General features: G+C 40.7%; 2 protein-coding genes and 1 non-coding gene across 6 annotated transcripts; 2 read left to right on the top strand and 1 right to left on the bottom strand.

Annotated features, from left to right (window-relative positions):
- The first annotated feature begins 796 nt into the window (after nucleotides 1–796).
- LOC131235744 (small nucleolar RNA R71) lies at nucleotides 797–903 on the top strand. The gene has a single exon (XR_009166266.1). It is a non-coding gene; the product is annotated as a small nucleolar RNA R71 (small nucleolar RNA).
- A 15847-nt stretch (nucleotides 904–16750) lies between these two features.
- On the top strand, nucleotides 16751–104877 carry LOC131235489 (uncharacterized). 4 transcript variants are annotated; one of them, XM_058232679.1, is made up of 8 exons: nucleotides 16752–19605; nucleotides 21552–21678; nucleotides 21783–21865; nucleotides 32842–33083; nucleotides 47635–47721; nucleotides 96036–96135; nucleotides 102498–102696; nucleotides 104210–104393. In XM_058232679.1, the coding sequence occupies exons 1-8, from the start codon at nucleotides 17194–17196 to the stop codon at nucleotides 104239–104241; spliced, it is 3282 nt and encodes a 1093-aa protein (XP_058088662.1). In that variant the 5' UTR covers nucleotides 16752–17193; the 3' UTR covers nucleotides 104242–104393. The 4 variants fall into 4 exon arrangements, 3 of the variants coding, with proteins under 3 accessions (XP_058088662.1, XP_058088660.1, XP_058088661.1); XM_058232677.1 differs by having other exon boundaries at nucleotides 16755–19605; nucleotides 104166–104877; XR_009166167.1 differs by lacking the exons at nucleotides 102498–102696; nucleotides 104210–104393 and adding an exon at nucleotides 95756–95834 and having other exon boundaries at nucleotides 16751–19605.
- A 2980-nt stretch (nucleotides 104878–107857) lies between these two features.
- On the bottom strand, nucleotides 107858–120884 carry LOC131235367 (cytokinin riboside 5'-monophosphate phosphoribohydrolase LOG7). Its single transcript, XM_058232530.1, has 7 exons — nucleotides 120638–120884; nucleotides 119050–119147; nucleotides 116233–116263; nucleotides 112525–112624; nucleotides 112116–112186; nucleotides 109726–109869; nucleotides 107858–108161 (listed from the first exon to the last, which is right to left on the bottom strand). Exons 1-7 carry the CDS (start codon nucleotides 120743–120745, stop codon nucleotides 108069–108071), a joined length of 645 nt encoding a protein of 214 aa, XP_058088513.1. The 5' UTR covers nucleotides 120746–120884; the 3' UTR covers nucleotides 107858–108068.
- Between the last annotated feature and the right edge of the window lie 23295 nt (nucleotides 120885–144179).

The raw sequence follows: 144179 nt of genomic DNA on the forward strand, positions 1-144179 counted from the left end.
CTAGGAACTTGCCCTTCTCTCTCTCACTCAATGTGGCAGCTAGTTGACCCATTTGTACTTCCAACTTGGCAATGGATTGTGCATTTGCATGTAAGCTTCGCTGGTGGCCAGTGAGGTTTGTTGGGTGTCTTTTGGAATTGGAGAGAACTCCGCATGAAAAGATGGAGTGTATCCTCAAGAGATGATTTCCTTGATTGTGTAGGCAATTGTTGATATTGTGGAAACTGTTGAGGTTGTTGATTGCCAACTTGGAGGTGTGGTTGCATGGGAGGATTTCCGATGGTCCTCCTTGTTGTGGTCCTTTTGCCCAAGAGAAATTTGGATGTCTAGCCCACCCGGGTTGTATGTGTTCGAGTAAGGATCATTCCCAGATTTTTGAAAAGTGTTCATAGCATGAACTTGTTCAGAGAGAAGTTCTGGGAATGCTGCACCAGATGGACAAGACCGCATAGGATGGGACGGACTAGAACATGTGGCATATGCCTCGACTTGAGCTGTTTGTGGTGGTCCATTATTTAATACCAGAGCATCAACTTTCTTTGTCAGGTTATCAAGCTTGGCGCTCAGCTCTGGCATGACTCCTATCTCATATATACCACCTCTCTTCTGTGGTTGGGGACTTCTGTCACCTCTATTTGAATAATCCCATTGCTGGGAATTTTCGCACAAGGTTTCAAAGAAGTTCCACGCTTCGACATCACTTTTGGTCATGAATGACCCTCCATTGGTGGCATCAACCATGCGACGGTTCTGTGTCAGACCGTCATAGAAGTATTGAACTTGTTGCCACTTCTCAAAACCATGGTGAGGACATTTAAGAAGCAAGTCCTTCCATCTTTCCCAACATTCATGAAAGTGCTCGCCCTCTTTTTGTGTGAAGTTAGTAATTTCTCTACGGAGGGCATTGGTGGGAAGAACTTGTTTAATAACTTCTTAGACATTTGATACAATGTAGTGATAGATACAACTTCTATAGAATTAAAAAATGCTTTATCCTTATCATTCAATGAAAAAGGAAAAAGGCGTAGGCGGATCAAATCGTCTGAGAAGTTTTGGAACTTAAAGGTGGAGCAAATGTTTAAGAATTCTTTCACATGATGATATGGGTCCTTGTCCAATCCATAAAAGGATGGCAACAATTGTATGACTCCAGGTTTAAGTTCAAAGTGTGCTGCTGTAGTGGTTGGCAACACTATGCATGAAGGCGCATTAAATTGGACAGGAGCTGAATAATCTTTGAGAGCTTTAACTTCAGTCTCATTCGCCATTTCAACAAGATTATTTCTCAATCTTTCACGAATTGTTCTTTCAATCTCAGGATCAAACGGTGCTAGTTCTATATTCAGAGATCTACGTCCTAGCATAAACTATGTTATTGCAATGTAAGAAAGAAAACTAAACTAAGAAGCAACCTAAGAGAAATAAAACTAGACCTAGAAACTATGAGATTCTAAAACAAGTTAAAACTATGTAAATAAGAATGGGAAGAAAGAACCCGGAAAAGGAGATGATTGATGTCTGAAGAATAGGGAGCTCCTCCTTCACTTCCAATTTGGAGATCTATGTTAGAATCTAACTTAGAAATTTATGTCAGGATCCTACAAAACAGGAAATAGGTTAGTTTCTAAAATCAAGAAAAGAACTCTAAGTTAGAAAAAATCCTAAGCTATGAATTATGATAAGAGAGAATCCCAAATTCAATTTGGAACGAAACAGTCCCCGGCAACGGCGCCAAAAACTTGATGTTTTATTTAAACCAACATGATTTAAATGATTTTTAAACTCGCAAGTATACGAATCAGATGTAGATACGGTACGTATTACGAGATCGTTCCCACGAGGACTGGTCGTCACAATTCAAATCTATGATTCTCCTTAACTAATCCAACAAATAATGGAATGAATTACTAAGCACAATTTTATGAAAAACAATTAATTAAGAACATGGAAGAAAATTCAATCAGAGAGAGAGCACTAGGACTTTCGAATCCACCCCTAATTATCCTAACCCTTGTTTTGTCTGTTGATTCACCTTGATCTAGATTGATACCACTTATACAGAGAAAGCACAATCTGTGTCCTTAATCGGGCATACAGACTGTCTAATTCCTTTAAGCAATGCCATGAATGACATATCCCATGTCCTTGGTCAGGCACATGGAATGTACATTCATTAAAGCACCCTGTTTCTTCCTCTATAGGAAACTTGTTCTTGATCAGACACAAGCACCTATAATAAGCATCCAAACAACATCCATATATATACTTTAATCAAGTTCATAGATGGAGAAGTATAGAATTTAAACCCATAAAGCCCACTTAAAGAAAGAAACAAATTAATTGAAATTCAAAGTAAATCAACCAATACAAGAGCTAATCAAATTAGGGGCTTCATCTCAGCCCTAGCTGAGAGATTAGTGACCCATAAAATCCATAAAAAATATTAAATAAAATTCATAAAAAAAAACGTCAAACCAAACAATCTCTCTCTCTTCTTTCTTCTCTTTCTTCTCTCCCTTGCTCCAGATCTGGAATCCCCTGGTTCTGAATGCCTTTCCCACGTCCAAAACTCCCCTTTTATAGCTGCTGGATGGCTGGGGTCGGTGGCAGAGTCGTAGAAGGACTCGGAGTACAAATTTTTGCAGCCGTGATCGGTGGGCCCCACAGAGGTATTTTCTGGAAAATACACCCCGTCCATTGGATTCAGAACGAAAATTCAGTCAAGAATGGGTGGATTCGAAGGTCCATTAGCGCGGCCCACAGAAGAAATTTCAAAAAAACTCAGTTTTGAACGTCCCGGGGCAGTCTACTTTTGGCCTCTGTACCGCACACGTGTGTACGCATGGGCGAGGAATATCAACATGGTTTTGAAGCTCTCGAAGCCCTCTACACGATGGACGGATCAGATCTTCCGGAAGGTTGACGAGTGGGGCCCACTAATTTTCGCAAAAACTGGCAGCGTCCGTGCGTTTCGCGGACGCCAAACCGACGCTGCGATGATGGTTGGGTCCATTATTGGACTTTTCACAGGAATCCACGCCGTCCATTGGTTTCAGCTCGAAAAATCAGTAGGAATTGACTGGTTTTGGGGTGGATTCGGTGCAACCCAATCATGCTGAGATCTTTTTGAACGTTATAGGGCAGCCCGCTTGTGACCTCTGTAGCTCACACGTGTGCACTTATGGGCATAAACGGAAAACATGATTTTGTAGATATTGAGCCCTTCTACACGATGAACGGTTTAGATTAACCGTACGTGCTACCGGTGGGGCCCACAGCTGTCCGTAAAAAATGGATTTCCGTCCGTTACGCGCGCTGAAACGGAAACTTCCGTTTTTGAAATAAGAAAGTCGGGTCAGCGCTGCTGACCGACTTTAGTCCGTTCGGTGCTCAGGCAGTGCACATGTGCACTGTGTACACACGCTATAGATATAGGTCCACTGTGATGATTTCGAGAAATCCAATCCGTCCATCCTATTGCTCATCTTCTTTAAACCGTTTAAGTCAAATTTGAAGTATATCCAGATTGTAGGTGGGCCTAAAATTGGAGATTAATGGGCTGATGTGTCCATTGACCCACTTCTCGAGATATCCAATGGTTGAAATTTAATATGTACGGTTTATTTATGGCATCCAGGCTATGCATGAAGTTTCGAGTCAATCGGATGGCGGGAACCATGTGATCTTGCATTCTGGACCATTTTCGGGCCTTTTTAATGTGAACGGCTTGATTTCCTCGGGTCCCTGGCATGTGAATTCTTCAGTCTTAGTTCTCTGGAGTGCGTCCCTTACTCTGGTGACTTTGGAACATCAAATCCACGCTTGTAGTACTCTTTTTCCATCAACGCTCCTGATTTCATCCTGTAACAAAAATATAATTAAAATATTTCATTAAGCATTATCATGTATGTAAAATCATGCACTAATTAGGGTCTGATATACAATATACTATCCAACAAGTTTGCCTAAAACATCTTGCAATTTTCGATACATATTGAAGTGTATTTGATATGTATCGAAGCTATCGCTATGGATTATAACCGTAGCCATTATTGTAGTCAATAAAAGTTTGTGTAAATTTTTTTATTTTTTTATTTTTTTAACATGGAGAACATTATTCTACCTACAATTTTCTCTAATACATATTTATATAAATATGAATATATAAGCATATAAAAAACAAATCACTCTTTTTTTTTCATTTCTTTCTTTATTCATTTAACAAGAATATCTTCTAAACCAAAACTAGTTACTTGACGTACCATATATGATTTTGGGGTAAGAGAAGCTACTTTAGCCAACTAGCCTTGTTATTTTCCAAGATTCCATCAGGTCGATGGTCGAAAATCCATTTCATTCACTTCGCGAACAATTTCAATCACTTTGCGGTCAATTTCATTTATTTCATTTACTTTGCGATCAATTCCATGCATTTCACGGTCAATCCCAGCGATTCCCCTTCACTTCACGGTCAATTCCATGCATTTCACGGTCATTTTCGGCGATTTCGTTTAGATTCACGGTCATTTCCATGCACTCACGGTCAATTTCCTTCACTTCACGGTCATTGCCACGCATTTCACGATCAATTCGCTTCACTTCAGTGTCATTTTTATGCATTTCACGGTCATTTCCGGTGATTCCATTTAGATTCACGGTCATTTCCATGCACTTCATGGTGAATTGCCTTCACTTCACGGTCATTTTCGGTGATTCCATTTAGATTCACGGTCATTTCCATGCACTTCATGGTGAATTGCCTTCACTTCACGGTCATTTCTACGCATTTCATGGCCAATTCGCTTCACTTCACGGTCATTTCCATGCATTTCATGGTCATTCCCAGCAATTCCGTTTAGATTCACGGTCATTTTTCCCAGCAATTCCGTTTAGATTCATGGTCATTTCCATGCACTTCACGGTCAATTCCCTTCACTTCGTCATTTCCGTGCATTTCACGGTCATTTTGCTTCACTTCACGGTCATTTCCATGCATTTCACGATCATTTCTGGCAATTCCGTTTAGATTCACAGTCATTTCCATGCACTTCACGGTCAATTCCCATCACTTCACGGTCATTTCCATGCATTTCATGGTCAATTCGATTCACTTTAGTGTCATTTCTATGCATTTCACGGTCATTTCCCGCGATTCCATTTAGATTCACGGTCATTTCCATGCACTTCACAGTCAATTGCCTTCACTTCACGGTCATTTCCACGCATTTCATGGTCAATTCGCTTCACTTCACGGTCATTTCTATGCATTTCACGATCATTTTTGGTGATTCCGTTTAGATTCACGGTCATTTCTATGCACTTCATGGTCAATTCCCTTCACTTCACGGTCATTTCCATGCATTTCACGGTCATTTCCATGCGATTCTGTTTAACTTCACGGTCATTTCCATGCACTTCACGGTCAATTCCCTTCACTTCAAGGTCATCTCCAAGCATTTCACGGTCAATTCGTTTCACTTCAGTGTCATTTTCATGCATTTCACGGTCATTTCCATGCACTTCACAGTCATTTCCCTTCACTTCACAGTCATTTCCATGCATTTCACGATTAATTCAATTCACTTCAGTGTCATTTGTATGCATTTCACGGTCATTTTCGGCGATTCCGTCTAGAATCACGGTCATTTCCATGCACTTCACAGTCAATTGCCTTCACTTCACGGCCATTTCCACACATTTCACGGTCAATTCGCTTCACTTCACGGACATTTCCATGCATTTCACGGTCATTTTCAGCGATTCCGTTTAGATTCACGGTCATTTCCATGCACTTCACGGTCCATTCCCTTCACTTCATGGTCATTTCCAACACTTCACAGTCATTTCGTTTCACTTCGCGGTTATTTCCATGCATTTCATGGTCATTTTCGGCGATTCCATTTAAATCACGGTCATTTCCATGCACTTCACTGCCTACACTTCACAGTTATTTCCACGCATTTCACGGTCAATTCGATTCCCTTCACGGTCATTTCCATGCGTTTCACGGTCATTTCCAGCGATTCCGTTTAGATTTACGGTCATTTCCATGCACTTCACGGTTAATTCCCTTCACTTCACGATCATTTCCATGCATTTCACGGTCATTTCGCTTCACTTCACGGTCATTTCCATGCATCTCATGATCATTTCCAGTGATTCTGTTTAACTTTATGGTCACTTCCATGTACTTCACGATCAATTCCCTTCACTTCACGGTCATTTCCATGCATTTCACGGTCAATTCACTTCAGTTCACAGTCATTTCCATGCATTTCACAGTCATTTTCAGCGATTCCATTTAGATTCACGGTCATTTCCATGCACTTCACGATCAACTCCCTTCACTTCACGGTCATTTCCATGCATTTCACGATCAATTCCCTTCACTTCACCGTCATTTTCATGCATTTCACGGTCATTTTCGGCGATTCCGTTTAGATTCACGGTCATTTCCATGTACTTCACGATCAATTCCCTTCACTTCACGGTCATTTCTATGCATTTCACGGTCATTTCGCTTCACTTCACGTTCATTGCCCTGCCTGTTACAGTCATTTGCGGCGATTTCGGTTAGATGCAGGGTCATTTCCATGCACTTCACGGTAAATTTCCTGCCCTTCACGCTCATTTCCATGCATTTCATGATCATTTCGTTTCAATTCACTGTCATTTCCATGCATTTCACGGTCATTTTGCTTCACTTCACAATCATTTCCATACATTTCATGGTCATTTCTAGTGATTTCGTTTAGATTTCACAGTCATTTCCATGCCGCAGTCAATTCACTTCACTTCACGGTCATTTCTATACATTTCAAGGTCACTTCCGGCGATTCTGTTTAGATTCACGGCCATTTCCATGCACTTCACGGTCAATTCCCTTTACTTCACAGTCATTTTCACGCATTTCATGGTCAATTTGCTTCACTTCACGATCATTTCCGGTGATTCCGTTTAGATTCACGGTCATTTCCATGCACTTCACGGTCAATTCCCTTCACTTCACGGTCATTTCAATTAACCGTGAAATGCGTGGAAATGACCGTGAAGTGAAGGCAATTGACCCTGAAGTGCATGGAAATGACCGTGAATCTAAACAGAATCGCTGAAAATGACCGTGAAATGCATGAAAATGACCGTGTAGTGAAGCGAATTGACCGTGAAATGCATGGAAATGACCGTGAAGTGCTTGGAAATGACAGTGAATGTAAACGCAATCACCGAAAATGACAATGAAATGCATGGAAATGACCGTGAAGTGAAGCGAATTTACCGTGAAATGCATGGAAATGACCATGAAGTGAAGGGAATTGACCGTGAAGTGCATGGAATTGACCGTGAATCTAAACGGAATCGCCAAAAATGACTGTGAAATGCATGGAAATGACCGTGAAGTGAAGCGAATTAACCGTGAAATGCGTGAACATGACCGTGAAGTGAAGGCAATTGATCGTGAAATGCATGGAAATGACCGTGAATCTAAACGGAATCGCCGAAAATGACCATGAAATGCATGGAAATGACCGTAAAGTGAAGCGAATTGACCGTGAAATGCGTGGAAATGACTGTGAAGTGAAGGCAATTGACCATGAAGTGCATGGAAATGACCGTGAATCTAAATTGAATTGCCGGAAATGACCGTGAAATGAATGGAAATGACCATGTAGTGAAGCGAATTGACTGTGAAATGCGTGGAAACGACCGTGAAGTGAAGGGAATTGATCGTGAAGTGCTTGGAAATGACCGTGAATCTAAACGGAACCGTCAGAAATGACCATGAAATGCGTGGAAATGACCGTGAAGTGAAGCGAATTGACCGTGAAATGCTTGGAAATGACCGTGAAGTGAAGAGAATTGACTGTGAAGTGCATGGAAATGGCCGTGAATCTAAACGAAATCACCGAAAACGACCATGAAATACATGGAAATGACCGTGAAGTGAACCGAATTGCCCGTGAAATGCGTGGAAATGACCATGAAGTGAAGGCAATTGACCGTAAAGTGCATGGAAATGACCGTGAATCTAAACAGAATCACCGAAAATGACCGTGAAATGCATGGAAATGGCCGTGTAGTGAAGCGAATTGACTGTGAAATGCATGGAAATGATCGTGAAGTGAAGGGAATTGACCGTGAAGTGCTTGGAAATGATCGTGAATCTAAACGAAATCGCTGGAAATGACTGTGAAATGCATGGAAATGACCATGAAGTGAAAGGAATTGACCGTGAAATGCACAGAAATGATCATGAAGTGAAGGGAATTGACTGTGAAGTGCATGGAAATGACCGTGAATCTAAATGGAATAGTCGGAAATGACCGTGAAATGCATGGAAATGACCCTGAAGTGAACTGAATTGACCGTGAAATGCATGGAAATGACCGTGAAGTGAAGGGAATTGACAGTAAAGTGCATGGAAATGACCGTGAAGTTAAATGGAATTGTTGGAAATGACCATAAAATGCAGGGAAATGACTTTGAAGTGAAGCGAAATGACCGTGAAATACATGGAAATGCCCTTGAAGTGAAGGGAATTGACCGTGAAGTGCATGGAAATGACCGTGAATCTAAATGGAATCCCCGGAAATGACCGTGAAATGCATGGAAATGAACGTGAAGTGAAGCAAAATGACCGTGAAATGCATAGAAATGACCGTGAAGTGAAGGGAATTGATCGTGAAGTACATGGAAATGACCGTGAATCTAATCGAAATCGCCGAAAATGACCGTGAAATGCATGAAAATGACTGTGAAGTGAAGGGAATTGACCATGAAATGCATGGAAATGACCGTGAAGTGAAGGGAATTGACCGTGAAATGCATGGAAATGACCGTGAAGTGAAGCGAAATGACCGTGAAATGCATGGAAATGACCGTGAAGTGAAGCGAATTGACCGTGAAATGCATGGAAATGACCGTGAAGTGAAGGGAATTGACCGTGAAGTGCATGGAAATGACCGTGAAGTGAAACGGAATTGCTGGAAATGACCGTGAAATGCATGAAAATGACCGTGAAGTGAAGCGAAATGACCGTGAAATGCATGGAAATGACCGTGAAGTGAAGGGAATTGACCGTGAAGTGCATGGAAATGACCGTGAATCTAAACGGAATCGCCGGAAATGACCGTGAAATGCATGGAAATGACCGTGAAGTGAAGCGAATTGACCGTGAAATGCATGGAAATGACCGTGAAGTGAAGGGAATTGACCGTGAAATGCATGGAAATGACCGTGAAATGAAACAGAATCGTCGGAAATGACCGTGAAATGCATGGAAATAATCGTGTAGTGAAGCAAATTGACCGTGAAATGCATGGAAATGACCGTGAAGTGAAGGGAATTGATCGTGAAGTGCATGGAAATGACCATGAATCTAAATGGAATCGCCAGAAATGACCATGAAATGCATGGAAATAACCGTGAAGTGAAGCGAATTGACCGTGAAATGTGTGGAAATGACCGAGAAGTGAAGGCAATTGACTGTGAATCTAAACGGAATCGTCGAAAATGACCGTGAAATGCATGGAAATGACCCTAAAGTGAAGTGAATTGACCGTGAAATGCATGGAAATGACCATGAAGTGAAGGGAATTGACCGTGAAGTGCATGGAAATGACCGTGAATCTAAACAGAATCGCCTAAAATGACCGTGAAATGCATGGAAATGACCGTGAAGTGAAGGGAATTGACCGTGAAGTGCATGGAAATGACCGTGAATCTAAACGGAATCGCCGGAATGACCGTGAAATGAATGGAAATGACCGTGAAGTGCATGGAAATGACCATGAATCTAAACGGAATCGCCGAAAATGATCGTGAAATGCATGGAAATGACCGTGAAATGAAGCGAATTGACCGTGAAATGCGTGGAAATGACCGTGAAGTGAAGGCAATTAACCGTGAAGTGCATGGAAATGACCGTGAATCTAAACAGAATCGCCAGAAATGACCGTGAAATGCATAGAAATGACACTGAAGTGAAGCGAATTGACCGTTAAATGCTTGGAAATGACCGTGAAGTGAAGGGAATTGACCGTGAATCTAAACAGAATTGCCGAAAATGACCGTGAAATGCATGGAATTGACCGTGAAGTGAAGGGGAATCGCTGGGATTGATCGTGAAATGCATGGAATTGATCGCGAAGTAAATGAAATTAACCGCAAACTGATTGAAATTGTCCGTGAAGTGAATGAAATTGTAACACCATCTACCTAATGGAATATTGGAAAATAACAAGGTTAGTTGGCTAAATTAGCTTCTCTTACCCCAAAATCATATATGGTACGTCAAGTAACTAATTTTGGTTTAGAAGATATTCTTGTTAAATGAATAGAGAAAGAAATGAAAAAAAGAGAGAAAATTTTTTATATGCTTATATATACATATTTATATAAATATGTATTAGAGAAAATTGTAGGTAGAATAAAGTTCTCCATGTAAAAATAAAAAATTAAAAATAAAATAAAAAATTACATAGACTTTTACGGACTACAGTTATGGCTACAGCTATAATCCATAGCGATAGCTTCGATACATATCAAATACACTCCGATATGTATCGAAAATTGTCGGATTTTTTAGGCAAACTTGCTAGACAGTTCTGGACCTTTTTTGATCAATCGAAAGACATTCGATACATATCGAAGTACATATCGAAAGACCTTCGATACATAGCAAAAGAGAAATCGAAAAAGCATGGGCTGTGGTTATGGCTACGGTTATAATCGGTAACAATAGGTTCCGGACTCTTTTTTTTCCTATTGTAATCCCCACCGCCTTTGTGGGTCCTTTTATAAGGTATGTGTTATATCCAAACCGTCCATCTATTTGGCGAACTTGTATTAAGTCTTGAGACGAAAAATAAGACAGATCTAGCTATCAAGTGGACCACACTGTAGAAGGCAGTGGAGGATTGAACGTCTACCATTGAAACCCTTTTAGGCGTCGCAGAAGTTTTGGATCATGTTGAAATTTGTTTTTCCTCTTCATCTATGTCTTTGTGACCTTATGAATAGATGGGATGAAAAATAAATATTATGGTGGGCCCTACAAAATTTTTAATGGTGAAAATCAATTTTTCCACTACTCTTTGTGGTGTGGTCCAGTTAATCATTGGGTATGATTTTCTTTTTTTTATAATGCTCCGAAATGATCTCGAAATATGGATGAACAGCGTGGATATAATAAATACATGACTGTGGGGCCATGTAACTTTGATATCTTTTGAACCGTTCGTACAACCTGCAGTTCGAGGAGCGTCAGAGGCTGATCCTCTTGCGGAAGGAAAAGGAGGGGCATTTTCGACTTTTGGGAAGCCATCCGTACATATGGAGCTTATTTTTGAAAGGTAAAAAGAAGTGGGCCTACACATGTAAATGGGCATAAATGGGTTGTACAGCTGTAAATTTCTCATTACACGTAACCGATTGGCTACTCCCCTCTGCCCCTAGCCAATGACCGGTGGTCGGTGCTACGTGGGACCCAAAATGATGCATGTACTTCATCCATGTTGCCCATCTATTTTTTTTTTCTAGATCATTTTATAGTATGAGACCAATGTTGAATGAACATTGACCATTAAAAACCTCTCGGGGGCATAAAAGTTTTAGATCATTCTAATCTTTATTTTTTTCCCTTCATCTGGGTCTATATAACCTAGCCAACAGATTAGTTGTCAAATAAACAGTACAGTGTTCCTTAGGAGGATTTTAATGATGGATAATCACTATTGTTTTCCTGTGGTGTGGTCCACCTGAGATTTATATTCCTCTCAATTTTTTGACCAAGTGCTGAAATTAACTGTAAAAATGGATGAATAGCACGGATGAAACACATACATCATGGTGGGCCCCACAGAGCACCGAACATCACCACCGGGCTCGTGGCAGGGGATTAGCCAATCTGTTTCCCTACGATTGGGACCCTAGGTAGGGTAGGCCCACCTTTGGTGGGCCACATTTCGTATGATGATGATTCTTAGGACAGTACATGATAGCCTTGCAGAAGATGGAGATAACCCTTTACATGTCTCGCATGTGTATCCAGACCGTCAAAATTGTAGGCCATAGTTTATAAGCCCAATGCCATAGGAAACGGACGATCCAAGCCATCCGATTGTTAGCTTTGAAATCTATGGTTAAAATCGGAAAACAATCAACCGTCCAAATCCAAGATTTCAATGTCCATAAACCAGAGGAGATGATCGTCTATCAATCTGAGACTAGGGATGTGGCCCATCCAATGTGGGGCCACGATTCAAATTAAACGATCCAGACTTGAACAAAATAGTAGGTTTATTTGGTTCTCTGACTGTTGGATTAGTGGACATTTATTGGATGGTTAAAAATAAAAATTCAATGGTCTTATTTCAACAAACAGTGTATAGAATCATAGGCTAGGATTGTTCAACCAAATCTAATTTTGGATCCGTGACTTATCGACCGTCAGCTCCAACTAGGTAAGTATATATTGTGCGTGCGATAATTAAAGTGCCAAGCGTCGGAGGCGGCTGGAGTATCAAATAGCTCCCCCACAGTGTGACGGGAGAGCGCTACTTCGGCATCTGGCTTAGGCGGAACCGGGGCCACCGAGGTAGTTGGGACCCCTGAACGTGGGGTTCACTTTAATACATTCACCTTATATCCACTCCGTCCATCCTTTTTTTAAAACTCATTTTAAGGCATGATTTAAAAAATGAAGTAGATATAAATTTTAAGTGGACCATAATATAAAAAATAGTGGTAATCAACTATTAGAATTTTTTCATGGTACAAGTTTTGGATCAAGCTGATATTTCTGTGGTATTTTCATCGAGGTCTTTATAACCATATCAACCGGTTGGATGGCAAATAAATATTTTGATAGCCCCTTGAGTTTTTAATGGCGGGGATTCAATCATGAATATTTCACGTAGCATGTTCCCTAAAATTTTGAATTTCTTTCATTTTTGGTATAATGCCGTCAAATAAGCTGTTAAAATGATGGATGGTGTGTTTGTAAGGCACATACATCACAATAGGTTCTAATTAGGCATCCACCTACCACGGTCGACCAAACTGCGCCTCAAGGATTGTGTGGGAATGTGGTGTCATGACGGTACAGATAAAATGGAAACCGATTGGCAGCCATGAGCCAATGACTAGTGGTGGGTGCTATGTGGGCCCCACCATGGTGTATGTGTTTCATTGATGCTATCTGCCCATTCCTTCGTATCATTTTAAGGCATGAGCTCAAAATAGAGGTTGATCCAAATCTCAAGTGAACCATACAATGTTAATTGAAGGTCTACCATTAAAATCTTCTTAAGAGCCGTAAAAGTTTTGGATCGAGCTGATATATATTTTTTCCCAACGCCAAAGTTTATATGACCTTTAGATATCAAATAACCATTACAGTGGGCCTTAAGAGGTTTTTAATGGTGGACATTTAATTACTATTATTTTCCCATGGTGTGGTCCACCTTAGATTTAGATCTACTTCATTTTTGGGACCAAGTTCTAAAATTATCTTTCAAAATGGATGAACAACATGGTTAAAACACATACATTATGATGGGGTTCGCATAGCACCAACCACTAGCCACCCAGCACTAGCCAAACCATCATAGTCAGGGGTAGAGTTGGGCAACGAACCGAGTCGGATTGGATTTGGTTCAACCCAATTCGGTCTGAAATTCACATGGTTCGACCCCGAACCCGATCTGATCCAAGGCTAAGTCCGAGACATCGGACCCGAACCGATCCGATGCGCAGTTGGCCTGACTCGAACCGAGTTCGACTCGGTCAAGGAAATCGAGTCGGATCGGGTTGGGTACAATTCGGATAGATTTTTTTAACAGTAAAAATCATTATCATTGCTACTATTTTCAGTGTAGTCCATTTGAGCTTTAGATATGATTCAATTTTTTTTTCATATGCTCTAAAATATTCATGAAAAATAGATAAACGGTATAGATATAATAAATACATCATTGTGAGCCACGTAATATTGATCTCATGTGAGCCGTTCATATAACTCGGAACTTAAGGCGCGTACAGCTATGTTTACGTGCTGTGTAAGGAAGTGCGGGCATGCAACTGTGGACTCACCTATCCTGTCTTGCATTGCAGTATTATCTTCTTACTTGTAAAATGACCAAACTACCCTCACAAAAGCAATATCACCAGAGTCATTTCAGTCATTTAGCCTGTGTGAATCTATATCCGTCTATTCATGATTTCTAATCAAGAAATCCATATTCCAATCCATGGGAACACGCACTCTTTCTCCATTTGCACAGGAACTTCGATCAGTCAAAGAAATCACAAGCAAAAACACTATAAATACTCAATGCAAACACTACCTTAACACAATCACTCAATACATTTCCACAAACGCTTACAAAGTCCACCACAACTTCTTGTAGTAAGAGCTTCTTGGCCTTCTTAATTCCGGTGACATCGACCCCATCTCTGAAAACGATGAGTCCCCAACGAACATGAGCAGTTTTTCTTGTTTTCATCACCTATGTTGTAATTTCATAGCATGTTGGTGTTGAGGCGGTGAGGCCGTTGTCGAAGGATTTCGCTGGCAACAATCACCTGGCGACTTACCCTTTTATGTTTGAGAAGGCGAAGTCCACCATCAAGTTTTGGATGGACCGATTGGTGTCTGGACCCAACCCCAGTGGGCCCGGCCACTAGTTGCCACAGCGAGTATGATAAGATTAGGCATAATATAGAACACCTTTTTTTTTTTTTTTTTTTTTTAAACGTTCAGAACGGGTCAGATCAGGTCTAATCGGGTCAGATCTACTGGATCGGGTCAGCTATGCCCACCTCTAGTATGGGGGAGCAGATTAGCTGGTGTGCAAAGCCGAGCACTAGGCTCCTCATAACTTTATGTTGTACGAACGGTTCAAAGGAGATCAAAGTACCACAATGATATATTCATTATATCCACGCCTTTCTTCCATTTGATTATATCATTTTAGAGCATGATTCCAAAAGTGAGTCATATTCAAAGCTCAAGTGGACCATACTACAAATAGCAATGGGACAATGATTATCACCAGTAAAACATTTGTAGAGTCTACCATAACATTTATTTTCCATCCAATCTGTGATAAGGTCATGCAGACCTGTATGAAGAGGAAAACTAAGTATCATATTGATCCAAAACTAATGTGACCCTATAAGGGTTTCAATGGTACACCTTCAGTCCTCATTGTTTTCTGCTGTGTGGTCCACTTGATCATTGGATCTATTTTATTTTTTGGCTCAACCCTTAAGACAAGCTCACCAAATGTACGAATGATTCGGATACAATACATACCTCCCACATAACTTGGTGACATCAACACATCAGCCGGGTCTTCCTACTTGGGCAGGCCCCACTGGATTCTGACCCAGGTAGCTGCCTTGCATTAGGGTCACCCTACAATCCAAAGTGGACCCAACACCACCTAACATTGTGGGGCCAGCCTGATGTATGCCAGTCATCCACGCTGTCTATCAATTTCGCAGTATCAATTTAGATCACTGTCCAAACTTTGAAGCAAATCCAAATGACAAGTAGACTGCACCATTAGAAATAGCGTCCACCACTAAAAACTCATCACAGCCACAGGTCAGTGATATGTGTGTTTTCCCTTCATCCGGGGCGCCTGGCCTTACCAATAGGTTGAATGGCAAATAAAAATTATGGTAGACTGTGGAAACCTTTCAATGGGAGTGGCATTATCCCGTTGTTCTCACCGTGTGATCTACTTAGCCTAATGCTTTAAAATGATATGCCACTTTAGAGCATTAAATAAAAAATTAATCATAAGCTCAAATGGACAACACCAAAAATAACAGCCCGATAATGATTTTCACCGTTAAAAAATTTGCAGGGCCCACCATAACGTCGTTACCCCTAAAAGGATTTCAACGGTAGACGTTCAATCCTTCATTGTTTTTTTCAGTTTGGTTCACTTTATCATTAGATCTGTCTTAATTTTTGGCTCAAGCCTTATGACGAGCTTGCAAAATGGATGGACGGTTTGGATATAACACATACCTTGTGATGGAACCCAAAGAGCTTGCTGAAGTCAATACTACATAGCTGGCGTGTGGTACACCGGCCAATCCGCTTCCTCCGCACACTTTCCAGAACCGCTTGAGCCCACGTGGGTACAAAACGCCGGATGCGGTTTGTCAAGTGACCCAGCACTAGCCACATAGCTGGTGTCAAAGCTTTGCTAGCTCCCCGCTTATATATGTGTTTTATCCATTCCGTCCATATGATTTTCTGAATCATTTCATGGCACGAGCCTTAAAGAGATGTAAATCTTACGTGGATCACAGTACATGAAACAACGGAGATTGAACGATTTAGTGTTGAATTTTTTTTAATGGTCATGAAAGTTTTGGATCAAGATGATATTCGTGCTTTCCCTTTGTGCGGGTTTATGCAAATTTATCAAGTAACGGGTTGGATGGAAAATAAACGGTGGGCCTTAGAAATTTTAATGGTGAATGATCAATCGACACTGTTTTCCATTGGTGTGGTCCAACTGAGATTTGGATGTGACTCATTTTCTCTATAATGGCCTAAAATGAGCTGGTAAAATGGAATAACAGCGTGGATGGGACAAATATATCATGGTGAGGCCCACGGAGCATTGACAGTAGCTGGCTGGCTGATGTTGGGGTCAGTAGCCAAACCGCGTCCAATGCCTCCCTCCTTAAAATCTCTGTAAATGGTTTTAAACGAACAAATCCTCCATTTTCGTACCCTTTTAAAAACAAAATCTCCATAGAGAGATAGAGAGAGAGATTTCAAACTCTATTTATACCCCCAAAAGCCTTCACATTTCTTCCTTCCTTTTCTTCTCTTTCTTTCCATGGCATTTTCTTTGTAAATCCCTCACTCTCTCTTCTCTACATCTACCTCTCCTACATTTTCGAGAGTTTTTTCAGATTCCATATCCATGGAATTCTCTGCATTCCAAGTAAGTAGATTCAAAATCCCATCCTTTGGTTTTGGTTGAATCCACCCTTTTTTTTTCCCAGCTCTTTTCAAACTAGCTCAGCGAATACGAATCGGGCTTTCTGCATGTGAATCGACCGTTTGATCCGTTTGTGATGGTTTCGGCATTTGGGTTTTGAGGAACGGCCGGTTAATAATATATTGGAGAAGTCCTCGGTTCTGGTTTTTTGGTTTTGGGTATGGTTTCGAATCAGAAGATGGGTTTTGTGGAATCGATTGGATATTCGTTCCGATTTGATGGGACGGTTGGGGGTGGTGAAGTCGCAGGGAATGAGGTGCTGGTTCGTCGCTGTTTGCCGAGTGAATCGGGAGCTCTGAAGAACAGATCAGAGAAGGAGAGCTTGCGTCATTCATTTTTCGAACTCAGCTTGGGGAATTCGCGGTTTGGGTCTTCTATGGGAATGGTTGGGAATGAGAATTTCGGTGAGGAAGACTGTGGTAGTGCATGGAGGAATCAGGGCCTCAATGGGGTTGGGATTGGTTTTGCTTTTGGAGAAGTACTCACGAGCCGTTCGAACGAGAAGGGGTCTGATATTGCACGGAATGATGAAAAGAAGAAAACCCAGAAAGAGTCAATGGGGCACTTAGGATGCCAGAAATTGGGACCAAAATACAGTTGGTGGGGCAAGAAGTCAATGGATAATGTGTCGGAGGTAGGCAATGGCATGGATGTTCAGAAATCACACATTCAAAGCACAGCCATGCCTGATGGCCTCAAGGAGCTGTTACTGAACTCCGGATGGATGGTTGTGTCACGAGAAGGCTTGGGAGAGGCTGTCTATGTTTCTCCATCAGGTTCTACGTATGGGTCTCTTCCAAAGGCTTTGGAGGCCTTTTCACGGGACATTTCCAAGCCTACAAATAAGCGGTGGGGTATGCCTCCATCAATCGATGATGGAGGGCTTAAAAGGAATCATGTATCTCCTGCTCCTGATTTGGCTAGTAAAATAGGCCCTGTCAGTCGAGATGTTGTGAAATCTGTTCAGAAGAAGAAGAGACGTTCAAGTAAAAGAAAGAAACCCCTTGCGAGAGTGGGGCCTGTTAGGCCCACCATGTTAATAAAGGATAAACTACAACGAAGGATGCAGGAGCTAAATGAAGACATTGCCACTGAATCCTTATCACACAAGGATGTCACTTTTTGCATGGTGAAAGAGAAGGCAAAAAGCTGTACTAAAGATGCATCCTTGAGTCGTGAAGTAAAAGATTCAGCTTGCTTGATGTCGGAAGCTGTAAATATTGACGAAAACAGTGCCGGTGATATGCACCAGAATGTAAAATTGTCCAGCATTCGGAGGTCGGCACGTATTAATGGGAAACATGTCCGTGTACATTATGAGTCGGATCTCGAAACGGAAGCTGATGAAGGCGCTTATTTGGATTCATCCAAACAGGTTTCCACGCAACTCTCATTACGGTTGGAAGAAGTGGGACCTAGGGAAGAAGCACCCAAGCTGGTAGCATCTTGCATGGGAGATCACAAAGTGGTAGCGTCTTGCGTGGGAGATCACAAAAGGGTAAGTTCTTGCATGAAAGAAGGAAGCTCGAGTGGTGTAACTGAGAGTTCAGGTTGCTCTAGAATGGAGGTGGAAACTGAAAATTCGGATTTCTGTAGGACAGACTCTATGAATGAAGGCAGCAGTAAAAGCAATTTGCATCAAGACGGCAAATTGCTAGGGGTGAGGAGGTCTGTTCGCATTAATGGGAAACGCGTTCCTGTAGATAGTGATTTTGATTTGATAATGGAGGCTGGTGATGATTATCTTGGTTCATCTGAATGTGTAATTTACAGAGCAGCAAGGAAGGGAATGGAAGCATTGATGACCCCAACTTTGAAAGTTGAGAATGTGGAAGCTAGAATTCCCACTCGGGGCAAGAAATCGATAAAGCAAACAAGTAGAAAGAAAATCAATCACCAAAAGACAGAAAACCGGAAAGATTTAAGGAAAGGTAATGGGGTGAGGACTCCTGTTTCTACTAAGTGCTCTCCATCAAAGAGAAATGGAGGAAAAGCTCTGATTCTAGAGAAACGCTCTCCTTCATCTACAAGTAAAAGGAAGTCTGTTGGTGGTGGGATTTCAAATGGGAAAAAGAAGAAAAAGAGGAGTGGTGGGTGCAGTCTCACGGTTAGGAGGTTGGGGAAAGGTGACCATGAAGAAAAGATATCGCCTGAAACAAAGGCTAGCATACTCTCTTGGCTGATTGATGCTGGTGTGTTGACTGAAAATGAAAAGGTCATGTACAAAAACAAGAATTGTGGCAGTATGTTGAAAGGATGGGTTACTAAAGGTGGAATTCGGTGCAACTGTTGCAAGAAGGTCATGTCCTTGTTAGAGTTTGAAGCCCATGCTGGTAGGGATCTTCGTCAACCCTGGGATAACACTCACCTTGGCTCTGGCAGGTCATTGCTGTCGTGCCTCCTTGAGGCATGGGAGAAGGAAAAGAAACTGAGGAAAGTTGGATTCCAGATAGTAGGAGTTAATGATCCCGATCCTAGTGACGATACATGTGGGGTATGTGCTGATGGCGGCAGCTTGATATGTTGTGATAATTGTCCTTCGACTTTTCATCAGGATTGTGTGATGCTAAAGGTGTTACTCTTTCACTCTTCTTGTCTTTCCATAAATTCTCTAGATGTTCTTTTGTCCTTTTGAAAGTAAAATGCAACTTTTGCAAATATTCTATCATCAGGATTGCGTGATGCTAAAGGTGTTACTCTTTCACTCTTCTTGTCTTTCCATAAATTCTCTAGATGTTCTCATGTCTTTTTGAAAGTAAAATGCAACTTTTGCAAATATTCTAACAAAACTAGAAGAGAAATGTTCCAAGGCTCTCAAAGCACCATAAGTTATAGTGCTTCTAGTTGCATCAGGTAACTTGGACAGTGCAATAGATCTATCTAAACTGTGCGTGAAGTCCAGAACACATCTCAAGGGCTACATGCAAAAATAAGAGTGGTCAGATGATCAAATCCATTATAGATTTGGCCTTGTTTTCTGTAGCCATCCCTTTTCCAACCCATGGACGGGGATGGTTAGGATTGCCTGACAGAAATGATTAGATAATCCATGATGGGAACTATGAAATAGATGGATCGTATTGCTGGTTACACCTATGTTTTGTACAAATGTTCTTGACCGTCCATATTAGATGCCATTGATCAGATGGTTAAAATCATTAGATCAGTGTGATATTTGCATGGTAGCCCATGAAATATGTGTTGGACCTAATGGACTGTCTAGATCAATCGATTGGACAGTTTAACTGCCCCGATGCAACTAGTAGCACTATAACTTATAGTGCTCTGAGAGCATAAGAGCATCTTTCAAACTAAAAACTCTAGAAAACGTTGTGATATGATGATATCTTCAGAATAATTATATATGAGTGTACTGTGATATTTTTCTAAAAAGGCTTCCCTCTCTACAGGAACTCTACCTCTTTCCCTACCCTTCTTTAACATTTCAATTTCTTTCTTTCTATCTTTTTATTTTTTATTTTTATTTTTTAATGCTATTTTCAATGCTACCTATATTATATACCTAAGTGGATATGACTTTATTGTTGTTCAAAACCCTTTAGCATTACCCAGTATACATATTTTTGAAACAAAGAAAGCAAGAATAAGCCTCCTGATGTGATGTGTTCTTTGTTTGTATTTTGAAATATTTTGAGTACTCTTTCGTGGGGTATACTAGGATCGAACCTGCAACCTCAAGGTTAAATACTCAGCACCATCAGATTGAGGTACAGGTTCAAGCCTCGACCCAAGTTTTTAGGTACTTAACTAGTCACGGATCTTTCCATCAATCCATGGTACATTGATGGCTACTTGGTGTATGAATTACATGATATATCGGCAGTGCATATGGTGATGATCAATATGCATTGCACACAACTATACATATATGTGGCACACATTACAGGAATCCGACTTTCCGAATTGTGGGCCTGACGGATGTGTATAAACCCAAACTTGCACTGAATGGATGATCGTAACTGTTTGATTAGTGGCCATAAATGGCTGGTTAAAAGTTAAAACAACATGGTCGGCTGTCCAAATTGCAGAAATAAATGTCTATTTACAGAGGTTCGAATCATTTTATCAATCTCATTGTGAGGCCATACACCACGTGGCTTCCATGATTTGGACGATTTGGATTAATGTAAATTTATGCATGCATGCCATGTTTACAGTGGTTATGCACATGTTTAGACATCTTTACAGTGGTTGTGCACATGTTTCAATCATTATATTCAGCAAGTGTACTGAATGACTCCTATTGCGTGGTCACTGTGGTGTGGTATCAATTTTCCAACTCAAGGTTTTAGAGCTTTTTTTTTTTGTTTTGTTTTGTTTTGTTTTGTTTTTTGTTTTTTGTTTTTTGTTTTTTTTTTTGTTTTTAATTTTAAGTCCACACTCAACACATTTTCTGTTAATAAAATAATTTCTTTAGGTCACTTTTTATTTATTTATTTATTTTTTGTTTTCAAATTCAAGGCACTCTTTGCTATCTGAATTCGTAACCTGTTGCAGGCCCTCCCAGAAGGCAGTTGGTATTGCCCATATTGCAGATGTGCACTCTGTATGATGGTTAAGCAGGTGCAAGATAGAACCCGAGAATCCTTTATGTTACTCAAATGTATTCAATGCGGGCGCAGATGTAAGTAAATCTGCTACCGTTGATGCCTCAATTGGTTGATTATCAGATCCTTTCAGCTTTAAACTTTCCCTTTGTTTAATTGATCACTTATAATATTACTGCAGATCACAGGGAGTGTGCTTGGGGACATGATCTGCCAATGATGGGCTCCGAATCTTTATCTTTTTGTGGGATATATTGCAAGAAGGTATTCCTTTGTTTGCTTAATGCATGCTTTTTGAGGTGTAGGTGATCGTGGAGGTACCTTTAATTCATCATCTTTAGGTGTTGAATATATTGTCCTTTTTCTTTGAAGAAATGCATGGTGGACTATTTTCTTATCTTATTGCATTTTTTATTAGCTCTGTCAAGGCATATTGTCTCCACAGAAATATTCTATGGACAATTGGCTAGCATTTTCTTTACCATATGGCGTGCACTCTTGTTGTACCAGTATCACTGTAAGCTATGGTGGTACTGGATAGAATTGGGGTCCACGTGGTGTATTTATGACATCCGACTGTCCATCAGCTGTGTGACCTCAGGTTACTGCTGGTACCCAAACCTCAGCCTGATTAAAAACTCAGGTGGGCCACATCACAGGGAACAAGTTGAGAGAGGTTGCCTAGCGTTGTTTTTGATAGAGGGCCCCATGTAGTTTATCTGCAATCCAGGCCATTCATAACCTTCATCTGGCCTGGATTAAGGATCAGGCCCAAATTCAGGTTGTTTTGCAACTCAGGTGGGCTTTGGTGCAAGTCAAGGGTGGCTGGGTGGGCAGTCCCTTCCATCTTGTTCTCTGTGCCGTGAACCACACGAGTGTTCGATAGGGCTGATTTTTTGACGCATGGGGCTAGCATGTGCTCACCCATCTGATGGATGGTTAGGTGTCCTGCATACATCACGTGGGCCTCACATCTCCATGGTACCATCATAAGCTGACAGTTGTACTGATACCATTGGAGTGCGCCTTTTACCTAATTTTACCTGCCTAGTTTTCAAAAAATCAGATGAAGTGTTGAGTGATTGAACAATTAAGCATTAGACAAAAAGTGCTCGCTGCTGCTAATTGTTATGTGTAATGTGTCGGTGTGTCATGTGTTAGCTAGTGCTCTATTCCACCTAGAAACTGCACTGTTTACCGTTAATTACTACTTTCGGATCATTATGAGTAACTTTTTTTTTTTTTTTTTTGTTAATTATATTATGGGTCTGATGTACCATTATATCTTATGAATAGAACACAACTCATTTTGTTGCCTTCGATTCTTAATTACATGAGCTGGAGAAGATATGAGAGTGGAAGCAGTTGGGGAAGCAGGAAAGTGACGGCTCTCAAATTTCAGGAAGTGGACTGCCTAGGAAGCATCTATATATGTCATTAAAGATTTTAAATTTCATATCAATAAAAATGGAGTTTTTACAGTAAGCTCCTTGTAAAACATTAAAAAGTGTCCGTGACTCCTTAAAACTAAGCTTCATTAAACACATGTTGTTCCTATTTTATTTTATCCTAAGGATGCAAAGCAAATGGTGATTGATTTGTGGCCCACAAGCCAATGAGACACATGTGCAAGATTTGAGCTATTCATCAGGTGGGGTTTATCATGAATATCCCCCAACCAAAAGTCTGTATGGTCCGCTGATCCAGTGGGTTACATGTGTATGAGAAAATGGACAGTTAGAAGAAAAAGAGCAGTGGCCTGTGTTCATTAGTGGGCCACTTGATGAATGTTCCAGCTTGATTTCTGGGCTAGGCATGTTCATAATGAGTTCCACTGATTGATGCATCGAGAGATTGAAATACATGTGTGAGATCCAGGTTAGAGCATGTTCACAATGGGTCCCACCAATTGAAGTACACTGAAAGATTGAATGCATGTTGATCTTGGCCATTCATCAAGGGGTACCCACCTGAGCATGCCTTGCCAAATCAAGCTGGCCCACTCGTCCAGTGGGCCACATTAATAAAAATGTGTTGTTGATCTTTTGCTTCTAATAACCATTTTCACATACACATAGCCCAACTAATGAATGTACCTACTTGGACTTTATAGCCTGAGGACTCAACTTATCGTTACTACCATCAAGAATATGAATAAAACAAGTACATGCAAAGACCTTAGGAGGTAAATGGAAAGGTTTCTCATGTGGATGCAAGATTTCAAAAGGCAACAATATTCAAGATGGTATACAATTGATTAGAAAACTTGCAGTAAGAATAGCATCATCCCAAAAATGTTTATACAAAAAAGGAGAGCACGCGTGACCTCAGGGGGGGGGGGGGTTTCCTCGTCTAAAGATAAGATACCACAATCCTGCAAAAATGACACTGTTGTCAGTATGCAGAATTTAATAGGACATTGAAATTTAGGGGTAATTATAAAAAGCATTGAACATATCAAACACCTCATCTTAAATTTCATAAGTTAAAACCATGTCATCCTAAAATAATCATCTATAAAAGAAATAAAGTATATATAGCTTGAATTAGAGTTCACATGAGCAAAACCCTAAACATTAGAATGAACTAACTCAAATGGTTTGGATTTCTTCTCAGATGAACTAGGAGGAAACACAGTCTGGTGATGTTTAGAGAACTCACGTGTATCACAAGATAACATTTAATACCTGGAATTAAAGGAAACATGTACTTTAATTTAAACAAAAATAGGTGTCGTAAACAACAATGCCATCTTGACAAGGATTTCCTATTTGACGAGAAAGCACTAGATGCCATCATAGGCGTATCATTCAAGAAATAAATCCCCCTATGCTCATAGCCCCCATTAATTGTTTGCGTCGTCTGGAGGTCCTGAAACACAAGAAAGAAGAGAAAAATGTTACAGAACAATTTAAATTTTTTTGTCAGAGAGCTAACAGATAAAAGATTAAGAGAAAAACTTACCATCAATAGCAGTGACAAAATGTGGCTAACTAGAAGATTAATAAGATTTGAACAAATGATACTAACTAGTCATATGAGAAGTCCGGAGTCAGTGACTCGGGAAGAAAAAGGGGAATACACATGGAGAGCAGTACATGAGTGAGCTATAGTGGCTCTGGAAGTAGCAACAATGTTTTGAACATGAAGCTACATTAAGGCAGGCATCACAGGCCTCTCGGGATTAGGTAACAAAATTACTTGAGGTAGACATTACTTGGGGCATAACAGAAGTTGCTTATGGAGTCTTCTCGGAGTCAAATGAGGCATTACTAGTCAGAGATGATCCTGCCCATGAAGGATGACCAATAATATCCAAACATCGGTTAACAGAATGATTCGTGCGACCACTGTGAGTGCATACACGAGTAGGTTCATCAAGGCCACGACCTCGAGCATGATTGCCACGCTCACCTCTCTCATTATTATGATCCCTACCTCAATTACCATATCTAGAATCACATCCATGACCATGCACGCCCCCTCCTTGGGCTCTAGGGCTAGGGCTATAAGAGGGCCGATCCCTAGTAGTGCAAGTAGATTTGTCAGCTATTATAGGAGCGGTGGAAGATGAGATAACAACCCTATGAACAAGAGCATAAATGGAAGTCATAGAAGGTAAGGGTTCCATCCGATCGTGAACACCCTGATATTCGGATTGAAGCCCATAAAGAAATTGCATAATTTGAGTTTCTTCTCGCTGCTGCCAGATGAGGTCATAATCTTGAGTGTAATGCGAGGGAAGAGGGTGATAAAGATCAAATTCATCCCACATACCCCGGAGGGCAGTGAAGTATTCTTTCTAGGTTTTAATATCTTGTTGAAACTTGCTAATATATGGGATTAACTTGTAAACCCTGGATATGTTCGAAGCCTTTGAATACATGTCATGAATGGTGTCCTATATCTTTTTGGTGGATGTTAAAAACATAATAGAGTTATAGAGGGTTCCATACTATCAAGTAACCAAGCCATAACTGATAGTTTTTCTCAGTCCAAGTTTTAAAATTCCCATCAATAGGGTCGGGATGTTCATCCAATACACATGTGAGTCCGTCTCTACTTCCTAAAACAACTTAACTGATTGAGCTCATTGTAGATAGTTATTACCATTTAACTTAATAGTTGTAATCGATAGAGTATGGGATTCAGAAGACCCCACAATAAATCTGAAAGGAAGTTTTTCTTCCATATTGGTACCTAACCTCAAGAAAACTTGTACACAATAACCTTCTTAAAGAAATAAAAGACCCAAACTAGGGTACACAACTTCAGTTCATACACCACATGTTTGTATCAAAATAGCCCAAAAGAAGCATCAAGAATGAAACCCTAACATGGCACATCATCAACTCTTTGGATCAATGCATTGGACACCTTCACAAGACTTTAGAATATATACCGAGTATCTAGTGTATGGCCAGAGATGAAAAGGGCCCAAAAGTGATGGAATTGGTCCACTATAATCACCAAAATACCACCAAAATCCATAAAGCAATCCAAGGCAAGGCTATGGATAGTTTATTAGGGTCAAACATATCAACCTCATGAAAAAAGTTTTGAGAAACAACATGCGATTTGGAGAGATCTCAAAAAATTATGCTTTTAGGACTTTTTCGATGGATGCAAAAAATGGCTCAAATGTACCTCAAATCAACCCAAAAAATTCGACAAAAATCATGACAAATCTTTTAAAATCAAGCTTCTTCAAACCATATTTTACCCGATCAATATTGTCCATTTTACAAAAGCTGACATCAACAATACCTTTGTTGACATTGATCTCGTAGTAGCGATCGACATGAAAATTCTTTACTTTGATACCAAGTAGAAAAGAAGAGATTGATAATAAGAAATAGAGAAGAAGGGAGAAAAGGAGAAAGAAAAGATAACGAAGAAGAGAGAAGAGTTTTGGGTTTGAAGGAGATGCCGTGTTAGGTCAAAATCGACTAACAAACATCTTTATATTAATTTGAGAGAAAAAATATAACATTCTCTGTAGGAGTACCAAGGATTATGCACATGCACGCACATAATTTCATTGTTCGAAGTATCCCCGATATTATCCGTATCTCTAGCTCGGTGATACCGATAACATTGGTAGTATCGGAAATTCTAGGTATCGGCGATGTACTGCCAAGTATCGCCAAAGTATCGCCAATGTATCACCAATATTTTTTATTGTGTAAATTCCAGGTGTTGCTTGCGTCGCTAGTGTATCGGTGGTATTTTGATAATATCGCCAACAAATTGTTTATTAAAAAGAAATTCATTTCAATTTTTTATGGGCGCATGGTTGTATGCGGTGTTTAATTTGTTGACGATAATATCAATAATATCACAATTTATCGTTATCGCAACATGGGCAATATCGAGACCACAATCTTTTGTTTCCTTTCTAGTTGTCGACAATTTCTTGGCAAAATGTCGTGTGTCGTCGATATTTTGAAATATCGATGGATGTTTGGATGGATGTGATGGTTGGACTGATTTCTTACAAAAATACATGCATTTTGGCCCCTATTAAATGGAAACTTATTATGTATGCATTTTTTTTTTACCTTTTTTTTTTTTAAAAATTTTAAATTTTAAATTTTTTTAAATTTTAATTCCTAAATATACAAATATGTGTATTTTAGCATCTCTTGAAGTTTCACAAAAAAATTCTACCATTTTCCCTATGTTTCCCTGCATTTCCGGTTATCGGTGATATTATCATCGTTATCGATATTATTTCTGTATCCCCAGCCACTGAAACTTGTAGTGATACTGATACTTCGAACACTGTATACATTCCATCTCCTACAACTCTTGTTCTTAGAAAAAGGTATAAGCATTATAACCCTTTGGCCTGTAAGAGATATGTATCGGCTGATGTCACCTTCTTCGAGGATATCCCTTATTTCTCTTCTAAAGGATATTCACTACACGATCCTCCTACTAGTCAGGGAGAGCATTTGCCATGTAATTCTATACCCCTTGCAGTCCATTTTCTTGATGATGCTCCCACTTCTTTTGAATCCACCAAGCCTCTTCTTGTTTATTAGCACCGGAAGAAATCCTCCACTAATTAGCCCTTCATCATTCTATTTGCTTCTACTGGTGGTTCATGCACTTTCTCTCCTTCTCCCGATAATCCTCTTAATGCCTTGGATAAACCTTCTCGTTTATGCACTAAACATCCCATTGGTAACTTTGTTTGCTTTCAAGTATCTTTCACCATCTTTTAGGTCTTTCGTAGCTTCCATATCCTCATTTGTTTATGATAATCTGAAGGAAGCTTTGAGTAGTGTTGACAAGAAACAAGCTATAATGGAAGAAATGTAGGCCCTTGAGAAAAACAAAACCTGAGAGTTAGTTTCATTACCTAAGGAAAAGATGATTGTTGGATGCTAGTGGATTTATGTTGTTAAATATCTTCTTGATGGTTTTTTTTTTTGAACAACGATAAGGCTCTTTTAGTCGCCAAGGTTTACACAAAGACATATAGGGTCGATTATTTTGAGACAATTTCTCCAGTGGCCAACCTTAGCTCCGTTTATGTGGTTATTTCTTTGGAATAATTTTTCTTGGCCTTTATTCCAACTGGATGTGAAGAAGTGTTTCTTATATAACAATCTTGCAAAGGAAGTGTATATGGACCAACCATCGGATTTATTTGTGCCAAATGACTTACATCTTGTGTGTCATCTAAAGAAGCCTATTTATGGTCTCAAGCAATCCCCTCAGGCCTAGTTTGACAAATTTAGTCGCACTCTTTTAGACTTTGGCATATCGATTTTTCTCTTTTTATCTGTCGTCAGTCTGCTGGAGTTATGGTTTTAATATGTGACATAAGGAAAATTTGTGGAGAGAAGTAGTGGGAAGAAAATATGGAGTCGAGGATGGGGGCAAATGGACAAAAGCTTCTTCGTTGTATAGGGCCTCCTCATTATGGAAGTTGATGAATTCATAGAAAAATTTAGTTTTGAAAAACTTGAGGTTCGTGCTTGGGAATGGCAAGAAGATTCATTTTTGGGAAGATGTGTGGGTTGGAAGTAAAAAATTGAGCATCTCATTTACCCATTTAACAGGTATTGCTATAGAGCTGAATATTCTGGTAGAGGGGTGTTTCTCTGTTCGAGGCGAGGAAGTTGGGCTCCTCCCTGCAGAAGAAACCTAAATGATGAAGAGATAGAGGAGTTGATTAGGCTTCTAGATCTTGTCATCTCAACATCCATTATTTTTGGAGGAAGATACTTTGGTGTGCCTCATTGATAAATCGGGATAGTTCTTGCTAAATTCTTTTTGCAAGAGATTAGTCGGGGTGCATGTTGATCAGGCCGTATGTCATGTAACCTCTATTTGGCGTTATGGAGCTCCATCCAAGGTGGCGGCATTTGCTTGGTTGGTGGGAAGAAGGTCATTTCCGTCAACAATCTTCGAAGGCGAGGCATGATAATCCCAAATGTGAGCTTATTATGCTATAAGAATGAGGAGTCGGTCAATCATTTATTTATCCACTGTCCGTTTGCCTCTAATATTTGGAGTGGATTCCTATCCCTCTTCAGAGTCTCATGGGTTTTTAAAAGTTTGGTAGAATAGTTTTTTTTTTTTTGGATTGACATGGAGGGGGTAGAAGTAAAGTCAGGAAACAAGTTTGATACTTATGTTTATTAGTAGGCCTATGGAGTATTTGGTTGGAGAGAAATAGTCAATGTTTTAAAAATTGTAGGAGCGGTCCATTGGAAGCATGGTGTGTTGTATTGGTCGTTATGTAAAAGGTAATGGTGGACTGTTACATGTTAGGGGGTCGTAGAGGCTGTAACGGCTGTCATGGAAAAAAATGACCTGTAAAGGTCGTTACAACCCCTGTAACTGTCAAACAACCATTTACTCCAAAAGCTTAAGCTGTCAGAGTGTGGTGTATCAATGTATATCAAGGGACTTTATCACTTCAACACCCCCCCGCACGTGCGGGGTGAGAACTCCGCACGGGAACATACTGACGAGGGTGGAGGGACACTCACGCCATAAATAGGTCGGGCTTAATTTCCCGGTCTTTGGGTCGGACATGATTTTCCTGATCCCCCGTGGGAGAATAATATATTAGCGAGGCATATTTGCTGCTCTCGAGATTCGAACATAGGATCTTCCTCTTTGATACCATGTCAAACAACCATTTACTCCAAAAGTTTAAGCTGTCAGAGTGTGGTGTATCAATGTATATCAAGGGACTTTATCACTTCAACACCCCCCCGCACGTGCGGGGTGAGAACTCCGCACGGGAACATACTGACGAGGGTGGAGGGACACTCACACCATAAATAGGCCGGGCTTAATTTCCCGGTCCCTAGGCCGGACATGATTTTCCTGACCCCTCGTGGGAGAATAATATATTAGCGAGGCATATTTGCTGCTCTCGAGATTCGAACATAGGATCTTCCTCTTTGATACCATGTCAAACACCATTTACTCCAAAAGCTTAAGCTGTCAGAGTGTGGTGTATCAAAGTAACGACCCGTTATGCCCCCCTTAAAGGCCATAGCGGCCCCATAACGGTCCATTATGGGGCTGATACAGGTTTTTTCGGTTTGGTTTTTTTTATTTTTTTATTTTTTTATTTTTAAATTTTAATTTAAAAAAAAAAAAGAGACTATAACAGTCGTTAAAGGTAGCGATGGCGGCTGTTACAACCATCGTTACCATTACGGAATACCTTGATTGATAGTCTTCATTAGGGCAAAGCAAGATGTATTAGAATGGGCGCAAGCAACTAATGTTCTAGCTGCTGATCTGTTTCCAGCCAGTTAGTTTGAGTTGTAAATCCTTTTGAGTTTGGTTTTTCTTTTGTACTTTTCTTTGTATTTTTTGGCCTTTGGCCTTTTTTCTTAATAAAAGTTCACTATTATCGCTTTAAAAAAAAAGTGGGTGACATTGTGTTGTCTGGAAACGATATTGTGGGTGTTGTTGCTGTTAAATCCTTTCTTAAGACAAGATTTGAGATCAGAGATCTTGAGATTCTTTGTTATTTTCTTGGAATTGAGGTTGCTTAGTCTAAGTCTAGAATTGTTATATCTCAAAGGAAATATGCTCTTAATCTCTTGTCACAGATTAGGATGCTTAGGTGCAAAGTTTTTGCTAAACCTATGGATGTTACTCAGAAAATTGGCCTCAATGGTCCTTTTTTATCTTAGTATGGCCGGTTGGTCGACCGACTCATCTACTTGACTGTTACACAACCTGATGTTTTATATATTGTGGGTGTTGTCAGTCAATTTGTGCATACTCTTCGCACAACTCATGTCACTGCCATGTATCAACTTCTTTGTTATCTAAAGCTGGCTCCCGGCATAGGTTACGTTTTCAACGGCATGGATATCTTCATATTTTTGGTTACTCTGATGTTGATTGTGCTGGAAGTTTTAATGGTCAACGGTCTATGTTAGGTTACTGTACTTCGCGGGTGGAAACCTTGTCACTTGAAGAAGTAAAAAGTAGTTTGTTGTTGCTTGATCCACTGCAGAAGCTGAGTATAAGGCGATGACTCATGCTACATGTGAGCTTATTTGGTTACAACCATATTACAGGAACTTGGCCATCCTTCCTCGAGTCCCATTCCATTATATTGTGATAATCAAGCTGTGATTCACATTGGTAGCAGTTTGGTGTTTCATAAGCGCACTGAGCAGGTTAAGGTTGATTTTCATTTTATACGGGCAAAATGTTGCTAATAAGGAGATTGAGATCCCTTTTGTTTGCTCAGGGGAGCAGTTGGCCGATATTCTCATTAAATCTCTTAGTCGAGATGCTTTTCATTGTATTATTGACAAGTTGGGCATGATTAATATCTATGCTCTAACTTAAGGGTATTATAGGAGATGGAATATATGTAAATTGTGTGCATATGTGCACATAGTCCTTGGTACTCTATAGAGAATGCTATGTGTTTCTCTTAAACTAATATAAAGATGCGTGTTAGTCAATTTTGACCTAACACAACATATCCTTTCAACCTAAAAACTCTTCTCTTTTCTTCTTCATCTTCTCTCTCCTTTTCTCCCTTCTCTATTTCTTTTCTCAATCTCTTCTTTTCTATTGAGCTGTTAGGGTCTTTCTATTGGAAACTCGTTTTCCCTTTTGAAATGTTTTTTTAAAATCAACTTCTTGTTACAGAGAATGCTATGTGTTTCTCTTAAACTAATATAAAGGTGTGTGTTAGTCAATTTTGACCTAACACAACATGTCCTTTCAACCTAAAAACTCTTCTCTCTTCTTCTTCATCTTCTATTTCTCCTCTTCTCCCTTCTCTATTTCTTTTCTCATTCTCTTCGTTTCTATCAAGCTGTTAGGGTTTTTCTATTGGAAACTCATTTTCCCTTTTGAAATGCTTCAAAAACAAAAAACAAAAAAAAACCGAATTCTTGTTAGTCTCCGAAAAAAGATCCAGGCTGCACATTAGGTGTGTAAGTGTTCGACAGTGTAGTTGACATGGCCTAAAAGTGAGCTGGGTGGCTTAGAAGAGTGACTGTAGCATATGCAATCTTACATGTGAAGCAAGTGTTTGCCAGGCGATTCTCTATATTCTGTGGTTGGTCCAATGTTAGGATTTTCTTTTCTGAGGCCATCCAAGGGAAAGCTTCTATTTCTGGAGGAAGAGAGTTTCCCCTGAAATTGGCACATGGAGACAACACACTTCTCTGGACATTAAAGAAATGAAGAGAGATTTCCATTTCCAAATTCTTTTTCCACTAGTATTTCACAGAACAAGCACTGCCCAAGATCCTCGATAGAACTATTCTTTTCTGACATTCATGCAACTCTTAGGACCTTTTTGGTTGCCACTTAAAAAATGAGTTCATATCATTTTATTTAATCATAATTATGTATTAGAGACCAATTCTTTTGGTAAGATTAAAAAATACAACCAGCAATTAATATAAACTATGATCTCTAATACGTAATTGATATTAATTAAAATGAGATGAATTCATTTTGAAGTGGCACCCAAACATGGCCTTAGTTTTATTTTTGGTGAACTTAACTTTTCAGTTTAAGTTCTCCTTGTTCGGACTGATTTCTGCTTTGATCAAGTAAGATATGCTTTATTTCCTTGTTATGATATTGTGTTGAAAGGGCAAATTATGAATAGTTGCGCTCCACTTCATGATAGGACACTTTATTAGGTACTTCGAATATCTGATTTGCCAGTGTCATAATGGTTTCATATTAATATAACCTTTCATATTCTTAAATTACAGGTAGCTGAAGGCCTTTCCAATATGCTTGGAGTTACTAAACCAACCGAAGAGGGTTTTTCATGGACTGTATTACGGCGTATTGATGAAGACAAGGGCATCAGCTCGAATAAAAAGCCATCATTTATCATGGAATGCAATGCAAAACTCTCCTTGTCCCTTTCTGTGTTGGAAGAATGCTTTGTTCCTTTAGTGGATCCAAGATCGAGTCTGGATATGCTTACTCAAGCAGTTTACAATTGCGGGTTTGTTTCATCCTGAACTATTCATTTATGTGCTGCATCGAACTGTCGATTTTATTTTATTGTTTCAACATTCCTGCCCTTGGGGTAGATACTTCATCCATTATGTTTTAGTGTGCTTATGATATTATCTTCACTAATTTTGAGATCTGTTTTAATATCTATATTTTTCTAGTTTGATGATTATTGATTCGAGCCACACATCTATGTGCTAATGTGCATTCACTTACACCTATGCAAACCCACAATTCTTCCTTGCTTACAGGTCTATAGTTTTTTTTTTTAGTGCCAATATTTCCTGGAGTAAAGAGGAACCTTAGGATTTTAGGGCACTTTGGGAGTTCCCTAATTGCAGTGGACTATGCGCTCTGCCTAAATCGTGAGGGGGACAAGAATAGCTCTGAGCAGTTCTTATCCAACTTGCAGTTTGTTGTGAAAAAGCTTGGAAAAGTGAGCCTGTTTGATGCAGCTATCATTTTCCACTCTGCCTTGGATTGCTTTTGCTGAAATTTTTTTGAACCAATCCTGATTAGGTAGGGCGGAGTTTGTCCTTATCTTTGGATGTTCCACATGTTAATATATTACCTAAATTGTTGCGTTTACTTCGTTTTGGTGTGTTGTCTTAATTTTGTATGTTGTAGCCTCTATTTTACTGTATATAAATTTTCTTTTTTTCTAAATTCTTTTGTTTTCAGTGCCTTGTCAACTTCCCTGGTGTAAGGGACATGGAAAAATACTTTCAATTGAATTGTTTATTTATTTATTATATATTTTGCAAGTCTTCCATTGAGTGAGTCTATGGTGCCCAAAATTCTCTAGCATCCTAGGGAAAATGCCTTTGTAAGGTTGCAACTTACAATGTCATGCAGGTTAAAGGCTTGTGAAAAAAGTTTTAGAGCTTCTAATATTGATTGAACAATTGGGTGCCTTCAACCCTTAATATACGTCTTCAAAAAGTGCAGGGACTTCTTTAAATTTTTTTTTTCTTTTTCTTTTTTGCATCAGTAATGCAAAAATGTAGGGACAAAATTGTTCCTATATAAAATTTACATGTGTTGTGCCCTTCCTTTTAGGGCCTATTTGGATACATAGAAAGCAAAGGAAACGAGATTCCCTATGAAACTAACTTCCATTGTTTGTGAGGCCTTTCATTGTGGGCATTTGTGGGAAACACTATTTCCCACTTTTCTCTTTTTATTGGAATAGTTAGCCAAGGAGGCGCAAATGCACGTCGAACATAGTGATTTTATAATTTAATTGTAAAAATAAATAATTTCAATAGTTTTAAAAGGTTTATTAGAAAAATCATTAAAGTTCCTAATTATTATTTAATTTTTTGACAAAAATATTTAATTAAAAAGCACAATTATATGAAATTAGGGCTGCCAATTGGCTTGGCTTGGGCTGGGAAAAATAAAATTTTTGAATAGGCCCATTTCGTCAAGCCCATCCCAAACAATGCAAAATCCTAGTCGAAGCCAACCCCAAGGCCCATCTTGTTGATAGTATTATATAAAATGGTAAAATGATTGTTTTATTAAAATAGAAATTATTATTAAATATTCAAAATATCGTCCCGTCTTGGAGAAGGTTATCTCTTTTAAAATATTTAAAGAATATTGAACAATATTTTAAAATTAAATAATTAAAATATTTAACAACAAATAAATTTACAAGTATTAAGATTTAAGAGGTATTGGTATTTTAATATATTTTAAATTTAAATAATTTTAAAATATTTTAAACTATTTAAGTCGAATAAATAAGCTTCATTAAAATTTCTATAATTATATATTTTGATTATTAAAATATTTAATAAAAATAATAGTACAAACTGGTACAGTGATTGTTTTTTGAAATGTTCACATAATCACAATATATGATGCATGTGAACATATAATAAAGAGAATTTTACTGATATAGGTTTCGTAGCTAAATTCTTATGTTAGTTTTGTACCATTTAGAAAAATGGTGGTGACTAGAGGTGTACACGAACTGAGCTAGCTCGGTTAGCTCGCTCGACTCGACTCGAAAAAGCTCGATTCAACTCGGTTCAAAGCTGAGTTCGAGCCGAGTCGAGCTAATTTTTTGAGCTCGAAAATGAGTTCGAGCTGGCCTCGGCTCGACTTGACTTGGATCGAACCCAGCTCGAATCGAACTCGGATCGAACTAGTTCGGTGACTCGGTTACTTTGATATTGATGTTGCTCACCAAGTGTTAGATGAAATGACCCAACGAAGTGTGGTTAGTGGCAAGGAAGGTATGTATATGAAACCAATACTCTTTTTTTCTTGATTTTTATTTTGCTCAGAAGGTGTTTGATAAAATACCTGTAAAACCATTGCTGCTGTCTTAAATACAGTGAAATTTTGAAGGTGCAGTCCAGGTGTTTGTGAAAATGCTGCACAGGGGAACTCGGCTCGAACTGGCCCGAGCTGCTGACCGAACTGAGCTGGCCAGTCAGGCTCGAGGACCGAGCCGAGCCGATTTCGAGCTGAGGTTAGCTAGTGGCCGAGCCGAGTTGAGCTGAGGCCAGCTCGACTCGATTCGACTCGATGTACACCCCTAGTGGTGACTTTGCAATTGTATGCATGGTGTAGTTGTATAGAAAGCTAGACCATCCAAGTAGCTAAGTGAATTGTAGAGAGTTGAAAAAAAAACTGAATGGATTAGCCAAGCCATTTGGTTTAACCCATTGATGCAGGACAGAATGATCTAACCTAATATGATGTCATGAAATTAAAAGACATTAACTAGAGCAATGGAAGGACAAAATAAAGCTAATTTGCCATAAATTTAGAAATTTCAGACTCATGACATGTCCAAATTCAATCTTATGACAAATCACGCATTGCGAATCTCATAAATTATTGATTAACTAGGACTTATGGGAGATAGAACCCCCATCCTAGCATAGGAATTGATCTAATTTAAAATGGAATCTCTTGGTTTGTTAAAGGGCTTAAGAACTAGGGATTTGAGATTTGGGGATTTTGGAAAATTAGGTTTTGCGAAATTAGGGAATTTTAGGAAAATTTGGATTAGGGTTTTAAAGACTTAGGGTTAGGGTTTTAGGGATTCAGGGTTAAGGTTTTAGGGATTTAGGGTTTTGAAAACTATGGTTTTAAGAATTAGGTTTGGGTGGATTTGGGGTTGTAGAAAGAAGAAGAATGAAGGTTGAAAAGAAGAAAGAAGGAAAAAAAAAAGGAAAAATGAATAAGGAAGAATAGAAGAAGATAAGATAAGATGATACCTTGTTGAGAAGAGAAAAAAGTAGAAAAGATAACTAGGGAATCGCTCCTTGTGGTTTTGCAGCAGTAATCTAATGATCAAATGTTTTTTTTTTTTTTTTTGCTTAATCTCAAAGCAAAAGGAGAAAAATCACTTTCATTCATAACATGCATCATGGCTAAGGTGGGGACGTCCACCCTTTATAGTCTCATAAAAAACTTTTACAAATAGGCACTCTCAGATAAGATTCTCAACATAAAAGACGTTTAAAGAATTAAAGGTTGTTCTTAACTCCCTAATCTCAACACAAATATAGGTCATACAAAAAATAATGAAACATGTAAACAAACTAAACAACTAAACTATTTCATGGCCATGGGGATCCACGATCAAAATGTCCAATGATGATGATCTAACCGTCAAAATGGTCCACGGTCGAAATCCAACCGTTAGAATGGTCCATGGTCGAAATCTAGCAGTCCAAATGTGTCCATCAAGCTCCTATATGCAACCCATGCGCATCTTCTTAGTGTGAGGTCCTTAAAGATGCACAAACATGCACTTGGGGTCTTCAACGTGGCTAGGAATGTGAATTGGGCCAAGTGGGCCTGTGTAATGGTCATCTAGCCATGAGGAGATTGGCTCAACCCTCCTCTGGTATGGTGCACTGATGTCCTTATCACCCATTGTACTTTGTTAACAATCATGTTAACTGTCCATTTGTTAACCACCAATAGGATGTTGGAATTGTTCTATCATGCTTATTTTCAAGCTATGCTTCCTTCAAAATTTGAATGGTTTGTATTGGCTTGCATGCCACATGCTTGGTGGGGGAGTCACCACTCTTTAGTCTTTAGAGTATCACTGTGGTGTTGTTCTTATTGTTCCGTTGAAACTTGGTAATTGGTGGAAAGCAGGACCATGGTGTCCCACTTGGTAATTGGTCCACATTCAATTTTGCCATGTCTTCATGATCCGATCTGTTAGTCTAATCGACCCCACCATCAATAGACCATCCCTAAATCTCCTTGGCAGGAAAATCCGGACCCTTTGATTGATGGCTACAAGTAGACAATTAAGAGATATATGACAATGGTTCACATTCAAATGAAAACAAGCTAAAGAAGGGATGACCAGGACCTTCCATTCTGAGAGATATTTGTCTTGTGGTCCATCCATGATAGGTAACATCAACTCAAGTGGACAATTAGTGGATCAACCAATGATCATAGCCATTTGATTAGTGGCTAGCAAATGGATAATTACTTCCAATGGTTTACATTCAATAATTAGCCAATTTCCTCGTAGGACACAAAGTGAATGAGCGCCTAATTTAACCAACCAAATTGTGAACTAGCCTTCATATCCATTCTCACCACCTCAATCCAAGTCCTTTTAATCCTTCCTTGTTTCCTGTTTTGAGGCTTGTGAATCTTGATCAATGGTCCCCTCCCCCCTCCAATTTTCTTTGCACTCGCTCCAGTCTTTGTATTGCGCAAACCTGTATGGTTTGGTGCTTTTGCTGGCTAAAATTTTCAGGAGGTCTTTGCCAAGGTGACCTGCTCTCCCCCTTCCCATTTGTTATTTTTTTAGAAGCTCTAAGTTATATGTTAAGTAGGGGTCAAGAGGTGGGTTTGTTTAAGGAATTTTAGGTGGAGAACTTCCCTAATCGGATTTGCCACCTTCAATTCACAGATGATAGTCTTTTGTGTTGTGAAGCTAGTGAGTCAATGGTCGATCTGTTGAGTATGACCATTTACTGGTTCGAAGTGGTTTTTGACTTAAACGTTAATTTGTGCATAAGTAGTTCTTTGGGCTCAACATTTCAAGGGAGGGAACAATTCATTTGGCCGAATCCTTCGGCTATTCAATGGGGTTTTTGCCTACTACCTATTTCGTGCCCCTTTGTGTGGGTAAACCTCATTTGCATTTGTGGGATGAAATGATCGAGAGAATGGAAAGGAAATTGACCCCATGGAAAAACCAACTTCTTTCCCTGCGAGGAAGGATAAATTTGATCAAGTCATGTATGTCAAACTTACTTGTTTACTTTATATCTTTGTTTCATTGTCCCTTAATGCAGGGCGGTCTAAAGTAGAATGCATGTGTGAGCACAAAAATGATCCAGCAAAATAAACTAAGCAAATCAATTGAAATATTCACATTCCACATCATAGTAAAGATAATAATAAAGGGAACATGCAATGGTTGCAGACCATCATCACAATCTTGTGGTACCGTATTCAAATCATGCATGGATTGGATCCGGCGAGGGATGGGACCTCCCGATCTTGCATTGTTTCAATCCAACAATCAATGCAGCTTCTCTAGTCCAGGAAATCAAAGGATTTCTGGAATGGGGACGATTGAAAAATCTGAGAGAGGGTTGGGATCAATTCTCAGATTTTCAGGGTTAATAGCAACAAAAAAAAGAAAAAAAGACTAGGCATAGAAAGAGAAGAAGAATGTTGGAGGGCTAGAAATAGAAGTTAGAAGAAGAGGAGATTAGGGGAAGAGAAGAACTTACCACAGAGAGAAAGGGGAAGGTGGCACCAAGCTTTCATTAAAAAAATATCATTAGGTTTAGGGTAGAAAGCACCCTATTTATAAAAATCGGATTTAAAAGAAAATGATTAAACTACCCCTATAACAAAAGGAAAAAAAAAAGTGTAAAACAAAGCTTTCTAAAAATAAAAAATAAAAAATCATGCGTAACAGATCAGTCTTCTAACTCATCCTACATGTGTGTCCTCCTAATGTGGGCCTTCAATTAATCCAAGGACACGTGTAAGGTCTTCAAAATCATCCTTAGTTGTGCAATTAACCAGATATTCAAAATCATCCTTAGTTGTGCAATTAACCGGATCTTCAAATTCATCCTTGGTTGTGCCATGAACCATCATCAACCATAAAGATGTATTCATCGGCCGCCTTCGTGTTTGATAAACATTGAAGGGTCTGATGTCCTCATTAACTCCCCTCGGGTGAGAAGAACTCGGGTCCGATGAGTTAAAACTTTTGTGCGTCTCGGGAAGGTCCGAATCAATCCGCTACAATTCCACTTCTGTAAGCCGCGTGGAATCGAATGGTGACTTGTTCTTCCATTTGACAAGGTACCTTTGGAAGCCCCCATTTCTTGTGGAAACAATCTCCTCATCCACTATCCCTTCAATCTCTTCCTTATGGTCAATTGATAGTGGAAGGGGTGGAGTGGGTTGAGAAGTCGGAAAGTGGCCAAGGGTGGGAAGAAGAAACAATGGAAGGGTTAGGACAGAGGCTTGTAATTTCTTAGCGGAACCTAGATGAAACCGCTCTGGTCTAATCCTAACCATTACATAATCCCCTTCATTAAATTCTGTCCACCTACGATATTGGTTAGTTGAACATTTATAATTATCATTACTCACATTTATTTGCTGGCTAACATGCGCATGCAAATCATGAATGTGTCGTGCAAATGCATCGGCTGATTCAGAAGATCTTTGGGTAACTGACATGGGTAACAAGTTTATGGGCATCCGAGGTTTGTACCCTCTAACAATTTCAAATGGACTCAACCCTGTAGATCTATTGACTGAACTGTTGTAGGCGAACTCGGCTATAGGTAGAATCAAATCCCAAGTTTTCATATGTTCACCCACTAAGCATCGTAAGAGGTTTCCAAGGCTGCAATTAACCACCTCAGTTTGGCCATCAGTTTGGGGGTGGTATGCAATAGAAAACTGCAAACGTGTTCTCATCATGTGCCATAGTGTCTTCCAAAAATAGCTGGTAAATCTGACATCACGGTCAGACACTATGGTCTTAGGTAAACTATGGAGACGGACCACACCATCAAAAAAGACCTTAGCAATATTAGACGCATCCGAAGTTTTAGAACATGGGATGAAATGCGCCATCTTAGAGAAGCAGTCCACAACAACAAAAATGGAATTGTGCTTTTTAATCGTCTTGGGAAGCCCAAGCACGAAATCCATGCTAATGTCTTGCCACAGAGCATGTGGCACAGGTAATGGCATATATAATTTAGAAATTTTCTTTTGTTGCTTCGCCATCTGGCACGTTCTACACCACCGTAAAATTTTGGCGACATCTTGCTTGAGACTTGGCCAATAGAAACGATCCTCCATTAGAGTAATAGTCTTATCGCAGCCAAAGTGGCTAGCTATCCCTCCCGAATGAAGCTCCCAAATGAGGAATTCACAGAGGGACATACGGGGAATACATAAAAGATTTCCTTTAAAAAGGAATCCATCTCTCAACATGAAATCCCCCGCACTTTGCTGATCACTCGAGAGTGACGTATAGGTACCCCCAAAATCTGGACATGTGGGGTACTCGTCTCTCAGTTGCTCAAAGCCGACAACTCCTACACTCAAAGAATTGAGCAACACCACTTTACGGTTAAGGGCATCGATTGGTTTATTCTTTACTCCGGGCTTGTGTAACGAATACTCTTGAAGGAACGCAACCCACTCAGCATGCCTTGGGTTAAGTTTCTTCTGGGAGTGAAGATAACGTAAGGCCTCATGATCAGAGAATAAGACAAATTCCCGCGGTAGGAGGTAGTGGCGCCAATGTCTCAAAGACTGCACTACCGCATAGAATTCCTTATCATAGGTAGAGTATTTTTGTTTTTTCTCATTCAGTTTTTCACTGAAATAGGCAACAAGATAATCCTCTTGACTCAGGACTCCACCTATACCAACACTAGATGCATCGCACGCAACTTCAAAGACTTTAGAAAAGTCGGGAAGGCGCATGACAGGAGCTTCGACCATCTTGCCCTTAATTTCTTTGAAAGCCTTAACTGCGGCTTTTGACCACACAAATTCTCCCTTCTTCATACACTCTGTAATGGGAGCCATAATCGTGCTAAAACTCCTAATGAACCGACGATAGAATGTGGCTAAGCCATGGAAGCTTCGCACTTCATGGATGTTCCTTGGTTCAGGCCAATCAACTATGACCTTGACTTTCTCTGGGTCTGCACGCATCCCTTCCGCTGACACTATAAACCCTAAGAACACAACCTGACTGAACATGAATGAACACTTCTTAAGGTTAGCATATAATTTCTCCGCCCTAAGGACGCTATAGACCAATTTCAAATGTTCAAGGTGTGATTCTCTAGTGGTGCTATAGATCAGGATATCGTCGAAGTACACCACTAAGAATTTTCCCATGAATGGTCTCAAGACCTGGGTGATCACTCACATGAAAGTGCTGGATGCGTTAGTCAAACCAAAAGGCATGATCAACCACTCATATAGCCCATCCTTCGTCTTGAAGGCTGTCTTCCATTCATCACCGGGGTGTATACGGATTTGGTGATACCCACTCTTGAGATCTATTTTAGAGAAAGTGATGGATTTAGCCATCATGTCTGACATGTCATCAAGCCCAGGTGTGGAAAACCTATACTTGACCGTGATTTTGTTGATGGCTCTATTGTCCACACACATGCGTCAAGTGCCATCTTTCTTAGGTGTCAGTAAAGCGGGTACGGCACACGGGCTCGTGCTCTCTTGGATGAAACCCTTTCGTAGGAGCTCATTTACCTGCTTCTTCAACTCTGGATGCTCTGCAGGGTTCATCCTATAGTGAGGAAGGTTTGGTAGAGTCGACCTAGGGACAAGATCAATGACATGCTGGATGTCCCTCATGAGTGGCAAGTCATCTTGCAAATCCTCAGAGAATACATCTCTGTACTCCTCTAAGACTGGGGCTACCTCGTGGGGTAACCCTACTGGTACTTCTAGTGTAGCCTCTCTAGCCACTAAGGTATACACCGTGGAATCCTCCTCAGTCTCTCTTTCAAACTCTTTAGCCGTGATGATGTGGAGAGACTTGAGTGTGGATTTCCTCACTTCTTTAGGCTCACTAGCCTTCTCACCTTTCTTCTATGCAGTGTTTTGTGGTGGGATAGGATTAATTTTGGTCTTCTTGCCGTTATGCATGAAGGTACACGCATTAGAATGACCGTAGATCGTGACGTCATTATCGAATAGCCACGGTTTGCCTAGGATGATGTGACCTACATCCATGGGCAACACATCACACCACAGGGACTCCTTATAAGACCTAAACTCGATTGGTATAAGACATTGATGGGTGACAGGAAGGGAAGTCTTGTCTACCCATGAGACTTTGTACGGGTCAGGATGAGGGGTTGCCTCTAACTTTAGACGACCTAAGGTGCTAGTGGGAATTACATTTTGACAACTCCCACTGTCCACTATCACCTTACAATTTTTCTTGCCACACTTGGCGATCGTGTAGAAGATAGTGTTGCGACGTGAGTCAACACTAGTTCTAGTCTGGGCTAGTACACACATGACAACTGCTAGTGTGGCATCATCACCCACCTCATCCTCATCACTTAATGATCCTACGGGCTGATATTCTTCGACTTCAGAGTCGCCCTGATCATACTCGTTATCCTTGGAATCGCCTATAACTAAGGCTTTTCCTTTGCTCTTAGTGGGACACTGAGTTACAAAATGGCCAATATTCCCACATTCGTAGCATCGCACATTCTGTCCTCCACCTGGACCAGCACCAAGGACACCTTTTCCCTTGTCATCCCTAGGCCTAGGCGGAACATTTGCGTGCGCCCTGAGTTGATTACTAATGTTGGGTCTAGTTCCCTGAGAACCAGTCCTAACATTAGAGTCTCGGGAATCGAACCGTCTTGTGACAGGAGTCTTTAGATACTGCTCTAATTCCTGCACCACTTGGTACATATCGTCCAAATCTGTCAAGGGAGGAGCCCAAAAGTCATGCTAAAGATCCGATCGAAGGCTCGTCTTGAAACACGTGAGCGTTACTAGAGGGTCTTCCTTAATGTCATACCGCATCATAAATTCCTCAAATTTTGCGATGTATTCCGTGACAGGCATGGATCTATGGCGTAAAGATTGCCATTGTTCCTGGAGCTTCTGGTGATAAGAGAGAGGGAGGTACTTCTCTCTTAGCATAGTTTTCATCTTGCTCCATTAGATAACGGGAACTCCTACCCGTTCAATCCTACGCTCTTTATTGGTCCAATACATCTTCGCTTTCCCCACAAGCTTCATTTTGGCAAACCGCACTTGTTGGTTCTCTGACATCTCATGCCACTGAAAATAGTGGTTCATGTCAGCTAACCAATTAAGGAATGGCTTGGGTTCAAAGCGACCATCAAAGCTCGGGGCATCAATCCCGACATTCTTCATGGCCCTCTCGTCAGGATCAAAGTGGCCCTGATATGCCCGTTCTCTACCCACATGCCCTCCATTGGTGGGGGTTTGTCTAGGGGCTGACTCCTCACCAACACCACCTGCCTGCGATTGCACATCTCTCCAAACAGTGGGGTTTTCCCTTTGGGATGCCTCTAATCGCTCATGTCTAGCTTCGGTGGCGGTCAATTTTCATTCGATATTTTTTTCGGATGTCTCTATGACAGTTATCTTTTGGAGTAATTGAGCGAGGTGGTTGCTTGATTGCTCGTTATTCATGATGCGGTGTTGGCCAAAACCCTTACCACTTTTAGTGGGCATACACCAAAAAACTCGAACTTGATTTTCCTAAGCTCGACTCAAGGTTTGAACTGACCTCAATATGGATGTATGATCCTATTTCTATATGATGTATGAATGTTGCAGTTTTTCAGATTTAACTAGAATGAAAACACAAATCTAGAAATTCAGACTTATATCTCACAGGACTGTGAATATGAAAAATCAGGTTCGCAATTTCTGTGGCATGTAGATCTGGAGTTATTTAGGCAATCCTAGATGAGAAAACAGATGATCCTATGTTCAGATAACTTGATCTAACAAAAACCATGCAAAACCGAAGGCTTTGATACCAAATTTGATGCAGGACGATCTAAAGTAGAATGCATGTGTGAGCACAAAAATGATCCAACGAGATAAACTAAGCAAATCAATTGGAATATTCACATTCCACATCATAGTAATGATAATAATAAAGGGAACATGTAATGGTTGCAGACCATCCTCACAATCCTGCGGTACCGTATTCAAATCATGCGTGGATTGGATCCGGCGAGGGATGAGACCTCTCGATCTTACATGGTTTCAATCCAACAATCAATACAGCTTCTCTAGTCCAGGAAATCAAATGATTTTTGGAATAGGGAGGGTTGGAAAATCTGAGAGAGGGTTGGGATCAATTCTCAGATTTTCAGGGTCAATATTAACAAAAAAAAGGAAAAAAAGACTAGGCATAGAAAGAGAAGAAGAATGTTGGAGGGCTAGACATAGAAGTTAGAAGAAGAGGAGATTAGAGAAAGAGAAGAACTTACCACAGAGAGAAAGGGGAAGGAGGCACCAAACTTTCATTAAAAAAATATCATTAGGTTTAGGGTAGAAAGCACCCTATTTATAAAATTCAGATTTAAAAGAAAATGACTAAACTACCCCTATAACAAAAGGAAAAAAAAACGTGTGAAACAAAGCTTTCTAAAAAAATAAAAATAAAAAAATCATGCGTAGCAGATCAGTTTTCTAACTCATCCTACATGTGTGTCCTCCTAATGTGGGGCCTTCAATTAATCCAAGGACACGTGTAAGGTCTTCAAAATCATCCTTAGTTGTGCAATTAACCAGATCTTCAAAATCATCCTTAGTTGTGCAATTAACCAGATCTTCAAATTCATCCTTGGTTGTGCCATGAACCATCATCGAGACAGATGTATTCGTCGGCCACCTTTGTGTTTGATAAACTTTGAAGGGTCTGATGTCCTCATCACCCCTAGTCCATCATTCTCCATATTGACAAGCTCCGCCGTGAGTTTCTCTGTTAAGGAGTGTAAGGCCCGTACCCTAGTATTCCCTTCTGTACATCAAAGACCAACCGTCCAATCGACTACTCACCACTAGACGAAGATATCTGACCATTTGCGTCGATTTTGGACCACCAAATCGTAGTAAACAACCACCAGGTGTCCATATCCGCTTGTTTACGCATTGAATTCAGATTTGGATCCATTCATCTTGTTCGTCACCTATGAATATGCTTAACCTATCGTTAGAACAACGTTTTGAGTAACCTGTACTTGTGCCGTGAGTAGTCACTTTAATCTATCAATATACATAGATCACCTCAAAAATCCACTTTGTTCTTGTCCATTTACAAAATTGACCATAAAATGATCTGATTGTATGATCAGGGTTCTAACCATCTAACTACTTTAATTTTTGCCCATTAGATTACCGTTTATCATACTTGTATCCGCCAAATAGGCCACCCAAACATCAAACTAAACCGATCATTACGAAGAACATGGGGTACAATTGAAAAACCATCGGTCATTTTGTGTATGGGAAGTGCATGCATGTTACTTTGAATTACAATTACATCTAGATCTTTAAAAATCTCCTCTTGTCCATTATAGACACCTCAGGGTTTAGATAAACCCTAACAAGAACATTTTCATGGGTAAAATAATGCCAGTTAGACCATTGCTGGATCAGATTGAGTCGGATTAAGCTAGGATGTGCAACGGGGAATAATCCCTAATTTCCACAAATTATCTTCCGCGTCGGCTCACCTAAGCCTGGCAAAAAACATCCCAGGCTCAGGTTCAGATGATCTTATCCTTTTTACCCTTGCATGTCACCCCAAATCTGCCTACTTAAAGGGGTTTTGCAATCGGATTCAGAGACAGAGAGAAGAATAGTGAGCAGAGGGAGAAGTTACCTTGAAGATCAGAGCTGTCCATTCAACAGTTGTGAGTGTTTTCTGGCCTACCATGACATTTAATCTTCTTCTTCTTCTTCTGTCACCATGGTGTTTGTACGCCTAGCTCACTTGCCTTGAAGGGCTATATAAACCAAATCCAATCTTTTTATGCCTATGCCTCTTGCTTCTTAAGTGGAAAGAGGTCTGCTCTCCCTATTTGGAAGGTGGAGTAGGCATAAAAAGATTGGATTTGGTTAGTATAGCCCTTCTAGGCAATTTGGCTTGCCCCCCCCCCCCCCCCCGGCTTGCGCTTGGCTCACTGGAAGGAGCCATGTGTTGACGATTGATAATCTTTGAAAGAGAGGTCTTCCACTCACAAATGTATGCGCTGTGCTTGCGGGATGCTAAAACCATCGACCACCTTTTTCTGCACTGTCCTTTCTCGTGTCATTTGGAGAAGTTTTTTATTGGGCTGGAGTTGCTTGGGTCATGCCCCTCTCTATTGAAGCTATCTTTAGATCCTGGCATGGGGATCCAGGTGGATTGTTAAGGAGAAAGAAGTGGCGGCTTCTCCTTCTTGCTGTTCTCTGGCCTATGTGGGCAGAAAGGAACAATTGTTCCTTCCAGGATTTAAGGGTCTCGGCAGCGGGGATTTTTAACAGAGTCATGTTGTTTTTCAGGGATTGGGCTCCCTGAATCTGTGTTCTTTGGGTTTTCTCAGTCATGGGACTGTTGTTGTTACATTTTAGTTTTATCTTTCTTTTCTTTTTCTGTTTTTGTTGTTGTTCTTCTTTCTTTCAGTTTTATTTCTGCTGCTGTGTTTTTTCTCGCTTTGCCTAATAAATTCTTCACCTTTCAAAAACAAACTAAAAATTCAAGAGCTTGCCACTTATTTATCATCTTTGTTCTGATTTTGTAACATATACCTTCTTGATTTTCATATAATTGAATAGAGCATCAGTTCTTAAACTCATAACATAAGGGGATTAACTCATAAGCTAAAGGGATATTCCTCCACAATTTCAGGCAAGGTTCTGAATATCAGTTTCTGGGGGCATACCGACCCAGCACTAAATTGATACAATATGGGCTGTGTTGGCCCATATTGGACCCTTGTTAGCAGCCCATATTTGTCATTTTAACCGAAAACATCAGGAAAAAAAGGAATAGCAAGAATCCATTACTTTTTTTGTAGACATGCGTTTGATGGTGTATGGGACCATTCTTTTGTAAGAATGCTCTCTGTTGGACTGACCCATTGAAAGATAAAATTTTCAGTCTTTGACCTCTTAATTTTAATGTTTCTTATAAATCGATGTATATATCAACCATCATCTTCATCAGTTCATGTATAAACTATAGACTAGATTGTATATAGTATAGACTATAGAGACAGACTAGAGAGTCATTACTACCAAAGCAAGAAAGTACTGCCATGATAATGATGTCAAAAGCTTAATGATGTGCTGTATTTGTTTCTCTTGAATTCCTATGAGCACTTAACCTCGTAAAGGTTCTAAGACTAATTGTCCCTGTCATCCCTGTACTGGTTTTTTGTAGACGGTAAACTGTTTTTGTTTGGTAGTTTGTATAACTGTTTGGTATTCTGACATTTTAGATAAAATCTATCCAGGTCAAATTACACTCGTCTAAATTATGAAAGATTTCACACTGTGATCTTAGAGAAGGATGATGAAATCATTTCGGTTGCAACATTAAGGTTTGGATCTTTGCCAGCATAAAATTTACTTTCTAGTTCAATCTTGATCCTTTGAATGCGGAGTTCTTGTGCGTTGCTTTTACTATATGGCTCAGTATTTGGTTAGCATAGGATGGATGTTGTATTACGTTTCCTAGCTATTCAAATGACATATTGGGTGAGGAAATTATTGTGGCTATGTACTTCATAGCGGCAATTCGGTCATTGCGTTAATCTTTATAATTTTAAATGAATTTTAGCATGTAGACCTTTGGACATATATGCCCTCGTATTAGGGTTGGCAATGGGCTGGGCTTGGGCCAAGCAAAATCAAAATTTTGAATAAGGCCTGCCTGACAGGCCCAGTCTGAGCAGTTCAAAATCTGAGTCTTTACCAAACCCTCAGGCCCACCTATTGCCACTTGCCAGGCCTCATTCATATCAATGGTAAACAATACTTCTTGTCACTTATATTGGGTACCAGAGTTAGATTTTGAGGCATTAGGAAAATCCTAACCATTTTTTTTTTCCCTTTCAATTGGCCTGTGGGGAAGATATTTTAGTAAGGAGAGCAAGTTATGTCTAGAGAGAAGAAAAGAGTTCCCAGTACAAAGAGATGACATATGGACTCCTTTAGCTAGCAAGTAGCTAAGATTTTTAGCCTCTCTATCAACAAGAATAAACAGAATGTTCTGTTCGAGGGGAAGCATGAATGTCATTGAAAATAAACACCAACTTCCATGGTTGGGACATGATTCTTTGCACAAGAGATGATGTAATGTGTCATGTTCAGTCACAAGCCTTCCTGAGAAAGAATCAGCATAGTTTGAAAACTAAATGAGTTGACTCGAAACTCAAATGTGTCAAATCAAATCCATCGGATTGGTAGTCGCCTCAATACAAAACTCATTTTCAAGAATGTTTATGCTTGAGGGAAAAGCATGAATGTTATAAAAAATAAACTCCTAGTGCCAAGGTTGGGATGGGATTCTTTGCATAAGAGAGTATGTTATGTGTGAGTGTGACCCAATGTTTTAAATAGCTTATGCCATATAGGATGTAATATGTAGCTTACGCTCCATCAGTGTATAAAATATCGGCGATATTATCGAAATATCGCCGATAATATCGGTGTCGCCGGCTATGCGACACCGAAACCCCCTTTTTTTGATTCGCTCGCAAAAATCGCCGATAATCTCGCCGGATTATCGGTATTTTCCAAAATATCGTCGATATTTCACTGTTCCCACCAACCACGGGTGGGAACTGTAGCCAACAACCCCCTTTGTCGATAAAAGGGGAAGTTGTCGCGAAAAAATGTAAAAAAATCGAAAAATTATCTGTTTTTTTGCTCGGATCTGGAGGAAGAAGCGAATTCAAAGCCTTGAGTGCAGATCGGCAATATCCGGTAAGATTCAACCCCAAAAATTTTCGTTTTTTTAGTTGAAAAATCCTGCAACTTCTCGAATCTGCTTGCAGGGCGAGATCTTGACGGTTTTTTTTTTTTTTTCTTATTTGGGAATCTGGGATGAGGGAGAGGGATTTTTAGTTGAAATTTTGGAGAAATCGGTGGGATTTTGATGGAAATTTGAAATTTGAGAGGGATTTTCGGAATTTGGGGATCGGGTGGGCATAAATGGGGATCGGGCGGGCGTAAATGGGACCGCGTACGTGGTTCCGTACGCTGTTAACGTACCAAACACATTCTTCGGGGCCCACCGAGAATGTATCTGGTCGATCCATGTGGTCCATCCATTTTTCCATCTTATTTTAGGTGTTGAGACCAAAATTTAAGCATACCCAAAGATCGAGTGGACCATCCCATTGGAAACAGTTGGAATAATAATTTCCACCGTTAAAACCTTTCCAGGGCCCACAGTGATGTTTATTTCTCATCCAACCTGTTCATAAGATCACACAGACATGGATGAATGGAAAACACAAATATCAGCTTGATTCAAAACTTCCGTGGTCCCTAAGAAATTTTCAACGGTAGATTTCAATTCATACTGTTGACTACGGTGTGGTCCAATTGAGGTTTGGATATACTTCGTTTTTAGGATCATGACCTAAAATTATCTGCTAAAATGGATGGAAGGAGTGGATAAAATACATAAATCATGGTGGACCCCACAGTTGAAACCTTCCTGGTTCACGTTAACTGCTCAAGTGAGCCGTACTAAAGGGAAAATGTGGTTTGGGAAATTCCAACTGTTGAAACCTTCCTGGTTCAATAGTGATGTTTAGATGCCATCCGTACCATTAATAACGTCATTACTGTTGAGATGAACTGAAAACAAAAATATTGGCATGAATCAAAACTTTTGTGGCCCACAAATATTTCAACTGTGGACGTTTAATTATCACTTTTTAGGCTCAATTGAGCTTTAGATACGGTTCTTTTTTGGCATCATGTCATAAAATGAACTCACAAAACTGATGAATGGGGAGGATGTTTCACAAACATCACAGCGGGCCCTACTTAAGCTTGCAGCGCAGGAAGGAAATCTCAGTCTTACGCTGCATGGGGTGGAAAGGCTTCAAGGGTGGAAATCAATATTTCCACTGTTTCCAGTGGTATGGTCCACTTGAGACTTGTATGAGCTTCAATTTTGGGCTCAACGCCTAGAATGATATGAAAAAACGGATGGAAGGTGTGGATAAACCACATAAATTCACAGTGGGCCCAACTTACAGCGTATTGAGTAACTAAGTAGCTAATCTGATTTCTGGATTAGCTACGGACAAAAGCCGTAGCCAAAGACACCCAGAATCGTAGCTCAACTCGCTGATGGAGTGGAGATACCTCGTTTCAACACATGGCATCGATCCCTGTGGGGTGGCTAACCCAAATGGCTGCTGATGTGACGTCACCGAGCCATGTGGACCCAACCATGATGCATGTATTGTATCCATACCATCCATTAATTTGGAGATATTTTTATGTCATGAGAAAAAAAATGAGATAGATCTAAAGTTCAAGTGGACCCCATCATAGAAAACAGTGGGGACAGTGACGTCCAGCATTCAAAACTTTTTAGGGGCCACTGAAATTTCTGATCAAGCTGATATTTTTATTTTCACTTCATTTATCTCGATGTTAACTTATGAATGGGTTGGATCTCAAAAATACATCACAGTAGACCCTATAAACATTTCAACGGTCGGTGTGATTGCTCCCACGGTTTTCTGTGGTGGATCCACTTTAACTTTAGATCTATCTCATTCATTTTCTCACGCATAAAAGTAAAACGATCTCTGCAAATGGTTGGATGGTATGGATACAACACATGCATCATGGTGGGTCCACATAGCTTGGTGACGTCACTTCAGTAGCCACTTGGCTACTGACCTTGTCAGCATCTAATCCATGTCCAAAAAAATAAAATAAAATGGATTGTCTATGCCCCTGCCACCAGCTAATGGCTAGTGGTCGGTGCTCTGTGGGCCCCACCATGATGAATGGTGGATATCCAATCACTATTATTTTCCTGTGTGTGGTCCACCTGAGATTTATATTCCTATCATTTTTGGTATAAAGCCCTATAATGGTATGTAAAAATGGATGAAACATATACATCATGGTGGGGGCTGGGACCGCACTGTCGTGGATGAGGCTAGGGCCACACCTAATCCTTTACCCGTTACTCCATGTGGCTTTCATATGCATATGCATTCATAAAGTAAAATCCGACCCGTCCATCCTATGAAACTGTGATTTTTACTCCAAATTCCCAAAAATCAAGATGATCAATTAATTAAATGGGCTACACCAGAGGGAATAAGTTGGGAGATAACGTCCACCATTTACATGGACCCATTAAATTGTATGTATAAATCATAGTAGGCCCCATAAAGTTTACTCAGTATGCAATCTGCAAACTCTTTCCTTAATTGTAATTTATATGAAAATTTGATTTGATCTAACATCTTAGCCCTTGAAATGATTTGGGCTTATTACACTGAATACGAGCCAATGCACTTTTTTTTTGTCCATTATTGCAAATTTGTATACTACTAGGGAGCAAAATGTCGTCTGGATCGGGAAAAGGAGGAGCAAGGGACATTGGGTGGAAACATGGACGGCCAGTGGAGGGGAATAAATATGGAGCCATATGCAACTATTGTGGCCAAGTGATACGGAGTGAGGGAGTGTCTAGGCTAAAGGAACATTTGGTAGGGGGATACAAGAATGTGAAAGACTGTTCAAGTGTAACAAGGCCAGTGAGAGAGGAGATGAGAAGAGTGTTGAATGAAGCGAAGTTACGCAAGCTGCAGCAAAAGGATTGGGAGAGGGATATGAGGGAGGAGCTACGAGGCACTGGACGGGGCCTAGGTGCTATCGACGAGCACGATGACGACGACGATGAGGGGATCATGTACCCCGATGACTGTGTTACGGCTCGAGAAAGGAGTGATTTTAGACAAGTGATTTGTGAGTCTCGGGCTTCAGAGTGGGAGGGGGAGCAAAGAAGACGGATTGATGAGAGTAGGCTGTCGTTTGGGACGTCCCGACATGAGCCTAGTGGGAGCAATAGACGATTTGAGGGAGGCTGCGGGCATGGCCTACAACGCACGCAAAGCGCTCGTGTCCCAGATGCACCCATCGTAGGCGTTAATAAAAAAAGATTAAAAAATATGTAGAGCAAGGGGCTCAGGGAGAAAGTGGGTGGCGCTATATCTAGGTGGTTCATCTCGAGCCATGTACCAGCAAATGCAGCAGCCAGTCCTCACTTCAAAAATATGATTGAGGAGGTGCAGCGTGCCGGGCCTGGCGTGAAGCCTCCCACGCCACAGGAGATTCTTAGCGTTTACCTTGATCAGGAGCACGAGGAGATGCAGGCTTGGGTACGTGGACTCAAGCCGAACTGGAAGCAGTATGGGGTAACAATCATGTGTGATGGGTGGACAGGACCCATGAAATTGTCCATTATCAATTTCTTGGTGTACTGTAGAGGACAACCGGTTTTTCTCAAATCCATTGATGCATCGGCCAGAATAAAAGATCACGAATACATATATGCTCTCCTGAAAGGAGTGATTAGAGAAGTTGGGTCCCAGGATGTTGTCCAAGTTGTGACCGACAATGGCAGTGCGTTCGTTAAGGCGGGGAAGAAATTGATGAAGAAGTTCAATCTCTATTGGACCCTGTGTGCGGCACACTGCATTGATTTAATGCTCGAGGAGATAGGCCAGAGGGATTTTGTTAGGAAAACCATCTAGGATGCGAGGAGAGTGACAAACTTTATATACAATCACTCACGGTTGTTGGCTGCAATGCGTAAGTGTTGTGGAGGGGACATCGTTAGACCAGGCGCGACACGGTTCGCCATGAACTTCATTGCACTCGATAGCTTATACAGGCACCGCGTGGGTCTGAGAAATTTGTTCAGATTCGAGAAATACATGGAGTGGAATCAAAGGAAGACTGAGGGTGCAAAGACCTGTTTGAATATAGTGCTTTCTGATTCCTTCTGGGATAAAGTTCACAACGTCGTTTCCTTCCTGCATCCGATGTACAAGGTCCTACGAGCCGTAGATAATGAGATGTGGCCTTCGATGGGGTCAATGTATGAGCTTATGAGAATTATGAGAGGGAATAATGATTGCAATCCCCACTTCGTATCAGTGGGTGATCAATAGCATCGATCGTCGATGGACTGAGACTCTCGAGCATCCACTCCACCAAGCTGGTAAGTTTGTTGAGACAACTGAGTACTTTAGCATCACTTCTGTTTACATGTTAATACAACTGAGTAACTAATATTTGGGTTTCAGCATACTACCTGAATCCCAAATTTCATTATAAACGTCGGCTCCATGAGAATCAAGATTTGATGATGGCCGTTCACGAGGCGTTCTAATGATTTTTCCCAGAATCGACAGCGCAAGCAAATTTCGATAACCAGGTAATGCAATAAAATTTCTTCCTTATAGCCTGTAGAAATATGGGTGATTAAAAATAATGACCTGTGAATCCGTGTTTACCGTTGTTGCGGTTTAGGGATGCGAGGGGTACGTTCTCATCCGCACTAGCAAAAGCATCGACTGAAACGATGATGCCATGTGAGTATGGTAACATAATTATGTAATTGCATTTTTCGTTTAAACTTCAAACTAAAACAAGCTTCTCATGGATATATATGTGAGTGGTGGGCGATGTACAGAGTCGACATGCCCGCACTGCAGTTATTGGCAGTTCGTGTTCTCGCACAGACTGTATCCTCCTCACCTTGTGAGAGGAATTGGAGCACATGATCACTCATACACACTAGCAAGAGGAACAGACTAGCATATGAGAAGCTGCAAAAGCTCGTTTACTGCCATTACAATAAGAAGTTAAGAGAGAGGCAGTTGTGGGTAGACCGAGACATGGAGGAAAATCAAGACCCGTTAGACCTGTTGTCTATAGGTAACATGGCACAGATATGTGATGATGATGAGGACCCACTTTATGAGTGGGTCAAATCAGCTGATTTAGATGATGCGGAGGGAGGCCCTGCTCCACAGGTAGCCGAGGGAGGAGCGGCTCTGGGTATCGATGTCAATCAGGTAGTAGAGGAACAGAAGGTGGATACAGACTCCTTTGATCCTTTGGTGAGGAGTTCGGCACGTTCCAAAGAGGGTGAAGAAGCATCTTCACGGCCCCCTCCTCATCATCAAGTCGTAGTGAGTGATGATGATGATGAGACTCAACCCCCACTTGATACTGGTCCTGGGGATGACGACGACGACGATGACAACGGTGATGAGGGAGGGGACGGAGGCACTGACACTAATATAGGTGGTACTAGTGGGGGTGGGGGTGGCAGTGGTGGGGGGTACACGACGGCTCAGAGCCAACGATCCGTTGGCCAGTTCACTGAGGAGCAGAGCTTTGACCATGCCACTCAGGACGAGGATCATAGATCTCGTCCACCATCTAGGGCGAGAGCATCAGAGCCCAGATATATGTTCGAGCGTCGTTCGAAGAAGAAAGCTGGACGCGCCATGGCTGATGCTCTCACACACAGCCTATCATCTATGGACATAAGTTCAGATCAGGGGAGCTCCACTTCTGTCCCACCTTATGCTCATGGGGGATATCACGGGTATGGCCATGGCAGCTCTGACATTCAGTCACACTCTTCTACCCATGGGTATAGGCAGCTGGAAGATAGTTCTTCGAGTCATGACCCTTTGACGGGAGAATATTCGGGGTACTCGTATGACTGACAACAATAATATCAAGGAGTTGGGGTTGGACTTGATCTGTTCCCTCAGTATCCTGCTCAGGAAATGCCGTCGATGTATGTCACGCAATTCCCACGTCTAGGCGTACTCGTACAGTTTGGGAAGGATGACTATCAAAGGTACGTAAGAGAGTTCCTCAATTGGTACGAGCAGAGGATGACCTGGGAACAGTACTGCCAATATGTTGGGCAGCAGTACTACTCTCAACTGTCATGGGATCCGGAAAATGATTACGAGCCACCTCGTCACTCTATGTGGGGATGAAACATGGGCAGAAATGTGTATTTTTTTCAATTCATTTACTTTTGCATGTCTTAATTGTTGTAAGCTTGCATTTGTATTATATAAACTAATTTTGGTTACTATTTGAGTGATTTCTTATGACAACGCATACTTTTTGGCCCCCATTGAATGAAAACTTCTAATTTAATGCATTCTTTTTGCAAAATTTTCATTCCTGAATATGTAAATGTGTATTTAGGCATGTCCTGAAGTTTCACTGAAAAATTCCACCATTTTCCCCAATTTTCCCCATTTTTCCCTGCATTTCCGGTTATCGGCGATATTATCGGCGATAACGATATTATATCGTTATCTCCAGCCAGCGAAACTTGTAATGATACCGACAACTCGAACACTGCGCTCCATAGTATAGCTTAGACTTATTGATACACGGCTCATGAAAATAGCTTGAGTCTCATATAGCCATACTGCATGCTAATTTTGATACACTACACTCTATCAGTGTTTTAAATAGCATGTAGCGTATAGTGTGGCGTTTGGCCCTCTATAGCGTGTAGCGTAAGCTACACAATCCTTAATATTTTTAATTAAAATAATAGAACATATGATAAAATTTACAAAATGCATAATTTCTATTAGTTCTTGACTACGAATCCATATCATCAACCACTTATTTCCATGCAAAATCCCTCTCTCTTTGCCTTTAGACATCTCTAAGTATGACTTCTTTTTTATTTATTGAAACATCACAAATTCATGATATAGACCACAATTTGGATGGTCCGGATTAGTTTAATGTAGTGCCATGTGTCATAGGTATAAGTCACCACCATTTTAAAATAGGTGTTTAACTAACATAGAAAAAACACTTGAAAAAATGAGATTTCAGGTAGCTTACGCTACCAGCGAATTACGCTACATGCATATGCTACGTAGCGTTTTCGCTACACTACGCTACACGCTACGTAGCATACGTTACACCCTACGTAGTGTACGCTACACGCTACGTAGCATACGCTACACCCTACGTAACATACGCTACATGCTATGTAGTGTACGCTACACACTACGTAGCGTACGCTACATGCTACACTACAACGCTACGCTACAATGCGACTGAAAACACTGCACTCTATATAGCTTACACTACAAGCTACTTTTCACTAAAACAAAAATCAATTAATGTTTTCAATGATTTATTACATTTGTCTATTCTCAATAAAAAATAGTTAACTTTTTCAGTAATTTTAGTAAATTAATAGAAGTAACAATATCAAACTAGTTATGTTGCTCTTTCTTTATCTTCATATAGTTAATCTTTGCCCTATTTTTCGTATTAATCTTTGCCTATTATCTTTATAGTAAATTAATAGAAGTAGTATAGTAGCTTACGCCTCATGCTTCTGAGGAGTGAATGCAACACTACCCACCATTCGCTATTTAAAACACTGGTGTGACCTTAAGCCACAAGCCTTTGTCAGAAAGATCAACATAGTTTAAAAAACTAAACAAGTTGATTTGAAAATTAAGTGAGTCAAATTGAATCGATTGGATTGCTAGTTGACTTGACGTAAAACTCGTTTGCATTGAGTTTCGAGTTTACCAAGTTTTTTCTTATTGGATTAGATTTTTCTTGGATTTTCTAGGTTTTCTTAGATTTTTTAGATTTTTTCTTATATTTTATATTTGGGAAATGTTTACATGCATGTGCACCTCTGACATTTCAAAAGTGCCTTTAAAAATTAGGAATATGAAATGCTTGGTGGATGCACTTTACCATCTTTAAATGGTGAGATATGTGAGAGCACGAATTTCTCGGTGCACGTGCAATAGTCAACTAGTCATGCTTGTTATATTTCATATTTATAGACTAGATGATATTTTTACATTTCAACAGTAATTAAATATCAGTTTGACTTCAAGTTTTACCAGTTTTTTTACTAAGTTTTGGGTCTACTGACTCTCGAGTGTAATTGAGCTTTCTACTTTTCTAACCATGAGAAATTGAGAAGATCCAACGGCTTTCTGGAAGGGCTTTCATTTCATTGGAAACACCAACCATCAACCATGAGAATTTGAGAAGATCCTAAGGCCTTCTTGAAGGGCATTCGTTTCATTGAAATCACACCAATCATCATTCTGGAAGACATTGATTTGATGATTACATTCGCATGTGGGAGAACATCAACCAACCTAAGGGCTTGGTCAATAAAGGAAAACGAAGCACTTATTCCATGATGAGACATTTCACTATATTTGGTTGTAAAGAAAATAATGTATTTCACATAGCAATTTATACTTAGTGTTTTCAGTACTGGTATCACTATAAGATTCACTGGCCGAGGATATGTAAACAATATCAATATCGCCGATAACAGGAAATGTGAGGAAACATTGGGGAAACATGGTGAAAATGGTGGAATTTTTCAGCGAAACATCATGAGATGCTAAAATACACATATTTGCAATTTTGCATATTTAGGAATAAAAAATTGCAAAAAGAATGTATACGTGATAAGTTTCCATTTAATGGGGGGCCTAAAAGCATGTGTTATCGTAAGAAACCAGTCCGACCATCCCATTCATCCCATCTATCCATCCATCAAACCTTCCATTCAAACATCCATCGATATTTTATAATATCAACAACACGTGATATTTCGCCTAGAAATTGTCAACAACTGGAAAGGAAAAGAAGTATTGTGGTCTCGATATCACCCATATCGCAATATGATCAATTTCATCATTGATAATTTTAATACAATTATGCATACATAAAAAATTTGAAATGAAAATTTTTTAATGAACATATTTTTGGCAATATTGATACATTGACGATATTATTGAAATATCATTGATACATTGGTGATACAAGCGACGCTTGAATTTACACAGTCGAAAATTTTGGAGATATTGATACATTGGCGATACAAGCGACACTTGGAATTTACACAGTCGAAAATATTGGTGAAACATTTGTGATACTTAGCGATACATCGCCGATACTTGGAATTTTTAAGACTACTAGTGTTATCGGTATCACTGAGCTAGAGATTGGATAATATCAAGGATATTTCGATAATATATTGGGGATACTCCGAAGAATATTTAAACTTTTTTCTTCCATAGTTAAATTCTCATACACAAGCTATAAGGTGATCATTATTTCACAAATATGAGATTTCCACTTACCATTTAAACAAAACCCCAAAAAATGGAATCCATGTTTCAATAGTACTCATGGAATTCATCATTGAATAACTGTGACATTTTGATGCAGGGACATGTGATGACCTAACCCTTGTTGCATGTATAATCAGGTTAAAGAATATTCAAATAAATACACCAATTAACTAACCATTTCCAAGCAAAGGGATTAGGTAAATTTCAACACAAAGATGAGGTTATTCCGTTAGGATCATGACCCTGAGCATAAGATCACGTAAATAGTAAAAAGGGAGGACCTAGGGCTATGAGGATATCTCAGATCTAGCATAAGTCGGTCCATGGTCAAGTTTGGATTTGATTCTACTGACTAACCATCCCTCTTTTCTGTTCAAACTAGAAAGGGGGTACCCAGAAAGGAACGAAAGAGGTGAAGAACGAAGGGTTCAAGATAAATAAAGTACGGGTCCTTTTGTCGTCAAAAGAAAAGAAGGAAGATGATTCTTACCTTTTCCTGCTCCTCGAAGATCTAGAAAGAAGGAAACTTGAAATCGAGGTGGAATCCTCAAGACCGAAGGGCCAATCCTAAAACCCTAATCTCTTGAATAAAGAGGAAGAAATGAGAAGAATTTCTATTCATTCAATAATAATGAAAATAGGGTTTCTCACAACGTATATATAAGCTATGGAAAAAGTAAAAGTACAATGAAGTCCCTAAAAATAAGAAAAATAACAAAAAAGACGAAAAGTAAAGAAAGTGCAATAGAGCCCTTGAAATTAGGAAAAGAACAAAAAAAAGGCCTAAAACTAAACACCCGTGTGGTAGGGTGTGAAATCCGACCCACGGATCTATGGTCAGGGAGCGATCATGCCGCTCCTGCACTCGCAGCGTGTTAGAAAATGGGTATCTATGGTCAGGATGTGATCATGTCGCTCCTGCACTTGTAGTGCGTTAGAAAATAGGTCCGATGGACTCAACGTCCATCCACATCAACTCCTCCGCTCCGATACTCTGTCGGTGACGCCTCCTCCTCTAGTTCACTGTAAATGGTGCACCACTGATGTCCGCATCAATTCTCCTCGGGTAGGAAGAATTCGCCATGGGCGAAAGTGAACTCCTGCATCTCTCGAGCAAATCAGGGTCAATGCGTTGTAGCTCTGCCTCTGTGATCCAAGAGTTATTTGTAATGGGCCTGTTTATCCATTTGACTAGGAATTTTTGGAAACCCCCGGAGCGAGTGGAAACCGCCTTGGAGTCCAAAATTTCCTCTATCTCGTCTCTTCTCGATGCAGGTGGAAGAGAAGGTAAGATGGGTACAGGAAGATTAGGCTGTGGCCAAGGTCCATATATAGGGAGGGTCCGGGAAGAAACAGGGGAACCCTGGATAGAGGTAATGGCTCGTGAAAGGGAACTAGATCTTCCAAATTAAATGTAGAACTGATGCCCATGGTAGCAGGGATATCAACAACATAAGTATTAGACCTCAACCTTTTCACAATTTTATGTGGGCCTATGCTATTGGCATGAAACTTCTTCATGGATCTAGGTGGAAACCGATCAGACCTAATACGAACCATGACGTCATCTCTAGGTTGAAATTCCCTAAATCTCCTGTGAGCAGTGTTCGAGTTGTCGGTGTCGCTACAAGTTTCGCTGGCCAGAGATAAAGATATAATATCGTTATCGCCGATAATATCGCCAATAACTGGAAATTCGGGAAAAAAGGGTATAACACGAGGAAAATGGTGGAATTTTTTAGTGAAACTTCATGACAAGCCTGAATACACATATTTGCATATTTAGAAAATTTTAAAAAAAATACAAAAAATTTGCATTACATAACTGTAGGGCCCACTGTGATGTATGTGCCTTATATCCACACCACCCATCAAATATGACAGCTCCTTTTATGGCATGATCAGAAAAATGAACAAGATCCAAATCTTAAGTGGACCATACCACATGAAACAAACCATTGTGATTAAATCACCACCACTGAAAACTTCATGGGATCCATCGGAATGTTTATTTGCCGTCCAATCTATTGATATGGTCACAAAGACATGGATGAAGAGACCACACAAATATCAGCATAATCCAAAACTTTCAAGGTCCATGATAAATTTTATTGGTCGATTACCACTATTTCCCATATTATGGTCCACCTACTATTAAGATCTGCTTGTTTTTTTGGAGCATGCCCTAAAATGAGTTTTCAAAACAAATAGGCAGAGTGGATATAAGGCACATGCATCACAGTGGGCCCCATGGTTAGGGATTCCACCCACCTCAATGGATACATACCCATTAAAGCTGCGCCGGCTTGGGTGCGACCCCAGAACATCAATGTGAGTGGGACGCTGACCGTAGGGCCCACCTTAATGCATGCATTGTATATCCATGCCGTTCATCTGCTTTTCCAACCTAACTTAGAGTGTGGTCCAATAAATGAAGAAGCAATTTTAGGTGGACCATACCACAACAAACAGTTTGTTGATTGTCCAACCTATTGATAAGGCCAAACAGACCTGGATGAAAGAAAAGCAAATATCTATTTGATCTAAAACTTTTGTGGCCCACATAATGTTTTTAACAGCCAATAATCATTGTTTCCTATGGTGTGGTCTACATGAAAATTATATCTGCTTCATTTTTTGGACCATGCCCTAATTTAATTTGAAAAAACAGATGGACGGCAAGGATATACAATGAATGCATAGATGTGAGCCCTATGATGAGGGTCCCACCCACATCGTTGGTTCTGGGTCTCACCCAAGTCTCCCTCCAAAATCGGGGCGGATTGCATGTGTGCCACACCACCGATTTCTTTGGTGTGTTGATGTCACCAAGTTCTGTGGCCCCCACCATGATGTATGTGTTGTATCCACACCGTCCATTCATTTGGAGAGTTCATTTTAGCGTACGAGACAGAATGAGGCAGATCCAGAGCAGTGGTGGACCCACCATAGAAAACAGTGGGGAGAGTGACGCCACTGTTGAAACCTTCCTAAGGTCCACCATGATGTTTATTTGAGATCCAACCCTTTCATAAGTTAACACAGGCACGAAATAAGGGAAAAAACAAATATCAGCTTGATCTAAAACTTTTGTAGCCATTAGAAGTCTTTAATGGTGGGCAGCGCTCTCCCCACTGTTTTCTGTGGTGGGGTCCACTGGAACTTTGGATTTGAATCATTCTTTGTATCATGCTTTAAAATGATCTCTTCAAATGTATGGACAGTGTGGATACAACACATACATCATGGTGGGGCCCGCTTAACTTGGTGATGTAACTTCGGTAGGGACTAGGGAGTCTCGCTGCTCAGTGGCTGGACGCAGATTTCCTGCGAAAGCCTTTGTAGGATGTTCTAGCACTAGGATGCTAGGTGGGGCCTACCATGATGTTTGTTATAAATCCACACCGTTAATCCATTTTGGGAGGTCATTTTAGGGCATGATACAAAAAATGTGATGTATCCAAAACTCAAGTGGTCCGTACGAGAGGAAACAATTTAGATTTAATAACCAACATTTGAACCATTTGTATGGCCACAAAGGTTCATATCAAGTGATATTTTTGGCGATATTTTTGGTGTTTTCAATTCATCCGAGTGGGAATGACTTATAAACGGTTTGGATGGCATATAAATATAAAGGAAGATGCCAGGAAGTTTTCAACGGTAGGAAACTCTTTTCCTGGTTTTCCCTCTTGTCCGACCCACTTGAGTCTCGGATCCAACTCATTTTTGGTTGCATGCACTAAAATGAACTCCCACAAGGGATGGATGGTTTCGATTTATCACCAAGATCACTGTAGGCCCACCTTGCATCATAGCGCATGAACCACACACCAGCTATATAGCTGCTGTAGGTACGTGTTGTGCGAAGACGAGCACTGACGCTCCTCGAGCTCCGAGTTGTACGAACGGTTCAAAGGAGATCCAAGTTACATGGGCCCCACAGTGATGTATTTATTATATCTACAATGTTCATCTATTTTTATAGATTATTTTAGAGCATTATCCAAAAAATGAATCATATCCAAAAATCATCTGGACCACACCGCAAATAGCAGCAGAGATAATGATTTTCACTGTTAAAAAATTCGTAGGGCCCACCATAACGTTTATTTTCCATCCAATCTGTTCATTAGGTCACAAAGACCTGAATGAAGAGGAAAAACAAATTTCATATTTATCCAAAATTTCTGTGACCCCAAAAAGCGTTTCAATGGTAGATGTTTAATCCCCCACTGCTTTTTACAGTGTGGTCCACTTGATAGTTAGATCTGTCTTATTTTTCGTCTCAAGCCTTAAGACGAGCTCGCCAAATGGATGGACGGTTTGGATATAACACACACCTCATGATCAGACCCATAGAACTTGCTGACGTCAATACATCAGTCCTCTTCTCTAATCGGCGTCGGTGAAAATGGCAACCGAAGCCCTTTTTTTCGAAACCAGAGAGGGTTCCGGTTCTTCCTTCTCGGAACCCTAAATCCGAAAATCTCTCTCAAATACACTCCGAAATTGAGGGAATCGAAGATTTTCTCGCACTTACCTACGAACGGCGCACCGCTTCGATTGATTGGCTCTCTTCTACAGGTACTGAATGTACTCTTGAAAGTTTTCCTTTTTTATATATATATTTTTCGATTTTCTGGGGCTGTTCTGATTTTTTTGTTAACTTTTTTCTGATTTTTACGTATTTACGCAAGAATACAGTCGATATTTTCGGCGAGAATCCAAATTATTGACAATAACGAAAATTTCGCTGATATTTCGTCGATATTCTGTAGAGAAACGTAACTTTGGGGTTTCGGTGTTGCCAGTGCAGCGACATCGATATTATTAGCGATATTTCGATAATATCGCCGACATATTAAACACTGCCTGTGAGTGTTAGTAGAAGGTTTATAATGTTCATTACTTGAATTAATCTTCTTCTTGATGTCATTATGCAATGCATGTATAGGCTGGGCGAAGGACTCTCCTAAATCTAAAGGATGCTGTGGGGTAGCCATGGGGATCAAATTTTTGGGGTCTCGGGGTCTAAGACCTGAAACAATTTCAAACGGGCTCATTCCTGTGGACCTATTCACTGAAGAATTATATGCGAACTCTACTGTGGGAAGAATAGTGTCCTACGTCCTATGGTGGTCTTCGACAAGACATCTTAATAAATTCCCTAGACTGTGGTTCACTACCTCTGTTTGACCATCTGACTAGGGATGATATGCTGAAGAAAACTGGAGCCTCGTACTCAAAAGATGCCAGAGAGTCTTCCAAAAATAGCTAGTGAACCTAGTATCTTTGTCAGACACTATGGATCTAGGTACTCCATGGAGTCGCATAACCTCCTGAAAGAATAACTTCACAACATGGGAGGCATCTGAGATCTTATAACAGGGTAGGAAATGGGTCATCTTAGAAAATTGATCAACAACCACGAGTATGGAGTTGTACTTACGATAGTCTTGGGAAGCCCAAGCACGAAGTCCATACTGACATCTTGCCACGGGGCATATGGAACTGGCAAAAGAGTATATAAACCTGTATTTTGCTTCCTCTGCTTCGCCAGTTGACATGTCTGACACTGCCCTACAATCTTAGCCACATCTCCTTGGAGATTAGGCCAATAGAAACGATCAGACACAAGGGCAACTGTTTTATCTTAACCAAAGTGACCTGCCATCCCTCTAGCATGCAACTCCCAAACTAGAAAATCGCGGAGGGATGTTCGTGGGATACAGAGCTTGTCCCCTCTAAAAAGATATCCATCTATAAGGACAAACTCTGCACTCCTCGAGGGCGGGTCACTAGACAATGACGCATAAATGATCCCAAAATCAGGACAATTTGAGTACTCACCATTGGGTTGCTCAAAGCCTGTTACTTCAATACTCATGGACCGCAGCGTCGTGATACGACGGCTAAGTGCATCAGCAACCTTATTCTCTTTTCCGGCCTTGTGCTTAAGCACAAACATGTACTCTTGAAGAAATTGTGCCCACTTGGCATGCCTAGGGCTCAACTTCTTTTGAGAGCTCAAATATTTCAAGGCCTCATGATTAGAGAACATGACGAATTCTTGCGGTAATAAATAATGCCGCCAATGGTGTAATGATTGCATAACCACATGGAACTCCTTGTCATAAGTGGAGTAACGTTGTTTAGCCTCGTTCAGCTTCTCACTGAAAAAGGCCACAGGATGTCCCTCTTGGCTTAACACTCCGCCTATGGCAATTCTTGACGCGTCAAACGCTACCTCAAAGGCTTTGGTAAAGTTAGGTAGACGCATGACTAGCGCTTCCGTCATCTTCTTTTTAATTTCTGAGAAAGCCCGTGCCGCGGCTTTTGTCCATTGAAACTCCCATTTTTGTATGCAATCTGTGATGGGAGCCATAATCGAGCTAAATCCACGGATGAACCGCCGATAGAACGTAGCTAGGCTGTGATTCCGTGAAAGCTTCGCACGTCATGTATGGTACGCGGCTCAGGCCAATTGACAATGGCCTTAACTTTCTCAAGGTCGTAGACATACCCTCTGACGATACAATGAACCCCTGGAAGATAACACGGGAGGTTAAGAAGGAGCACTTCTTGAGGTTTACATAGAGCTTTTCTCCGCAAATGGCATTGCAGACCTGCTTCAAGTGCTCGATGTGCTAGCTAGGGGACGTACTATAGATGGGGATATCATCAAAGTACACAACTAAAAGCTTGCCCATAAAGGGTCACAACACTTGGGTCATCACCCTCATAAACGTACTTGGGGCATTGGTTAACTCGAAGGGCATAACCAGCCCCTCGTACAGCCCGTTCGTCGTCTTGAAGGCCGTTTTCCATTCGTCTCCCGGGTGAACACGAATTTGGTGATAACCACTCTTGAGGTCAATTTTCGAAAAGATAGTAGAGGTGATCATCATGTTAAGCATGTCATCAAGCCTCAGGATGGAAACTGATACTTGACTGTGATCTTGTTTATGGATCTACTATCAACACACATGCGTCACGTGCCGTCTTTCTTGGGTGTAAGAAACGTGGGCACGACGCACGGGCTCAGACTCTCACGAATGAATCCCTTTTTAAGCAATTTATCCACCTGCCTCTTTAACTCGGCATGCTCGGTGGGGTTCATTCTGTAGTGAGGGAGGTTTGGTAGGGTTGCCCCTGGGACGGGATCTATCGCATGCTGAATGTCTCGTATCGATGGAAGCTCATATGGAAGGTCCTCAGGGAAGACATCTCGAAACTCCTATAGGACCGGACGAGCCTCCTGGGGTATCCCCATAGCAACTTCAGGTGTACTCTCCCTAGCTAGTAGGCCGTACACCATAGTCCCTGCCTTAGTCTCTCTCTCTCAAACTCCTTAACATCTATGATGTGGAGAAACTTCAACTGAGGCGCCCTTTGACTCTTAGGACCGCCTAGGGACGCAACATCTTTCGCTCCTGTTGACGATTTGGGAGGGAGCGGGCTCAAGACAAGCTTCTTTCCTTCATGCTTAAATACACGATTATTTGTACGCTCGAATATTGTGACATCTTTGTCATAGAGCCATGGCCTTCCCAAGATGGTATGGCCAACGTCCATCGTGACCACATCACACCACAACTTGTCCTTGTATGGTCCAAACTCAATCGGAACAAGCATTGTTGGGTCACAGGAAGGGATGTCGCATCCACTCAAGAAACTCTGTATGGGTTGGGGCGAGGGACTGACTTCAACCCTAGGCGACTCAAAGTAACTGGGGAAACTACATTCTCATAGCTCCCGCTGTATATGATCACTTTGCAGCTCTTTTCTCCGCACTTGGCGTAAGTCTGGAAAATGGTGGTTCTGTGCCAATCTTCGCTTTCTTTCATCTGGGTCAAGGTGCACCTCACCACTGCAAGTGGGATAGTCTCCACAGTATCATCCTCGGCATCACTAGCTGGGTAAGGGAGGGGATAATGATCTCCTCATAACCCTGGACACCATCAACTTTATCTGCCACTTCTTCTTCTGTGGGGTGTCTGGAAACAAAGGCAATGCGCCCACCCTTATTTGAACACTCGGCAGCGATGTGAACCATGCCACCACAACGGTAGCACTGCCCTGGCATCGCAGGCCTAGTACTTGGTCCAGCCATATTATTACTTCGATTTCTGTTGATTGGCTGGGTACCAGGTTGAGCCCTGGGTTGAATTCTGACCTGTGGTCTCGCTCCCTGCGGAGCTACTCTAGGCATAGTAGGTCGAAAATCAATCCCCCTCACATTGGACTGGTGCACACAGTGCTCCAATTCCTGCACCACCTGGTAAGTATGTTCCAGACTGGTGACCATGTGAAGCGTGAGCTCCCGCTGAAGCTCAGGCTTGAGGCTCATACGGAAATAAGAGAGAACCATAGCAGGGTCCTCATCCACATTGCACCTCATCATATATTCATCGAACTTGGCGATGTATTCCGTCACCGTCATAGATCCTTGGCTCAAAATGTGCCATTGATCCAACAGCCTGCCTGTAAGAAAGGGGAACATACTTCTCTCGCATCAACTCTTTCATCTCAATCTAAACGAGAACTGGCCCCTCTCTAGTTCGCTCACAGCGACGCTCCACATTCCCCCAATATAGTTTTGCTTGGCCCACCAATTTCATCTTGGCAAACACGACTTGTCTTGGGTCTAGCAAATCGTGCCACTTAAAGAAGTGGTCTATGTCTATTTACTAGTAAAAAAAAACTTTGGGGTCCAATCTCCCATCAAAACTGGGGGCGTCAAACTTAATACCCTTCATGACCCAAGAAACAGGGTCCTCGTGCTCTTGATATCTCTGGGGGTGCTGACGACGCACCCCATCATGGCCCTCCCATTGGGCGGAAAAAACAGGATCACAATTGTGTGTGGGTGGTAATGGATATACCTCATCGTGTCTGTTGCTAGGCCCATGAGCTTGGTATATGCCCAAACCATCTCTAGGCGGATCAGGGCCCACAACTTGGGACTGATTGACAACTCCAGCGTCGGGGGTCTCCTGGGCTCCACCTACAGTAGCGGTTGGAATACCAGCCTCTAGACGCACAACTCTCTCCTCTATACGCATGAACCTACCATCCTGATGCGCAAACTGCTGCACGATATTATCACTCAAGGTTCGAAACTGTTGATCCATTCTCTTAGTTAGGCTCTCCATAGCCTTGGTAAATTAATCGGAGTCCATGGTATAATGGAGACCGAACCTACGACCGGTGCGCGTGGACATACACCAGGAATGACGAGTGAATGGTCCTAGATTTATGTACGAGAAAGGGTAAAAACAATTATACCAATGCAATATAACTATCCTATATGGTCTAGATCTATATGGGGACTCAACAAAACCTAAAAAAAAAGGGCTGACTAAACTCAACAAAATATGCCTCCTACGCAGAGCGGTCACGCGGGTCGAGCTATATGCTAAAACTGATCTCTGATACCAAATTTGATGCAGGGACATTTGTGGCATTGATTGATTGATAACTTTATTCTTTGCAAGTCTTCTATGTGCTTCTTTGAAATTTCGGAAGATGAACATCTATGTGAGAATATCCATCACTGATGTAATTAGTATGGAGTGACAGATGAGATTATGACGGTGGTATATTTAAGGTTCTCAATAAAGCCAAAAATTCAATTCCTGCTTAAAATGAGCTTCAATGGGGTTTGAACCAAAATTTTTTTTTAAAAAAAAAAAAGAAAAAAGAAAAGAAAAAAGAAAAAAAGAAAAGAAAGAATAGAAAAGAAAAAGAAAAAAGGAAAAAAAAGAGGTTCAATGGCCACTGAACTTCAGTGGAAAGGTTATCTTGGGATACCTATGACCATCCATTTTTGAGTGAATCGAGCAAAAGTCGAATACACAAGTAACAAGTTCAGAAAACTACTATACAAACCCTTGAATAGTTGTAGCAATAAAAGCATTGCTTTGATAACAACTGTTGTTGTGAAACTTCCGCGGAAGGGTGCCCCACGGAGACCATGCCCAAAAACCTTATCTCTGAAAGCTGGGCCTATGATTCTCTGTTCACTCTTTCATGAATCTGTTCAACATATCAACTTTGGTAGTAAACCTAGAATCCTTGAAATGGTCTTGTGAGGCTTGAAAGATAAAAAGGAAAAAGTATATTGCAGGATTGGAGGAAACATTCCGTTTTTTTATCTGAAACCATCTGAAAGTTTGAGGGTGGGAGACTTATGAGTGAATGATGATAAACTCCATGTATCATCTTTGGGCTTCAATCAGCTTTATTGGATGTTAGATACAATACAATAAGCATCCTTACCTCATACACATCTATAACTACATAAGGTTTATACTTGTGTTATACTGCCAACGTGTGATGCCTTTTGCTTTTTCTGATGATTGGAAAGGCTATTGGGCTTTAGAATGATGGTTCTTTGGATTGTTTTCTGACCTCAGTTACTTTCCATGAATTTTCATTCTCCCTGGTACAACCGTCAATTTCTTATTGTTCTATTACAAGCTCCATTTTGAGTTCATACAAAATAGGAAGAAAAAACAGAAAAGAAAAAGATACAAACTTGTAGTATTAATGTTGTAAATAATTATCTTTTGCTGACATGTGGTGCAATTAAATTTGCTAACTAATCTAAACGGACTTTCTATGAAAGAAAAGAAAACAAGAAGTCACTATCTTTCCCTTCAACTGTTCACTTCTTGCTGTTGTGCTGAGTTCAATTTGAAACACAACCATTTATATTTGATTTGGTGAGGGTAAACAACTCCATTTCTACAATAGGCTATGGAATTTACCTGGAATCTCTTGGTGCTTGAGTTTGCCTGTCTGTGAATTTTCATTCTCCCTGGTACAACCATCAATTTCATATTGTTCTATTACAAGCTCTATTTCGAGTTCATACAAAATAAGAAAAAAAAGAGAGACAAACTTGTTGTATTAATGTTGGAAATAATTATCTTTTGCTGACATGTGGTGCAGTTAGATTTGCTAACTAATCTAAACAGGACTTTCTATGAAAGAAAAGAAAACAAAAGATCACTATCCATGTTTTTGATTTGGTGAGGGTAAACACCTCCATTTCAACAACTTGGCTATGGAATTTACCTGGAATCTCTTGGTGCTTGAGTGTGCTTGTCTGAGATTCTCTTACGCCTTTTTTTTTTCTTTTGTTATCAATAGATCCTTACGGATCAATGAAATTGAGCAGTAGTTAAGTAGAGAATGATTTGATGATAATAATGTGAAGAAAAGAGGAGATGATTGAGAGAGGAGGAGGAGGAGAGTTTGGGAAAGATGTTGTGTTAGGCTTGCTTGCCCTAAGACACAATATTTTATTATAATAGAGCATATAGTACATCGCAGGAGAAGAGGGAATTGTGCACATGCACTTACACTAAAAGGGCCACTAACCACATACAGGGCCACTAACTACATACACAATACACTAGCATTCTCTATACTCCCCCTCAAGTTGGAGCATAAATGTTGATCATGCCCAACTTGTCACGAACACGATAAAGAGCATCTTGACTTAAGGACTTTGTAAGAACATCAACAAGTTGATTCGTAGATCGAACAAAAGGATTGACGATTTCTTTAGAAGCCACTTTCTCCCGAATAAAGTGACAGTCGACCTCAATATGCTTGGTTCGCTCGTGGAAAACCTGTTGAGAAGTGGAGCCACATCTAGGGCCGCGCACGACCGGTCGTGGCCCCTGCTTGACCGGTCGTGACCAGTCGTGGACTGGCACGACTCGAACTCCAGCGAGCATCAGTTTTTTGGGTCCGAGGTGCACGACCGGTCGTGGGGTCCGCTCGACCGGTCGTGCAGTCTGCTCAACCGGTCGTTGTTACGCAGATTCGTTTCTAAATCTGATGCGGACTGCGGAAAATTGTGTCGCCTTTCGCAAGGGTGTGAAAGGGAAATTGCCAAAACTATAAATTGGGGTCCCTAGGGCTATTCTAGGGTTAAGGTGAATATTGGGGAGTTATTCTAATGTGTGGGCAAGGGATTTTCCATGTTCTTCCAAGGGAGAGGTTAGTATATTGCCTTCTAATCTTCGCTTTTCATAGTGCAAGTTTGTATCCGTGGTTTTTTACCCTAGTTTGGGGTTTTTCCACGTCTATCTTGTCTTGTGGTTTGTTTGGATTGCTTCGATCTGTTTCTAGTTTATATTTCTTCTTGTTTATCATTTGTGGGTGAGGCCTGAGTTTGGATCTAGGCTCACTCTGTTGTTGGCGTGCTGCGCAACAAATATATGAGGGAACCGCATGAGCCAATCTATTAGAGAAAGGTGCAATACGTACAACTCTGCATTGTTGAATAGGAAAACCTTCTGGAAGATGCAAATGGAGGATTATATATATCAGAAGGACCTCTATATTCCTCTAGGAGGAAAAGAGAAGAAACCAGAAAAGATGACAGATGATGAATGGTTTTTACTGGATAGGAAGGCTTTAAGAACGATCTGACTCTCTTTGTCTAGGAGTGTCGCCTTCAACATATCCAAGGTGAAAACTACAAAAGAATTAATGGAAGCCCTAGCCATCATGTATGAAAAACCCTCTGTGTCCAACAAGGTTCATCTTTGTCTAGGAGTGTCGCCTTCAACATATCCAAGGTGAAAACTACAAAAGAATTAATGGAAGCCCTAGCCACCATGTATGAAAAACCCTCTGCGTCCAACAAGGTTCATCTTATGAAACAGCTATTCAACATGAAGATGTCAGATGGTGGGAGCATGGCTGAACATCTAAACGAGTTAAATACAGTCATGAGCCAGTTGGAATCCGTTGACATTGTTTTTGAGGATGAGGTCAGGGCGTTATTAATCTTGTCCAGTTTGCCAGACAGTTGGGATGGTTTGGTGATTGCTGTGAGCAATTCCTCAGGGTCGACAAAGCTAAAATTTGATGATGTGGCTGATCTAATTCTTAGCGAAGAATCTAGAAGAAAGGCATCAGGAGTTTCAGGGGATTTAGGGAATGCTTTAAACGTTGAAGTAAGAGGAAGATCGCTGAACAAAGGAGGCAATAAACACTGGCGTTCTAAGTCGAGGAAGACGTCCAAGGGACCGAAAGACAGACGGGTGTTGGCATTGCGATAAGGGGCATATGAAACGTGATTGTAGGGTGCTCAAGAAACAAGAAGGAAGCTTTCAAGGTGGGAAGGATTCAGTGAATCTATCTGAGGAGAGTGACACAGAGGCGTTGATCTTATCTCTTGATGCGAGGAATGAGTCTTGGGTTATAGACTCGGGTGCTTCGTTTCATGCCACCTCATGTAAGGAAGTTTTGCGTGATTATGTGTCAGGTGACTTTGGGAGAGTCTACCTGGGTGATGATGAGCCATGCAGTATTGTTGGAAAGGGAGACGTTCATATAAATTAGAAAGACGGAACGGCGTGGAAATTGAAGGATGTCAGACATGTACCGAGTTTGAGAAGGAATCTGATCTCAGTGGGGCAGTTGGCCGATACCGGTTATGTGACGACATTCACCAGTGATTCCTAGAAGATCACAAAAGGTACCTTGGTGATATCTTGAGGCAAAAAGGAAGGTACTTTGTACGTGACTTCAGGATCGTATAGTTCACTCGCAGTCGCATCAACTGGAGTGAATGGGCAGTTATGGCATCAGAGGTTGGGACATATGAGTGAGAAAGGGATGAAAGTGCTATTGTCAAAAGGGAAGCTACCAGGGTTGAAGTCTATTGACTTGGAATTCTGCGAGGACTGCGTGTATGGCAAGCAGAAGAGGGTAAGTTTCAAGAAGACGGGACGTGCTCCAAAGACGCATCTGTTGGAGCTTGTACACACTGATGTGTGGGGACCGACACAGGTATTATCTCTTGGTGGCTCACGTTATTTTGTTTCTTTTATTGATGATGCTAGTAGAAAACTGTGGGTCTATTTCTTAAAGCATAAATCTGATGTATTTGATGTATTTAAGAAGTGGAAAGTTATGGTAGTAAACAAGACAGGTAAAACAGTAAAATGTCTCAGATCTGATAATGGGGGGGAGTACTGTGATAAGAGGTTTGAGGAGTATTGTGCAGCAAATGGAATCAAATATCAGAAAACGATTCTAGGGACACCGCAACAGAATGGTGTGGCTGAGCGCATTAACAGGACCATCCTTGAGCGTGCCAGGAGCATGAGGTTACATGCAGGGTTGCCCAAGACCTTTTGGGCAGATGCTGTGAATACTGCCGCATATCTTATCAATAGAAGTTCCTCAGTACCATTGGATGGTGGGCTACCAGAAGAAACGTGGACCGGGAAAGAAGTGAACCTTGCACATCTCAGAGTGTTCGGTTGCACTTCATATGTTTACATTGATGCAGAGCACAGAAACAAGTTGGATGCGAAGTCAAGGAGGTGCACGTTTATAGGCTACGAGCAGCATGATTTTGGCTACAGGTTTTGGGATACAGAAAACAGGAAAATCATCAGAAGCAAGGACGTAGTCTTCAATGAAAAAGTGATGCATAAGGACAGTGTCCAAGAAAATAAGGCCGAGGAGAAAGAATTCGTGGATTTGGAAGAGTTACAGGACATGGGTGTTACAGTGCCACAGGATGATCATGCACAGGAGCATTATGAGGCAGAGTCGCATGCACCGGTTGTAAGGAGGTCTACTCGGGAGAGGAGATCCACGGTCCATTACTCACCCTCCTTACATTATCTATTGCTGACAGATAATGGTGAACCAGAATGTTTTGAAGAGGCATTACAGTCAGATACACGGGTTAAGTGGGAGCAGGCCATGGATGATGAGATGGACTCTCTTGAGTCTAATCGTACATGGGAGCTAGTCACTCTACCCAAGGGTAAGAAAGCTCTTCATAACAAGTGGGTTTACAGACTGAAGGAGGAGCATGATGGTTCGAAACGGTACAAGGCTAGATTGGTTGTGAAAGGGTTTCAACAAAAGGCAAGTATCGATTTCACTGAAATATTTTCACCTGTGGTGAAAATGTCTACGATTCGCATGGTCTTTGAGTATAATGACTACAGATGACTTACATCTAGAGCAGCTAGATGTTAAGACAACCTTTCTTCATGGGGACCTTGAAGAAGAGATATATATGCATCAACCAACAGGATACGTGACACCAGGAAAGGAGAACAAGGTGTGCAGACTGAAGAAGAGTCTATATGGCCTAAAGCAGGCCCCGAGGCAGTGGTACAAGAAGTTTGACAGTTTCATGTCGGGAAACAGTTACAGGAGATGTCATGCTGACCACTGTTGCTATTTGAAGAAGTTTGATACGTCATACATCATCCTTCTGTACGTTGATGACATACTTGTGGTCGGATCAAGCATGAAGCACATCTCAGATCTCAAAAGACAATTGTCTAGAGAATTTGCCATGAAGGATTTAGGAGCTGCAAAACAAATCCTAGGCATGAGGATAAAGTGTGACATGAAAAACAAGAAATTAATTTTGTCACAGGCAGAGTACATAGCCAAGGTACTTGATCGATTCAATATGGGAGGTGCTAAGCCGGTTAGCACTCCATTAGCCAACCACTTCAAGCTATCTAAGGAGCAAGGTGCAAAGACGTAGGAGGAACGAGATTATATGGCTAAAGTCCCATACGCGTTAGCTATTGGGAGTCTCATGTATGCTATGGTGAGCACGAGGCCAGACATTGCTCAAGCAGTGGGAGTTGTTAGCAGGTTCATGAACAACCCCGGGAAGGAACATTGGGAAGCTGTGAAGTGGATCCTTAGATACCTGGTAGGTACTAAGGATGTAGGGTTGTGCTATGGTGGATCGGAAATCAAGCTACAAGGCTACGTGAATTCAGATTTGGCAGGAGATATCGACAGCAGAAGAAGCACTACAGGTTATGTCTTTACTCTGGGTAGTGCTGCAGTCAGTTGGGTCTCTCAGTTACAAAAGATAGTATCTATCAGTACGACGGAAACAGAATATGTTGCGGCTACAGAAGCATGCAAGGAGATGGCATGGATGCAAGGTTTTATGGAGGAGTTGGGTAAGAAGCAAGCAGATTGCAAGCTGTTCAGTGACAGTCAGAGTGCAATACACTTGGCTAAGAATTCAACCTTCATTCAAGGACCAAGCATATTGCCATTAGATATCACTTCATACGTTCGTTACTAGAAGATGGATCGATTGCTCTGGAGAAGATTCATACAAGTGAGAATCCTGCAAATATGCTAACCAAGGCGGTCACACGGGAGAAGTTGAAGCTCTGTTCAGCTTTGATTGATCTTCAGGCTTGAAGACGGGGAGGTGGTGCACTCTAGATGAAGAAGACAAAAGTTTATGGCGATGTGTCTCCAAGTGGGAGATTGTTGAGAAGTGGAGCCACATCTAGGGTCGTGTACGACCAGTCGTGGACTGGCACGACTCGAACTCCAGCAAGCATCAGTTTTTTGGGTCCGAGGTGCTCGACCGGTCGTGGGGTCCGCTCGACCGGTCGTGCAGTCTGCTCGACCGGTCGTGGGGTCCGCTCGACCGGTCGTGCAGTCTGCTCGACCGGTCGTGGTTACGCAGATTCGTTTCTGAATCTGATGCGGATTGCGGAAAATTGTGTCGCCTTTCGCAAGGGTGCGAAAGGAAAATTGCCAAAACTATAAATTGGGGTTCCTAGGGCTATTCTAGGGTTAAGGTGAATATTGGGTAGTTATTCTAAGGTGTGGGCAAGGGATTTTCTATGTTCTTCCAAGGGAGGTTAGTATATTGCCTTGTAATCTTCGCTCTTCATAGTGGAAGTTTCCATCCGTGGTTTTTTACCCTAGTTTGGGGTTTTTCCACGTATATCTTGTCTTGTGGTTTGTTTGGATTGCTTTGATCTGTTTCTAGTTTATATTTCTTCTTGTTTATTATTTGTGGGTGAGGCCTGAGTTTGGATCTAGGCTCACTATGTTATTGGCATGCTGCACAACAAAACTGGGTTACGAGGAATATGGATGGCTGTTTGGTTGTCATAGTGAAGAGGAACAGGATCCGAAGGAGGATAGCCAAGTTTTTCAAGAAGGTTGTGAAGCCACACGAGTTCACACGTCGCATGAGCCATAGCACGATATTCTGCTTCAGCCGAGGACCGGGCAACAATTGGTTGCTTTTTGCTTTTCCATGTTATAAGATTGCCACATAGGAAGGTACAAAAACCGGATGTAAAGCGGCGATCAAAAGTGCTACTTGCACAATTAGCATCAGAATAGCTAAAAAGATGAAGATGACTATGCAACTGAAAGCGGAGGCCAAGACCCGGGGCTGATTTTAGATACCTAAGTATGCGGTGGACAACCGTGAGATGGGAAGTACGGGGAGCTTGCATGAATTGGCTAAAAACGCCCACTGCAAATGAGAGATCTGGGCGAGTAATAGTCAGGTAAATAAGCCGGCTTACAAGTCGTCGATATATCCCGAAATTAGTAAAGAGAGCACCATCATCTGGTCGAAGCTTCTGCGAAGTATCCATGGGAGTGGTAGCAGGCTTGCACCCTAACATGCCGGTCTCCATGAGAAGATCGAGCGCATATTTTCGTTGTGACAAGACCAATTTGGATGATGAGCGACCAACTTCAATTCCCAGGAAGTAACGAAGAGGACCAAGATCCTTGATCTCAAACTTGGTCTTCAAAAATTCATTGACCTCCCTCATTCCAGCAGAATCACTATTGGACAGAACAATATCATTCACATAGACAATGAGAACCATGATGCCCGTCGATTAACGGCATATAAAGAGAGAATGATCAGCATGACTACGAACAAAGCCGAACTCTAAGAGAGCCTGACTAAAATTTTCGAACCATGCACGTGGGGATTGTTTGAGGCCATAAAGAGCCTTCTTCAACCGACATACAAGTACAGGGTTTTGAGAAGCAACAAAGCCAGGAGGTTGATGCATGTAAACTTCCTCTGCAAGGTCCCCATGGAGAAATGCATTTTTAATATCAAGTTGAAACAAGCGCCACGATAAATTAACGGCCAAGGAGATCACAACACGAATCGAATTAAGCTTAGCCACCAGAGAGAATGTCTCGAAGTAATCTACACCATGAGTCTGTGTGTAACCCTTAGCAACAAGACAGACTTTATAGCGATCAATGGAGCCGTCTGGAAAAAACTTGATCGTATAAACCCATCGACATCCAACAGGTTTATAGTCCAAAGGAAGTGGCACAAGGTCCCAAGTATGATTCTTCTAAAGAGCAGACATTTCTTCTATCATCGCCTTCGTCCAGTCAGGACTTTGAAGAGCATGTGAGAGAGATCGAGGAATAGTTTGTGATGAAAGGGAAGCTGCAAACGACTGAAAAGACGGTGAAAGATGATCATATGAAACGAAATTACTAATGGGGTGTTGAGTACAAAATCGTGACCCTTTGCGCAATGCAATGGGGAGATCTAAACTTGAGGTAGGAGAGTCACCTGAGCCAACATCCAAAGTGAGCGAAAGGGTGGATGGCTGAGCGTGTGAAGATTTATCTCGATGATGATACACCCGTAGAGGCTTAGGCTTGCCCAAATCACCAACAGAATGCTGAATGGAGGGGAGAGGAGTTTCCCCATGATCACTAGTGGAAAGAGGAAGAGGATAAGAGTCATACTCTCCCTGACTCGCAAGAGGATCACAGAGGGATCGGCCTGGAGCTGAGAAAAAAGAAATATCTTCAAAGAAGGTTACATCGGTAGAGACATATTTCTTGCGAGTCAATGGGTCAAAAGATTTATACCCTTTCTGACTTCGAGTATACCCTAGAAAGACACGTTTAATTGCCTTGGGGCTAAGTTTATCATTACTTCCATTCAAAATTTGAACAAAGCATGTGCAACCAAAAACTTTAGGCGGTAGAGGAAATGGATTATCATGAGGATACAATATAGTAAATGAAGATTTGTAAGATAGGATATGTGAGGCTATACGATTAATAAGAAAAGTAGCAGTTAGAAGAGCATCACCCTAAAAATGTTTAGGTCGATGCATCCCAAGTAGAAGTGTGCGAGCGACTTCAAGAAAATAACGATTCTTTCGTTTTGCAATACCATTTGTTGAGGTGTGCGAGCACACGACGTCCTAGACAAAATACCATGTTCCTGCAAGAAGGACAAAAAGGCAGTAGACATGTATTCCCTCTCATTATCAGAATGGAGGGTTTTGATGGAACATTTAAATTGAGTGCACACTTCATGATAAAATACTTTAAACGCATCAAACACTTCGCTTTTAGATTTCAAAAGATAAATCCAAGTTATGCGTGAATTATCATCAATAAAGGTAAAAAATATCTAAATCCAAAAGTGGAGGTAACCGGAGCTAGTCCCTAGACATCCGAGTGAACCAGAAGAAAAGGTTGAGATTTCCTCCCAGAAGAGCTAGGAGGAAACGTAGCACGATAATGTTTAGACAATTCACAAATATCATAACATAACGGTTTAGTGACAGATAAGGAGGGAAACAAAATTCTCAATCTAGCTATTGATGGGTGGCCTAAGCGGCAGTGCTACCGAGTCATGGACTCTCGATCCAGAGAAAGAGTACTAGAAGCGGCAACGGATGTATCATCGAGAAGATAAACGCCTCCTCGTTGATGCCCCCACCAATCACTCTCTTCGTCTATAGGTCCTGAAACAAACAATAAGAAAGGAAGAAGGTAATGGAACAATTTAATGATTTAGTAAGAGAGCTAACAGACGATAAGTTTAATGGAAAACAAGGCACATGCAAGACTGAGGACAGAGACTAGGAAGAAGAAAGAGGGATGGAACTAATCCCAGAGATGGGAGTTTGGGTTCTATCTGCGACTGTGACATACTAAGTGTGAGGAGAAGGAGAATAAGAGGAAAAGAATTGAGACTTACCAGTCATATGGGAGGAAGCTCCAGAGTTTATGACCCAAGAGGTAGGAGAGGATGACGCAAGAAGAACAGTACTTGACTGGGCCGAAGCTGCGTGAAATGGCTCAGGAATATCACAAATGTGAAGCCGCATAAGGGTATCATATGCAGCCCGAGAAATGATAAGAGACTCCCCTAAAGTAAACTGCTCAGCTGTCGGGGTGGAAGACTGTCTCAGGAGTAACTGTGGATGCAACAGAAGTAGCGGCATACGTAGGACGACCATGTATCTACCACCAATAATCAACGTGGTGATTAGTTCCACCGCAATGTGAACAAATGCGGAAACCATCACGTCCTCGTCCACATCCACCATGATCATGAAGACTACGGCCGCCACGACTGCGATCCCCCTTGCGGCCTCTACCACGACCACCAAAGTCAGAAATGCATCCTGAATTCAAGGATGGTATCAGAAGGCCAAGAGAGGACTGATCGTCAGCAAAATGTGCCGAACACTCGAGTGGTACAAATAAATGAGAGGAAGAGTAGAGACAGTAGCATGCTGATTCATGGCATAGACTGTCATCAATGGGGGAAGAGGATCCTGCATAACAACCTGATCTCGAACATGAAGATAATTGGAATTCAACCCAGCTAGGAACTGCATTATACGAGTATCATCCCGCTGCTTATGGGCATGTTCATGATCCTCTTTACATTTGGAAGGAAGAGGTTGATACATATCTAGCTCATCCCACATACCCCGAAGCGTCGAATAGTAATCTTTTAATGATCTGGAGTTTTGTTGGAATCGATCAATTTCTTCAATAAGCTGGAATACCCGTGAACAATTCTGAGATTTCAAGAATATATCATGAAGCGTATCCCAAATGCCTTTAACTGAGGATAAAAACATCACTGAGTGGCTAATCAAGGAATCCATACTATTCAACAACCATGCAATGACTTGATAATTCTCCTTTGTCCAAGACTTGTAGGTAACTTACGTAGAGCTTGGGGGATCATCCAAGATATACGACAACTTCTCACAGGCTCCTAAGAATACTTTTACAGATTGTGCCAATTGAAGATAGTTGTCACCATTTAACTTAGTGGAGGTAATCTGCAAGGGGTTGGATTCAAGGGACCATATGCCAAGAGATGAGGGCCTTTTGTCAGCCATAGGAGGGCCAAGAGAGATAAACCTATGCCAAGAGAGGCCCTACGCCAAGAAGGATTGATTCAAACAACCCTATCTCACTCAATCCTTCAAGATAATAAGAGATAAACCTCAAACAAATAGCAATCATCCAAAATACCATGAAACTCAGTAAAAAAAGGCCCAACCGAGTGAAAAACGGCCCAACCGCATGTCCGTTTGTTAAAAACCTCTCAAACATTGATCTTAAGTAAAAAAATCCTCCATGGGTAGCTTGGGAGGAAGATTTCGGTCCATCTTGAGCAAAGAAACCAAAGAAAAGCTTACCTATTTGGGGCCTGTTTGGATTCGCGTATAAGGGCGTATTGTATCGTATTAACGGTGGTTTTTTCTATTATACCATGTTTGAATGGGAGTTCGCATCCGGCGTTTACCATGCGAGCGAATACATCACCGACTCAAAAATTTCAAAGGACGGTAATGTGATTTCAGACGGCACTGCATTGTACAGTGCGGTCTCTTCAATGCTCAGTATTCCCAGGCGAAACGACTTGATTTCTCTCTATCCCCTCCGTTTCTTGTCGTGTGGCCCACTTGAGTTTTGGATCTGCCTGATATTTTTATTCCTGTCCTATCCCGAGTTTGAGAAACCGATGCACGGAGTGGATTTCTCACTGCAAGCCCCAAATAGCTTCTGACCAAAGGAACTTCTCGTGGCCCACGGCCATAGGCGATCACGTCCCTATCATAGCCGGGCCATTACATCAATGGTCTGCATCACCTAAAGCTAACCTATACATTTGATTAGGCATATGATCTCAAACAAGGCAAAACACAACAACAAAGATGACGGCAGAAAGCAATGAGCATTTCGTACTAGTGCATGGAGGCTGCCATGGAGCTTGAAGTTAGTACAAACTCTCGACATTGCTCACGTCAACTGATCACCAAGTCACAGCCATTGATCTTGCTGCTTGTGGGGTCCACCCGAAGCGAATCAACGAGATCGGCTCATTCCACGACTATACTTAACCGTTGATGGATTTGATGGCTTCTCTTCCACCCCACAAAAGGGTGATCTTGGTGGGCCACAGCTTCGGTGGTGTTGTCCTTTCTCTAGCTATGGCTTCTCTTCCACCCCACAAAAGGGTCGTTTTCGCCACCGCCATGATGGCGAGTCTCGCATCTCCACCGTCCATTATCGTGAAAGAGGTATATGTAATCTTCTACACCTTGTTCTTTTATTATTTATTATTTTTTTATTTTTTTTATTTTAAATTTTAATCCTAAGAAAGAACAAGAGACATGTAATCTTCTCCACCGTCATACAAGTGCTATCAATATTATACGTGCATACAATACTTAGTCCTAATACGTCGTATTCAAACATTGATCGGAGGAAGAATTTGTATACTTGCCCGAACAATACCTCCTATCCAAACATTGGTTTATGGCATGTTGATTTGGATGTATTCTAAAATTGATCGAACGTATACATGAACAGTAGTTGGATACAATACAATACACCTTTATACGCGAATCCAAACAGGCCCTTGAGGTAGATCGAAGAAAAATAGAAGATGGGCCTGATTTTTGAATTTCTCTATTTTGCCCAAAATAACATGAAAGGAGTTCCAAAAAGTTCTGAAAAAATCATGAAAAATCTTCTAAAATCAAGATCTATTAAACCCCTAAACTTTTAGCTTAAACGGAGTCCATGTGTCCGTACAATGCTGACATCAGCAAGGTGACGTGTCGCCTCTCAATCTGTTGGATGTGGAATGCCTGGATCTATTCTCTGATACCAAGTAGAGAATGATTTGATGATAATAAGGTGAAGAAAAGAGGAGAAGATTGAGAGAAGGAGGAGAGTTTGGGGAAGATGTTGTGTTAGGCTTGCTTGCCCTAACACACAATATTTTATTATAATAGAGCATATAGTACACTGCAGGAGAAGAGGGAAGTGGTGCACATGCACTTACACTAAAAGGGCCACTAACCACATACAGGGCCACTAACTACATACACAATACACTAGCATTCTCTAGAGTTAAACCCAATGTTTTAAATAATATCGGCCGATATATCCCACGATATATCTTGTATCCCACCTGTGCGATACGAAACAGATAGGTAGTGTCGCTGTATCCCACGTGTTTGATCTGGTGAGCAATTTAAATTTTCGATGCCCCGTTTTTTGTTGAAATTATGTTAAATTAGTGTCAAATGGTTATAAATCCATTGGTTCTTCATGTTTTGCATAAAAAATCATGGAGTTGGAGCTTTGATTTCGAAATCCGTTGGTTCTTCATGTTCTCCATTTTTTCTTCCAAAATTTTCCTTCAACCAACTGTCAATTGAGACTAATTTCTAAGTATTTAGGAGTATTTGATGAAATGATCATCACATACACTCTAATTTTGAAATTTGAGCGTAGGTGGTCTGATTTGGGGAAAAATGGGGAAAATTCAAAATTTTCCCAATTTCTCCCAAATTGCTTGCAATGTTACACTCCAAACATGAAATCAAGCATGTGTGCGGGCTGATCTACTGATTTGTTAAGTCCTCGTCAAATTTTGAAGAATAAAAATTATTTTTAATTATAACTTATTAGAATATTACCTTTTTTTTTTTTTTCAAAATTTACCTTCAACTAGCTGTCAATTGAGACTGATTTCGAAATATTTAGGAGTGTTTGATGAAATGATCATCACATACACTCTAAATGTGATGCGGACATCAGTGGTGCACCCTTTAGAGTGTACCAGAGGTGGAGGCGTCGTTGACAGAGTACAAGAGCGGAGGAGTTGATGTGGATGGACGATGGGTCCATTGGGCCCACTTTCTGACGCGCTACGAGTCCAGGAGCGACATGACCGCATCCCGACCATACATTCATGGGTCGGATTTCACACCCTACCGCACGGGTGTTCACCCCGACCATAGATCCATGGGTCGGATTTCACACCCTACCACATAGGTGTTTTAGTTTTAGACTTTTCTGTTCTTTTTCTTGTTTCAGGGGCTTTATTGCAACTTTCTTTATTTTTTGTCTTTTTGTTATTTTTCTTGTTTTCAGGGGCTTTAGTGCACTATTACTTTTTCCATAGCTTATATATATGTTGTGAGAAACCCTATTTTCATTATTATTGGATGAATAAAAATTCGTATATTTTCTTCTTCCTTATTCAAGAGATTAGGGTTTCAGGATTGACCCTTGGGTGTTGAGGATTCCACCCCGATTTCAATTTTTCTTTCTTTCTAGATCTTCGAGGTGCAGGAAAAGGTAAGAATCCTCCTCATTTTCTTTTGACGACAAAAAGACCCGTACTTTCTTTGTCTCGAATCATTCGTTCTTCACCCTTTTCGTTACTCTTTGTATACCCCCTTTCTAGTTTGAACGGAAAAGAAGGATGGTTAGTCTGTAGAATCAAATCCAAACTTGACCGTGGACTGACTTATGTTAGATATGGGATATCCTCATATCCCTAGGTCCTCCATTTTTATTGTTTACGTGATCTTATGCTAAGGGGCATGATCCTGACGGAATAACCTCATCTTTGTGTTGAGATTTACCTAATCCCTTTCATTGGAAACGGTTAGTTAATTGGTGTATTTATTTGAATATTCTTTTACCTGATTATACATGCATCTAAGGTTACGTCACCACATGTCCCTGCATCAAAATGTTATGCATTCAATTTGAACATAGTTACATTAGTTCAGTAAGACGGTGCATAGCTTAGGACCCTATACAAAGGAAAGCTATTATGCGCACTTTTTTTTTGATATGTTATGATTTAAAAGTGCACATTAAGGTATTTTTTTAACAATCCCTGAAGTTTCATTGAAAAATTCAACCATTTCCCCAATGTTTCCTTATGTTTCTCAAAAAGTGCAATAAATTACTTGATACAAACGATATATCCCATTTGATAACCAATATGTATTTGTATCCCAAGGATGCGATACGCAACACGATACTGATATTTCGAACACTGGTTAAACCATCCATATTTTTTGGGTAGTTACTAGAGAGTTGCCACCTATAGTGTTCTTATGCTCATTTTCTCTTGTTCACAAATAAACAATGGATGGAACATGGCTTGAAATATCCTCTATAAGACCCATAAGACAATGCTAGCCTTTTGATTGGTGGCCTGCGGCAACAAGATGCCACAACATAGCCAACATTCAACTAATAAAGTTCTAAACTTTGGAAGGGTAGGATCTTCCAGTCTCGGACTAGGGTTTTATATTTCTTTACCATCTCTCGTCAAGTAAACGGGTCTTGGTGGATTGCTTTTGTTGATCCCCCACTCCCACCCTGTAAGTTAGACATTGCACCCCTCATTCGCATCATCCCTGCATTCTGCGCATCTGCATCAGTGTATCTCTTCTTAACCACCATGCTAGTCTAGTTGGTTCGAGTGTATGCTCTGTGACTCACTGATTCCTCGAACCTTGTCACATCAAAAACTCGGATCAATCGGAGATCTTTTCCTTTCTTTACCATTCGTTGTCAGGGAAATGGGTCTTGTTAGATTGCCCTTGCCAATCCCTTACTCCCACTCCTAAGTTGGACATTGCACCATTGCATAGCATACCATTTCATTGCATTGTTTGATGCTGGGCTAATCAAATCCCTTATTATTCACCGAGTTCTGTAAAGTAGAGACCGCACATTTGTGCGGGCAGAGAAGGTGCCTAACATCTTCCTTCTTCGTCACCATGGTCCCTTACTTAAAATGCCAGGTCGCAGACAAGAGTCACTTAGACAAAGGGATCTCTGGATTCTATGGTTCATAGATTCTGCAGGGTTTAGCTGACTACAAAAATATGAGTTAATTGGCTAATGCTGACTCCAGGTCAAAATACCCCAAGTCACAACAACACAACCAAAATGCTTGAAAAGGCCCCCATGAGCGCGATCCCAGCTTCAATGTTAAAAACTACAAGCTGGGGTGACGCAAGACAAATTAAGGAGGTAGATGAGTTCTAGAACTGGTTGACCATGAGTGAAGAGGGATTTATATGGTGGTCGATAGATTAGAAAGTTAAAGAAAACACAAGAATAAAAAAGAAGGATAATGGGCTGAGTTGCATAGCCTGGACTAGTGTCCTTGCCTTGGATCCCACCTTAGACCTATAATTCAAGATAAATCACATGAATTGATTAGAAATGTCAAACCTCTGGAAAGGTTGATGGAGTCGCATCACCAAGTAAACAAGTACAAGAAAATTTTGTTTTTCATTCATTCATGCTTGTTACAACCCATTCATGCCCATCTCTTCCTAATTGGGCTCCTGTTTTCTATATTTCTTAAGTGTAAGACATTCGGAATTCTTACTTAGGTTACTTAAAAATATAAGGGGTATTTTTTCTTTTGTTACTTAAAGGACATACTTGTCATTATTCATAGAAGCAATGTTTTAAATATCGTTATCACGTAATGTATCGCACCCTTGGGATACAAATACATATTGGTTATCGCATGGAATATATCGGTTGTATCGCGTAATGTATCACTGTTGTTGGGAAACTTAAGAACAATGGGAAATTGGTTGAATTTTTCAATGAAACTTCAGAGATTATTGTAAAAGACATCAATACACACTTAGAAATCAAAACATTACAAAAACAAGTGCACATAATAGGGGTTTCCTTTGGACAAATCAAAACATTACAAAAACAAGTGCACATAATAGGGGTTTCCTTTGTATGAGGTCCTAATATATGCGCTTTCCAATTGAACTGATGCAAGTATATTCAAAGTCTATTCATATAATTTATAAACGTAAGAAGACATGTATGGAAACACAAGCAATACATTCAAAAACAAAAGAAGAATCACTAGATCATGTTCCATACATATTTAATTTTGTATTTGGGTACAAAAATTGCAACTGATTTGTGTGAAATTGAGAAATTTTGATTTTTCTCAATTTTCTACAACTTGACCCATCTCTCCTAAATCCCGAAATTGAAGTTCCAAATCCATGATTTTTCATGAAAAATATGAAGAATCATAGATTTGTAACCATTTGACACTGGTTTAACGTGATTTACAACAAAAACATAAATTAAAAATCGAAAATGCTCACTGGATCGAATAGGTGGGATATATCGGCACTACCTGTGCATTTCGTATCGCACAGGTGGGATACAAGATATATCGGCTGATATCATCGATATTTAAATCACTTCATAAAAGTTCTATATAAGAGAAAGGGGTGTGTGGATGTGCGGAGATATCCAACCCTAACCCTTTCTCTTTTTCCTTCTTTTCTCCTCTCTCTCTCTCTCTCTCTCTCTCTCTCTCTCTCTGTTCTTCTTGTCAGTTTAGTTCACATGGTATCAGAGCATGATTTATGTGAGGATTGGTCGTCTTCTTCATCTTCAACATTTCTTCTTCTATCTATCTTTATTTTTTAAAATTGTTTTTAGGTGAAAAACTAAAGCCATTAGGGGTTGACCTACACAAATCTCTCTCAATCATTGTATGGTGGGTTGTGTAATCATATGCTATGAATGTGTGTGATGGCCACTTTCACATAAATCCACCGTAATGCACAAAAGTGAGTCATCGTGAGTTTGTGGCCAGATTTATGATCAGATCTGAGAAGTTGGTCTGTGATGAAGGTGTGGATGACAAGGTTTAAAGAATCTATATACGTGTGGAGGTTTTAAAACAAGAAGTGACATCAAAGTTAGAATCTATATACTTGTGGAGGTTTTTGAAACAAGAAGTGACATCAAAGTGAGAATCTATATACGTGTGGAGGTTTGACATCAAAGTGAGAATCTATATACGTGAGGAGTCTTGAACACGAGACCTCCCCTGTGGGCCCCAAATCATATGGGTCACTCACCCCGAGTGTGTCCCTGCATCCCACAGGCGACCCCACTCGAGCCCGGTGTGAAAATGCCCCTGCATTAAATAGAGTTGGGCATTGAGTCGAGTCGGATCGGATTGGGTCCAACTCGACTCGGTCCGAAATTTACATGGCCTGACCCAAACTCGATCCAATTCGGGACCGAGTCCAGATATTCTAATCCGAACCACTGTTGGCCTGATTCGATTCGTGTCCGACTCGGTTAAGGAAACCGAGTCGGATTGGATTGGGTACGGTTCGGATCGGTCCTGATTTTATTTTTTATTTTTTAGAAAATTTTAAATAAAAATGGTGGGCCACCGCTCCAAAATAGTCCAAAATACAGGCTAAAATTTTATATATATATATATAAATATATATATAAAAATGAAACCTACGTACCTACCTGATGAATGGAGATGATGAATGGTGATGATGAGTGGGCTGGGCTGCTGAGTGGACGGATCAAGATGGCTAGGTGCGGCGCTCGTTCGGGTAGAGATAGATGAAAGAGGGAGGGATTTTAGGGATGAACGGAGTGGCCGGATCGAGATGGCTGCTCGTTCGGGTAGAGAAAGAAGGAATTTGAGGGAGGGATTTTAGGGATTTGAGGGAGGGATTTTAAGGATTTTGCGGATTTAGGGTTCGGCCGTTGGGTGTGGGTGCTACTGGGTAGGGTAAAAAGTAAAAGAGATAAAATAAAAACTATATATATACTTAGGGTAAAAAGAGTGTACACACACACACATAATAATAGATCCGGATCTGATCCATTCGGTTCGGATCGGTCCGGATTGACCACGATTCGAACTCGATCCGATGAACGGTTGGATCTGATTGATCTTACTCGAACCGCACCGATTCAGGCCTTTGGTTGGGTCAGATCTGCCGGATTAGGTCGGTTTGTGCCCAGCTCTAGAGAGGAATGGGGGCAGTAGGGGCGACGTGAAGAGAATAAAGCGAATAATTTTTTTTTTTTAAAATAAATATTTATTGCTTGGGATGGTTCGATTCTAGGTTCGGTTCCAAGTTCGGTTCTAAGGTCGGTTCTACGGTTTGGTTCGGTTCGGTTCTACATAACCCCAAACCGAGAACCAAACTGAACTAATCGGTTCTTTGATTTTCGGAATGGAACCGGAACTGATGCACTTAAGAACCGGACCAAACCGTGCGGTTTAGTCGTTTCTGGTCCGGTTTACTGGTTCTACCTGTTCCATGTGCACCCTAGTAGAAATATCCAAACCTAACCCTCTCTCCTTTTCATTCTCTTCTCCTCTCTCATCTCTTTCTTCTTCGTCTTGCCAATTTAGTTCACAATACTCAAAAGAGAACTAGAACATTTACCTTTCAAAAAGGAAAAATAAAAAAGAAAAAAAGAGAACTATTATGTCTTTTTATAGAAAGGGAAAACTTGTTAAATGAGCCACTACAAGTAATAGTCAATCTAAGAGATCTACTACATAGTTCCTATGTAATCAATTCGTCTTCTTATGCGACTATCTTAATTTCCGATGTCACTTATTGTTGGAAGCCACCTTCATAAGTTCTCCTCCATTTCCCTTTCCCAAGGCCCCCTCTTTAATGACTTAGATATCAAATAGTCTTTGGGTACTTGTGTTGCATGCAAGTTAAGGGTCTCTACATAGCTTGTGTGCCTTGGCTTATGTATCGGCTTGGGCCTATGCCTACCTTTTTTTTTTTTTGGCTTGGTCTTATGCTTGGACCCATTGCCATCACAAGGTTATGACCGATGTTCCAAATATTGGGGACATTATCAATAATATTGCCAACATTATTAGGATCACCGCATTGGCTATGCCTAACCCCAAGTAATGCAGAAAATTCTAAATATTGCCAATAATTTTGATATTATCAGTGATATTTGGTAATACCAGTGATACCAATGATATTTTGGTCTTTGGAGAATATAAAAATTCCTTGATAATGGCAATACTGGTGATATTATTGTCGATACTAGGGATACTTCCGTAAAATGCCGAAAATTTGTGAGAAAATTAGGAAAAATTCCAAAAAAAATCAAAATTTTTTCCACGTTTTATTATTATTATTATTATTATTTAAATGATTTTGTTCCTTGGGTGATTTTGACTTCTCCTTTGGTTTTTGCTAAATCAAAGCTTGGATTTTGTGAAGAAATGTCGACTCGAAGCAGAGACATGCTGAAACTCATATGTGGCAAAAAATCCTAGAAACCTCTTCTTCTTCTTCTTTCCCCCTTCAAATGTTGGCATGGAATGCAAGACATGGATTTGTGGCAAATGAATCGACATTTGAGTGGTTGAATGGGGAAATTGGGGACCCTAATTTCCACCATTTTTACCCTTCAAATTGAGAATGGATGTTATATTACTCGTATTTATTTGGTATTTGAATGATATGGACTCATTTTGGATATAATTGCGCTATTTTTTGCTGACCAAACATGGTTTAGGCCCTTATATCAGCAATATCGATGCATGTTTCCATATCCAACATCGATACTAGTGTTTCAAATAGTGCTCGCGGCCAATGTTTTAAATATCGTTATCGCATAATGTATCACACCCTTGGTTTACGGATACATATCGGTTATTGCATCGGATATATCGGTTGTATCGTGTAATGTATCACTGTTGTTGGGAAACATGGGAACATTGGGAAATTGGTCAAAATTTTCAAGGAAACTTCAAGGATTTTGAAAAAGACATTAATATACACTTAGAAATCAAAACATTACAAAAAAAAAAGTGCATGTAATAGGGGTTTCCTTTGTATGGGATCCTAATTAAGGTATTGCGTATCGGTATTGGTGGGCATAACGGTGCCCACTGTTACCTATACGGATATGGGGGCGTAATGGCCTGTAACGGTGTAATTTTTTTAATTTTTTATTTTGCCAAAAAAAAGAGAAAAAATATGGATTAAATCCGAAATATTCTAAGTATTCCAAATATGCATTCATTTATAAATTGGAACATGTTTATGGTGGTGTAACGATCCACTCTTTGGTGAGAAGTTGTATCGGATTGTCTGATGAATTTATGAACCAAACAACTTGGATTTGACTGCAAAACTCACATATTTAATTTTCTAACTATCTACTATCAATGATAGATATATTAGAATGAATGTAATATCAAAATATCTTATATGTGTAGGTGTTTGCAATTATTTTTCATAATTTATTTTATATTAAGTTATTAACAATTTAACATACCTGAGGAGTGAGGTCTGTACTCTAGAGTCTGACTCTATACTAGAGTGAGTCCAGAGTCCTGACTTGCATAAATTACAATGTTAATTATATTTTAAAGTCTTCATTCTTCAACATGTCAGATACTTCTCCTCCTATCATGTTCCTGTGCCTGTGATTGTGATTCCTGTCCTGTGACCTGTCATCCTCAAGTCAAGAATATTTTTAAAAAAATATAGTAGTATTTGATATACTCCCCTTCAACTTGATTAAGGATTTCTTGATTGGTTGTTAGGGGAGCTATTTTAAATACAAGTTCGGCAGTGTCAAGTGTGTGCTTGCAATAATACTGCTACAAATACTTACCTTAATACAAATATATACTTAGAATTACGGTAATAAAATTCACAAGTCACCACCAAAATGAAAATCTGCTTTTTTGTGGTTGCTCGACCTCCACATCATCGTCATCGTCAACATCAGGCTAAGGCTGTCCAATAGGTGGAGGTGATGCATATCCAAAATATCCAGTGCCAGAAAAAAATACTAGATCAACGAAACCAGAGGATGACTGATCCTAACTAGGTAACGACTCCGACTTGGAGTAAGGATATCCACCAGTGCCCATCGAATAGCCATACTGGTGCCTGTACTCAGGCTGTTGAGAATCTTGAGATTGAGAGTGTGTCTGTGATGAGTAACTTGGATTTGGATCTGGATATCTATGACTATAATCATATGGATATGGATCGGGAGGACTACTCCAACATGAATGTGATGGAATAGGTTCAGTATAACTATAATCATAATCCAATTGGCCATAAGAATATCCGTCATAATAATCAGGACCATGAGTCTGCTGATGTTCCGGACCTCTCGAACCTGGTGCACCACTAGACCTACCCTCCTCCTGTTGGCTGTATAGTGACTTAGTACACTCATAAGTCCGACCTCGTGTACTACCTTGTCGATGTTTATTGGCATCACGATCCGTAGATGACTGTATGGTGTGCTGAGCAACACTAGAAGTGCCAGCACCAGGGGCAGGGGCGTCATCATCACCATCATCTGACACGGTCATGCGACCACTGCTCGTACTCTTCTGTTGATCTTGAGCCGTACTTGGCATAAAAGTTGCCCCTCTTTCTGGGTCCAACACAACTGCACGACTCTCTTGTTGTGCTGTGCGTATTAGTGGTCATCAATTTGCTTTTTCCTTATTTCCAACTAAGGTAGAAGCGGGTCATCCTCATCATAAATATTATCCAAGTTTATTAGACAGTAGTTTGTGTCATCAGCGGCTATAATGCTTCTATGATGTCGTCGCATTCTTAGCTTTATATTGTAGTGCATGAAGACAAGTCTATCCAACATCCTAGTCTGCAATCTATTCCTATTCTTTGAATGAATAAGTGCAAAACAACTCCAATTCCTTTCGGAGATAGAAGAAGATGTTGTCTGGCTCAAAACTTTTACTGCAATTTTTTGGAGAGCCTTCGTACTCTCTCCGAAATTTATCCACTATTCGGCCGGTTGCAACATAGATACTGCATGCTGTGCAAGAGCATCTCCAAAGCTACCCAGGTGATTTCCAAATGTATCTAATTCATTTAATGCCTTTATTTGCATATCTAAGTCAGGCTCTAATCTTTTTATCACATTCTTTAGCCCGACACGAACTTCGTTATCCGCAACAAATGATTGGGCATATCTGTACCTAGGATTTAGGTAGTAACTTGCTGCATGAAGATCGTGATGGAGTTGCCTTGTCCATCTCTTGTCGATCATCCTCCAATAAGACTCACTGCTTCTACAATCACGCTGAATTGTCAACTTTGCCTTATCCATGACATCGTATAGAAAGCCCATGGTAGGTGCATCGTCGATTTCAAGAAGACGGAGTACCCTCATTAGTGGCTCCATCACCTTTAGGATCGACTTGATTCTCTTCCAATATTTGTTGTCCCGTATGGTGTTCGCAACTTCAACCGGTGTCCCTGATGTCTCCTGCCCATGTTTTGTGTTGAGCCAATCTCGAGAAGCGAACATCTCACTCAACTCTCTCCTATGCTGGTATAAACTCTCTAATGCTTTAAAGTTTGTTGCGAATCTAGTCGCCGTAGACCTTAATAACTCTCGTCCTTTTGTAAACTTCCTCATTATTGCAACTACTTGATTATGGTTGTAAATAAACGTCGTCACTTCTCTTTCCCTTTCGATCATTTCCTTAACATTCTTCTTTTTCCCAATATCTTCCAATATAAGATCAATACAATAGGCAGCACATGGTGACCAAAAAATATGTGGTCTCTTTTTCATCAACTTATGTCCTGCAAGCTTATATGATGCTTCATTATTTGTCACAATCTACACTACATTTTCCTCTCCAATCTCATCCACAACTTTATCCATTAGTCCAATAATATAATCAGAATTTTTTGTTACGGCCGAGGCATCAATTGACTTGTGGTATATGGTTCCCAAGTGGCAATACACCATGAAGTTGATCATGCAGCGTCTGGTTGGGCCAGTCCAACCATCGCACATGATCGTGCATCCTTTGGCTTGCCATACAGGTTTAAAGGTAGCCACGTATGCTTTCACATCTGCATACTCTGCATCTGTCCATTTCCCCCTAATATCCCTAGCCATGGGAGCTTTAATTCCTTCACTTGCTTCTGTTGCTGCATCAATTACAACATGCCAATATGGAGAATTGACCGCATTAGGAGGTATGTTGGCATGCATAAATAACTTTGATGCTACCCTACCTAGCTTCTCAACGGAAGTTCTACTCCACATTTGTTTTATCTTCTTTTGTTTAGTTGATTCTTTCGTAAACAGGATTGAATCAATAGAGGGTCTCCTAGGCTCATTTACTTCTTCATCCAAATGTATAAGGGCATCACGTGAAGATGCCTCTCGTCGGCTCCTAAACATACGTCGTAACCCACCAAACCTACCCCCAACCCTACCTGCAGAGGCAGTCGCACTCTCAGCTGCACTCCCACTGACCCCCCTATATCACGTATTGACTGACTCGCACCAAACATGCGGCGACGTTTTTCCTCTTCACGAGTTAGACGCAAGCTCTCTCTCCTAGCTATAGTTAATTCCTGATATGAATCTTCGTCAGAATCAATAGTATCTTCATTACAAACGCCCATATATTCAGGACCAAACACCTCTTGTCAAGCCGCATCCAAAATCTCATCTTTCTTCTTTTGTCTAGCAACACATTTACCCTTCGACTCATTCAGACTGGCTTGCATTAAAATCATTATATCTTTTGATACTCTAGTACATCCTGCCACTTGACCTTTTCGATGTGTCAAATGTTATTTGAGACGCGGAATTCCACCAATTACTAGTCTATCATAATAGTTGTACTTCATTTGATGCCTAATACCACCAACGCTCTGAGAATGTTGCCATCCAATATCCTCACTTGTTGGCCAAACCCAAACATTTCCTTAGGTAGATATAGATTAGATATGACCTATGTCTATGTGAGATTGTGAGTTTACTCGCTATTCTAAATTTATATACGGTTTTCAAAATCTAATAAATAAAGATGATTTTATGTTCTAAACTGTAAGAAGCTCAAAAACCTGTCCAATATAAGAAAATATAAACATAAAGTCACTAATTTGAAAATAGAAAAAATATAAAATTACAACAATAATATGTAAAATGGACATTAATATGTTCTACTATGATTAACACATCATATTCTACCATTAAAACAACAACACATTAAATAAAAAATGATTTTTCGAATTTTTTTTTAAAAAAGACCGAAAATAGTGCGTAAATAGAAAAAAATATAAAATCACAACAATAATCTGTAAAATAGACATTAATATATTCTATTATGATTAACACATCATATTCTACCATTAAAACAACAACACATTAAATAAAAAATGATTTTTCGAATTTTTAAAAAAAGGCCGATAATAGAAAAAAATATAAAAATATATAAAATCATAACAATAATCTGTAAAATGGACATTAATATGTTCTACTATGATTAACACATCATATTCTACCATTAAAACAACAACACATTAAATAAAAATAATAATTTTTTGAATTTAAAAAAAAGGCCGAAAATAGTGTGTAAATAGAAAACAAAATATAAAAAATATAAAATCACAACAATATTCTATAAAATGGACATTAATATGTTTTACTATGATTAACACATCATATTTTACCATTAAAACAGCAACGCATTAAATAAAAAAAATGATTTTTCGAATTTAAAGAAAATGGTCGAAAATAATGCAAAAATAGAAAAAAATATAAAATCACAACAATAATCTGTAAAATGGACATTAATATGTTCTACTATAATTAACACATCATATTCTACCATTAAAACAACAACATATTAAATAAAAATTAATTTTTCGAATTTTTAAAAACAGGGCCGAAAATAGTGCGTAAATAGAAAAAAAATATAAAATCATAACAATAATCTGTAAACTGGACATTAATATGTTCTATTATGATTAACACATCATATTCTACCATTAAAACAACAACACATTAAATAAAAGGTATAAATACCTATTTTTGAAAAATTTCTGGAAAATGACCCACGGAGCTTTGAATCAAGAAAATCCTTATTATAAGTTGTTTTTATCCTTAATTTCAAGGCAAGGGTGGTCGAAAATTGCAATAGAATGATTTAGGAAGAGTTTAGAAGAAAGAAGTGTAAAAAAAAGTGAAAAATTGAAGCTTGATAAGAAAAGAAACACTAGTCGTTTTATGATCGTTACGCCCTGACCATTACGGCTACAAAATCGAGGGGGGGGGGGTGTGTGTGCCTGTTATGACCCCATATGCCCCATATCGCATAACGGGGTCGGCCGTTACCATTACGTATCGGCTGATACATAACTGATTCCGAATTCCTTGGTCCTAATACATGCACCGTCCAATTAAACTGATGCAAGTATATTTAAAGTCTATTAATATAATTTATAAACGTATGAAGACATGTATGGAAACACAAGCAATACATTCAAAAGCAAAAGAAGAATCAGTAGATCAAGATACATGTTTGATTTTGTGTTTGGATACAAAGATTGCAACTGATTTGCGAGAAATTGAGAAATTTCAAATTTTCCCAAATTTCAGCAACTTGCCCCATCTCCCCCAAATCTCGAAATCGAAGCTCCAAATCCATGATTTTTCATGGAAAACAAGAAGAATCATTGATTTGTAACCATTTGACATTGATTTAACGTGATTTACAACAAAAAAAAAAGGATAAAAAATCGAAAAAGCTCACTGGATCGAATAGGTGGGATATATTGGCACTATCTATGCATTTCGTATTGCATAGGTGGGATAAAAGATATATCATGGGATATATTGGCCAATATTGTCGATATTTAAAACAATGTTGATGGGCATATTACTGCATTGAGGATGAGTACCATCGATATGTAAGAGACCACATCGCATAGCGTACACTACAACTAGATAGCGCATAGTGTACGTAGTGTAAGCTACAATGTATTTTTTTACTATTTTTTTTTTTATATACTTTTTTCACATTTTCTTTGTATCTAATGTTGAGGAATGTGACACTTGTATTGTACTTGATACTTTTAACCTATGGGATTTTTATTTCTTTTCATAATTGTGACTTGTGATTTCAATTAGACATTATTAATGAAAGTGGTTTGCTTAGAAAGTTACTGATGTGATAATTATTTGATTTTGCTAATAACTTGTTTGAACATGCTTATAATTGATAAAATGAATCATCTTTTAGGCATTTATATATATATATATATATATATTCCGTTATTTATTATTTTGTCCTATTTTTAAATTAAAAAATAGGAGTATTGTGTAGCTTATGCTACATGCTATAGAGGGCTGAGCGCTATGCGTCACGCTAGCGCTATTTAAAACATTGATCAATACATCTAACTATACCCATATTCTGAACACTGGTTATAATCAATCCTTGCCATACTCGTATTAGGTGGATCTAGTTTAGAAAATCCTTGCCATACTCAATGGCCAAGCCTTACCTGCGATTTAAAAAAAAAAAAAAAAACATATGGAATGCTTCTAACGGTTTTTAGTAGCGGAGTGCGACTTGCTAGGAGACTGAAACTGGAATGACCCGCCCCAACTTGTTCTGGTGGCTTGTTTCATTTGCGCACCAAAACTGAGACGATTTGGCTGAGCGAACTTGGTTTTGGACAATATTTAGGACCATGAATCTATCAGCTTTGTGTGAGTAGGTTTATGGTAGCTATCACTTACGTATTTTTTCTAGTGGGAATGGGCTGCTGAACTGTGTTTTAAATGCTCATGGATATGCATTTTTCAGGAATTTGATTTAAATGGGGAACCTGTGTGGCTCTTTTGTCTTGCCGCACACCGACTTATTGTGGAAATGATTTTCCTAGGTAGTGCCAAGTTTCTCTTAGTATTTTACTTCTCCACGCTTCCCTGTATTACTCTAGCATATTCTGCTGTTGAAATATGCATTTTTTTTATTAGATCCCCTAAAGATCATTCTTGTAATGTGGTGTTTTTTTAATAGGTATATGCTGGATGGATTGCATCACTGATTTTAGTTAGTTTTTTTGTTGCCATTGGTAATATAGGATCCATGGAACGCGTTCAGCGGAAATGCCATTCATCGGAACACGACCCATGTATCGACGACAAGGCATGTGCCGTCGCCTTTTGAAGGCTGTGGAAGAAGTATGCATCTTTTTACTGATACTACCAATCATATGTTAATATGCTTGCAGTCATTTCTTACTTCTCAGAACCTTCTGTTTCAACTTTCACGTACCATGTGTGCTCTTTCTCTAATTTTGTGAACATGAATTATATATTTTAATACTCTTTCATGTTAGCAACTTTAATTCTGTGGTACCCTGATACGTGCATGGACATGGAGACATTGGTGTGAAAGGCAGTTTTCAAAATGTTGATTGATTGGCGAAATAGAATTTACAAAGTGCACCCAAATAGTAGGGATAAGGTTGTGATGACGGTGACGATGACGACAACACTGACAATATATTAACAGTATAAGAGAAGTATATAAGGGATACTGTGTTATAGATGTCATATTGAAATGCATGTACAATTGTTACAGAAATAGCATGACACTGCTGCATCAATGTTCATGCTTTATCCATATTGTATCCTTTGTATGCTAGCACTCTAACAAAGTACCTGAATATCATAGTGTTTAAATTAAAGTAACTGACAATATCGGTCATTTAGAGTTGCAATGATATTGTATATGCCCATGCTTCTATAAGGAATCTTAGGGGTCGTTTGGCACCATGGATTTTGGGGGATTTGAGGGGATTTCAAATCCCCTGGTTGTTTGGTAGCATAAAGTAACTAGGGGTTTCAAATCCCCTCAAAGAGGGAGTTTGAAATCCACGGTGAGAGCTTGGATTACATCTAAAATCCTTCCCAGAGTTACATGTGTAACATGTGTGTCACCATATTATTATTCTATTGGGCACATGGCCCACTAATGATATCCCAAAACAATTAGATTATCAATTGCATCACTATACTAACTTTAATATTATGATCAGCACCGTCCAAACATTGTCCATGTAAATCAACGGTTAAAAATCGTTGCTTAGTCACTCAAACATGATCTTGTGCTTGTGGCCCATCTGAGACTTGGAATTTCATCATTTTCGGACAAAGCATATATTTGATGCAGGGACATGTGATAACCTAACCCTAGATGCATGTATAATCAGGTTAAAGAATATTCAAATAAATACACCAATTAACTAACTGTTTTCAAACAAAGGGATTAGGTAAATCTCAACACAAAGATGAAATTATTCCGTCAGGTTAATGCCCCTTAGCATAAGATCACGTAAACAATCTAGCATAAGTCAGTCCATGAGTAAGCTTGGATCTGATTCTATTGACTAACCATCATTCTTTTCCGTTCGAACTAGAAAGGGGTATCCAGAGAGAAACGAAATGGGCGAAGGATGAGGGGTTCGAGATGAAGAAGTTATAGATCTGTTGTCGTCAAAAGAAAAGGAGGAGGATGATTCTTACCTTTTCCTGCATCTCAAAGATCTTAGAAAGAGGGAAACCCGAAATCGGGGTGGAATCCTCAACACCCAATGGTCAATCCTGAAACCCTAATCTCTTGAATAAAGATGAAGAAAATAGACGAATTCTTATTCATTCAATAATAACGAAAATAGGGTTCCTCACAACGTATATATAAGCTATGGAAAAAGTAAAAGTGCACTAAAGCCCTTGGAAACAAGAAAAATAACAAAAAGACGAAAAATAAATAAAGTTGCAATAAAGCCCTTGAAATAAGAAAAATAACAAAACAGTCTAAAACTAAAACACCTATGTGGTAGGATCAGGGTGTGCCAAAACGGTTAAGTATCGGCCGTAACGGCCGATACGTAACGGTAACGGTGGTATCTGTTATGCGATACGGGGCCGTATCGGCCGAGTCCCGTTTTTGTACATGTAACGGTCGTTACGAGCGTAACGGCCGTTACTAACCCGTAACGGCTGTTATGGGCCTTGGAAAAAAAAAGAAAAAAAGAAAAAAACCTTACCTTTTTCCTTTCTTTTCCTCTTCTTCTTCTCTTTCTTCTTCTTCTTTCTCTTCTCGGCCTGCTACGACCTTGCTGCGGCTGCGGCTGTGGCCTCCTCCTCCTCCTCCTCCTCCTTCTTCTTCTTCTTCTCTCTCTCTCTCTCTCTCTCTCTCTCTCTCTCTGTTCTTTCCCTCTTTTTTCTTCTCTTCTTTCCCTCTTTTTGCTTTTCGATTTTCCTCTCCTTTTTTTTTTTTTGTAGGCGCAAGCTGCTGTAGGTACGTGTCACGCGAAGACGAGCGCTGACACTCCTCGAGCTCCGAGTTGTACGAACGGTGCAAAGGAGATCAAAGTTTTATGGGCTCCACAGTGATGTATTTATTATATCTACACTGTTCATCTATTTTTAAATATTATTTTAGAGCATTACCTAAAAAATGAATCGTATCCAAAGATCGTCTGGACCACACCAAAAATAGCAGCGGAGATGATGATATTCACCGTTAAACAATTCGTAGGCCCACCGTAACATTTATTTTCCATCCAATCTGTTCATAAGGTCAAAAAGACCTGAATGAAGAGGAAAAGCAAATTTCATATTGATCTAAAAGTTCTGTGATCCCAAAAAAGTTTTCAATGGTAGACGTTCAATTCCCCACTGCCTTTTTGCAGTGTGGTCCACTTGATAATTAGATCAGTATTATTTTTTGTGTCAAGCTTTAAGACGATCTCGTCAAATGAATGGACGGTTTAGATATAACACATTCATCATGGGTGGGGCCCAAAAAACTTTGACATGTGTGTTACGCTTCACAATCCGAGTCCTGCCTAATTTGAGCCCTTAAAAAATTGTACGAAAGACATATATTAACTTAAAATTATAAACTGCAATTGCTAACTCACAATGCCAAAATCAAATTATTTGAATAGTTTTAATTGTTATTTTGTGTACTCTTATTTTTTAAAATAGGGCCTTTTGATTTTTTTCATGATTCACTATCCAATAAATGTCCACTAATACATAAGTGGGATAATGACAATAAATTGCATGAATTTGAGGCTAATTTGGGGCATAGATTGGCCCTCCAAGTCAGCCCGAAATTGGCAACGCCATCTACCTGAATTTAATTTCATTTTCTTAAGAATTACTGGGAGAAAGATATTAAATTGTTAAGTATATAAATTAGATATTTAGAAAATTAAATATATACATTTTGTAGTCAAATTCAGGTTACCTGGTTCAAAAATTAATCAGACAGTCCGATACAGCTTCTCACCAAAGAGTGGACCGTTACACCACCATAAACATGTTCCAATTTATAAATGAATGCATATTTGGAATGCTTAGAATATTCCGAATTGAATACATATTTTTTTGGCAAAAAAAAAAATTACACCGTTACGGGCCGTTACGCCCCCGTATCGCCGTTACGACCCCGTATCCGTATCGGTTTTGGAGGTCACCGTTACGCCAACCGATACTGATATGGGACACCTTGGGTAGGATGTGAAATCCGACCCACGGATTTATGGTCGGGGTGAACACCCATGTGGTAGGGTGTAAAATCCGATCCATGGATCTATGGTCGGGGTGCGGTCATGCCGCTCTTGCACTCGTAGCGCGTCAGAAAGTGGGTCCGATGGACCCGTCGTCCATCCACATCAACTTCTCCGCTCTGGTACTCTGTCGGTGACGCCTCCTCCTCTAGTACACTCTAAAGGGCACACCACTGATGTCCGCATCAATATTTCAGCAGGCTTATTACAAACATTACATACGTCACTAGTTAGAGATATTAAAGTTGATTTAGTAATTAAATTCAAACACCTGTAAATATATCATGCTTAGCTATTTTTGGATTAAAGTTGATTCCCAATCTAGGGTGCCAAACACAATAAGAGGATTTCAAATCCAGGGGTTTTCAAATCCTGTGGGTTCCGAATCCAGGGGGTTCAAAATCCACGCTCCCAAATAGGCCCTTATAGTCTTATAGAACATAAGGCCATTTTATCTCTATTTCACCTCTTTAACAGCAATCTCCCTCCCTCCCTCTCTCCCCTCTGAATGACCTTGCACTATCTGATCTTCTTCTTTTTGAGCTTGTTGTACTCCCCCACTAGGGATCAATCCGTACTTTGATTAGGAGGCTCACTGCCTTCTACAACTTTTGATGTGCGAAGTTCTAAGATAAATTCTTCTTGTGTAGGGTGAACAACAATGGTCACACCATCTTTCATGAATTTGTACATTTTATTACGATAATGGTGAGTCCCCACTCCAAGTTTGAACTGCCATGGACGCCTCAATAAAAGATTGCAGCCATCCATTGAAACTACTTTGTAGCCACTTCATGTTATGTTTTTCCAATGAAGAATGAAACCATGCATTGATTGGACAAGATGAATTCACTGCCTTTTGTTGGGCCAAAAATTTTAGGGTTGGGGATTTTTTTTAAGCTGTTAGATTTAGTATATCAATGGCCTCATTGGAAATAAGATTTTCCCATCTACCCTCATCAGCGATGACTTTGAACTCTTTCCTTCAATAGAGCAGATAATATGGACAATGCTTGAATGAATCCGATCATCTGTATGATATTTTGGTGGGAGATTTATTAGAAACACGAGTGACTTTTAGGAGGCACTTCAATATAGGCTGGACCTTTGTTAAGGTCTTTGTCACTATTAGGCCAATCCACTTGCGTCTCTCATTTGGAAAAGAAGAGGCCCTTTGTATAACAAGGGCTTCACCCACATCATCCCATAGGACCACTAGTTCTTCCTCATTTGGCTCTTCGTCATGGATAGGACCTTTGCCCTACCATGAGCTGTTTACCTTTTCATACTAGCCAGGAGCTTTACGACATTCTGCAACTAGTCTCTGCACTTGAAACACTGAAGCAGCGATTTGTTGCCTACACACTCAGCTGCAGCTACAGTGTTCATGCGAGCTGAATAAGTCGGAGGGAGCTTGCAACGAGTGCACACATGGATGGGATCCAGAAGTCATTGAGATCCACCATCTTGGGTGCTACTCATATTGTGCATGCCCACTTAGATGCATTTCACAAGTTTTCGTAGCCATATTTCTATTGCAATTCCACCACTAATGTGCAGGGGTATGCGTATGCCTCAGCAAGTGTTCATATCGGTTGTAGTATTAAAACATCACGAATAGGCGGTCTCAAGCTGTCAAGCCACTCAAATAGCTCATGACAAACTACTAATCTGACTCACTAAGGTCATTTAGGCAACTAGTTAATTAAATCTTCTGTCATCCACCACTCGTTCATCTTGGTGAAATGTGTGCAACCGTTGATACATGATTTGGACGTAATAGAATGGTAGAAAAGTTTCATGTAGCCTTTTTTTTTTTTTTCATTTTGTTCCAATTAGTGATCTTAGTTTTACTTCTCATCTCGTATGCGACTTTCATGTGTTCCCACCATGTGAGTGCTTAACCCTTGAAGCTTGATGGTGACTACTTGACTTTCTAGTCATCAAGCACGTTTCCATAATCAAACACACACTTGACCATGTTCATCCAGTTGATGAATTTATCAGCTCTTGAGTATCCTTGGAATTCTGGTAATTCAACCTTGATACTGAGATTTGTGCATCAATTGTGCCTCCTGAAGCAGGGCAGGATTGTGAAACTGGTTCACCCCTTTGTCCAAGTCGTAGGAATTACTGAAGGTGCGGCATACTTCCAGATTTAGGTGGCCTCTTCATGCAATCAGTCCTTCATATTGTGCTAGTTGCTGAGTTAACAACTCAACTTGTTGTCTGAGGTGCACGAGCTCATTGTTTTGAGCCTCCATTGTGGGCTCAGCTAGTGTTGCATCCTTGGCACTGTGATCACAGCCTCATGCACTTCGGGGCACTGTGAAGGGAGCAAGGGCTGGTTAATGGATGGATTGAGATTGATGAGCTGATTAGGAGCTTTTATGGCTGAAAACATTAACGGTGAAAATTTTGTTTGAGTAAAGGCTGGACAGTTGGGACAGTTTAAGGGCATGAAATCTAGATGTTTCATGTAAACAACTGAGAACTGGATGTTCGTGTCTGGAGTTGGGACAGTTGGGATCAGGTGAAATGCTGAAGAGTGAAGACTGGAGAAAGGTGGTGGGCTGGACTTCGCACTCCTTCCTCCAATGGATTAGATGTACGGACATTGCTTGTATGCTGCGTATGCAATTGCCAAGTACTTCTAAAGCGCCTGTGGATCATCCATGATGCTCTGCTAGAGTATCAAAGTTTTCCTCTTATATTATAGACTGTCCTTGCAATTGGGATGGGTGAATTAGCAACAATAGTCATATAATTTCCTTCTACATCTGGTGTAATTCATTATAACACTATTCTGTTTATCTAGGTTTCTCTTTCCTTATCTTCTTGAAAAATAATTCTCAGCAAACGTACCTTCTGTTGTGAATGCAGACTTTTAAGTGGAGAAATTGGATTTTTGAGCTCATCTTTCTTTGGATAGTTTCTAACTTAAAGTTATTTTATCAGATGCTCTCTTCTTTACATGTGGAGAAGCTAATTATCCCTGCAATACCCGATCTGCTTGAGACGTGGATGACATCATTCTCCTTCAAACCTCTGGAGTTATCCCATAGAGAGGAGATCAAGAATTTGGTCATGATAGTTTTTGCAGAAACAATATTGCTGCAGAAGTCCATATGCAAGCCGGAAATGGAAGATGAAAGAGGTAATGATTTGCTGCCTGTTTTGCAAACCATGGTCTCAGCACCCATTTGTCAGGCACATGCAAGATTGGGCCTTTCATCAGGCAAGGCTTCATGGAAAATGTGCCATTGTGAGAAAATCATGCTGATCCAATCTTTGGCAGGCCATGTTCATGAAATCAATGAATGACATAAAAGAATAACCAATGGTCTATATCTATTGGGGATGTGTGGCACACCTGGTGAGTGGATATGCCTGATTTCTAGGCTAGGGCACATTCACAGTGGCACCCGCCTGATGAATGGGACTGATTTCATGCATGAATGCCATATTCAATGTTTTTACCGATATATCCCACCTGTGTGATACGAAATGCACAAGTAGTGCCGATATATCCCACATGTTCGATTTGGTGAGCATTTTCAATTTCCGATCCTTATTATTATTTTTTTTTGTTGAAATTATGTTAAATCGATATCAAATTGTTATAAATCCATTGGTTCTTCATGTTTTGCATGAAAAATCACGGAATTGGAGCTTTGATTTTGATATCCACTAGTTCTCCATGTTTTGTTTTTTTTTTTTTTTTTTTTGAAAATTTCCTTCAACCAACTGTCAATTGAGACTAATTTCGAAGTTTTTAGAAGTATTTGATGAAATGATCGTCACATATACCCTATTTTCGAAATTTGAGTATAGGCAGTCCGATTTAGAAAATTTGGGAAAAATTCGAAAATTTCCCAGTTTCTCCCAAATTGCTTTAATGTTGCACTCCAAACATGAATCAAGCATGTATGAGGGCTAATCTATTGATTGTTAAGTCCTCGTCAATTTTCGAAAAATAAAAATAATTTTTTAATTAAAAATTTATTAAAATATTTATTTTTTCGAAATTTCCCTTCAACCAGCTATCAATTGATACTAATTTCGAAGTATTTAGGAGTGTTTGATGAAATGATCATCACATACACTTTAAATGTTATGCATTCAATTCGAATATAGTTGCATTCGTTCAGTCAGGAAGTGCATAGCTTAAGACCCTATACAAAGGAACCTATTATGTGCACTTCTTTTTTAAGATGTTATGAATTTAAAAGTGTATATTAAGGTCTTTTTTAACAATCCCTGAAGTTTAATTGAAAAATTCAATCATTTTCCCATGTTTCCCAATAAGTACGATAAATTACCCGATACAAACGATATATCCCGTGCGATAACTGATATGTATCCCAAGGATGCGATAAATAACATGATACCGATATTTTGAACATTGGCCACATTGACAGGTGTGGGGCACTCGTGTTTTGTTTGCAGATGGTTGCATGCTTGAAAGTTAATCCTATCATTCATATTTACACATGGAAATTCTGCCATTTCTATATGGTGTCTGGATTTCATTTTCCTTTTTTTCAAAGCTAATATCCAGAATAGTATTTGTAGCCAGCTTTCACGAAGGAATCCATGAAACTCATGTGCTTAAGAACATTTCAGGTGGTCACACAAATCCTGATAGTCAAGATGTTCCGCTGTGGCAGATTCCTCAATGCAAGTTGAGTGGAACCCATGATGCTATTTTTGGCCCATGTAAAGAGATCAAAGGTGGTAGCTCTGTCCCTGATGCATTGCCCCCTCTCTGTTCTAGTATTTCAAGCAGATTCACTTCAGAGATTTTGCCTGTCCAAACTGCATTACTTCATAATATAGACATGGTGCCACGGAATCTAGGAACAGGGTCCTTCTCATTCTCATCCGTTGGTACGGTTCTTCCTAATTCCTCTGTGAACTCTGAAGTTATTTCCAGTCCGAGGAGGCATGTCCGTGGATGGTTGCAAAGTGCTGATGATGCTAAGGATGCCCATCCTGATGTTATATGCTGTAGCCTTCCTGTCGACAGTCTTCTCAGTATCAGAAGCTAAATTCTGGGTAACTAAATATTTTGTTGCAGCCACCGCCACTGGTTTCATTTTTTGTATATTCAGATACATATCTCCGTTGATTTCTCATTCGCATTATTTTTTGAATTCTGCATCTTGATTTCCACTGTGAAAGAAACCAGTGCAATTTCAAAACAATTCAAAAATGATTGATGAGTAGTTTTAGAGTGTCCTTTACGCATGTGCCCAAATTATATATTGGTGACTTTGATTAGATAACAGAAGTTGAAGCTTCTAAATGAAGCACTGCTTGTGATTTTGGAGCTTAACGAGTTCTTAGTTGAATCGAAAAGTTTCTCTCAAGTGCAATGCAATCTTCATTTGGGGATGTGAAGAAAGCTTTTGTGTCACGCCTTATCATGGATGGGACATAGGCGAAATAATCACAGGATGGAGATGATCCCAACCAATTCAATCTGAGTTTTTGAGGGCAAAGAGATGGTTAAAAATTCAACCTGCATCCCACATTCCATTTGAGCAATTAGGAATTTCTAGTTTGTTTGATTTTGAGCCATGGCCTATCCATAGTGGGGGACCTGCTGGATGATCAGTATGAACTATGAATGGCTCTGCTACATATTTCCCTGTCTGTATGTGTGTCAATCGACTGTAATGTTCTGCATTTGATAGTCTCAATCCTCTCAGAGAAGTGTGTATTTGACGTTGTCATTTCAAATTGATTTTGTGGAGAAGTTTGGTCGCCGTCTTATTTTGTTAATCATAATTATGAATTAGAGACGATGATTGTTGGTTATCAATATTATTTTTAACCCTCACCAAAAAGAGATATAATCACTAATGTGTAATTACGATTAATTAAAATGAGATAAACCCATTTTTTAGGCATCTACCAAATGGACCCTCAGCTTTTACATAATATCTAATGCCTGCTATGAGATATGGAAATATTTGGTGTTCTTTTCTCCCTCCTCAATCCAATGTAGATTGGCATTTTAAGCCACTCTAATCCTAATTTATCTATGGAGTTGTATCTTACGCCCACTCAATACAGTCTAACCCAGTTTTAATCTAAGTCCATCCAATCTAGGCGCCACCCAATTTACTATTCATCCAACTAAAAACTCTATAGCTGAACATGGTTCAAAAACCTGAAAACTTGAGTCAATGTCCAAAGCTGGATCAGGCTGACTTGAAGGCTCAACGCAACTCAACTTGATATTTAATTATTACATAGATAAGAATATTTAAGGGTTTTGCTTGTGTCCAAAGCTTTTAGATGGAATGTGGATGCCCGATCATCATTCAAGACGATTTTTCAATAGTACCACTAGGAGCAAGCCAAGGTGCAAGAATATCTAATGACTCTAAACCTTTTTGAATGAGCCAATTTGTTACAACTGTCAGTTATTTACAGCCATAGATCACATGTTTAGAATCATTAAACCAAAGTTCTACTTTGGAATTATAAGGCAAAGTGGGATCTATCAAATGACTTATTTTGTTTCTCCATTCCATTTTAACCTTTCATTTTTAAATGCTATTGATTGGATGTTTAGAATTGCCCACTTGGTGTGATTTTGCACTGTGGCTTGCTGAATGAACGGTTCAAATTGATGGCAGGCCCTAACATGTGTAGGATACATTAAAACCTTTTAAAGTTATTGTAGCTATTTAATAGGTGTTTTTATTTTTAATATTTTTTAAGAGGGGTCAGACAGGCCCATACAGTAGTGCAATGCAAGGGCGACAGAGCCCTCTCCCGCGAGAAATTAATTAAATATCATGTGACCCAACGGCCTACAATCAGATATTAATAGGTTATGAATATAAAATTGGCAATAAAGCCATAAATAAAGTGCATGGCTTGTTAGTGATGTCACTTGCCTATCCTAGTAGGGTTTGGGTTTGAATCTCACACCCTACCTATATATATATATATATATATATATATATATATATATATATATATATATATATTTGTTTTATTTTTTAATTTTAGAAAAAGCAATCACCCAGTAGGGATGTGGGCTTGAATCTCACACTCCACTCACCCAGTGAGTGACTCCGTTCGACTCAAGCTTGAGTCGGCAAGCTGACTAAACAAGTCTGGCTGAGTCATGACCGGGTCGAGCTCGCACTCACATCCCCAAACACTCCCGCACATTCACTCTACACTCTCACTCGGCACCACAAGGAATGCAACCTTGTGTTAAAACTCCATAGAGTCTACCACTGAGGAATGGCAACAGGTGTAGATTTGAAATGACAGTCAAATTGGTGTGTAGATTTCTCTAATGACAGTCAGATTGGTATGTAATCTCAGTCCTACCGGTTGGATCACAGGTTATGGTCCACCCAATGGATGATTTTCAACCTATAGAAGTGAATGCTACGTCCACCCTTCCAATAGGTTAGCCCCATCTATCATCAGGTGGGCCACATCATAGAAACCACGTTTAGCCATCTGGTAAGTAGTAAAATAGAGTGGGTAGGTTTTGCATAAGACAATCCTCATGGAGGGGCCAACCCATTGCACTGGTCGGATTCCTCTGCATGGATCGTAATTTGCCATTTTTTTAAAATTTTTTTAAATTTTTTTAAATTTTCTTTTCGGTAAAATGATGAGGATGCCTACTTCATGATCCTTGTGCACTCCTACAATTTTTAGTGCACTGGTTTGTATTGGAGGTTGTTCAGTTGAAGGGAAATGTAAATTGTACTCGTGCTTGCAGGATGGAAATGGGGGCACCGCCAATCATGCTATCTAGCCGTTCATTAGATGGGGCACACTAGTTATATGCTTTAGCCTAAAATGTTAGAAGGGGCCATTTTTCAAGTAATACATGCACTACTGATCTGTTTCTCGACCATCCAGTTATGTTGTACTAGCATGTCCAGCTTGATGGTTGGATCCGTCTGATTTACTGTGCCACGTCATTTTTATTATATATCATGCACAATGGGCACATAAAATGAACGGTCCAGATATTGCACAAAAGTGGATGGTTGATCTCAGGTTCAGGCACGTTCGTTTAGGCAGAGGATATATACAGTCTGATCAGGTGGTCCATTCAACAAACATGCACGGATTGCTATATTCTCTCTCTTAACTGTCTATTTTCTGGCCACTTAATGTAAGGGTTATAGGCTTTTTTCCATCTTAGACCCACCATACCAACAGCTTGGACCCACTAAACCATGGGCCCCACATGCCCAAAAATTAAAAAGACGGTGCAAGTCATCAGATATTCAAGGATCTAGCGGTGTACAATAATTCTACACAAAATGTGGACCGTCTAATCAGTCAATAATTTTGCACTTGATTCATCAAAAGACAAAACCAACAAAATCCCCAAAACAAAGCTGCTGCTGGGCGTGACTACGTATAACATTTTCTAGTTTTCGTGTATGTGCTATTCAACGGTTGGATCACAGTATATGTATTTTATATAAATATTTATATGTTAGGCCAAAATGTGGGGTCCATCTCCCAAGCCAATCACGTGGCAACACCTGTTTCAGGCACATAGCTTAGTTGTTCAGCCTCCCAGATCAACTTGGCTGTGACTTCATCCTGTTCTGGCACATACTCCTGAGATAAAAAAAAGGAAGAAAAAAAAAGGACATTTATGCTTTTCATTTGTAACACATCCAGAAGGGAAGCGGATTGGCCAAGTTCTGTAGGTCCCACCATGAACACGTGGGACATTTATGCTTTTCATTTGTTGGTGTCTCGAGATCAATTCGACCATGAAAATGAGATGATGCCCCAAGTAATCAAGTGGGCCACACCCCGCTAATCAATCTTATCTGATTCAATCATCAGAAAAACAACATGATGGCCCTACCCTACCACTGCACGGCTTGGATATCTCACAACACACGTCAGGTGGCCACATGCACATATGTGTGGCATTAACAAATCTCTAATAATTATTATTATTATAATTATTTTACAAAAAACCACCTATTAAATATACAATTTACATTCCAGTACCATTCTCATCAGGGTTCCTTCCGTTGGATATGGTGGGCCAATGCAAGCAAAGTAGCTGGGCAGCTCTAGTGGGGCCTACCGTGATGTTTATGTGAAATCCACCTCACCAACCAACTAGGTGACTCACCCTCCATAGGACCCTCAAGATTGTTTCCCTTAGTGTGGGCCAGTTGAACATAGATGGGCCTAATTTTGAGGCCCAGGCCTAAATCTTATGTGAGATGGATTGGATTTCATACCAATCATCATGGCAAGCCCTATAAGGTCATGGAGGTCATGGCTCACCTGATTCACCTCTATCTAACCTGAGATCACACATCTAATGGTCAGGAGATTCCACATACACATCACAGCAGCTCCATCAACGGCAGAATCTCCACCCTTGTTATTTTTTGATGGGGCCCACTGTGATGTGCATATGAAATTCAGTCCGGCCATTAGATGTGTAATCTAATGTTATGTACAGGGGTAGAAAATACGGCCAACCTCAGAGGAAAGTTGGGAGAGACATGCATGACCTTTATTTTTACAAGGCCCAACAAGCATTTACTCCTTTTGATGAGGCCCACTGTGATGTGTATGTGTGAAATCCACTCTCACAGTTGAGATGTGTAATCTCGTGTTAGGAACAAGAAAATAAATCAGGCTGACCTGTGATTGGGAGGCCACACCAATGGAGATGGGAGTGAGGGAGGCCCATGACCTTAAACTTTTACAGGGACCACTGATGATTATGTGAAATCCACTCCAACCATTAGATGCCACACCAAAATTTAGTCTAGGGCCCAAAAATCAGGTCCATCCATGATTGAGGTGGGCCACATCAAGGAAAAAGTTTTTCGCTGTATATAGTCCAATTGTCTAGTCCACCTGAATCACAGATAGAGATGAGTTTCGGGCCCAGAGTCTAACAGGGGGCAATGCAACTGGTCATTGGGGTGGATTTCACATAAACATCACTGTGGGGCCCACTGAAGCACCTCTTTGCTCTCATCAGCCACCCTCAACCGTTGTCAATAGATCTAGCAGAATGTACTCGAATGATAATTACTCATGAAGTAGCTTATTCAAAACCTTTTTCATAAAGGTACTGGAATGTAAATCCTATATTAAGTAGGTAGTTTTTTTTTTTTTTTGTAAAATTATCTATTATTATTACCTCAAGTTGCCTGACTAATTCCTTGGCTGTTGGAGCAGATATGATGATTCGACGGGCAGCTGGCGCGATGAAACCTTCGTCAACAGCTTGATCGATAAACGATAACAAGGAATTATAATATCCATCCACGTTCAGGAGACCCACCTGCCAAATTAATTTAAATTAATTAATCTCTTCAATGAAAGATTCATCTATATAAACAAAAAAGGTACGATAAGCTTACTACGGCAAGTACATGCTACCATGTCCGCAAGCATAAGTGCAATATCCTAGCCATCCATCAAGTGGGTTTGATTGTGTAAGATGTTTATGTCAAGCCAGTGCACTCATAGGCGGGTCACAATGTAAGAAAGAGGCGGACAGAATACTTCCAGTAAGCTTTGTTTGTGGTAGATTTTTATTTTTTCTTCCCACTATGACCCACCTGATAAGTGGACTGACCTGATTCTTGCACTTTGGCATCCACATCACGCAGTCCCTCCAATGGATGGATCAGATCTCAAACTTACATGCCATGTTGTAGCATGTGGTGGTTTGTAAATAAACTGTCTTGCACATGCATGTGCACAGCTTAAGAAACAGATTATGGGATTGCTAATAATCCCAATAATCCATAATATTTTATTAGGAGAAATGCTCCAATGCTCTCATGCACTATAAGAAGTAACAGTGCTCCCAGTTGCATTGGGACACCTAATCAGTGCAATCCATTGATCTAAACTGTTCATTAGGTCCACCAAACAATTCATAGGCTACCGTACAAATTTCACACAATCTAACAGATATTAATCATTTGATAAAGTCCTTTAATCCAGACAGTCAATATTGTCTACAAAAAAAAAAAAAAAAAAAAGTGCAATCTAACAATTTTTTTCATCTGTTTATTAAGGACAATCACAGATTGCTTATATTCTAAAGAGTCACTTTCATTAGGCAATCACAGCCAGCACATCTATGGCTTGTAGGAAGGATGGCTTAAAAAAAAATAAGTCCTCATCAAAAATTAAGTCACTTTCATTAGGCAATCACAGCCAATATTGTTTACAAAAAAATATGTCCAATCTAACAAATTTTTCCATCCGTTTATTAAAGACAATCACAGATTGCTTATATTCTAAAGAGTCACTTTCATTAGGCAATCACAGCCAGCACATCTATGGCTTGTAGGAAGGATGGCTTCAAAAAAAAAATATATAAGTCCTCATCAAGGATGGATTGGATCATTGGATCAATGTGATTTTTTGCATTGTGGCTTGTGAAATGCGTTCTGGTTTTTATTGACGGTCCAGATCAATCAATACAAATAGGAACAATGGATCATCTCTTTAATCATCCAACTATGATTTTCATGTTTTAAAAAAAACAAAAACCAACATGCTACTGACCTTTTCCCAATGTATTAGATGAGTATTTTAAATCCAATTGGAAGGAATCAAATATTTTCAAAACTTTTATTTAACATTTGATTGAAAATGTGACTAGCTACCATGCAACCATCGTACTAATCATGATTTCCATGTTGGGTGTAAAAATAGCACATGGCATGAGGTGCCATGCCAGTCCATGCATTATTGCGTTCTTGAAGCCTGCTAGTCCCACATGGACAAACCCTTCCAGATGGCAAGGTAGGCCCAATCATGAAGGTTGTGGTCCATTCATCATGGTGGCACGTGCTTGGGTCTGATTTGGTCAGGTCCAATTCCAAAATTGAGTTTGGGTTCAGGTCCATAATAAGAAGATCCAGGCCTGACCCATTTATCTATGTGGCTTGTATTTGAGTTGGATGGATTGAGACGGCCCAAAGGCAGTCTGTTGGATTTCGTCAACTTGAAGAGATTCTAGACCTGACCCACTTGATAAGCACTTTTGAGGGGAGACTCAAAGTGTCCAATTTCAAATCTCATCCCGTCTAGCATGAAGTTGGGTCCAATGACCTATACACCAATTATTATAGTCTTCGACTCACAACTTTGAATCTCTGGAAGTGCATGATGGTTGATACACAGGCACTATTAAATTGTACACATAGGATGTATATACACAACTCAAATTGAATTGTCCAAGTCATGGGTCCTAATTTAGATGAATGACAAACCGAGTTGCAACTGTTCCTATCCTTTAACTGGAAGAGTGGCACGGTTATAACCGCCGGATCAAATGGGGAAAATGTCCACATCGGTATCACTCATTTCGTTTTGTGAGCCTCCTCAGATGCAAAGCAGATGGATTTTACTGAAACAACGAAACCAATCCTAATTTGCACATCCAAATGGGCCTAACAATGAAATAAGTACATGAACTACACACCAAGCTGTAGTGTATAGCTTACACACTGGATAATGAATTCCTCTACTGCTACCAAAGGATAGTAAGAAACAAGGATGTGTTACCGGTTTTTGATGGATTCCGAGCTGTGCCCATGTAATGACTTCCAGTAGTTCTTCGAGGGTCCCATATCCACCTGATACATTTTTCATATGTATTCCCAAGAGATACAATAATTATGAGAAAGATTTATATATATATATATATATATATATATATATATATGTGTGTGTGTGTGTGTGTGTGTGTGTGTGTGTGTTTTCTAGTCCAACCGGTAGATTGGCCGCATTATGAGAATTACCTCGTGCAAAAATCAGCCGCATCCACTCATCAGGTGGACCACACTAATATTTTGTTATTTATCAATGGTCTGTCATATTTTACACAAGGTGATCACCATAGAGAGAGAGAGAGAGAGAGAGAGAGAGAGAGAGAGAGAGAGAGAGATTTTAGGTGTGGGCTTAGTATCAGTACCGGGCAGAGCAATAAAAGCATCAGCTTGGCGAGCCATCTCAGCCTTTCGTTGGTGCATGTCAGACACAGCTCTCACTTCACCAACAGTCTCGCCAGTTATCTGCAGCAAGATCATATATTATATATGGTCAAATCTCAGGGCCCATTGATTTACACTAGGACTACCCGAAGTCATGGTCCACAGGTGTATAACATACACAAACAACAACACCCTTGGTGATCAATGATCAGAACCCTTCATTTGATGGGTTTTTCACAATGGACAGCATACAACGAACGCTAATGGACTTGCTAGTTGAATGTGAATAATTGCTCTTTCTTTCTCTTACTGGCCCAGTGCATGTGACACAGGCTTGCTCCAGATCGTCCATCAAGTAGATCTTTAGATACCATGGTGAGCCCACCAGATGAACATTCCCAAGGGGTGGTATAGCCCAAGTACGTCCCTCAAAACTACAGTCTGGGGGGTACTCTTGAGAGTTTCAGAACAAATGTGAAGATAATATTTTAGTTTTGCACCATTTAAAAACTGGTGGTAAACATTCGACCATACACAGTTGTCTGGAGATCCAGACCGTCCAAGTTGCTCACCCAACTGCGGATGGAGCATATAAAAATCTACACTGAGAAGATAATATTAACTATCTGATTTTTCCCCTTCGAATTTGGACCGCTCAATATTTTACTTTCCCATAATCATGGGATATTATTGATATGCTCAATCCATAATAGGGCTCACAATTTGAATGGTCTGGATAGGCTGTAAACCAGTGCTACATGTGATGAGAATTGAGCGGCAACCATTTTCAAAAGAGTGGTGAACTAACATAGGAGTTTGGCCTACATATAAAAGCCACAGGAAGAAGAAAAAGGCAAAAGAAAGGTAAATCCTAGTGTACCCCAGATTGTAGTCAGATGGGACCACCCTACAAGAGTCTCATCTTGATATTCTAGACTTTTTGTTTACCGGACCATATATGCATGGTCCACAGTGTAACCTAAATGATTGAAGAATATCGTTGGCCCCAGAGCGCCTGCAAACAAACAGTTAAAAGGAGGAGCAAAACTTCACATTCAATAAGTCCATCCATCTGAAGATCAGGACTTGTGATTGCTGGGTATTTTCGCTTGAGGGCTATACATGGTGGGGCCCACATACTAGTCATTTGTTCAGAACATCTGAGATGGGCCCAAGGTGAGAAAGATCAAGCGGGTAAAAAAACATAGCATATCCACTGATTGCGTAGGCCACAGTAGTAGAGATGGGTTCATATAATCAGCAATCCATGGATTTCAAAGGTGTAGCTCATCTGGAAAGCAAATCAGCCTGATTTTTGAGCCAAGTATAATTCACGGCGAGGACCACCTTTTGCATGGCTCAGATGTCCCACAAGTAATATGTTGGTGAGAAATATGGTGAGCTTAGCACATGGCTACAGGCTGGAACAGGACCCGAAATTAGCCAAAGGGCTGGCCTGGCTTGACATAAGCCTGGATCAGTGACCAAGTTGGACACTGAAAGATAGAATGAATGGATTGTTTAAAGACACTCAGGGTCCTTACTCATGCCTCAGTGGTATACTTACAAGAGTTTCAACATGAGGTCATGGGTTAGAGTACCCATCATGGTGAAATCCCACTGTGGTGTGAGTGCATGGGTGTGTGTGGGTTGTGAGTGCTTGTGTAAAAATAAAAAAGAAGACACTTATAACATTCCCCACTAAACATGCGTAGTTTAAAGACTCATTGTATCATGTTTCATTGATCCAAACCGTTTATATGATAGGATTTGATGGGTAGAGGATGCCCAAAAAGGAAAAAAAAACAAACAAACTTAGATTGGACTATTTCAAACCTACAATTATTCGATCTTTTCCGTAAAGGGTTGACCCAACACTGTAGGGTTGGTGCCTTCTGGCACATTCGGAGTCAGAGCCCAGTCCTAACCTTGCCCATTGCCACCCCTATAGATAGAGGAAATTAACAAAAATGGGGAAATTTTGATTGAATAGTTTTTCTTTTCTTTTATGAATTTTTTCTCTATGCCTATTGTTGTTTATCACAATCAGAGGAACGTATTACATTTCAAATCCTAAATGCAAACTCCACATGATAAGATGCATTGTCCTCTAGCAATTTAGTGTAATTCATCAACTCACATGGTTAATGAATCCTCCAAACGCCCCTCAATCAACACAATGATTGTCACTCCATTTTTTAGCAGACTACAATGTTCTATGCCTAGACAAAAATACCCCAACACAAAATTCTAGACCCAAAAGAGGAAGATCAGATGACCCAAAATGAAAGAGTAAGTACAACCAATCCTATGGGTCAGATAAAGATGAAGTAACCCAATTCCATACAACATTGATCATACATGATTAGTTTAGTACTCCCTAGGACCTCCATGAAATATGTGGCATCTGAACTGTTCATCTGGTGGGATGTGCCATTAATAGCCAATAGTAAGAGAATCAGACTGATTAGTATCAGATTCTTATCCTTGCAATTAATTGACTTCTGTTAGCTGAATTTGAGCCATTGGTCTTTCTCTAGCCAAATGGGCCTCAATTTTTCCGCTACTGTCTATCCATGTAGGGACCCAGCTGATGGACAGTTCTACTTGCGGTTGATGGTCCCATGGCTACAGTTTTGTGTAATCTTGGGAGGTGTTGGCCTTCTCCCGTTATCACTTGATAGAGGAATTTATGTGGTGTAATCATCTGGACATAATAATGCTGCAATGCACCTTTTGCACAAGTGGATGGATGTTTCGATGAGAGCTGGATCACTGATATGACCTCTATGGTGAATGGCTGGCTCCATAAGAGTCACACAGATTAGAGATTGCCAACCTTTCAATTTGTGGCTTAAAGATGATGATTAAAAGAGAAAAAACAACAATGGTCTAGATAAAAAGTAGGGAGATTTGGATGGCTAGAATCTTCAAATATGGAAGAGTAACAGTTCACCCCCACCCATTAGTTCAACAGTCTCGATCAATAGGTCATGGGTCCTACCTGCATGGGCTGGGCATAGCAAGACACTGGTCATGCTATGATGCACAAGGACTCTAATAATTCCTCAACAATAAAGAGGTTTGCTAATACAACTGTGTGCACATGCATCAAAATGTGACACGTGTGTAAGATCTGAGCTTCTCACCAGGTGACCTACACCGTTTAGATCTTCTAGCATAAAAATCAGGCCATTTCACACCTCTAGTAGAACACATCATATCAAAACAAATGAATAGCTAGAAAAAGATCATCCATCAATTTCTTTTGCACATCATGTTCACCTGAAGATTGAAATTGTCAAATTTGTAGGCACAAGATCCATCCATTATTTTCACCCTTATGGAAAGCTCGGATCTCACACACGTGTTTCATATTTGCATGGGTACCTACATGTGGGATGCGTATGGCTCTAAACGCATGTTGAATTTATCAAACCGTTTACTATAAAACCAGATATAACAAAAGGAGACATGAATGCCCAGCTGGATAGCACTAGACAGAAACTCATCCACCCTCCCTCCTAAGAAAACATAGTGGTCTCGACAAGCTGTCCTGTCGCATAACATCTAATGAACTTTAATGCTCTAGAGTCGTTGCATTTATCTGTTTATAAACTGAAAAGAGTGCAGCAAATAATGGAAGAAGAAGGAAACTACTAGAATTATTTCAAAGTCCTCAAACTCACCTCCCTTTGCATCAAAGTCTTGGGAATAACCCTGCAAATTAAAACAATAAGAGAAAACACACACACAGAGGCAAAGGGTCAGTAAAATATAGAGACCATACCAGTTGCAACTTAGAACAACTGAAGGTTTTTCTATAGTTGCAAGTAGTGTGAAGTGAAGCGGCAATAGATTCGGGTGCAGGTGCAGGGAAGTGTCTGTTTCATAATGTTTTCAAGAGACAGTCTGAAGAACGGGCCAAAATAGGAGCTGCACTAAGTTAGAAAGATTGTGCAGCTATGGGATTTTTTCGCTTTTGATAAGGATTTAGAGAAGCCCCACAAGGGTTTTCACTGAAAGTTCTGATTGCTACTGAATTTTTTTTACACCATATATATACTCAAGGTTTGCTAGCTCTACATGCATTTCTACACACTACCAAATGTTACAACCTCTCACATGTAAGATATACTGTTCATCACTTCTGCAATCGTTGGGCTTGATTGTTGAATGGCCTTATTATTTTCTGTTCAGATCATACATATGGTGGGTCCCAACTGATTCATGGTTGAAACTTCAATTCACATGCCTGGTAAGATGCATGTGAAGCTGGGAAGTAGCAAACCTCCATATACTCAGATTATAATGTGGCTACATGTGCCTACCTGTCACACATCTAAGTATCCATCAGGTGGGCGTATAGATGACCTATTCCACAAATTAGGCCTGTCAACTAATAAAGCAAGCTAAGATGTGGCACATGTAAATTAAATGTGGACCATTGGCACTTTCTTTTAGCATACGTGTGTGACCCACCTGATGAGTTTACCTACCAACTTCCAGACAAAGGTAATCTAAGAGGTTTCCTTGAATACATCTCAACATGTTGGAATACCGTATGCTGGCTCTTTAGACATTGCAACTGGGTTCTTTTCAACGACCCAAACCATTTACGTCAAATGGGTTTCCATAGATGAGGGATTACCCAAAAAATCTCTGAAATTAAATATTTCAATCCTTTGATTATATAAAGGTTATAATAGCCATCCACTTTATGAGCAAAAGATCCAAAATCATATGGTTGAAACAATCAAATCTAAGAGATTTCATTTGTTGTTTATACCCACCATACATGGTGAGACAAATTTGTATAAGATGATATGGATCATTGGAAGATGATCCAGATTCAAAAGCTAAAGTACCGACGTATCACATTACAAAACATCCGGACATATTAGAGCAAACCTTGTCATCAAAAGGGTGTGGGCCTAATTTTGATGTATGGCTTCGAGGTGCTTGTGGGAGAGGGAAATGTTATTTAAGACTCTATTTTAATTGAGCACACGCCTCTTTCTTTTATTTTATGCTACTTTTTTGCACAAATTTCCTACTAAAAGTAGAAAAAAGGGTGGGAAGCATAGTAAAACTAGGGGCTTTCGGTTTGAAATGTCTCCTAAATGAAATTCTAGAAGGACCCACGTTAGGAATAAAGCCTTTCCTTGGAAAAGCAATCCCAATGTCAAGAAAAAATCACGGCACTGTTTTATCTAAAGCATGCACTTTTCTTACTGGAATGTAGAAAACTAACAATCCATTTCACAATGAGGAATTATAGGATCCTCCACTCAGGCTTTGCTACAGTACTCGGTTTTCTTTTTTGACACAAATGGGGCCCATTGTTTGTTAGTCTAGATCAACACTAATCTGCATCAGATATTAATTGTTGCTTTGTTTCTCTTTTAAATAATCTATTTGTAGGCAACAATTTGAATGGTTAAGATTGTCCTATTTATGAGATTTTCAAGGTATAATCCATCCACGGTAGGCCCCAACAGATAAACGGTATGGATTCTGTTACAATTGAAAACCTGCACATATAGTCTCCTTGAGGCCAGATCCAATAAATCATTTTTCCCAGTAGAGAAGTTCTAATTCCATCCTACTCATCTACAAGGGCCAACCAACGTGCATGGCAATATAGGGTAATTCTCATGGAGAATAAAAGATCCTGTCGGTCCATCAATTAAGTAGGCCACACAAGCAATCTTGAAGTGGGTGGTTAGAAAAATAAAATAAAATGATAACCAACGTTCTACGTTCAGCATGCCACACATATTTAGTGGCCCGCTCAGATTTTTACCATAGAAACACATCCTTGATCCCACACAGACGTGGCCCATTGGCACTTGCAATGAGATTGCATTTTTATCTTGAGGATGAGAGAATGGAATTAGCATTCCACTTCAACATTAACCCAAAGAAAGAGCTTATTTTACAGACACAGTTATTGATAACTAGGCCCTATTTTCTTGCACATGCATTTGTCATTTCAAAGCAAAAGGGGGTGATCATATCAGAAACATGGGGTGGAGGTATCATTTCATTCCATGAAACTGTGGTAAAACCAAGAAACATGCACTCATTCATGTCAAAAGCTCGAGAACAAGCAAGTTTATATGATAGTTCACCACTATTTTGAGAATGGTGGTGACTATTATTCATCTGTGCACATGGCATAACTGTGATGCAATCCAGACAGTTCAAATCTGACCCAGCTGAGGATGGAGCATGACTATAAAAATACAATAGAAAATTGATAGTAACCAACTTGATTTTGTCCTTGGAAGTCAGGACATTCACTGTTTTACTTTTGACCACCCATTTGATAACACCATCAAATGGACGGTCAGAATTGCTTGATCAGTATGACCTTCGAGATATGCTACATCCACAATCAGCCCCACAGTTCCAGTGGTTCAGATAACAGAAAATGATTGCCACACATCTGTATAGGAATCTAACCGTTAAAAACACAAATAAAACAAGGAAAGATAACATACCCTAAAACATGGCGCCCTCCATCATGAACGGCCAGAGAAACGAGCCCCATCAACCCCACGCTGCCACCTCCATACACCAAATCAATCCTCCTTTCCACCTTCATGCACATTGAAAATGCAAACCCCACATGACACGTGTCAAAAAACCCATGCATCACAAGTTACCATCATGAACAGTAATTACTATCATCATTACCATCACAAACACCTTCCATGGATGGTGGGCGGGAATCCCAATACATCCCAAACTTGAATTTTGGAAAACCCCACTTTGGAAATAGGCCCACGTATACAAATCCATAGATTGGTTGGATAATGGTCCACGCCCACTTCTCTTAATTACTGTCATTGCCATAAATTTGTGGTAGAAGGCGGTTTTAGCTCGTGGATCATGGATGTGCATTTAAGTGGGGGATATTAAAAAAAAAAAAGAAGAATATTTAATGCATCCAACGGCTGAAAACACACAGCAGTTGTGGTGCAGGCGCTGTAAGTAATCAATCCTTATTTCATATATATATATATATATATATATATATATATATATATAGTCACACACACATGGGAAAACATAAAACTGAGTGTGCCCAAGAAAACATGGTAATGAGTCATGATGCAAAGGTGGCACGTTTGTTTCCCTAGATGAGAGCATGGTGCTTGCTTGTTTATTTTATTTTTATTATTTATTTATTTGTTTTAATTTTCAAGGAGATCATGCAAGAAGTCTGGCCAAAGAGACAGGCAGATTACAGCTAAGACAAAGGGCTCATGCCAAAACTCAATAAAACCCAATTCACCAATAATGCTACCACGTTGAATGCCTGTTTCATTATAACCCCTAACACATCAAAAAGTAATAGAGAACATAAAACAATTTATATTAAAAAAAAAAGAATTAAATCAGATTTGGAGAAGATATAGTAAATTTCATAAATATGGAAGAATAAATGAAAATATGAAATGAAATCATTAGATTGCACCCAAAAAATATTTGGTCTGAAACAATTCTCCCTCTCAGAGAGAGAGATAGAGAGAGATAGAGAGAGATAGAGAGGGTTGGGTTTTGATCAAAAAACGAAAGGCATTAGATTTCACCCAAAAATTCATGGTTTGAAACTAAACTCCTCTCTCTCTCTCTCTCTCTAGAAGTTGGTTTTTCTCCCGAAATGAAAGCATTAGAATTTAGATTGCACCCAAAAAATAAAAAGGTTTGAATCCAAATGCTCTCTCTCCATGAAATAAAAAAGTTCTGCAACTCAAACATCCAAAAACGAATCCCAACTCAAAAACCCATATCAAGATGGAAATGGCCCACAAAATGAAAAGAGAGAGAGAGAGAGAGAGAGAGAGAGAGAGAGAGAGAGAGACAAAATGAAAAGAGAAAGAGAGAGAGAGAGAGAGAGAGAGAGAGAGAGAGAGAGAGAGAGAGAGAGAGAGAGAGAATTTCAAATATGAACAAACCAATAATTTTCGACAATCTCTATTGGGTTTCTCTAATATAAAACAAAGATATCAAAACTCCCTTATCAGATCAAATTCAAAGAAAGACAATTCAATGAGATAGATATAGAAAGGAGTTTGTTTGTACCAATTCATTTCCCAACTGAATAGCAGCTTCTTGGTAGCTGATTTTCTTGCCTGGGCTGCTTCCACAGAAGACACAAATCCTCTTGAATTTGGATTTCCTCTCTTCCATGATTTCCAAAGAATCTCTTTCCTCTCACTATATATCCAACTTTCCTTCAACTATCTCTTTGAATGGAGAAAGAGAAAGAGAGAGGGTGGGAGTATTTATATATGAATCCCACAAGTCATGGAAATAAGAAAAGGGTTCGGGAATTGATATTTTCTGTAACCTTCTATAATAATAAATTAGATCCGCAAATAAATTACGCTGTGCGTTCCTCACAATTTACTGTCAGGAATTCTGTCATCCTCGACCCCAGGATAATCGGTAATATCCCGGGATTTTCGGTTTTTGGAAGTGGGGTCTACTGGAACGTTGATCCGGACCGTTCATCTGATGGGAACAACTGGATTTACAAGACCCAAAAGATCTCCTCAGCTTCTGCTTGTGTCCTGGAAGAGTTCGGTCCAGTGGAACCGTTAGTTCTGGGAAGACGTGGGGCCCACATGGTTTACTGTCACATCCAAACCGTCCATTGGATGCGTCCCTTCATGTTACCTCCACAGGCCCAAATCAGCTCGATCCAGAACTCTGGTGGGGAACAGCACAGGGGGAAACGTGGGAGGGGACGCTGGTGATTGATTCTCAAAGGGGCCCATCGGAGTCTAGGAACAGAATTATTTTCATCCTGACCCTTCATCCGGAGCAGTTTATTTGTCTGGACGGACAGGATTCCTTATAAAAACAAGACGGGACCCCACGCAAATCAAGGGTCGGTGTTCCATCTCAAATTGTTTCCCGTTGTGTGGCCCAGATGAGCTTTCTTTTGAGCTGATTTTTGGGTCTTGTAAGTAACTTGCATACCATACATCTGATGGGTGTATTGGATGTCGTTAGTACATCAGATGGGCCCCACGTCTTACCCGCGTAGCACACCCCTGGACTGGAAATGGATGGTTGGGAGGATGACACGTAGACAACAATTGGATGGCCAGGATCTACAGATCTAGGAGATATCTGCGGCATGATCCACGCTGGGGCCCACAGGACCGATGGTCAAGATCAACGAACCAGTGTTCCCATTTGTCAAACTGAAGAGCACCCTAGGGTTGTGAATCATGCAGCTCGGCATTTACACGAAGTTTGCTGATTTGACACTCGTGCGGAGATGTACACATCCACACATAGGCATGGACACGTGTGTGAGAACTGAGCTTTCCCAAGGGTGGGAAATAATATTTAGATCTTCTGCACAAAAATAAATCAGACTGTTTCACCCTTCAGGTGGGCCACAGCATACAAAGCTAATTAATTGACGGTTAGGTTTTTTCTAGCCATTCGTTTGTTTTGACATGCTGTGGGCCACCTAAGATGCAAATGTCCTAGTTTTATGCCAGAACATCTAAATTGGGTATCTCACCCTATCGAAATATTGCACACACGTGTCATGTTGTGGCAAATGCACACCCACGTGTGGATGTGTGCGGCTCCTACACGCTAAATGAAATAAGCATTATTACAATTGTGCAGCCATACTTTCAACAGTAGGCATTCAATCCCCACTGTTTCCTATGGTGTGGACCACTTGAGCTTTGGATATGCTTCAATTTCGGTTCATGCCTTAAATGACCTGGAAAAACGGATGGACGGCGTGGATAAAACACATACAACGCGGTGGGCCCCACAGAGTCCGGATATCCCTCAATCCGCTTCTCCTGCTTCAATTGGGCCACATTGCCACAGTGATAGGTTGATCATAACTGTACAGTCAATGCACAAATGAGAAATCGTGTCCGTTCAAAGGGAAAACCAAAAGCATCTGATCAGTGCTATTTCGAAATACGATCTAAAGTGGGGCCCAGCATTTTGCCTATACGGATCACGTGAGTTGCCTTAATTTATTATGTAGTGACAAACGCACACTGTTGTAATTGTTAAAATACTATTCTCACGCTTGCGATCGTAAACCCCTACATCTTGCGTTGGGGTTGTATAGGGTACGGTGGCCATTCTCCACTCCCTTATTGCATTCTAAGAATGATCTAAACCGTTCATGTTCTCATTACTACCATATTAGAAGCTATAATATTATAAATATACTTTGTTGATTATATGGAAATTTGAATATGAGCAATTAAATATCAATCTTCCTACAAAATTACTCGTTCAACAGATTCTTCTCACATGGCTCGGGTGGCGTAGAATCCAGAGCATAAACGGTTCAGATCATCATTGAAGATACAAACTAGGGGTGGAAACCTGCACCGAACCACACTGTGGTACGGTTGCACCGTACCCTATCGAAACCATTTGTGTTGTTTTTAAGAAGACCTTCCACAGAAATCTTTCTACTTGGGCATTAATACGACTAATCTTGCTTTTCGGAGGTTGGCTAGCGTGCATCGCGACGTGTCTACAATACGTAGGGACTTTATCATTTGAATCTAGGTCAAATTCCAATGATCCAAACCGTTTATACCATGAGTCTCACTTTGTACGGTGGATAAAGAACAAGAAGTCTCTAAATTAGAAAATTTCAACACTTTAATGATTTGGTTCCTTTACTTTGACATGGATTGTCAGAATAACCTCTGTATAAAATATCCATTATGAAATTTTCTTTTGGGAGTACACCATCGAATGTGATTTCTATCAGATAAACGGTTTTGACCATTGAAAAATCCAAAATCAACGGCTAAAGTCTCTGACGTATATTATAGTAATAAATACGTCGGGATGTATTCTCGCAAACCTCATTTCGGAGTGTGTTTTAGTAGTACGCGGGACTATTCACAACTGTACGCCATCACAGCTCGGCAATACGAATCGATCATGGTGGACCCTACCATGGATGACCCTTCATACAGAAACTGCATTTTTTGAACGATCAGAACAGTTAAAAAAACTGGGCGTTTGATCAATGAATATGAAGCCTTGGATTTCTTATCTCCACCGTCTGTTTACATTTTTTCACGCCAGGCCCATCTTATGATTCAAATGGTGGTATTGAAGGGTTTTTCCATCCATGGTGGGGCCACAGGAATTAAAGTTTCTGTTCGTGGTGGTCGATCACACGTTCGATGAATATGGAGCCTGGGCCTTCTTATCTCTCTAGTCTGTTTAAAAGTTTGGAGTTGGGCCCACCTTACTATCCAAACGGCGGTGTTAAAGGGTTTAGGCATACATGGTTGAACCAACGGAATTAAAGGCTCTGATCACGGTTTTGGAACTCATGTTGCGTTGATTTGGGGTAGTCCAATATAATATACAAACCACCACACAAGTTTCCAGAAACACAAAGCTCAGTGGGGTCCACCTAGATGTTGTCATGCAATCCACTCCGTTCATCAGTTTCGCAAGCTCATTTTAGGCTGAAACGCTGTCAATAAGCTAGATCGAAGAGCCAAATGGACCGCAACACAGAAAACAGTGGGAAGGGAAATACCTACCATTGAAACCTTCCTGGAGTTCACGTGATGTTTATATGCCATCCAAGCCGTTCATAAGGTGTTTCTCATCAAAATAAAAGGAAAACCGTGAATTCAGATTGATCCAAAACTTCCGTGGGCCCCAATAAGGTTCAATGGTCCCAACTATTTTTATTTTTTCTGTGGGCCCACTTTGGTTGCGAATCTGTCTTCTGTAGAAGATTTTTCTAGAACGAGGTTGGGAAACTGATGGATGGACTGGATTTCAAGCGTCATCAAAACATGTTTGAGTGTTCCCACGGAAGATAGCGAAAGGTATTTAATATTTAAAGAAATTGTTTAATTGCCACGCTGTGCACGTCGAACCCTTTTTGTAGTCGGATTTGGAAATGTCAATGGTACACACAAGATGTTAGAAAATGGAAAAATTTACAAGTAAAACCAATCGAAAAAAGGGTTATATTTCGGCTACCAACTTATTATTATTTTTTTAATTTTTGAAGTTGATTATAAAATGACTTTGAAGATAACAACAATCTTTTCCATGTTCAAAGGAGCAAGTGTGGGGCCCACCAATAGGTTATCCATTTGCAGATGATCCGGATATCCATATATATGGTGGGACCCACCAATAGGTTATCCACTTGCCCAAGTTCCGATGATCCCGGATATTCATCTTGTGGGACCCACCATGAATATATATATATGTACCCTCTTAGCCGTTCATTCCCTGGGCTCTTTTTCTTTCACGTGGAAGAATGTGGGCCTTCTATTGTGCCCTTCTTGCTGTCTGTTAATTTACAGACCGGTGTAATATTCAAGCCATCCATCAGGTGGACTTCACTATCTAGATGTAGCCTTCTGATGGATGGCTTGGATATTGATTATTACACCTGTCTGCCAAGCTATCATCAATATGCTTTAGCTGACTTGTACAGACGTGTAGTGTAGGCTTCCCAAAGCTCCTATTCACAAGCCACCAAATAAACAAATAGGGATTGCCTCACGAGTTGAGATTTTTGGGTCATTCCACATATAGGGTGGGGCCCACCGGATTCAGAGGTCAAGATTCGAGAAGGATAGACTTATAGGTCCTTGTATCTTGGGGGTGTTTGGATGAGCACCCAATTCACGAATTAGATCAATCTTTAATTGCCTAATTCATGATTGAAGCAGGGAAGGCGGATGTGGTGCGGCCATGACATTAGGGCCCACCTTAATGTATATGTTGGATATCTATGCCGTCCATATTTTTTTCCAGCTCATTTTAGTAAAAGATTCCAAAAATGAAGCAGATCTAAATGTAAGGGGACCACACCACAGGACAAAATGGTGAGTAAACGCTCACCATTAAAAACTTCCTAGGACCCACCATAATGTTTATTTTCCATCCAAAACCTGTTGATAAGGTCACACAGATATAGACGTAGGTAAAAGACAAATATCATCTTGATCCAACTTTTGAGGCCCACAACATTCAATCATCACTATTTCTTGTGCAGTGGCCCACGTGAGATTTGGATCTGTTTCATTTTTGGGTCCGTGCCATAAAAAGAGCTGGAAAAACATATGGACGGCATGGATGTATACCACACATATCAATGTGGCCAGCTTTTTATTAACAACTTCGTTAACTGGGGAATCAGTACAAGGGATCATATGCTCCCCTCGGACACTATTAGTTGACTGATCTTAACCGTCCATTGAGTCCAGAACACATTTGATGCACTGTCATGCAAATATTACACTGATCAATGACCCAAGGATGGCCTTATTTTCTATAGCCATCTGATTTTTCTAAGCCCGGATGGGATGGTTTTCATTTACTAATGAAAGTGATTCTTTAGAATCATAAGCAAGCCATGATGGCCCTAACAAATGGAATGATACAACTGCCAGGCCGTCCATGTTTGCATGGTAATCCATGGAATGTGCATCAGGCCTGATTAACGGTTGGATAAATAGATTACATTGTTTTAAGTATCCCGAGAATGCATGTGGATGGAAGAAAACAGTGCGAAAGAAGTTTATGGGAGCCATAAAAGGAGAGATGGAGCAAAAGTTAAGCCAAAGCTGGGAAGTTTGCATAAACGCACTGGGAAGGGTTGAATGGTGGACCACCCTTCCTACTATTCTCAAATAATGGGGTTTTTGGTCTAAATTCCGGTTAAGGTGACGTGGTAATTGTAACACTCCGGATTTTTAGTATCCGTGTAAGAATTCGGCTCCCGAATTCTCAGGTGTCATAAGTGCCCTAATGGGCTTTATATTTTAATTAGATTTGGATAATCTCATAAACACTGGATGATCTAGCAAGATATGGAGCATAAATACGTTATAAAGCAGTATCAATTGCTACTAAATATAAAAATATCCAAACCACGAATTCAAAATCATTTAAATAGAGATATAGTCTCACTCATACATGACCCAAAGCGACTAGGGCCTTGGCTCATAACTCACGATAGCCCAAACTCAAACTAAAAGGATCCGTCGAAAGTCTGGAAAGCTCTTCTTCCCTAACCTTACTCACCTCGCTCGGCTCGTCGAGTTCCGCCTCACCTGCATCTAGTAAATACTTTGGTTGGTGTTTTAAAATGCTGTCCTACAGTGGGAGTGAGTGATCAACTCAGTGGGTACTATTAATCTTAAGTTACATCAGGCATCAATTATATTATGAATGTAATGAAAGGAAAACATTCATAAATCCTTAGCTAATCTTATTAATGCATATGCATGATAGATGATATGATACATGATCTCGCCACAACACTCCCTCGAGCGACTCCGTCTAACGATCACACATAACCAGCACTCTCTTATTACGACCTCAACTGCCGAGTCGCCAAATTCTAGCTAGTGTAATGCATGAATAATGTTAACCGAGTATTTAGTTAGTTTCATTCATCCAGCAGATTGGAGAAACTGGTACACCCCACGTATCAATACCCTCAACTAGTTGTGAGGCCAAAGTCCCTCAACGTGCGAGGCTAGGACTCCGCGATCCTTGATCCCATCGGGTTCCCCATCCCCGACTTCAAGCATATGGGGAGTGCTAAGAAAAGGAATCGCTCTTGGTCACTACGGGGAGGCTCATCACCCCATCGTAAGCCAACAGCTTAGGCACAATATCCCATTCCACCATACCCAGCTCACGAGTCAGTAGATCGGTTTTAGTTTGGTTATCAATGGGTTACAATGGTTGAAAGGTGTTCCAAGTTCTATACATACGTGAGTAGACAAGGTTAACAAACAAGGTTGGTCAATATGTGGACTAGACCGCGCGGGTTCAGGCGAGTACGTGATGGACGACACCGGGTACAAGCGACCCATGTAGTCCAACAATTGTCGCCCATTCGTATCCGCCTAAAATCGTCGGTTTAGCCTCAGGAAAGTCCTACCAGCGGGACCACCTTTTCTCACCTCGGTTTCCTAACTAACCTAGGGATTTGAGGGTAATCAATGACACTTCAACAATTCTGAATTTAACATCTAACACAAGTGGTGTCATGTATTCATCTTCAAACATGAATATTCAAATTTTTCTATAAATGCAAGTACTAATAATATTACAAGATAAATGTGCATGTGTGTGGTGTGGGTTAGCAGGAGATCAAGAGTTATACCGTTCATAGCATAATCATGCGACAAGAACTAATGCTAGCATAACATACATTTGGAGACTTACGTAAGCACATATATATAACAATGATTAATACAACATACAAGCTATAAGGGATTATCACAAGGATCAAGTAATAATGAACATGCACTCACCAAACCCATGCCCAATCATGTTGAGGAACAACAAACATGCCATAATCAATCCATGTTAATTGAGAGGATCTAAAACATAAGGTCTAGCTTAGGTTTTCTCTGGATTCTTCAAATACATCATCCAAATAATCATAATCATCAGAGTTATACTAAAATTGGTGTTAGGCCACTTATGAATAATAGTCCGCACCTATGAATCGTTGAGAGTTCTAGGAAATGATCTAGGGTTGCCAAGCTCGCGGGTGGATTCATAGAGATCCTGAGTCAAATGAACTTGCATGTTAGGGTTACATGCAAATCCTAGATCAACACAAAAGATTACAAAAAGATGGGTGCTTACCTCCCCAATCGGTTGGAAATAGAGATTGGAGTTGTGGATGTGAGAGAAAGGAATGAGATTTGCTAAGGTTCCAAGTTTCCTTGGCTTTTCTACCAACAACACCCTCCTTCACTCTCTTCTTCCTCTCTTTCTTTTCCTTTTTCTCTCATCTCTCCCTTTGTTCCTCCTAGGGCAAATTCGTATGGGGAGAGGGGGTGCCCAAATAAGGCCTTTATACAGTGCCAGGTTTGGTGTAAATGGCCCTAAGGGGTGGGTTTTTACTATACTAGCCCTAAGAGGTATTTTTCTACCATTTTGGGGCTACTATAGGGCGTAGGAGTCGACACCCACCGTTAGATAGTTGGCCCTAACAATGATCTACCCATAAACATAAACGGCCCGTCATTTACAGGTGTCGATCGACGGGTAAGATCAAATTCAGTTCAATGGTCACCGACTATCGATCGGGCCCGCGACTATACGGATTTGTATAGGACATTACTCTAGGTTGTTGCCCCAAATTTGGTCGTGATCTAATGATCCAAAAGCCACAACTTGGGCAAAGACCAAACGCAGATAAGTGACTTAAGTTCTTGGTTAGTTTCAAGAATATTCGCACAACTCATGCACCGACCTTGTAAGTCCAAGTTGAGCGATCCGAGTTACGATTTCGACTGGATGTTTCGCGATGGACGTCAAGCCCAATAATATGGATATTATTCTATAGTTTTGGAACTAGTGGGCCACTAACGAGCGGTCTAGAGCTTGTTTGAAAAATCGGGGCATTTCTGAAATGAATTTGGTAGTAAGATTTCTTGTGGGCAATGATTAGGTTTTAGATTAGCTATGTTCATGGTGTGGACTATTTATAACTAGTGTCAAGCCCCAAACTCGGAAATCGGGCTCACAAAATTTTCGATCGCCGAATCTAGCGCCGACAGCCTCCGTAGTACCCCATTCTCGGCTCCCGGCACCTATACACCAGGTTCCGATCCTGGGATGCTACAAAGAGGATTTTAAATCATCAGTTCAATTGTAATGAGCATAACCAAAAGCATAACCCACGAACAATAAACACAAGAACACCATCACAAAATCCACTATGATCAAAAACTTTAAGTACAATGCGTCGGAAGGAAAAAAAATACAAGATAGAGCGAATAACAAAACTCCAAAGGCTCGACCGTACACTCCTACTGCTGCTATGCTACGGCTGCGACTTGGCGTCACCTTCACGTATCAATCATGCATAAGATTATAGAAAGCTTAAAGGGTGGTGTAAGTGTGTGCGCAATATAAGCGTGCCCAGAATGCAAGGTCAGAGTAATGCGGAATCATGGTGATGAGTACATGAATGCAATCAGCCGTACCAAGGCTATGCGATGCAAAACATGAATGCGATCGGCCACACCAAGGCCATGTGATGCAGAATGCAAGTCAAGCATGTCAATCCTCATCCACATATCAATGCAGCTCCTCACTATAGCATCAAACCAGTGCGGTTCTCAGTATAGATAATCACCGGGGTCAAGTACACTCTACACCAGCTTGCCGCCCCTATCCGGACGCATAACTGGGAGGGTGGAAGAGACCTTACTATCCACCTGCCAATATTGGGCCCGGCTCATTGATAGCGGACCGATTCCTCAAGCTGGTCAAACTCAACCTAGAAATTGCCCCCTCACTCAGGCGGGTAAGGTCACACCCCTTTCCAACCGACCACGACACAGTGGGAGACGTGGCCTACTGGTATACGGCCCTCGCGTGCTCGTGTATCCACTCGGTCTTGATATTGGAGTCATCCTCTGGTACCATCGGGTTTAGGGATTTTCACCCAGGGACATCTATGGCGCCCATATGCTAAAACTAAATATTTTCTGTATCCAATCCTGCCATCCACGATGTGTCTATGGAGGCTATGGCCCTGATGTCGCCAGGGCATACAGTAACTACAATCACACAAATGCAAGTGCATGAGTCACACTATCAGTCATGCAACAGTCCTGCATGTACCATGCACCTATATGGGGGCAACTCCGCCTATCAGGGAGCCCATAAACAGTCCGCCCGAAGGCATATGCTATGATCGGTCACTCCTCACATCAGGCATACATATGATGCAAATGATCATGAATCATGGATCTATACTAAACATGAATAAAGAGATAGCTCTGTGTATAACGGAGATAGGCCTACCAGTGGGCCTTAGGGAGAGTTATAATGCGGACATTTAACCAACATTATCCATTCAATGTGGATGTCAAACCAATATTGTTCCCAAGGCATAGCCCACTACAATAGTCAACATATGAACCATGGTAGAATCACGTTATAATGGGCCTTATATAGATCTTATTGGGCCTCGACCTAAGGGCCCAAATACATCAAATGGTCCTCAAACCATGGGCTCATATATCTCAAGTGGGCCTTAGTGGACAGGCCACAAATACATCAAGCTGGGCCTAATCACACGAGCCTTACATACTTCACGATGGGCCTCATAATATGGGCCTTATACAAATCAAAGTGGGCCTCAATAGATGGCCCATAAATACATCAAAATAGGCCTAGTCACATGGGCCTCATATGATAGCCCATGATTGGCAAAATTAGAAGGATAGAGGGTTCGACACACTCATCACGGTGGGCTTGCCTAGGGTGGCCCATATTTGGGGCACATAAATAGGGTGGACCCTACAAAATAAATGAACAGTGTGGATACAAAACATACATTAGTGGGTCCCGAGTGGGCCCACCATAAACGTTTATGCACCACCCAAATTGTTCATAAGGTCACACGATCAGCGAGGGGCCCACCGTAATGTTTATTTTTCACCCAACTTGTTGATGAGGTCACGTGGGCAGGGAGCCCACCGTGATATTTATTTGCCTCCCAACCTGTTTATAAGGTCACTTGGACCTGGGGGTGGACGTGGCGCCCACCGAAATGTGGTTCATAAATCCAGCCCACCCATTATGTGTGTTCCACCTGGATGACCGTTCAGACCAAGTTTCAGCTGCATCCAAATTTCAAGTAGGCCCCACCAAGTGTTTTTATATGCTTGGGCATGTCTTCACATGTTTTTAGATGGTGTGGTCCACCTGAGTTCCGTATACGTCTGATCTTTGGGGTGACCACCTGTTCCGTGGGGACCCATCAAATGCATGGTGTTGATGGCCGCAACGCATCACGATGCGGGCCCACAGCTGGAGCCGTGAGGTCCAGCCGGTCGTCCGCCATCGGCCAGTGCAGGCGCTGCCTGCGCCTTCTGTCAGTGGCAGCAATTGCTGCTGCTGCTTTGTTTGTTTGTTTTTTTTTTAAATGTTGTTTTTCTGTGGTTTTTCCCAGGCGAGGCCCGCTTCAGCAAGATCCACACCAGCCATTGGTCCCTGTGGCTCGATACAAACCTATCGACACCAATATTGAATGGTTTTGTGATGTACAACAACATCAGAGTATATTTCAATGGTAGGAAACTTGTTTGCTATGCTATGGCCCACCGTAAATTCGGATTGAGATCATTTCTCGGCTCAACGCCTAAAACGATCTGGGAAATAGGATGGTTGGCTTGGATTGCATAAAAACATCAAGGTAGGGCCTGCATGAGTGGCCCACCTCTCCCTTCTCTTTGGCTAGCTTGGTAGTACACTCCCATGTCAGTTAACACTTCACTGTTTACCAACGTTCAGCGTCCAGGGACGCTGGACGACTTCCATAAACACATCATTGTGGTGGGTCCCACGTGGACGTGGCCCACCAACATATATACATATACATATAATGTATATCTTATTATATATATATATATATATAATATATATTATATTATATATATTATATAAAATATAACATATAGAAGGAAGGATGTATTGGGCCCATCCAAACAGTGGATGGTGTGGATCATCACCTGCAATAGGGTGGGCCACACCGTCTAATGTAGATGGACGGGTAGATATAACACATATTGGTGGGATCCACACCATCACAAAGATATATATATATATATATATATATATATATATGGTGAGATAGAGGGACCTCGCCACTATGGGCCCCTCTTGATTAAATCACATACATCCAGATGGGTCCCACCAACAAGTGGGCCCTAAAATTGAAAGTAACAGTCAATCACCCACCTTATCTTCCTTCTTCTTGGTCCCTTAGACTCCAATGCTCCCTAGCTTGCCTTTTGATGGAGGTTGATGGGAGATTGATGGTGTGGATGAGAGATGAGAGGGTGTAGATGGAAGATGAGAAGGTGGACCACACTTGTGGTTTAGGAGAGAGGGGTTGGACGTGTGAGGCTTGAGTTGCTTGCGAGATTTGAGAAATGAGAGAGAGAGAGATGATATGGATGGGTGAGGTATGATGGGTGATGGGTTGGGTTGAAAATTTGTAAAAGTGGTATGGTTGTGGTTGAAATTTGGAAAAAGAGGAGTGGTGAGGTGGAAAGAGAGTAGATTTTTTAAAAAAGTAGGGATGGGTTGTTGTACTTGAGGTAAGGCTTGTACTTGAGATTGATTGATGGGATATATCGTAGAGATTCTCTCGAGATTCGTAACGCGCGACGTTTCTTCAAAATGAACGCAGGTCCACATCTCCTGGTCTGGGTATCGGTTCGGTGTGTAAGTCCCGGCGTTGGAACCGCGGCGACGAAGCGGTCGCTATGATACAAGTTTCGGATCGAGCTGACGTCAGTGTGCGGGACCTGGCTTAGGATTGCGCGCAAACGTTGGATACGGTACGAAGGTTGCCGAAATTTGACCAGAAGGACCGCGGAAGCCAACGGTACGGTACGGACTAGGACACGGGTCTTACAACTAGTAAAAGTGAAGATTTGATCATGATTACTCTAAACCGTCGGTTTTAGGCTAAAAGAGTAACGGGATTGATTTGGTCTATTAGTTAAGATCCGGGCCTTATCTGACTCAGCTTCGGTTAGGTCTTTAATTTAGTTATGATTGTCATGATCAGTTAGCGATGGGTCGGTTAGATTTGAGCCCTATGTGAGTAAATCATGGGGCTAAAGTTGATGTTCAAGTGATCGGGCGGATTCGTTGGCTTCCTACGGTTGATTAATCAGACTTGTGCGGTTCTTTACTGGTTCCACCCATGTATAAACTATCATTGAGTGTCAATGGTTAGTAAGTAATAATATAAGTTAATTACATTAAAAAAATTTAAAGATTTTTGGAAACCCAAAACAGTAAAAATCCAGGATGTTACAATCTACCCCCCTTAAAAACAATTTCGTCCCCGAAATTACCTAAGGGTAATAAGTAAAGATATTATCATTTCATTTGCTTAAGTTTTGTTGGTTTCGGGTTTATATACATTTTAGGGTATATAACAAATACACTATCCTAGCTCATTGTGATCTACCCCCTTAAAAGATTTCACCTTTGAGGTTTGAAAATAAATGTCAAAATCATCATTATCGTGCTAAGTGTTTGATGATAATTACCTAAGGGTGGTATATTCTACTCTTTATGATTGGGCTAATACGGAAAGACAGTTGTGATAGGCTTTGATCCTATACGTCGATCCTCTGCCTGACCAGGGCAGAAAGATCGCTGTATCCCTTCCTAGTCCTTATAGATCTGGTCTTCTGTTGGTCAAAGCAGTAGTCCGTTGGTATTCACCCAGGATCGAGAATTGGGTTAAGCTACGAATACTTCGCAAATGTATGGTTCCGTAATTCTGTAGTCCGATTGTTCTCAATATTTGGGAGATATTAAGATTTATTAAAAAGTTCAAGTTTTACATTATTTTAGTGGGTGGTGAGTCTCCCACGGTGTCTATGATCGACTATCCTAGAAAGGTTTTCAGGAACTTAAGGTTCCTCTCGACATTACCATTTTAATCTTATGGTTAGTGAGTTATGAGCAAATCACGCTTTGGTTTCATAAATTTTAATAGGGAAGGAAGAATCGAAAGTTTTAATTTATTCTAGAGGTTTGGAGTGATGGTGACGCAAGGAATGCCACAGAAAAGGAAAAAGGAAGAACATTATCTCCTCAAAGTTGTAAGCCCCGTATCCTAGACCGTACCGTTCCTTAGACTTTCGCGGTCTTCCCGGTCGAATTCCGACAACCTTTGACCCTTAACCGGTATTTGCGCGCGACCCTGATTCTCATGCCGTCAACCCGAGTCGACTCAACCCAATACTTGTACCTTAGCGACCGCGCCGTCGCCGCGATTTCGATGCCTCGACTCCCGCGTCGAGGCGATACCCTGGTCGGGAGATGTGGGCCAGCGTTCGGTGGGAGAAAAACGCCGCTCGTTGCAAAACCCGAGAGAATCTCTACGAGATGTCACCTCAATCAATCAATCAATCCATCCCATCATGTCAAGTACACATCACCTTTCACCCTTTCCCAAGCAAGCCCCAAAAGTCAAAAAGATCTTACAAGCCCATACCTTTCTTACACCAAAAACCTCTAAAGTCAAAAGTCTCTTACACACCCATCCCTCTCTCTCCCATCCATCACTCCATCACACATCACCCATCTCTCTATCTCTCTCTCTCCCTCTCTTTCTCATTTCCTTTTATAAGATCATGATAATGAGGTTGTGTGGCCCACTTAAATGAACCCCACCATGAGGCATGCATTATATCCAAACCATCTACAAGTGGGGCCCACTTTGTGTGTGTTGTATCCACACCACCCTCCATGAGGTGGCCCACCTAAGCAGGGCCCACCTCTAATGTATTTACTAAAGTCCAGCGTCCAGGGACGCTGGACGTTTTGTTGGAAAACACAAATATTAGCTTGGTTTCAAGCCAATGGGGGAGGCCCACTTATTTTGGCCCCACCTTGATGTATGTCTTTAATCCATGCCGTCCATTCATTTCCCAACCTCATTTTAGGCGTTGAACCGAAAAATGGTGTCAACCCGAGGTCCTGGCGGGCCATACCGTAGCAAATGGTGGTTTTCACCATTGAAACCTTCCCTAACATTTTATACGCCAAAACAGGCCCAATATTGGGCTTGTTTTGCTTGTTTTGAACCTTGGAGGGCCATTGGACGGGGTGGATTCACCTAATGTGGGAAGCAAAACCTTGGAAAAACCAAGATTTTAAAAAAAAATCAAAGGTAGCAGCGTTGCTGCTGCTGCTGTCAGAACGGCAGCAGGCGCTGCCTACGAACCAGCGCTCGGGCGGACGAGTTGGCGGTCAGCAACCCACGGCTCTAGCCGTGGCCCCACCTTGATGTTTATTTGTCATCCAACCCGTTCACGAGGTGGGCCACTCCCATCAGTGGGCCCCCTCCAAATTTCAGATCCATCCATAACTCAGGTGGCCTGCACTGCAGGAAACGACGATCTTAAACTTCTGCCTTTGAAACTGTTTTGTGGGCCACCGAAGTTTTGGATCAGGATGAAATTTGTTTTCACCCTTCATCTAGGTCTGCGTGACCTTATGGGCAGAATGGATGGCACATAAGCATTATGGTGGGCCCCACTTGGGACCCATAGTGATGTATCTGTTTTATTCACACTGTCCACCATGGACGGTGGAACCCACCATGGTGCATGTCTTCAGCACACCGTCCAGGGCTAGACGGTGGGACCGAATGATGCATGTGTTCTCTCCATGCTGCTCATCCATGCAGACCCCACCATGATGCTTGTGTTGCACCCCAACCGTCAACCCACTTTGCAAGCTCATTTTAAGGCATGAGCTAAAGAATGAGTCAGATCCGTGGTTCAAGTGGGTCCTGCCACTACTATTTGAAGTGAGGATCGGTTGATCCTTTGACATGATTCATGTATATATATATATATATATATATATGTATGTATTTGTGGCCATTTTTTTAGGGCCCACCTTGGCATTTATAAGGCCCATGTTATGAGGCCCATTTGATGAACATATGTGGCCTAATTGGTGCGGCCCATTTGATTTACATAAGGCCCATGTGATTAAGCCCATTGTGAGATAATGAGGTTGTGTGGCCCACTTAAATGAACCCCACCATGAGGCATGCATTCTATCCAAACCATCTACAAGTGGGGCCCACTTTGTGTGTGTTGTATCCACACCACCCTCCATGAGGTGGCCCACCTAAGCAGGGCCCACCTCTAATGTATTTACTAAAGTCCAGCGTCTAGGGACGCTGGACGTTTTGTTGGAAAACACAAATATTAGCTTGGTTCCAAGCCAATGGGGGAGGCCCACTTATTTTGGCCCCACCTTGATGTATGTCTTCAATCCACGCCGTCCATTCCTTTCCCAACCTCATTTTAGGCGTTGAACCGAAAAATGGTGTCAACCCGAGGTCCGGGCGGGCCATACCGTAGCAAATGGTGGTTTTCACCATTGAAACCTTCCCTAGCATTTTTATACGCCAAAATAGGCCCAATATTGGGCTTGTTTTGAAGCTTGGAGGGCCATTGGACGGGGTGGATTCACCTAATGTGGGCCTCACATAAGCAAAACCTTGGAAAAACCAAGATTTCAAAAAAAAAATCAAAGGCAGCAGCGTTGCTGCTGCTGCTGTCAGAACGGCAGCAGGCGCTGCCTGCGCACCATCGCTTGGGGGGACGGGCTGGCGGTCAGCAACCCACGGCTCTAGCCGTGGGCCCCACCTTGATGTTTATTTGTCATCCAACCCGTTCACGAGGTGGGCCACTCCCAGCAGTGTGCCCCCTCCAAATTTCAGATCCATCCATAACTCAGGTGGCCCGCACTGCAGGAAACGACGATCTTAAACTTCTGCCTTTGAAACTATTTTGTGGGCCACCGAAGTTTTGGATCAGGATGAAATTTCTTTTCACCCTTCATCTAGGTCTGCGTGACCTTATGGGCAGAATGGATGGCACATAAGCATTATGGTGGGCCCCACTTGGGACCCACAGTGATGTATCTGTTTTATTCACACCGTCCACCATGGACGGTGGAACCCACCATGGTGCATGTCTTCAGCACACCGTCCAGGGCTGGACGGTGGGACCGGATGATGCATGTGTTCTCTCCATGCTGCCCATCCATACGGACCCCACCATGATGCTTGTGTTGCACCCCAACCGTCAACCCACTTTGCAAGCTCATTTTAAGGCATGAGCTAAAGAATGAGTCAGATCCGTGGTTCAAGTGGGTCCTACCACTACTATTTGAAGTGAGGATCGGTTGATCCTTTGACATGATTCATGTATATATATATATGTATGTATTTGTGGCCAATTTTTTAGGGCCCACCTTGGCATTTATAAGGCCCATGTTATGAGGCCCATTTGATGAACATATGTGGCCTAATTGGTGCGGCCCATTTGATTTACATAAGGCCCATGTGATTAAGCCCATTGTGATGTATTTTAAGGCCCAATGGGCTATGACCCATTGCAATGTACATAAGGCCCGTTGGTGAGGCTCATTAATGCGGCCCATTTGATGAATGTAAGGCCCACGTGATACGGCCCATTTGATGTATTGAAGGCCCAATGGGATATACTTAAGGTTCATTGCAATGTGCAATCCCAACATAGTTTATGTAATGATGTTTATGATAGTCGTGCCTTGGGAGCAATGTTGGTTTGACGTCCACATTGCACGTTTAAATGTTAGTTAAACGTCCACATTACAATTCTCCCTAGGGCCCATTGATAGGCCTGTACTCATTGTGTGTAGGCCGTTTAGGCCATCTGCGTTGTAAGGATAATGCATTACTTTATAACATGTGTAGTATAGCTCCATAACTCATGATCATAGGCATCATATGTATGCTTGATATGAGAAGTGATTGATCATAGCATATGCTTTCGGGCAGATTGTTTAGGGGCTCCCGGATAGGGGGTGTTGCTCTACATGAGCGCACGATACGCGCAGGATTATTGTATGACTGGATAGTGTGATTCATGCATTCGCATTATGTGATATAGTTACTGTACGCCCTAGCGACATCAGGGCCATAGCCTCCACAAACGTATCGTGGTTGGTAAGATTGGATACCGAAAATATTGTTCTACATGGGGTGCTATAGATATCCCTAGGTGAAAGTCCCTAAACCCTTATGGTACCAAGAGGTTGCTCCAACGTCTAGACCGAGTGAGTGCATGAGCGCCGAGTGCCGATTACCAGACGGTTGTGCTTTCCACTGTGTCGTAGTCGATTGGAAGGGGGTGCGGCCTTATCCGCCCGAGAGTAGGGGGCAATGCTAGTGTAAGACCCGTATCCTAGTCCGTACTGTTCCATCGAGTCCCGCGATCCTTCCTGTCGAATTTCGACAACCTGTGACGTATAATCGACGTTGCGATCGACCCTAAGCCTTATGCTGTACATTTGAGTCGGCTTAAATCAAGACTTGTACCATTGCGACCGCACCGTCGCCGCGGTTCCGACGCCCCGTCTCTCGCACCGATCCGATACCCTGGCAGGAAGATGTGAGCCGGCGTTTATTTCGAAGAAAACGCCGCGCGTTTGTAATCCCAAAAGAATCTCTACAATATGTCAAATCAATCCCATCAATCAATCCCATCCATCACCTCATGTCAAGTACAAGCAACCCATGTTTCTCTCTCCAAAGTCAACCCTTTCTCACCCTCTCTCTTACACACCCATGCTAGTCAAGTACACATCACCTCACATCCATATCTCTCTCTCTCTCTTTACATCCCATCTCCCTCTCTCTCATTTCTCAACTCAATTCCAAGCAACCAAGTGAGCTCACGTCCAAGCTTCTCCATGTGAGAGAAATGTGATTTTGGTGGCCCACTTTCCCACCCCTAAATCCCTCATCCTAGCCTTTCATTTCCCATCTTCCACCTTTGAAGTGAAGCTTAAGGAGACCGGCATTCCAACGGACCGAGAAGATCAACCCGTGGGTGCTTATTAGACTAGATTTTTCATGTTTTATGATGGACAAAGTGAGGCCTACCGAATCAATGGCATGGATCTCACTTTGGACCACTAGGTGTGGCCGATGGCCCACCTTGATGCTCATGATCATTCTATGATGGGGCCATTCTCCATGGACCCCATCATGATGTTTATCTTCCTTGCATGCATAGGGTCATCTAGACCGTCTATTTTGGTGGAGAAAGGATCTCCACCGTTGATTTTCAATTTAATGGGCCCACATGCAATGGGACCCACTTATGTACGATTGGATGCTTGAAACGGAGGGCCCATAGTGCCGGGGTCCCTCCATCACACGTGTCCCTCTTTCTTTCTCTCTCTCTCCCTCTCTTGTTATGTATGCATCTTATGTGTGATGGAATGGCCATATGGCCCACCCGAATGGGCCCCACCATGAAGCATGGTTGGGACCCAATCCATTTGTGGGTGAGGACCATCTTGCATGTGTATGTAATCCACACCACCCTATCATGTGAGGGCCCACCTAAGCATGGCCCACCCCAATTCACGTTTTATGTCCAGACGTCCAGGGATGTCCCTGGACGTTACTTGAGAACACAAATATTAGCTTTTCCAAAGCTTATTGGGTGTGCCATTCATGTAGGCCCCACCTTGATGTAAGTGTTCAATCCACGCCGTTCATTCTATTCTCGAGATCATTCTAGGCGTTGAGCCAAAAGATTAAACTGATCCAAGTCTCTGGCGGGCCATACCTTTCAAAATAGTGATCTCACCGTTTAAATTCTCTTTAATTTTTGCTAGACGCCGAAATATATTCGATGTTGGACTTGTTTGGCTTGTCCTGAGCCATGGAATGCAATGAATGGAATGGATTCACTTGATATGGGCCCTATGTATGAAAAACCTAAAAAAAAAAGAGATTTCAAAAAAAAAAAGAGTAAAATACATTAAATAGGCAGCTGCTGCTGCTGCTGCTGACGCCAGGACGCACGGCGTCCTGCATTTGATGCTGAAGGCAAAGAAGTGGGTCCCATACGTGGGCCCCACCATGATATGTTTTGTACATCCACACCGTGCATCTGTTGTGTCCCCTGTGGGACAGTAGGCCACCCAAAAATCAGACCTATATATGACTCAGGTGGCCCACATCATATGAAACAGTGTGGATTACCGTTGAAAAATTCTTACGGTCCACGGAAGTTTTGGATCAAGCTGAAATTTGTTTTTACTCTTCATCTAGGTCCGAGTGACCTTATGCACAGATTGGATGCCATATAAGCATTATGGTGGGCCCCACATGGGACCCACGTGATGTATGTGTTACAGGCCCACCGTCCAGACTGTGGACGGTGGATTCCACCCAGATGTTTGTGTCTTACCAAGGTCATCCAGTGACTGGACGGCCAGTGAGCCGCACCATGATTTATGTGTTTATCCACACCGTCCACACCTGGACGGTGGGACCCACCATGATGCCTGTGTTGCATCCAAACCATCAATCCATTTTGCAAACTCATTTTTTGAGCGTGAGCTAAAGAATGAATCAGATCCATGGTCCATGATGCATGTGTTGCATCCAAGTCATCCAACCACTTGAAAGCTCGTTTTAAAGCCTGAGTAAAAAATAAAAAAAATAAAAAAAAAATGAGACAGATCTAGGAATAGGTGGACCATATTATAGAAAGTAGTGGGTTTGAAGGCCCACCATTAAGACCCTTGGTCTACTAAGTTTGGGACCAAATATGATATTGGTCTTTCCTTTTTAATTCAGGTCTGTGAGGCCTTATAATCAGATTGGATGAGGAATAAATATTAGGGTGGGCCTTAGAAATTTAATGGTGGAAATCATTACCACCACTTGTATTTGGGTGTAGCCCATTTGATATGCATATGACCCATGCGATGTGGCCCACCTGTCATATTTAAGGCCCATTTGAGGAGGCCCACCTTGATATTCATAAGACCCATTTGAGGAGGCCCACCTTGATGTATTTGTGGCCTGTTGTTGAGGTCCATCCTGATATATGCGAGGCCCACTGTGATGTATTCAAAGGCCCATGGTGATGTTCTCAAAGGCCCATGATATATGGCCGTTGGTGGGGGCCCATTAATGCGGCCCATTTGATGAATGTAAGGCCCATGTGATACGGCACATTTGATGTATCCAAGGCCCATGGGTCAAGGCCCAATAGGATGTCCTTAGGGTCCATTGCAATGTGTGATTCCCCCTTGGTTTATGAAATAATGTTTTATGGCGGGCTATGCCTAGGGAACAATGCTGGTTTGATGTCCACATTGTAAAAATAATGTTGGTTAAATGTCCGCATTATGACTCTCCTTAGGGCCCATTAATAGGCCCATACTTGTTGATAGTTCATTACTTTATAACATGCTTAGTGCACTTCCATGATTCATGCCCATACGCATCATATGTATGCTTGATATGAGGAATGTTTGATCATAGCATAAGCTGTTGGGCTGAGACATTTATGGGACTCCTTATGAGAAGGAGTGCCCCACATGATCGCATGATACGCGCAGGATTGCTGCATGATTGTACGGTGTGACTCATACATCTCGCATATGTGTGACTTGATCACTGCACGCCTTAGCGACATCAGGGCCGTGGTTCCACAGACACATCGTGGATGGCCGTATCGGATACCGAAAATGCTTGGTTCTAGCACTGTGGGCACTTAGGATGTCCTTGGGTGAAAGTCCCAAAACCTTTTTGGTACCAGGAGATGCTCCAACGTCTAGACCGAGTGGATACATGAGCGCCCGAGTGCCGAATACCAGTAGGCCGCGTTTCCCACTGTGTCGTGGTCGGTTAGAAGGGGGTGTGGCCTTATCCGCCCGAGTGAGGGGGCTATAAGCTAGGCTGAGTTTGACCAGCTCGCAAATGAGTCCGCTATCGACGAGCCGGGTAGATATTGGCAGACTACTGGTCAGGCGGATAGTGTGGTCTCTTCCACTTGCTTGACTGTGCAGCTAGGGAGGAGGCAGTCAGTGTGAGGTGTATTAGACCCCGGTGATATCCAGAGAGAAACTATATTGATATGATGAGTACTGGCACGCTTGCTTTGCATCTCGCATATGACATTTGGCTACATAGGCCTCGCATCGCATAGCCTTGGTATGGCTGATAGCATTCATGCCTCGCATCGCATAGCTTTGATATAGCTGATAGCATTCATGGACTTACCGCATATTTTCGCATTACTCTGATATTATACACTTGGCACTCGCCTTACACACACTTTCACCACCCTCTAAGCTTTCTATAAGCTTATGCACGATAGATGCGTGCAGGTGGCGTTAGGTTGCAGCAGCGTTGAGCTTGGAGCGTGCAGCCGAGCTTCTGGAGTTTCTTTTACTTTCATTATATTGTATTTCCCTTTCTTACGCATTGTACTTAAAGTCTTTGATTTAGTGGATATGTGGTGATGTTGTTTCGTGACTTGGTTATGCTTGTAGTTATGCTCCATTACAAAAAAAAAAAAATCATACTGAAAATCCTCCTTGTAGGATCCCAGGATCGGAATCTGGCGTATGGGCGCTGGGAGCCGAGAATGGGGTGCTACGGAGGCTGTCGGCACCGGATTCGGCGATCGAAAATTTTGTGAGCCCGTTTTCCGAGTTTGGGGCGTGACAGCTAGGCTGAGTCTGACCAGCTCGAGGAATGGGTCCGCTATTGACGATCCGAACCCGATATTGGCAGGCGGATAGTGAGGTCTTTTCCACTCACCTTATTGCGCGCGATGGGGCAGCAATCTGGCTTGGAGTGTACTAGACCCTTGTGATATTCCAGATTTTGAGCTGTATCGATATGTGGACTTAGATGAGGATTTGTATGCTTGAGTTGCATTTTGCATTGCATGGCCTTGGTATGGCCGACATTATTCTTTGCACCATATGGCCTTGGTACGGCTAATGGTATTCTTGGCATTTATCAGCATGTTCCACATTACTCTGATACTGTATAACTGCATTACTACCTTGAGCATACACTTTCACTACCCTCTAAGCTTTCTATAAGCTTATGCACGACCGTTGCGTGCAGGTGACATTGGATCGCAGCAGCGCTGAGGCTTGGGCGCGTGGTAGATCATTTTAGAGTTTTTGTTCATCTTCATTGTATTTCCCTTTATGCTCATTGTACTTGTAAAGTTTTTGATCATAGTGGAAATGTGATGGAGTTTTTGGTTGTTTTTTGTGGGTTATGCTTATTACGAACTAAACTGATGTAAAAAACATCCTCCTCGTAGCATCCCAGGATCGGAACCTGGCGAATGGGCGCTGGGAGCCAAGAATGGGGTTCTACGGAGGCTGTCGGCGCCGGATTCGACGATCAAAAATTTTGTGAGCCCGATTTCCGAGTTTGGGGCGTGATAGAAGTGGTATGAACTTTGAATCCACAAGAACATAAGAACTCAAAATATTTTAGTAAAGTCCACTTCGAATATGAACTTACAAATTTTTAAGCAATGAGACGAAACCCTACTTAAGAAGTCTAATTCATCAAGTTATAAATTATTTAAAATAGTAAAATATACTAAAAATAAGAATTTAATTTAATCACCCATGATGATTTCTAAGATCTTTGAAAGCAATTCCTAATTAGACTTCGAATCCTAAAACTCTTATGATGAAAGAGATACATCTGGTCCATCGACAACCTTTAGTTGTGAAAACTTTCGGTTTCAATACATCTTTTGTTCATAAAGTATATATCACTTTTTATTACTGGATAATTTTAATAATTTTTATGATAAATCATAAATAATTTGACCCTTTTTATACAAAATTTCAACCTATTTCAAGTTTCATAAAAAAATTTAAAATTCTAGAAGCATAAGTTATTCGAAACCAATGATTTTCTGTAAGATACTAATACGTATCTAATTCTTGTAATGTTTCTTATACTTTAGTTAACTAAATTAGTTTTAAAATTTTTATGATGATTTATCATTAAGTTTCAAGTCATCCCACAAAATTTCATATCATTTAGAATTGTAAATAAATTATTAAAATTCTAGTAACAATAGCTGTCCAAAATTAATAATTTTTGGATAGTTGGTAAAATATCTTAATTTTAACTACATTAGAATATTTATTTTATTTTTTATTAATTTTATATAAAATTAGATTCATCAAG

This window comes from Magnolia sinica, chromosome 19, assembly GCF_029962835.1.
Source record: "Magnolia sinica isolate HGM2019 chromosome 19, MsV1, whole genome shotgun sequence".
Classification (NCBI taxonomy): Eukaryota; Viridiplantae; Streptophyta; class Magnoliopsida; order Magnoliales; family Magnoliaceae; genus Magnolia; species Magnolia sinica.

Bases quoted from the DNA above. Each gene is read 5' to 3' on its own strand.
- LOC131235489 (XM_058232677.1), top strand. From the start codon at position 17,194: ATGGTTTCGAATCAGAAGATGGGTTTTGTGGAATCGATTGGATATTCG. The intron at 21,866-32,841 runs GTATTCCTTTGT...CTTAAATTACAG, and splicing joins GTGGGATATATTGCAAGAAG to GTAGCTGAAGGCCTTTCCAA. The intron at 102,697-104,165 runs GTAATGATTTGC...AGAACATTTCAG, and splicing joins GGAAATGGAAGATGAAAGAG to GTGGTCACACAAATCCTGAT.
- LOC131235367 (XM_058232530.1), bottom strand. From the start codon at position 120,745: ATGGAAGAGAGGAAATCCAAATTCAAGAGGATTTGTGTCTTCTGTGGA. The intron at 112,187-112,524 runs GTACTGATACTA...AAAATGTATCAG, and splicing joins TGCTTTTATTGCTCTGCCCG to GTGGATATGGGACCCTCGAA. The intron at 108,162-109,725 runs GTAATAATAATA...TTTTTATCTCAG, and splicing joins AATTAGTCAGGCAACTTGAG to GAGTATGTGCCAGAACAGGA.